The following is a 144179-nucleotide window of genomic DNA, read 5'->3' on the forward strand; positions in this document are numbered from 1 at the left end:
TCGAGTCCGTGCTAGAGCAATCTCTTCAACCTCGTCATTTCTCTAACTCAGCCATCGCGCGACGGGCGAGGTGGGAGTTTGCTGATAGTCGGTTTCCTCAATTGCGGTCCCACTTGTAAGGCCAACTCCAATGCACGACCCCAAACGGACCTCCGTTTTGCACGAACTCCAACGATAATTTTGACTAGAAAAGCAAGACCAAAGAAAACAAGAACCACAAGAATACATTTTATAAGATATCCAACTTCCATAACTGCTCCTGTAAGCTGGATTAGTGCCTTCTCGATGCATTCATTGTTGATCTGCGGAGGCTCGATCTTATGTGCTTCTTTCTTCTTCGAGTGTAAAGAAGTAGACATTGCTTCCTCGCATGTAGTCTCATGTGTAGCCTCTATTCTATCAACAAGTGCACTAGTCTCATCTCTAGCCTCTATGCTAGCTAAAAGTGCTAGAACATCTACTAAACTGGGCTCTATCAATGTATCGATGTACTCTTCTTCCCAATACCAAAACTTGCATCCATTCTACACAATAAAATTTTAAGTTAGCAAAACTAGTCTAATCCGAGAGCACAACCGAAGATTTGGTCGGGTTCTTCCTCCTTTTGCCGACATGTGGGACATCCAGCATCCAGGTCATGTCATGTAAGTAAATAGAGTGGTAATTGAAGCCACGTGATGTGCATCTTGGGTTAAACTGTAAATAGAATCTTACTACTCTTGAGTAACTCCAAAAGCGGCCACCGAAGATCTTTATTGGATTTGTTTTTCATCACCAGCACGTCAAGGTGAAAGATGTGCAGGTTCAGTGGGTCCTCTTGCGTTTTCACTGACATGTGGTACCGCATATGACCAAACAGATGATGGGCTCCACGCGTCCGCTGGCTGGCTGAGAAGAGAGATAGAGGAGGGCTGAGCACGGACTCCAGGAAATTTGTTCTACGTAACCAGTGCCTCGATATAGGCTCGATATAGTGGGGTGGCATGGGCCATAACTAGCATTCACGTCTAGCAGTACGACACACGCCACCCTCATGAGTCCCATCTGACACCAATTTTCTTGGAGTCCATGCTACATCCATCTCTTCTCCCTCCTGTTTTCTCAGCCATCGTGCGGTGGGAGGGGTGGGGGTTTGCCGATAGTCGGTTTGCTCAACTGTGGTCCCACTTGTAAGTGAAAATGCAACACCGCACACATTCCCCCTTGAGCGGCATGCCTGACCAACCGCGTGGGGGTGCGACGCGAACATGGCAGGCTTTTCCTTTTGAGCTTGTAACTTGTAAAATTTGGTTCTGCTCCATGGCGCGACTTATAGATAGAAATAATGATTTTCCCTAGAGTAATGAGAAGTTTTGTTCTGGCGCCGTTCATGCATGGAGTATGTGCGAAAATTATGAAGTTGATGCAAAAGGTAAGATAATTACTAGTAGTACCATATACTACTACATGGATTTGACGAAAAGATAAAAATACATACGGATCCATCAACGACATCCTCACGCCCTAGTGCACCAGGTCACCAACCGACATGTGAGGAGCAGAGGCGTTGGCGGCAAGCTCAACATGCTTCTGAACAATGCCGTCCAAGGTTTCCCTATGGTCCAAGAAGGCTAGCGCCCTATCATCCTCCTCTTGCATGTAGTATTCCTTGTGGACGATTTGCGCGTAGATGTGGGTGATTATGTCGATGTGTCTTGCTCCGCCAGGCGCTGCGCGGCGAGCGCGACCTCGAGGTGGACATTCTCCGGCGCGATGGCAGGCAGTTGCAGGGCCACCAGTGCATCGAAGAGGTTGTCACCATAGTGGCCGTTGAGGGTGGCGGGCATCGCAGAGCCTGGGCGCGTCGGCTGGAGGCATACGTCAAAGTCGTCCGCGAGCTTCTTGACGACGGTGAACTTGTCGAGGAAACCGACGAGGACCTCATCGAACAAGGAGACGAATCTGTCGTCCAAGTGGCCCCTCGCCCTGGCAGCCCCAAGCAATACCTGGAGACGTTCCTTGGTGCCGCGCCGCAGGCCGGCGTCGTGGACCATCTGGCACAGCCGGCTGATGCTCGCGCTCATCGCCTCCATGGGTCTAGCTTAGCTTCTAGTTAACTGATCTTGCGATTCGAGTGATCACTCTTGCCCTTGGTTAGCGTGCGTAGGTGCGTAGGATTTTGTACTACTCCCTCCGTCTAGGTGTGTAAGTCATCTTGCGAAAACCAAATAATCCCAAAACACTTAGGCATGGTGCATTAACTTCTACCTCGTTTCTTGTTTCTTGACATATCAACTAATAAGAGATTTGGGGTGTGCATGCTTTTAATGACTTGAGACTAACAAACAGAGATGAAGTTGTCAGTTCATTGCATGCAATGCTATTAATTAGCAAATAAACATTAAGTTCTCTCATTTTCCCCTCCTTCTTGGTCACGGTGCATAACCTAAGATGACTTACTCACCTAGACGGAGGAAGTAGATTGGACTGGCGGGGAGCCTTTATATGAGAAGTGCAGACTGCGTTGAATTCACGTGCATGTTGGCCATCTATTCCTCGGCCCTCTACTGCACCTGCCTTTGGCTGTAAGATAGGTGGGCCGGCCACTCGTTGGGCCCATGTGTCATTCACCCAAAGACAGTTGCAGTAAGTCAATGAAGTTGCGTCCCCCTCCGTGCCAGTGCAGTATAGTCATCTCACCGGACCTCTAGTTGGGGCCAAACGAGAGAAGTTGGATGTTTACTGATTTATTGGTCCCTTTTGCATTTTGCGCCAAGTTTTTACCTTTGATTTAACTAATAAAACGTTAATGTATGTAAACAAAAATGTTGTGTAAGTCACCTTACGAAAACCAAATAATCCCAAAACACTTAGGCACGGTACATTAACTCCCTCCTCGTTTCTTATTTCGTGACATATCAACCAATGAGAGATGTGGGTCGTGCATGCTTTCAATGACTTGAGACTACCAAACATGACATGCAGTGTTTAGTTCATTGCATGTAATCCTATCAATTAGCAAAAATACATTAAGTTCTCTTGCCGATAGGAATAAAACAATACATCACGTATTTATTTACAGAGGGAGTAGTACATTTTTTGTGACATGCATTACTAGATATTGCTAGTCAAATACTAAAATCCAGATGGACGTGGTAGTACTCCTAAATCCAGATGGTGGTGCTACTAGTACTAGTAGTAGTACTACCAATGTAATAGGAGTACTAGCATTGTACTACCCATTGGTCAAATTACCTACTCACAGTGAAGTGACAAGACCCTACGCCGGAGATGACACTTGAGTGTAGGCGCCGTGTTCGGCATACCATAGTTAGCCTCACCGTCTGCAGTCACTATCGTCATGGCTGTAGAGCTAGCCTGCTTACAACTAGCATTGTTCGACATAATTTCCCGTGCGTAGATGCCCGTGCATTGCACGGAACACCAAGATTGGGGGAGGACGGCGCCGGCAGCGGCCATCGCGCCAGATTTTTCCATGGCCTTCTAGATGTGGTGGGGAGGAGATAAGGCTGATTGTGAGAGACAAGGAGTTGTTTGTAAATAGGGAACAAGTGCAGGCGTCTTTTTGCAAAAAAGGAGAAGTTTGGTTTGTATGCATCAGATCTAGATCCGACGGCTATTGGTGAAAGATGGGAGGCACAACATCATCACCAACTCAGGACCTGTTTGATTCGTAGGATTTGAAAACGCAGGAATAGGACACGACAATATTACAAGTTTCAAACTGATATTACAAATGTTAGGAATAATGTTGCACCTACGAAGAGGGAATTACTAGGAAGTTTATGTAAGAACTTTCGTTACTTTAGGTGGATGCAACATTATCGTACAAACTAAAATCCACCGCCCTGACAAGTCACTAATGGGCAAATAAGTTTTTGAGTCTCTGGCCACTTGATGTTTCAAAAACAAATTCACCTTTTGCGGAGACTTTGTCATTTAGGCTTAGACGCTTGCGGTGATCAGCAAGCCATTCATTGTTGCGCCAGAGAACACCAAACCTCATTACCTTCAGCACACTTGCCTCCAGAACAAAGAACCTGGCCAATTTAATCTCAGATGTGCTGCCACGGTAGTCGATCAAATCAATTTCTGTAAGATGGAGATCAAGGCATTCGATGAGATTGTTATAGTGCAGCACATTTTTCACTTTCAGGTTTTTTTATCTGCAAAAGAAGAGAACATATTAGAGAAGCTGGCTGTATAAGATTGTCATGTCATCAAGAGGTACCAATATCATTCGCTCATATGATAGGGTTGGATGGCTAGTGATATTCTCTCTCTCTCTCTCTCTCTCTCTCTCTCTCTTTCTATTTCCTCTCATTTTCCTAGGAGCACGTGAAGAGCTTGGGCATTTGTTGCCTTCCACTATGTGGCCGATGCCATATTTCGCAAAAGTATGCCACATAATATGCATCGATGGTAAATCAAAAGATTTTGGCACCGCTCTCGCGATGTGAGAGAGTTGGCAACACTGTGCACACACACCCACATGTATAAACAAATCAATCAAACCAACTACACCAGCCTCTCACTCTCCCAAACAAGTGTTTTTATTACCTCAGTCCTCTCTCTCTCCCATGCAAGTGTTTTTTCATTGCGTGAGTTAATTTGGCACCGGAGAAAAGTAGGTGATCCAGATTGGGGCACTAGGTGAGCAATGGAGGGGCATCGATGTCAAATGCATCATAAGTGAATTTGGCACGTGTTTTGGCCTACATAGCCCACTTTTGTACTCCCTCCGTCCCAAAATTCTTGTCTTAAATTTGTCTAAATACGGATGTATCTAGTTACATTTTAGTGTTAGATACATCTGTATCTAAACAAATGTAAGACAAGAATTTTGGGACGGAGGGAGTACTACCTCGTATTTAGTATAAAATTTTGACCATAGATTTACCTAAGAAAATGCCAATGCATGTCACTAAAAATTACACCATTTGAAATTATGTTCAAATACGAATCCAACGATATAGTTCTTAGTGACATGCATTAACATTTTGTCAGTTAAATCTATGGTCAAATTTTGATACTACAAAATAGGAAGAATAAACCAGGACAGAGGTAGTACTTGCTCTTAGGGTAACCATAGAGTTACTGGAGTAGTCTAAGTTACTTTCCACTATGACTAGCCTAGGCTACTATAGTAGTACGGCATAAAAACGATGCAGGTGATCGCGTGAGAAAAAAATACTAAAAACATTTCTTTTGGTGCAGTGCGTAGATGCAGTTTTGAACACTACACTTGTCATCGTAATTTGGGAAAATTACGAAAAAATTGAGCTACGTTGTGATTACCGTTTACTAATAGGAAAGAAGTTTCACCTTGATGAGTAGCTTCTCCGTGCATGGAAAGCATGTAAGGAATCCACAACTTGATCCAGATTGGGGCTGATAGATTTTATTGCCAAGATCTTCATTATGCGCATAGACTGGGTCAAGCTTGTGGGAATCATTTTTTGGAAGACGGTCGTAAATACATCAAGAAAAAAATTTAAAAATGTGAATTTCAAGAAGACGGATAAGAAGATGAGTGATGTACCCAAACGATTACGGATCCAATAAAGAGTTCGGAGAATTTGGCAGACGAGTACACCAACGTTGTCAATTTCCGCACGTCAATGACCCTGATTTTTGTTGGACCTTCTAGATCCGATACAAGCAATCTCTCAAGGAAAGGCACATTCTCAATGACCATAACATGGAACAGCTGGAGTGATCTCTTCCCAATTGATGTCTTGTTGCGGGGCCAGCAAGACAGATAAATCCATCGGAGATTAGTCGAGGCGATGTGGAGGCTAATGAACCCGTGGATCTGCTCAAGACGAAGGTACTCGAGCACAGTACAGTTGCGGAGCAGGTGCTCCATAGCCTTCTTCGAGATGACAACATCAAAGAGGTCGAGCTGCTTGAGTTGAGGGAGAAGAAGGGCGGGCAAGGCATTAATCTGGGGAAGATAGTAGGAGCTGAAGCCGGCACGGCGCAGCGTTGGCGTGAGGCGGAGCGCAGACGGCGGCAGAGAGCGACATTGTCCAACTTCAAAGCTAAGCTCCTCGAGCTGATCTAGGGCGGGGGATAAAAACCACTCATCGAACTTGGGTTGGACCTTGCAGTTGGTACTGAACATGCGGATGTCAAGGCGTTTGGATGGCCCAGGGTGGGATGAAAGTATCTTAGAGACTGCGGCCATGCGTTTGCAATCCCCATCACAGAGGCAACTGTCGACGATGAGGTTGAGGGGGATGCGGCGCCAGAGGGGGAGCCACCGCCGGGAGAGCAGGGTGGTCCGCACGGCAGATTTGGTGGGGAGGAGGCTGATGATGACGAGCAGCATGTCATCAGGGAGGCTGCTGATGAATTCCAGGCTCGCCAGATGCGGTTTTGGATCGAGCTGCCTCCGCTGGTTGGCGGCCTCGCTATCCATCTCAACCGGCGGCGACGCCGGTGTACACGTCTGCTGGTGTGTGTTGTGTGCTGGGTGTGCGCGAGTGCGTCCTTCTGTGCATGTCACCGCGCAGTGGTGAATTGTGCGTGAGTGCGTCCTTCATGCGCAAGAAGTGTGTCCTCAATGCGCCCTCAATTTACTAGCGTGCGGGGTGCTACCCCGAGTGGTTTCAACTTTGTTTACTTCACCGTGTGTCAAATGGGCCTCTAGTTTACTTATTTTCACCCACTGCCACATGGGCCAGTACGCGAAGATACACAACACGAGCTAACAAGGCAGCATGTGGACTGGTTGACCGGTCAACTAAACAATATACAAAGCTATACACTGACACAGTGAGCGTATAATCTGTTGGTATAGAGAGTTCGAGTGAGGGGAGGTCCGTGAGAGATAGCAGAGAGAGAGAGAGAAAGAGCTACTCCCTCCGTTCGATAATGTAGGGGCTGTTTGGTTCTAGGCCTAGCATTGCCACATTTTGCCGCACTTTTTTGCCAAGCTTTCCTAAGGTTAGTTCATTAAAATGAGAGCACAAGTTGGGAAGCCTAAGGGAATCTTGCCACACTTTTTGTGTCTATGCCATGTGGGGCCTAAGTGTGGCTTGTCTAAGGTGTGGCTTGAACCAAACACTAACCTAAATTAGTCAAACTTGCCTAACCTTAGGTGTGGAAATCTTTGGCAAAGTTAGTCACAAACCAAACATCACCGTAGTTCCAACATTTTTTTAAGTCAAACTTTTGAAACTTTGACCAAGTTTATAAAGAAATTACTTATATCTACAATACCAAAGATAAATGATAGTATGAAGTAAGTACATGTTGTGATGAATCTAATGATCGTTCTAGATGTAAATGTTTTTCTCCACATATATCTGGTCAAACTTTTCTGAGGTTTGACTTTTCAAAACATACATATACTTATGGACGTCACAGAGTCCCTAACTAGAGAGAGAGAGAGAGAGAAATAGAAAGAGTGAGTGAAAAAAGTGTGTGTGCGTGTGTGAAAGAGACATGGACTACACACGATAAAAGTAGAGAAAAAGCATGTGTGTCTTATGCAAACATATCACACATGCATCTTCGACAACGGGGGCAAGGTGAGGAGATAGTGTGCGGTTGTTTGGAACCGAGAAAGCAAGACCCCTAGCACGTGGCCAAGAGGGGTCTGGCAAACAAGGGAGAGAGGTCGAGAGAGACGTACAGAGAAAATGCAGACATGGGGAGGAGAGAGTGTATGTTTGTCATAGAGAGATCCCCTGGAGATCATGATGGGACTACATGGGTGTGAGATCGAGTGACAAGGTGTGTGCGCGATAGAAGATGCCCCGAGAGATATCGAGATAGACGTATGGATGGAAGGAGACAATACATGTGTTCCTGATGGCTAGTGAGAGATAATCATACTTAGGAAGGGGGGTGAGTGCTTGCACCTATGATGGAGTGAGGGATTATGGTACTTAGGGGGGTGCGTGTCACATGGAGAGAGAACAAGGGCAGAGAGTGTTGGATGGGTCTATATGTATAGCGCGCGAGAGAGAGATGTGTATGTGTGAACCAGGGAGATATAAGGTCAGTTTGGTTTGCGTCCTGAGCATATTTTGCCTGTCTTGGGATTGTGTCTGGATTTCATGCACACTTGTTTGGTTGCTACCCTGTGAAAAAGAAAGCCCGCCTGGCCTGGATTCCCTTGCACTTTAATTAGCCTGGCCGGACTCCAAACACTGCAAGTAGCCTGTCCCAGGTGACCGATTTCGAACGCCTCGCCATGCCTGGTCGTGCGGCCATGAGGCTAACATCAGCCTAGATGGATATTTGCATTACATAATTGCTGCATGGACTGATTGACTGGACGTTGATGCCTTGCCTGGCCCAGGCATGAACCAAATGCTTTAGCACCACACAAGCCTGGCCAAGCAGAAATATTTTACATCTCACGTCCACACCAGGCAGTACTGGCCATCAAGGCATGAGGGTCAAGTCACGAACCAAACTCACCAATAAAGTTTGAGAGAGATTGAGGAGCCCCAATAAGGCTGAGTGGTGCGTCAGATAGCTGAGAGGGGGAAAGAGATATTCCATCCACTCGATAATGCAGTGCATGTAAATTTTTTAGAAGTCAAACTTTGGAAACTTTGATCAGGTTTACGCAAATGTTATTTATATCTACAATACCAAAGATACATCATACAAAAACTACATCTCATGGTGAATCTAATGGTATAGGTTTCCCGTTCTAGATGTAATTGTTTTTTCCACGTACATGGTCAAACTTTGTGATGTTTGACTTTTCAATAAATCTATATGCTATGGACCGAGGAGAGTGCCTAAGTCGAGAAAAATTAAGTGCGTGTGAAGGAGAATGAGCAAGTGTACAAAAATAGTATGTGTGTGAAAGACAAAGTGACAACAAACAATAAATTAGAGAGTGTGTGTGTGTGTTTTTCCGTTTCTTATGTGAACATATCATGCATGCATCTCCGAGATAGAAAAGCGAGGCGAGGAGATACACGAAGATAGCTAGTGTGTGATTGTTTGCAACGGAGAGAGACACTCCTGTAGCACATGTCCAATAGAGGTCTGGCCAACAAGGAACAAAGGTCGAGAGGGACACATGGAGAACATGAACGGATGGGGAGGGAGAGAGGGTGTGTTTGTGATAGAGAGATCCCCACGAGATCATGAGGGGACTATATGGGTGGGAGATCGAGGGAGGTGCGTGCGCGATAGAAAGATGCCCCAAGAGAAATCGAGATAGACCATGCATATGTTTGTGATGGAGACTAAGATTAGCTAGTCATATACATATAGGGGGGACTGTGTGTGCCTACAATTGAGTGAGAGACCATCATACTTGGCTAGCTAGGCATGAGATTGTGTGTGTGCGTGTGAGATGGAGAGAGAACGAGGGAGAGAGATAGAGTTTTAGATGGGCCTATCGAGTGCGAGTGAGATATGCATGTGTATGTGTGACCCAGGTAGATGGAGAGTTTGAGAGAGAGGGGGAAGAGCTCCGAGATGATAGAGTGGTGCGTGGGAGAGTTACGGGCAATGAGCCAAGGAATTTGTGTGCGTACGATGAGTGCACCCAAGATATCTAGCTTGGACTAGAGTATCATACATAGTGTGCGAGAGAGACCTATAGATGGAGTATATATGCATGCGAACTAGAAAGACCCCCCCCCCCCGCGCGCACACACACACAAAGAGAGAGAGAGAGAAATGGAGCGAAAGGGAGAGGGACCAACAAGGTTTGTGTGTCTGATGTGTGTAGGAGTCCGGGAGAGGGGGAGGTCGCATTTTATGCATCAAAGACTGGTATAAACCATGTTTCGATATAAACTTGCATTCAAATATTTAAATTGGAGAACATGTTGTCTGCAATCCACACATGAACGGATATACGCGTATATCAAACAAGTTCACTAATTTGACTTTCAACATGTTCATGGAGTACTATAATATTGTACAACATGCTACTCGATTGAGGTGTTCAATTTTGGATTTAGTTCACTATTTTGACCTAGTGAACGAGCTATTTCATTGAATCGAGATATTTCATTTTGGGTTTGATTCGCATTTTTGAGTGGGTGAACTATTTGTCATATAGTAAATCGCTAGCAATGAGCATGTAAAAACACATTACTCCCGAGCATCATCTCTCCATCTAAAAAAGAAGTGGCAAGCTAATATTTCAAAATTTGATTCGAATCGACTTGGTAAGGTAGACGTGGATGCTCGTTCTCCCAAAATTTGAACGAACCATTAAACATCCCTGCTCAGTGGAATTCGCCCGAGCAAATAAATGGGAGACGTGAAATTACCGTCCTATGTGGGACACACATCAATTGGCCCGTTGTACATCGAGGGTAGGTTCGTAACTTCATCCAAGCACGCCTTATGCTCGGCCGAAATGACATGTACCGAATAATTCATAAACCATGGTCGGCAAAACACGCTCTCCTCGCCTGAAATAGCTCGCGCCCACTATTTCAAATCACACTCTCCTTGCCCGAAATCACTCGCGCCCACTACATTTCGAAACATGCCCTCCTCGCTCGAAATCGCTCCCGCCCACTATTTGGGGAGAAGCAAAGTTAGTCTATATCCCCGACCCTCAATACACAGACCCAAGCCGAGAAGCCTAAAGGCAGGGGTAGAACTATAACTCCCCCTCACATTTCAGAAAAATGCTTCCGTAAGAAATGGTTCCACTCCCCTCCAAATCCCCCCCCCATTCATACCTCATGGGCGCCAAATCACCTTCTCCCCGAAAGCTCCCTTCTCCCGAGCCGCGAAACCTCAGCCCCTCCTCCATGGCGCCCCCACCGCACCAATTTCACAGCCTCCCTCCTCCCTAATGCCGGAGACGCTGTCCATTTGCCGTCGTGCACTGGGTCGTGTGCCTCTTACTCCATGCTGCTGGAGCTGCCTCGACGATGGATGCGTGACCCGTACCGGAGCCGATTCACCCTTGCCGTTGTTCACGGCACCGGAGCAGCTCCAACCTCAGATCCGTACAGAGTCCCGGCGCTGCTTCCCCATAGCCGTCGACCATCGCGACATCGCTGTTTCCCTGCCGCCGGTCACCACCGCAACCGCGTCGGCCTCACCGACTCGGAAGCTGGACCTGCCTACTTCACCATGTTGCTAGATAGGTCGTACCCTCATCCAAATCACTTTATTTAGGCGTCAGTTGTCTGAATTTTTATTCTGGGCCAATCGATTCCCAATGGGAAGCAGCACCCCTCGAGGCGGCGGAGCTCCTAGGCTGCCGGTTGGCTGGTGTCTAATGTAAGGGTGCGGGGCCGCAAGTTCGCCGCGGAAGCAGCGCTTAGATGGCTATCTCAGAGTTGCGTGGGTTGAAGGTACTGCCGCCGCCGGATCTGGATGACGGGGAGTCTTTGTGGATTGGCCCGGGGGTGGCGCAACCACGACAATGCGGTGGGGTGGGGAGCGGGGTTTTGGCCGGGGCCACGGACGGTGGAGGCAGGCTGCTCTGCCGTTGGTCGCTGGCTCTTCATGGAAGATTCCGAACAGTGTCAGCCTGGAGGCACAAGATGGCCATCAAGCCATCCAGCGTAGATCGGACATTACCAAAATAAAATAAAATCGTGTGACCCCAATTTAGTCTTCAGTCAACAGACGTGTGACCACTCTCGTACCTTTTTGGTGATCTCTTAATGTATCTCTTCAGATCAAAGAGATATGTCGTTCTTAACATTATGCGTTATCTGCATCTTCAGCCACACCGTCTTCCGACTCACCACAGCTGCTCCAACAAGGGAAGCATACACCAGAAGGGAGCTATAGTCCCCACTCAATAGTTCCCTGCATCGAATGCGCATGCCCGACATGGACAGCCACAACAACTGCAGGGCCATCAAACAAGTCAGCACATGATGCTCACTCCTATGGATGGCGGCCAGATAGGTTTTACCCTCATCTTACTTGTGTGCAACATTTATGGCTTTGTTATTCATCTAAGCATGGAAAATAGATTATCACATTTGACTATATATTCATGTTGATCTCTTACAGGTCTTGTTCAGGAGTTAACGTTGTTCCATAGTTCAGCTCAGATACTTGTTCTTTAGGTAACGTTGTTCCATAGTTATCATCCATCAGCCAATGCTATCCCACAGGCTGGTGATTATAGTATTATACCACTTCTAGTATTACCTATGTTGTTCTTTAATACTTTTGTGTGCCATCTATTTAATCTCGAGTACAAATGATACATATTCTGTAGCTTTCATCTGTGTTCTCCCTTTAGTTTTTGAGACCTGTTGCTGCTAGTTAACCCCAGTCCTACTATTTATGCCGTCTCCTACAAGCACTCATTACATAAATCTAACTACTAGTTGTCTTCCATGCATGTCGGATATAATTGCACACACTGATATATCCACAAGAACCTCACAGAGCAATGTAAAGGCCAATAAACTTGATGTTAATGATACCCAATATGATGGAACATGTAAAGGTAATTCTTCAGAAGACTTGCGGAAAGATGATGAATCCTCTTCACCCCACAAGGTCCTTGCTCTAACTTGGCCTATGATATGGGTACAACAAGCATATAATGTCCAGGAGTGTATCTACTCTGATGCAATGCCATGTGCTTAGCATGCTGATCATGCATGTAAATATGTCATGCCTTCCTATTTTTCAGTACCTATTCCATTCATGATAACATGTTTTCAAATTCAAGTACTATCACTCTACTCTATCGCAATGCCATTTGCTTAATTTGGACATCATGCTTATGAATATCTTATGCATTGTTATTCATCAGTATGTACTTCATCTGTCTACCATACCATGTTTTTTTACATTGAAATGATGTTCTAGTGCTCTATTGCAATGCCATCTTAGTTTCACAATCATACACGTGTATGTTGCCTTAGTTTTTTCTGTATGTATTCCGCTAGCATACACTTTTACATTCAACTAGTATTTTTTTACTGTGTTGTCCTGTCCGAATTACATGTTGCCGAAATGGATAAAAAATGATGTATCTAAAACTGAAATATGCCTAGACCCATCCATTTTTTCCGGATGGAGGGAATACATGTCAATATGTCATGCCTTTCTATTCTTCAGTACCTATTCCATCTCTCTGCTATAGCATGTTTTATAATTAAAGCACCATTATTCTATACAAGGCATGCAAGGGGAAGACGACTATGTTAGAATCTGAAGGGTTACAAACAAGGCCTTTGCAAAAGATCCAAATGCCAGGAGATAATAAACCAACTCCAGTTTTTATAGATACTACTCCAGCACAGAGAAACCCAACTCCTACTAATAATAAGCAGATTCCAGTGGCCAAAGAACTAGTCCGCTCCAGTCCAACAAAAATATGTCAACTCCATTCTAAGAAGCGTGTGCGTATCCTTGCATCATGAAATTTTATAGCATGTTGATCATATTTTCTACATGTTTCTTACCCATCTCTCTTTTAGAAAATAAGCTTAACAGATAGAAGAATTTCTGCACTAGTATCGTTTGTGAGGAAAGATTCTTGCAGGAATTCTCTGTGCTCCAATGCGGATGTAAGTACCTGTTGTATATCACTATATTTTTACATCAACATGTATTTTGTTAATCGGCGTGAATCCAACCTTTATCTGATCTAAATTTAGTTGTAGCAAAATGTATGATTAAAGGCCACAATCTTGATTTTTGTAAGGAAAGTTGCCTGGTAGTTTTGCATCCTGAGCTGCATGAGTGTACTATCTCATATCAGTGGATTTGAATACTTTCGTTCTGCGGTGGGTTTTCAGTGTGTTTTTGTAGGACCTTGAAGTATGTCTAGAGGGGGGTGATTAGAGTTTGGCAGATTTTAGCAATTCTAGGACAAGTCAAGCAATCATCACACAATACAAGCAAGCATGCAAAGAGTGTATAGGCAGCGGAAAGTAAAGCATGCAACTTGCAAGAAAGTAAAGGGAAGGGTTTGGAGGATTCAAACGCAATTGGAGACACGGATGTTTTTGGCGTGGTTCCGATAGGTGGTGCTATCGTACATCCACGTTGATGGAGACTTCAACCCACGAAGGGTAACGGCTGCGCGAGTCCACGGAGGGCTCCACCCACGAAGGGTCCACGAAGTAGCAACCTTGTCTATCCCACCATGGCCGTCGCCCACGAAGGACTTGCCTCACTAGCGGTAGATCTTCACGAAGTAGGCGATCTCCTTGCCCTTACAAACTCCTTGGTTCAACTCCACAATCTTGTCGGAGGCTCCCAAGTGACACCTAGCCAATCTAGGAGACACCACTCTCCAAGAAGTAACAAATGGTGCGTTGATGATGAACTCCTTGCTCTTGTGCTTCAAATGATAGTCTCCCCAACACTCAACTCTCTCTCATAGGATTTGGATCTGGTGGAAAGAGGGTTTAAGTGGAAAGCAACTTGGGGAAGGCTAGAGATCAAGATTCATATGGTAGGAACGGAATATCTTGGCCTCAACACATGAGTAGGTGGTTCTCTCTCAGAAATGGTAAGTTGGAAGTGTAGGTTTAGTCTGATGGCTCTCTCCACGAATGAAGAGGAGGTGGAGGGGTATATATAGCCTCCACACAAAATCTAACCGTTACACACAATTTACCAAACTCAGTGGGACCGAATAGTTAAACTCGGTCGGACCGATTTAGTAAACCTAGTGACCGTTAGTGATTTTCGGTGGGACCAACATGCATCTCGGTGAAACCGATTCGGTTAGGGTTAGGGCATAACGTAATCTTGATAAGACCGATTACACAAACTCGGTAAGACCGATTTTGGTAATAAGCTTTCCAGAGAGTTGGTCAGGTAAACTCGGTGGGACCGATTTGCTCTTTTCGGTGAGACCGAAATGTTACAAAAAGGAAACAGAGAGTTTACATTGCAATCTCGGTGGGACCGATCGCTCACTTTGGTTAGACCGAAACGTTACGAAGGGAAACAGAGAGATTACAATCCCATCTCGGTGAGACCGAGATCCCTATCGGTATGACCGATTTGCTTAGGGTTTGTGGCAGTGGCTATGACTTTTGGAATCGGTGGCGCCGGATTGAAAGAATCGGTGCAGCCGATTTTGGCTTTAGGTTTAGGTCATTTGTGGATGTGGGAAAGTAGTTGAGGGTTTTGGAGCATATCACTAAGCACATGAAGCAAGAGGCTCATTAAGCAACACCTCATCCCTTCTTGATAGTATTGGCTTTTCCTATAGACTCAATGTGATCTTGGATCACTAAAATGTAAAATGAAGAGTCTTGAGCTTTTGAGCTTGAGCCAATCCTTTGTCCTTAGTATTTTGAGGGATCCACTTTCATCATCCATGCCATGCCATTCATTGAGCTTTCCTGAAATAATAGTCTTGGAATAGCATTAGCTCAATGAGCTATATGTTGTTATGAATTACCAAAACCACCTAGGGATAGTTGCACTTTCAATCTCCCCCTTTTTGGTAATTGATGACAACACATAGATCAAAGCTTCGACAAATGATAATAACATTTAAATAACATCGTCGCTTTGAGAAGTATGTGATAAGCAAGAGCTCCCCCTAAATTTGTGCATAGTTTTAGATTTGCTTTGGACTGCAAATGCACAATGAATTAGGCTCATGGATTACTCTCCCATGTCACATACATCTTGGTGGAGCGCTCAAAATAATAAACAATGAATACATGCACTCATCACCAAGCATAGTGAGTGATCACATAAGATAGATAAGATAATATCAAGCATGCATAAGTGTAGCTTATGATCAAACACATGATCATCAATGTCTCACAAGCATAGTATCTCAACCAAAAGCAAACAAGATAAACACACCAAAAGCAAGAGAGAACAAAAGCAACACTCTCTCTCGAAGCCTATGATCTATACATTTTTCTCCCCCTTTGGCAACAAGTTACCAAAAAGTTCATAGAAAATGCATAGTGCTAGATCGACTCTCAGGCTTGATCTTCTGGTGGTGGTGTCCTGATGACTCCAAGGACGAAGGCTTCAGTTGATGTAGAGGGTGCTCGAGTTGATGCTGAAGCTGGTTGCACTGGAGTTGAAGGGGCAGTAGCTGGTGCTGAAGTTGTTGCTCTAGTGTCTATCATTGGCTCTGCAACTGACCTCTGGGCTCTGGGCACTCTGGCAAACACATTGGTGGTTGTCTTGCCCTTCGTCTCCTGCATGTCATCCTGCAGTTGCTCCACAACTGACTGAATCTCAGTTACCTTGACATCTAGATCATAGAATTTTTATTCCATGATTCTTTCCAGGCTCTCCTAGTTTTGAGTTAGGGTGGCCAACCCCTTCTCAATCCTCAGAGATGATGCTATCAAGTAACCAAGCTGCTCCTATTTGGTTTTCAAGAAATATTTAGATGCCTCCTCTTGAGTTGGCATCTTGGCAGCCTTCTCCTTCCTTGCCTTTTCTTTCTTCTCCTGAGCTTGAACTGATGATGGATCATCTTCATTCATGACAACCTCATTGTCCTCAAAGTCTGGATAAAGTGGAAAGTGTTCCTTATCCAACTGATATTTGCCAGTTCCCATCTTTGAGTTGATCAATTCCTGAATCTGAGGTGCATATCCACAGCTCCTCTTCTGATCTGCTGCAGTCCTCTTGACAGTTTCAACTATTAGGCTCATGACTTTGAATTTTTGTGGCACATCAAATAAATGTATCATGTTGATGGCATGCCCTCTGATCATGTTATGGTCACCTGACTTGGGCAACAGAGTGTGCCTCAGAATCCAATTGATAGTAGCCAGCCCTGACAGCAGAAAGTGGACTGATCCAAAAGAGAAAGTCTCTAGGGCTTTGTCTGGGATCTCCTTGTACATGTGAGCCATGGAATTGTGTCCCATCTTCTTCTTTGCATAAATGTCCAGATCATCATCATTTTCCTTTGGGGAATTGATCAGACTTGCCCATTCTTCAACAGTGGATTGGTACCTTATACCTTCAGACATCCAAACAATTCTCCCATCTGGGTAAAAATGTGTTGTGGAGTAGAATTGCATGATAAGTTCAGCATTCCAATTTGTGAGATTTTGCCCAACAAAATCTGCAACTCCACAACCAACAAAGCTGTCTTGCACTCCAGGATAGTGTTGTTCATTCTCCTTGATGTATTTCCAGTCAACCCACCTCATGTCACAAACTATGGGCTTCTTGTCCAATAAGGTTGTCTCATAGAAGTCATGTTGTTCCTTTGTATGGAACCTGTAATCAACAGCAGTTCTTCTCCTTGTGGCATATGGATCTGCCATTCTCCATAGTCTCAGCCCTGAATCCTTCCTGATTTTCATGTCCTCAGCCACAGGATGTGCATCATTATGGTCTGATATCTTGGGCTTGAGTTTTCTTAGAACCCGTCCTTCTTCATCTTCCTCCTCAGCAACATTGGGCACTGGGGCCTTGTTCTTCTCAGCAGCTGGAATACTCCTGGTATTCCTCTTTGGTATAGAGTTGGCCTTGGGGGCAGCTTTGGGTGCTTCCTTGGGCTTAGATGTTGCAGCCCCTGATCTGATTGCATCACCCATAAGCTTAGGTGCCTTTGGTGCTGGTGCAGCAAGCTCTTCTTCTTCCATCATGGAAGGTTGCCCAACAACTCAGGCCATGGTCTTCTTGACCCTTTCCTTCCTCTTCTTGCTTTCTTCAGCTGGCCCTTTGGGATCAGGATTTTTAGGCAGTTGAGTTGATGCTCTGGCCTTGGGCATAGGTTGCCTTCTTGCAGGCCTTTTAATCTTCATGCCTGGCTTTATATCCTTTGCTGAGCCATATTCCTTCTTGAGCACCACTTTCTTGGAGGTAGCCTCATCTTCCTCAGCCTTGTAGTCTTCATCCTCTGAATCTGAAGTTCTTTTCCTCCTTTGCCTAGTTGCAGACTTAGGCAAATTGCTAGGAGTACTTCTGCTCCCTTCATCTGAAGTACTGGAGGGACTAGTGCCCTCACTCAAGTCCATCTGCTCTTCTGGCCTGTTCTGGCTGTCACTTTGATCAGACATACTGCAAAAGCTGACTGCTGACCCTGTGAAGAGTTATAGATGAGATAGAAAAGATGAGCATCACAAAATGCAGAGGTTTTTGCAAAAGAATGACTCAAAAGTTCAGTTTTAATTTTCCACAGAAAGCATTTCGGATCCATCGATTTTCAAACTCGGTGATACCGAAGCAGTTTTGGAACCTAAACTGATGATCTCAGTTGGACCGAGTTTCAGTTTGGTGGTACCGAGACTGCTAGGGTTTCATAGAATTCTCAAATCGGTTACACCGATTAGTAATTCTCGGTCAGACCGAGAGTCACTAGTGCAATGGCATAAGCCAAATCGGTGAGACCAAGTTTTTCAACTCGGTGGGTCCGAGATGGTTTCGGCGGAAACCTAAACCTAAAAATTCGAATCACATCTAATCTATGAACTACTTTGGCTGGATAGAAGAGTTTCAATCGTGGCAAGAATCAATGTGAAAGCAATGTGCTAGGAATCAGACGTGGATAGCACAAAGATCAAGTCCATACCCTAACTTGGCGGTGGACTTGCTACGGCGGCAATGGCGGGGACGAAATCCGTTGACGGCGGCGAAGACCAGCGACAGGAGGCTGCTGGCGACGAGGAGATGATCCGGAGACCACGATGGCAGAGCGAGCTGTTGCACGGGCGAAGGGTTCCGGAGAAATTTCCAAAATTTTGCCCGTGGCTATATATAGCCCGACCCTGTCGGTGTGACCGAGTGGAACAACTCGGTGGCACCGAGATGCATAACTATGTTCAGTTATAGCAAATCGGTGAGACCGAAAAGTTCAAATCAGTTGCACCGAGATTGAAAACTCAGATCAACTTGATGATCTCGGTAGGACCGAAATGGAAGGATCGGTCAGACCGAGAATCACTAAGAGGTTTTGGAATTTTAAGTCTATGACGAATCGGGGACTCCGAGTGCTCCTCACGCAGAGTGGTTCGAATCTGACTTGATCAAATTTTGTGATGTAGCATGAATAGAGTTTGAGACGACAAAAGCATAGATAGCTAAAGAAGGTTCTTAGGCATTCTTTTCCATCCACTTGGCACAAAGAAATGAACCAAACAATCAAAACAACAAGTGGATGTCCTTGAATGAGTAAAATATGCACCAACATGCTCACACAATAAGATGGCAATTGAAATATGTGGCAAAGCATGCACAACCAATTCTAGCATCAATCAAACAGTTAGCGATGACTAGGTCATCTATATATGAGTATATTGACTTAGGAGTCAAATGAGAACATTTGATCATAGGTCATACTCATCGTTTAAGCTCAAGTGGGGTTACCACTTTTACATAATGCATTAATGTGTTCACACCATTAGAGTTGCTTTGACTCAATTCTTGGAGTTAAGCTCCCCCTAGATGTGAGATCCCCCCTTAGAGGGATGAACTAACCTTGGGTTTTGTCGACGATGACTTCATGTAGGTGTTGAAGATGTAGATGCTCAGTGTTGATGTAGATCATTTGGAGCAATCCTTTGGAGTGAGTTGCACTTTCAACTTACCTACATGGGTTTGTCCCGCAAGGAACAAACAAGAATATCCATAGACATAGAGTGATGCACACACAAGATGATGTCTATGAAAAAATTAGGTTACCTTGTCCCTTGCCTTACCAACATGAGGGTTTGTGACTCCTTGAACTAGTGCAAGATGTGAAGGTTGATTGCACTTGTTCTTGCCAAAATGATATGAGTAAAGAATGTTGGCGGAGTCACCCTCAAGAACTCTCTAGTTCTTCTTCTTCAGGATCCACATCATCTTGATGGGAATCCTTGGAGTTATAGTTGTACTTGATGAAGTAGAACTTGACGTAGTCTTGGGGACCCATTGAACTAGGCTTTAGGTGCTTCTTCAAATGCATCAATCTCTTCTTGAAGCTTGTCCATGCCTTTGTTCTTGTGGTCTTGTGGTGGAAGATCATCTTGAGCTTGTGTCCCCTTGAAGGAAGTAGGATCATACTTCTCTTGTTGTGGAACAAACTTTGTCTTGGGGTATTGATCTTCTTCCCACTCAACTCCATTGGCATTGAACTTTCGTTCAAAACCAACACCTTGATTCTTCCGGTGCCTTCCTTGCTTGCGTACAATTTCCTCGAATTTCTTACTCCCGGCAAGGCTCTTGTAAACACCTTTCTCTATAATTCCCTTCAATAAACTATTTTCTTGCTCAAGTGTAACTTGGCTAAGAGAATCATTAGTGGAATCAAGAGAACTACTAGAAGCAACAGTATTGGAGTCAACATTATTATTGTTACTACTAGAGGAAGTATCTTTCTTGTACTTGTTACTAGACTTGACTTGAGGCATGTAAGTAGATAAGAGTAAATGCTTCGCAATGTAAGAACTTTTCTTGTGGAGATCATCATTGAATGCCTTTAAGAACTCATGCTCTTGCTCAAGATTGAGCTTTTCAAAGCATAACTTCTCATGAGCCCTCAAAAGTTCTCGATGATCTTCGAAGATAGTTTCATGAGACAACTTAAGAGTGTTTAGTTCTTTAGTTAGAAGCTCAATTTTCTCCTTATCATTGTCATTCGTTTGACTAGCATGATTAATTGACGTTTCATCATAGTATTCATCACTAGAGTTGTCAACAAGTAAATCATCATCCACAAGCAAGTCATCTTGATCACTATTAAAATCAACATACTCGGGATGTGTTACCTTTGGACCTTTGGCCATGAAGCATCTTCCAATTACTTCATTTGGTGAATCAAATAGGTCGTAGGAGTTGGTTGACACAAGTGCTAGACCGGCAACACCTTCATCTTGAGTATATTCGGAGTCGGAGTGATAGCTTCTCTCGGAGTGTTTGTCGGAGTCGGAGCCGTAAAACCATTCATCAACATGAGCTTGATGTCTTCGTTTTATGTAGCTCATTGATGACTTGTCCTTCCTTTCTGAATCCTTGCTTCTCCGTGAGGGTCTTCGTTCATAGCGATCATCTCTACTCCTCCTCTCTCTTGGTGGTGATTCTTCTCTTTTGCTCCTTCTTCTTGGAGAATCTTCTCTTCTTTTGTAGGGTGTCGTACACTCATTGGAGTAGTGTCCAGGCCTCCCACAATTGTAGCAATTGCGCTCTCGACTAGAAGATCTCTTGTCATTGTAAGACCTTGACTTGGAGCTTCTTTCTTTGCTTCTACTCTTGTAGAATTTGTTGAAGTTCTTCACCATTAATCTCAATTCTTCATTGAAGGTTTGTTTCTCACTTGATGATGTGGGGACTTCACTTGCGGCTTTGTAAGCACCACTTGACTTGTTGTGAAGTTCCTCCTTATCCTTGAGTGACATCTCATGAGCAACAATCCTTCCAATGACTTCCGTTGGCTTGAGATCTTTGTAGTTTGGCATCATTTGGATCAATGTGCACACGGTATCATACTTTCTATCCAATGCTCTTAGGATTTTCTTGATGATGAATTTGTCGGTCATCTCTTCACTCCCTAAGCCGGCAATCTCATTTGTGATAAGAGCAATCCTAGAGTACATTTTAGCGACACCTTCACCATCCTTCATTTTGAACTTGTCAAGCTGACTTTGGAGCACATCCAACTTGGATTCCTTGACAGACTCGGTACCTTCATGCATATCAATCAAAGTATCCCAAATTTCCTTTGCATTCTCAAGACGACTGATTTTGTTAAATTCTTTGGGGCACAATCCGTTGAAGATGATGTCACATGCTTGAGCATTGTATTGCAGCATCTTCAATTCTTCCGCATTAGCTTCACGGTTCGGTTCTCTCCCATCGAAGAATTCACCTTGCAAGCAAATACAAATAATTTCCCAAACGGCGGGGTTATGTCCAAGAATATGCATTTTCATCTTATGCTTCCAACTAGCAAAATTATACCATCAAAGTAAGGACCTCTACGGTGATAATTTCCCTCGCTAGACGCCATACTCTCCTAGGTTGTGAAACCAAGGCTATGACCACAAAAAGCTATGGAAATCAAAGCAAATGGAGACCAAGGCTCTGATACCACTTGTAGGACCTTGAAGTATGTCTAGAGGGGGGTGATTAGACTACTTGACCAATAAAAAACTTAACCTTTTCCCAATTTTAGAGTTTGGCAGATTTTAGCAATTCTAGGACAAGTCAAGCAATCATCACACAATACAAGCAAGCATGCAAAGAGTGTATAGGCAGCGGAAATTAAAGCATGCAACTTGCAAGAAAGTAAAGGGAAGGGTTTGGAGGATTCAAACGCAATTGGAGACACAGATGTTTTTGGCGTGGTTCCGATAGGTGGTGCTATCGTACATCCACGTTGATGGAGACTTCAACCCACGAAGGGTAACGGATGCGCGAGTCCACGGAGGGCTCCACCCATGAAGGGTCCACGAAGTAGCAACCTTGTCTATCCCACCATGGCCGTCGCCCACGGAGGACTTGCCTCACTAGCGGTAGATCTTCACGAAGTAGGCGATCTCCTTGCCCTTACAAACTCCTTGGTTCAACTCCACAATCTTGTCAGAGGCTCCCAAGTGACACCTAGCCAATCTAGGAGACACCACTCTCCAAAAGTAACAAATGGTGTGTTGATGATGAACTCCTTGCTCTTGTTCTTCAAATGATAGTCTCCCCAACACTCAACTCTCTCTCATAGGATTTGGATCTGGTGGAAAGAGGGTTTAAGTGGAAAGCAACTTGGGGAAGGCTAGAGATCAAGATTCATATGGTAGGAATGGAATATCTTGGCCTCCACGAATGAAGAGGAGGTGGAGGGGTATATATAGCCTCCACACATAATCTAACCGTTACACACAATTTACCAAACTTGGTGGGACCGAATAGTTAAACTCGGTCGGACCGATTTAGTAAACCTAGTGACCGTTAGTGATTTTCAGTGGGACCGACATGCATCTCGGTGAAACCGATTCGGTTACGGTTAGGGCGTAACGTAATCTCGGTAAGAACGATTACACAAACTCGGTAAGACCGATTTTGGTAATAAGCTTTCCAGAGAGTTGGTCAGGTAAACTCGGTGGGAATGATTTGCTCTTCTCGGTGAGACCGAAATGTTACAAAAAGGAAACAGAGAGTTTACATTACAATCTTGGTGGGACCGATCGCTCACTTCGGTTAGACCTAAACGTTACGAAGGGAAACAGAGAGATTACAATCCCATCTCGGTGAGACCGAGATCCCTATCGGTATGACCGATTTGCTTAGGGTTCGTGGCAGTGGCTATGACTTTTGGAATCGGTGGCGCCGGATTTAAAGAATCGGTGCGGGCGATTTTGGCTTTAGGTTTAGGTCATTTGTGGATGTGGGAAAGTAGTTGAGGGTTTTGGAGCATATCACTAAGCACATGAAGCAAGAGGCTCATTAAGCAACACCTCATCCCTTCTTGATAGTATTAGCTTTTCCTATAGACTCAATGTGATCTTGGATCACTAAAATGTAAAATGAAGAGTCTTGAGCTTTTGAGCTTGAGCCAATCCTTTGTCCTTCGTATTTTGAGGGATCCACTTTCATCATCCATGCCATGCCATTCATTGAGCTTTCCTGAAATAATAGTCTTGGAATAGCATTAGCTCAATGAGCTATATGTTGTTATGAATTACCAAAACCACCTAGGGATAGTTGCACTTTTAGTTTTTTACTCTGTTGTCCTGTCGTATCCCTAGCTCTTACATCATACTCCCTCCGTCCGGATTACATGTCGTAGAAATGGATAAAACTAGATGTATCTAGAACTGAAATACGCCTAGACCCATCCATTTATTTCTGGATGGAGGGAATACATGTCAATATGGCATGCCTTTCTATTCTTCAGTACCTATTCCATCTCTGTTGTAGCAATTTTTATAATTGAAGCACCATTCTTCTATATAAGGCATGCAAGGGGAAGACAACTATGTTAGAATCTGAAGGGTTACAAACCAGGTCTTTGCAAAAGATCCAAACGCCAGGAGATAATAAACCAACTCCATTTTTCATAGATACTGCTCCAGCATAGAGAAACCCAACTCCCACTAATAATAAGCAGATTCCAGTGGCCAAAGAACTAGTCCGCTCCAGTCCTGCAAAAGAATGTCAACTCCATTCTAAGAAGCGTGTGCGTATCCTTGCATCATGAAATTTTATAGCATTCTCTACATGTTTCTTACCCATCTCTCTTTTAGAAAATAAGGTTAAACGATAGAAGACTTCCTCCATTTGTATCGTATTAGAGGAAAATATCTTGCGGGAATTCTCTGTGCTCCAATGCTGATGTAAGTACCTGTTGTATATCACTATATTTTTACATCAGCATGTATTTTGTTAATCGGCATGAATCTAACCTTTATCTGATTTAAAATTAGTTGTAGCAAAATTTTAAAGGCGCCAATGTTGATTTTTGTAAGGAAAACTTCCTGGTACTTTTGCGTACTGAGCTGCGTGAGTGTACTATCTCATATCATGCACATTACTGAATTGTAGTGCTGCTCTGGTTGCCCATTCATTCATTGTGTCAATGTTGCTTTCATATTACCTTACCTGGCTGATGATAGTTGTGCCATATTGTGTTAATTTGGTGTAGGCTAGTTGCCCAAATGTTCGTTGTGTCAATGTTGCTTTCCTATTATCTGACTTGGCCAATGATAGCAATGCTAGTGTGTTAATTTGGTGCAGGCTGCTGAAGATAGGAAGACAAACTCTGAAAACAACAATAAATATAGGCCAGGTAATATGGCAATAACTCATGATTAATCTGTTTGGTTCCCCTCCTAGTTTATGTTATGATGCAGTGGTCGAGACACTCTCCACTATCAATAATACAAGCCTGCCAAAATTGCCATCTGAACCTGTTCAGTGTCCTCTGTCTCGAATGCAACAGAAAAAATGTATGTTTGTGAACCAATTAATGGCTGAAGCAATGATGGAAATGGTGGAGGAATCAGAGGTGCAGACTCGTGCGACACAACAACTGATCAATGTTTTCAGAGACTGTAGCAAAGCAGCAAGAACTTGCCCTCATGCTTATGGGCGTCATTCGTGTTGAGGCTGCAGATTGTGACGTTGTAGATCGTTAGGTTGTGTTCATTTATTTGCACTGGCATCAATCTTTGATTACCTAGTGGATGTAATTTCATGTAATATATGCTGGATGTGCAACGTTTTCCCTGTATGTCGTACCTTTGCTTGATCGGTTTTGGTCCTGTGCATAATTGCTCGTCGTAATGGGCTCAAATTAACTAATTTGGCCTAAAGACATGTACGAACTTTAGTGGACCCATTGAGTTAATGGGCCATTACTGGGCCGAAAGTTAATGGTCGGCCCTCTTACCTCCTGGGTCGTTAACACGCCGACATCAAAGCGGGCAACTGGTGGGCCCAATTGATTTCACGGGCCGTTAATATGCCATTACTAAGTTCGGGCTACATATGGCCCAACTATACTGTAGGCCTATAGCAGGACGAAAGAGTCAGCGGGCTTGTACTGGACCATGAAGAGCATGGGCCGCTAAGAGGCGGAAAGTCAGGTCGTATTGTAAATGGCCCAACTATGTTGTGGGCCTTTAGCAGGCTGAAAGAGAAACCGGGCTGGTATTGGACCATGAAGGGCATGGGCCGTTAAAAGGCCAAAACTAAGGTCCGACTACAAATGGCCCAACTCATTTATGGTCCGTTAACAGGCCGAAAGGCACACAGGGCCGGGAATTGGACCAACACTTAAATGGGTCGCTAAAAGGCCAAAACTCAGGTCCGACTACAAATGGCCCAACTGATTTATGGGTCGTCAACAGGCTGAAAGAGACACCGAGCCGGAAATTGGCCCAACACTTAAATGAGTCGCTAAAAGGCCGAAACTCAGGTCCGACTACAAATGGCCCATCTGATTTATGGGCCATCAACAGGCTGAAAGACACACCGGGCTGGAAATTAGCCCAACATTTAAATGGGTCGCTAAAAGGGCGAAAGATGTACATCCTCAAAATTGGCACATCCATTGAATGGGCCGTTAAAAGGCCTAAATCTCATTGGGCCGATATTGAGCCCAAATATATAGCGGGCTTTTAACGGGCTCGAACTGACGATTGGCTGCAATGGTGTCAAATCTTTAACGGGCCATTGACGGGCCGAATTGGCACATGTCGTATGGGTCGTGGGCTTAAATGTGTTGGGGAACGTAGTAATTTCAAAAAAATTCCTACGCACACGCAAGATCATGGTGATGGCATAGCAACGAGAGGGGAGAGTGTTCGTCCACGTACCCTTGTAGACCGTAAGCGGAAGCGTTATGACAACGCGGTTGATGTAGTCGTACGTCTTCACGATCCGACCGATCCAAGCACCGAACGTACGGCACCTCCGAGTTCAGCACACGTTCAGCTCGATGACGATCCCCGGGCTCCGATCCAGCAAAGCTTCGGGGATGAGTTCCGTCAGCACGACGGTGTGGTGACGATGATGATGTTCTACCGGCGCAGGGCTTCGCCTAAACTCCGCGATGATATGACCGAGGTGGAATATGGTGGAGGGGGGCACCGCACACGGCTAAGGAACGATCCGTAGATCAACTTGTGTTGTTATGGGGTGCCCCCCTGCCCCCGTATATAAAGGAGGGAGGGGGAGGTGCGGTCGGCCTAGGAGGGGGCGCGCCAAGGGGAGTCCTACTCCCACCGGGAGTAGGACTCCCTCCTTCCTTGTTGGAGTAGGAGAAGTGGAAAGAGGGGGAGAGGGAAAAGGAAAAGGGGGCTGCCCCCTTGTCCAATTCGGACGAGAGGGGGGGCGCAGGCCTCTTTCCTTTTGGCCTCTCTCCTCTATTCCCGTATAGCCCAATAAGGCCCATATACTCCCCGGCGAATTCACGTAACTCTCCGGTACTCCGAAAAATACCCGAATCACTCGGAACCTTTCCGAACTCCGAATCTAGTCGTCCAATATATCGATCTTTACGTCTCGACCATTTCGAGACTCCTCGTCATGTCCCTGATCTCATCCGGGACTCCGAACTCCTTCGGTACATCAAAACTCATAAACTCATAATATAACTGTCATCATAACGTTAAGCGTGCGGACCCTACGGGTTCGAGAACTATGTAGACATGACCTAGAACTATTCTCGGTCAATAACCAATAGCGGAACCTGGATGCCCATATTGGTTCCTACATATTCTACGAAGATCTTTATGGGTCAAACCACATAACAACATACGTTGTTCCCTTTGTCATCGGTATGTTACTTGCCCGAGATTTGATCGTCGGTATCCAATACCTAGTTAAATCTCGTTACCGGGAAGTCTCTTTACTCGTTACGTAATGCATCATCCCGTAACCAACTCATTGATCACATTGCTTGCAAGGCTTATAGTGATGTGCATTACCGAGAGGGCCCAGAGATACCTCTCCGACAATGGGAGTGACAAAACCTAATCTTGAAATACGCCAACTCAACATGTACCTTCGGAGACACCTGTAGTACTCCTTTATAATCACCCAGTTACGTTGTGACGTTTGGTAGTACCCAAAGTGTTCCTCCGGTAAACGGGAGTTGCATAATCTCATAGTTACAGGAACATGTATAAGTCATGAAGAAAGCAATAGCAACATACTAAACGATCAAGTGCTAGGCTAACGGAATGGGTCATGTCAATCACATTATTCTCCTAATGATGTGATCCCATTAATCAAATGACAACACATGTCTATGGTTAGGAAACATAACCATCTTTGATTAATGAGCTAGTCAAGTAGAGGCATACTAGTGACTATATGTTTGTCTATGTATTCACACATGTATCATGTTTCCGGTTAATACAATTCTAGCATGAATAATAAACATTTATCATGAAATAAGGAAATAAATAATAACTTTATTATTGTCTCTAGGGCATATTTCCTTCAAAATGGACCTGACACAAGTAGGCCTTATATGGGTCGGCCTGCTAATTTTTACTGGGTCGGCCTTTTTCACCGAAATGGGCCACTGTTGGGCCGTGCATTTGTCAACCTATCATAGGCGCCTCCTGTTCAATGAGTGGATGACATCTGTCCCAACAGTGAGGCAACACGTGTTTCCTCCGGCCAATGATGATTTTACACGTGGAAAATCCCCATTGTTCCGGGCTATTAACGGGTTATCGGATCAAAAACCGGACCCGATAGCTTAATGGCGTTCCATTACAGTGGATGCCACGTGTCGGTCACCCTTGACGAAAGCACTTATGTGACGCGTCATTTATCGTCATGGAAGTGGACACTTCTGTGATGATAATTTTGGTAATGTCATGGAACACGTCTACGACAGCACAGGTATGACTATCTTGATTCTGTCATAAAATCGTCATGGATGTACATGCATGACAAAAAACGCGACCTACTATGACAAACACGTATCATCACGGAAGTGTATTTTTTTTGTAGTGCTTAGTGGAAATTGAAATTTAATATTGCCTTCTTTCATATCAATCACGGCACCAATAGTACGTAAAAACGGTCTACCAAGTATAATTGGACAAGACGGATTGCAATCAATATCAAGAACAATAAAATCTATGGGCACTTAATTCCTATTTGAAAGAATAAGAACATTATTAATTCTTCCCATAGGATTTTTAATAGTAGAATCCGCCAAGTGCAAATTTAAAGAGCATTCTTCAATATCGGTAAGACCAAGCACATCACATAAAGACTTCGGAATTGTAGAAACACTAGCACCCAAGTCACATAAATCAAAACACTCATAATTTTTAATCTTGACTTTGATGTTAGGTTCCCATTCATCATGTATTTTTATAGGAATTTAAACTTCTAATTCCAATTTTTCTTCAATAGCTTTTATCATAGCATCACCAATATGTTTAGTAAAAGCTCTATTTTGTTCATAAGCATGGGGTGAATTTATCATGGATTGCAACAAAGAAATACAATCAACCAAAGAGAAACTATCAAAATTAAAGTTTTGCAATCCAAAATAGTGGGCACATCACTAGTTAAAGTCTTCACCTCTTCAAACACTTTTATCAATTTTTTTAACAAAATTTTCACCGTCCGAATCATAGGGACGCCTTCTAACTAAAGTTGACTCTTATCTAGCCCCTTTTTAATCAATCTTAATTTCACTAAACAAAGAATCAATAGAAGAAACACCAATCATTTTAAGATCTTCATCACTTTTATGAAAGTAATCACTAGAAAACGCTCTTTCTAAAAATTCTCTTTTAGCTCTAAGCATAGCGGTTCTTTTCTTACTTTCATACATAGAAACATAAAGACCTTTAATTGATTCTTCAACTTTAGGCATAAAATTTTTCATCTTGAGAGTTTCCACATCATGATAAATTCTATCAATACTTATAGACATATCATCAACCTTATTCAGCTTTTCTTCTATCATAGCATTGAAAACTTTTTGAGTATTGATAAATTATTTAATATTATTCTCAAGATCAGAGGTGTTTCTATTATTATTGTAAGAAGGGTTGCCATAGGAATTACCATAATTATTAGAGGAACTACTAGGAAAAGTCCTAGGATTAAAATTACCTCTATAAGCATTGTTATTGAAATTGTTTTGCGAGATAAAATTCACATCTATGGCATCACTATTTTGTTCAATCAAAGTAGACAAAGGCACATCATTAAAATCAATAGGAGCACTTTTATTAGCAACCAACATCAAAAGAGCATCAACTTTTTCACTCCAAGAATTTATTTCTTCTACTGAATTGACTTTTTTTACTAGTAGGAGCTCTTTCGGTATGCCATTGTGAGTAATTGGCCACAATGTTGTCTAGAAATTTAGTAGCTTCACCCAAAGTAATTTCCATAAAAGTACCCCCCGCGACGGAATCCAAAAGATTACGAGAAACAAAATTCAACCCCGCATAATTATTTTGTATCATCATCCAAAGATTTAACCCATGAGTTGGGCAATTCCTTAGCATCAATTTCATCCTTTTCCAAGATTGCGCAACATGCTCATGTTCAAGTTGCTTGAAATTGATGATCCGGGTTCTAAGGGAAATAACTTTTGCGGGCGGAAAATACTTAGTAATAAAAGCATCCTTGCACTTGTTCCAAGAATCAATACTATTGCGAGGCAAAGAAGAAAAGCAAATTTTAGCACAATCTCGCAAAGAAATTGGAAATAATTTCAACTTCACAACATCATTGTCCACATGTTTTTTATTTCGCATATCGTATAATTCCATGAGTGTGTTAAGATGGGACGCGACATCCTCATTAGGAGTACTAGCAAATTGATCTTTCATCACAAGATTCAGCAAAGCAGTATTAATATCACAAGACTCCGCACTAGTGGCTGGAGGAGCAATCGGAGTGCTAATAAAATAATTGTTGTTGGTATTTGAGAAATCACACAACTTGGTGTTCTCTTGAGTCATGATGACTTCACAACAAGATTGCACTCAAAAACAGATCTGACGAGAAAATGGCGTACGAAAAAGAGGGCGAATAAAACGGCAAATTTTTGTGAAGTGGGGGAGAGGAAAACAAGAGGTAAATGGCAAATAATGTAAATTGCAAGGATATGAGATTTGTGATTAGGAACCTGGTTGATGTTGAAGATCCTCCCCGGCAACGGCGCTAGAAGTTCCTTTTGATGCCTGCTTGAACTACGTCGGTATTTCCCCAAAGAGGAAGGGATGATGCAGCACATCGACGGTAGGTATTTCCCTCAGTGATGAGACCAAGGTTATCAAACCAGTAGGAGAACCAAGCAACACAACTTAAACAACCCCTGCACACAAATAACAAATACTCACAACTCGACGTGTTAAAGGGGTTGTCAATCCTTTCGGGTAAAGGCGCCAGAAATTGGCACGTGGACGGGAGAAAGTTGTAATAGATTGAATAAATAGATCGCAAAATAAATAAAGTGTAGTAAGGTATTTTTTGTATTTTTTGTTTAGTAGATCTGAAAATAAAAGCAAAGGAAAAAATAGATCGCAAAAAGCAAATATGATGAAAAGAGACCCGGGGGCCGTAGGTTTCGCTAGTGGTTTCTCTCGAGAAAAATAGCAAACGGTGAGAAAACAATTACTGTTGGGTAATTGATAGAACTTCAAATAATCATGACGATCCAGGCAATGATCATTATATAGGCATCACGTCCAAGATTAGTAGACCGACTCCTGCCAGCATCTACTACTATTACTCCACACATCGACCGCTATCTAGCATGCATCTAGTGTATCAAGTTCATGGAAAAATGGTGTAATGCAATAAGAATGATGACATGATGTAGACAAGATCTATTTATGTAGAAATGGACCCCATCTTGTTATCCTTAATAGCAACGATACATATGTGTCGTTTCCCTTTCTGTCACTGGGATCAAGAACCATAAGATCGAAGCCATCACAAAGCACCTCTTCTCATTGCGAGATAAATAGATCAAGTTTGCCAAAAAAAGCCAAAATATCGGAGAAGAAATACGAGGCTATAATCAATCATGCATATAAGAGATCAAAGAAGACTCAAATAACTTTCATGGATAAAAACATAGATCTGATCATAAACTCAAAGTTCATCGGATCCCAACAAACACACCGCAAAAAGACTTACATCATATGGATCTCCAAGGGACCATTGTAATTATTATAAAGAGAGATATAGGAAGCCATCTAGCTACTAATTACGGACCTGTAGGTCTACAAAGAACTACTCACGCATCATCGGAGAGGCACCAATGGACATGATGAACCCCTCCGAGATGGTGTCTAGATTGGATCTGGTGTTTCCGGACCTTGCGGCGGCTGGAATTGATTTTTGTTGACTCCCCTAGGGTTTCTGGAATATTGGGGTATTTATAGAGCAAAGAGGCGGTGTAGGCCAACAAGGAGGGCACAACCCATCGGGCGCGCCCTGGCGGGTTGTGCTCCCCTCGGAGCTCCCCTCATGTGCTTTCTTGGCCCATTGGATGTCTTTTGGTCCAAAAAAATACACAAAAAGTTTTGGTGCTTTTGGACTCCGTTTGGTATTGATTTCCTGCAATGTAAAAAACAAGCAGAAAATAACAACTGGCACTGGGCACTGTGTCAATAGGTTAGTACCAAGAAATGATATAAAATGAGTATAAAATGATTGTAAAACATCCAAGAATGATAATACAACAACATGGAACAATCAAAAATTATAGATACGTTGGAGACGTATCAGTGCCAAGGGAACAAAGGTAATCAGTTGAGCCAGTTGTAGACATGAGACCTGCTCACTCTACTCTTGCCACCACAACCCCTGTTGCTCCTCCAGTATCCTCTCCTCCAGCTCCACAGACTTCAGCAGAGGCATTTGCCGATGGCCACCTCTCCATGTTGTCTACACACATCGGAGCGACAAGCCATAAGACCCCTTCAGGAGCTCCCGGAGATCATGCTTAGAGTGTCATATAGCACTATCGTTTTCAAACTTTTTGGTAACTTGTTGCCAAAGGGGCATAAAGTGTATAGATCATAGGCTTCAAGAGAGAGTGCCTTTTGCCTTTTGTTGGTTTTATTTGCCTTGCTACTCCGGATACTTTGGTTGTTAGGTTGTTGCTTCCTATGCTACAATTTGTGTTATGCTCATGAGATACTTTATGTGATCATGTGTTTGATCATACTATGCTTAATGTGTGCTTGCATGATTATGTCTATGAATGTTTGTGCATGATCAATCACTTCTATCTTTGGTGATGAGTGCATGTTACTTAATCTTTATCATTTTGAGTGCTCCACCAAGATGTATCTGACATGCAAGAGTGACCCATGATCCTAATCGATTGTGCATTTGCATTCAAATGCAAATTTTAAATAATGCACAAATTTAGGGGGAGCTCTTGCTTATCACATCCTTCTCAAAGCGACAATGTATTTCATTTGTATCATCGCTTTGTCGAAGCTTTGATCTATATGTTGTCATCAATTAACAAAAAGGGGGAGATTGAAAGTGCAACTAATCCCGGGTGGTTTTGGTAATTCATAACACCATATAGCTCATTGAACTAATATCCATTCAAGTTTAATATTTTGGAAAGTTCAATGAATGGCATGGCATGGACTAGAGATGTGGACCGCTCAAAATGCTAAGGACACATATTGGCAAAAGTTCAAGACTCTTCATTTATATTTTAGTGATCCAAGATCACATTGAGTCCATAGGAAAGCCAATACAATTAAAAGGGGATGAGGTGTTGCTTAATGGTCTACTTGCTCAAATGCTTAGTGATATTTCTCCAAAACCCTCAACCACTTTCTCATTCCAAATATGTCCACAATTCAAAGTCAAACTCAACCCCATCGATTCTTTCTATCCAGAGCCACCGAGTTCATGTGACATTGCCATTGCCAGAAACCCTAAACAGTTTCGTCGCACTGATATGGATCTCCATCTCACTGAGATGGCCTTGCAAACTCTCTGTTTCCCTTTGTAACATTTTGGTCTCACGGAAATGAGCAAACGGTCCCACTTACTTTGCTTGGCATCTTCTCTATTTGCTTATTGTTTCACTTTGGTCTCACCGAGTTGATGCAATCGGTGCCACCGAGTTGATGTTTGCCCTAAGCCCTAGCACATCGTTCCACCAAGTTTTCCTTTCGGTCCCACTGAGATTCCTAACGTTCACATTTTGAACTGAATCGGTCTCACCGAGTTCTTCTATTTGGTCTGCCCGAGTTGGGTCAAATGTCTGTAATAGTTGGATTTTGTGTGGAGGCTATATATACCCCTCCACCCCTTCTCCATATGAGAGAGAGCCATCAGAACATGCCTGCACTTCCAACATACATTTTCTGACAGAGAACCACCTACTCATGTGTTTAGATCAAGATATACTAATCCTACCACAAGATTCTTGATTTCTAGCCTTCCCCAATTTGCTTTCCACTCAAATCATCTTTCCATCATATCCAAATATGTGAGAGTTGAGTGTTGGGGATACTATCATTTGAAGCAGAAGAGCAAGTAGTTCCTCATCGACACAACATATATTACCTTTTGGAGAGTGGTGTCTCCTAGATTGGTTAGGTGTCGCTGGGGAGCCTCCGACAAGATTGTGGAGTTGAACCAATAAGTTTGTAAGGGCAAGGAGATCGCCTACTTCATGAAGATCTACCCGAGTGAGGCAAGTCTTTCGTGGAAGATGGCCATGGTGGGACAGACAAGGTTGCTTCTTCATGGACCCTTCGTGGGTGGAGCCCTCGGTGGACTCACGCAGCTGTTACCCTTCATGGGCTGAAGTCTCCATCAACGTGGATGTACGATAGCACCACCTATCAGAACCATGCCAAAAATCTATGTCTCATCATTGCGTTTGCCTTCTCCAAACCCTTCCCTTTACCTTCATATGCAATGTTTTACTTTTCGTTGGTACAATCTTAGAATTGCATGTGTAGGTTGATTGCTTGACTTGTGCTAATTGCTAAAATCTTCCCACAACTAAAATTGGGAAAAGGTTAGATTTTTATTTGGTCAAGTAGTCTAATCACCCCCCCCCTCTAGACCTACTTTTGATCCTAAAGTCTTTCAGATTCTTCATAGTGATCAATAGATATAATTCCCAAGTGACTTAACAAATAGAGCTATGCTCCCTGTCAACGGTGCCAGAAAAATGTCTTGATAACCCACAAGTATAGGGGATCGTGACGGACTTCGTGGGTAGTATTTCACCCAAATCTATTGATTCGACACAAGGGGAGCCAAAGAATATTTATGAGTATTAGCAGTTGAGTTCTCAATTCAACCACACTTGGAGAACTAAATATCTGTAGCAAAGCGTTTAGTAGCATAATGGTATGGTAGTTTGATAGCAATAGTAACAGTAGCAATAGTAACGCTAACAGTAAAAGCAACAGTTTTGTACTGATTGTAACAAGAGCAACAACATAAGTAACTTAGCATTGACCAATATGAGAAAACCGTAGGCATTGGATCGGAGATGGATATTTGTGTTGGTTGACATTCATCATATAACAGTCACAACCTAGAGCATACACAATAGCTCCAATTCATCAATGTAATGTAGGCATGTATTCCGTATATAGTCATACATGCTTATAATAAGAGCTTGCATGAAATATTTTCTCCTACACTCCCATGGCAGCAGGGTCCATAAGGAAATTAAGGGATATTAAGGCCTCCTTTTAATAGAGAACCAGAACAAACCATTAACACTTAGTGAATACATGAACTTCTCATACTGCGGTCATCATCGGAGTGAATCCCAATTATTATCACCTTGGGGTCTGCGGATCATAACACGTAATAGGTGCATACAACTTGCAATATATGATCGAAAACACACTTATATTCATGAAAACGTAATAGGTTCAGATCTAAAATCATGGCACTCGGGCCCCAGTAACAAGCATTAAGCATGGCAAAGTCATAACAACATCAATCTCAGAACATAGTGGATACTAGGGATCAAGCCTTAAAAAATTGACTCGATTACATGATAAATATCATCCAACCCCATCACCATCCAATAAGCCTATGAAGGAATTACTCACTACCAGTGGTGAGCATCATGTAGTTGTTGATGAAGAAGGGTTGGTGATCATGATGGCGACAAATCCCCCTCTCCGGAGCCCCGAATGGACTCTAGAATAGCCCTCCTGATGAAGAATAGGAGGTGGCGGCGGCTCCATATCGTAAAACATGATGTTTGTTCTCTTTTTCTCATGGAAACGGAATTTATAGCATTGGAGTTAGGTTAGACAGCTACCTGTGGGCCCCACAAGGTAACAGGGCATGCCCTTGGGGGTGGGCGCACCCTGTTACCTTGTGAGCAACAGGTGGCCCCTCCGGTGGATCTTCATTCCGGTATTTTTTATTTATTCCGTAAAAATCTCCAAAATGTTTCGTCCCATTGTGATATATTTTATTTGTGCACAAAAAATAACACCATGGTAGTTCTGCTAAAAACAATGTCAGTCCGGGTTAGTTTCATCCGAATCATGCAAATTAGAGTCCATAACAAGAGCAGGAGATATGACGGAGACGTAACAATGGGTAGGGATGGCTTCAACCCACTTGGTAACATAGTCAATGGCGACAAGAATGTGAGTATGCCCATCGAAAACAGGGAATGGTCCCAAATAGTTCAGGCCCCAAACATCAAAAGGTTCACAAACCAGACTATAATTCATAGGCATTTCTTCTCTTGTCCCTATATTAGTTGTGCATTCACAAACATCACAACTTTTAACAAACCTGAGAACGTCTCTCAAGAGTGTAGGCCAATAGAATCTTGATTGGAGTACTTTGGCAGCGGTTCGGGCCCCGAAATGGTGTCCTGCATAAGGGCCACTATGGCACTTATCGTGTATAGCATTCATCTCATGCTCCGGGACACATCACCTAATCATGTCATCTGGGCCATGTCGATAAAGAAAAGGATCATCCTAGAAAATAGTATTTCAACTCACTAGAAAATTTCTTCCTCTCACGATAATTCATACGAGGTGGTGCATACTTTTCTACAAGAAAGATGGCATAATCCGCAGACCAAGGTTCTATTTTTTTAATCATAGCTAAACTCTCACCTGGAAATTAAGGACTCATTTATTGGAATAGGGTCATTAGGTATCCTTTCCATGTGTGATAGATGATCTGCTACCGGGTTGTCTTTGCCTTTGCAATCTACTATCTGCAAGTTAAACTCTTGAAGCAACAATATCCATCAAATCAAGTGGGGCTTAGTGTCCGTCTTTGTAAGAAGATAGCGTAAGGCACGCTGATCTGTGTGAACAAGTAATTTAGAGTTGATGATGTAAGGCCTAAATTTATCATAGGAAAAGACAACATAAAGTAATTATTTCTTAGTTTTGGCTAAGTGTCTTTGATCTTCACCTAGAATCCTGCTAGCACAAAATACAACGTTAAGTTTTTTATCATCTTGCTATCCTAGGACAACTCCAATGGCATAGTTGCTAGCATCACATATTATTTCAAACGGTTCATCCCACTTTGGAGGTTCGATGATTTGGGTCGCGATCAATGCATCCCTTAGTTTTTCACAGTCTTGGACACAACTCCTGTCAAAATAGTATGTCTTTTTGCAATAAATGTGAAGTTGGTTCTCATTCAATATTTTGATGATGTATTATGTTGTTCTTCCTCTAGTGGTATCGTGTGAACATCAACTACACGACACTTTACCTTGCTTGGGCCTAGGAGAAGGCATTATGGGATTAGTAAGTAGATGATGGGCTGCGAGAGTGACAGAAGCTTAAACCCTAGTTTATGCACTATTTCATAAGGGGCTGATTTGGATCCATATGTTTCATGCTATGGTTACATTTATCTTAATTCTTATTTCATAGTTGTGGGTGCTTGCGAGAGTGGGTAATCATAAGTGGGTTGTTTGTTCAAGTAAGAACAACATCCTAGCACCGGTGCACCCACATAACAATTTATCAAAGTAGTGAACACGAATTAGCGAATCATGATGAAGTTAACTAGACAAAATTCCCATGTGTCCTTGAGAATGCCTTTCTCATTATAAGAAGTACTTATATCTTGCCCTTTGCAATAAAATAATTGGGCCACCTTGCTGCACTATATTACTTTGGTTACTTGGTATGAATTATCTTGCTTTCAAACTACCCGTTACTACTGTTTACAGAAATTGCAGAGAATACCTTGTTAAAAATTGCTTATTGATTCCTTTTGCTCCTCGTTTGGTTCAACACTCTTACTTATCGAAAGGACTATGATTAATCCCCTATACTTGTGGGTCATCATGATTCGTGGATAGTGGAGAAGCACTACGTGCTTTCTCATGCAATAAATTGGGTGGGTGTCATGGTGTGTTCATTTTTGGAAGAAAATCGGTTGGAGGGAAAATCGATGGGGGAGGGAGGTCATTCGATTGATGGGAGGGAGGTAACGAAATGAATAAAATGAGCACAAATTCCCCTTTTAATAATAGAGACTTGGACTTCCAATGGGAACTAGCAGACCCAGAATTAATGCCTATGGTCAACAGACCAGACAAAATGCTCTCTGACATTGCTTCTATGCTCACCTATGCTGGTAGGCTTGCCCATTTGGAAGCTGTCATTTCTGCCCTACTTATATGTGCAATGTGGTCAATCAGGGTGCCATTCACCATCACACATCATTTTGGAAAATCTTGTAATATTTTCATTGGTATGTGAAAGATATTAATACACAAGTTAAATGCTTGGTAAAATAGGAAAGGACCATCTTCCCAAATATGTAGGTGGCCTTGGCATACTATATCTCAGGAAGCAGAATAGAGCATTGCTAATGAAAAAGGTATGCAAATTCGTTAATCGCCATGATATCCCTTGGGTTGAATTATTTGAAAATCATATTATGATAATGACTCTGCCCCTAGTGACCCACCCAACATTGGATCATTTTGGTGGAAATATTGTTGCAAAGTTATCACTGAATTCAAGGTAACGACCACATGTAACGTTCAATGTGGTGACACAATGCTCTTATAGTATGATCAATTGCAGGATGTCCTTCTATTTTGGTGGAAAAAATGCAGAATCCTCAACTACATTCTTTTGCCGAAGAGAAACATATTACCGTGAGAAAAGCCCATGCAATGTCACATGATAATATATATGATATTGCATATACCATTATCTACTATTGCAATGCAACAATATGAGGATTCTCTAAGAGAAACATATGCAATGAATTCATTGGCAGTCGATGAAAAAGCTCGAGCCCCTTTCCAGCAGATTTGGAAGTCATGCTGCCCATGTAAACAAAAATTCCTTTTCTGGATCCTTATTCAAGATAGAGTAAATACAAGGGACTTACTCTTGAGAAAAATCTTTCTTATTGACAACCATAATTGTGTTCTGTGTGATGATTACAGCATTGAGGATCTCATGCATCTATTTTGTCAAAAAAAATTGGCTTGCACTTGGAATGGAATGGAACAGTGACCTAGAAATTATACAGTTGCTTGTTGAAAAAAAGGAATGAACCACACATGTTTCAAAGAGGTGCTCATCACACAATGTTGGAGCCTACAGAACCACTAGAATGGCACAATCTTTGACACCCAACAAATTAGCATGGAGCATGCATCTTTTCATTTAAAGATAACTTCCAAATGGTGATGAAAAGAGCTAAGCCTAGTCTTACGGATGGCATGAAGCATGGCTTGAGACCTTGTAATTTCCCCTTGTGATACCCATCCCATCATATAAATATCCATTATTAATGGAAAATGACACATAACGGTCCCTATTGTATGATTATGCTAAAAAATAAAAATATAACGGTTGAATGCATTCTCTCACTCCGGTCCTTGGCACTAACAATAAAAATGTAACAGTTGCATGCATTCTCTCACTGTCACTCTCGGCACAGACAGCGAAAATGTAACGGGTATACATCATATGTAGTGTATATTAAGTAGCGATGTGCTTTATCATACATAATTTAACATCTCAACCGATATTTTACTGTAGTGACTCATTCATATGAATTATTTTATTAACTACACAAAAAATGTCTATACCCAAAGCATGAACATCGAGTTTTACGGCTAAACACTCATTTTCATCTCTTGCTACTCTGCTCTCGGCAAACCATGTATTGTATGGTTTTAAATTTTAAGAACGTGCCTACAAAATGTCATATTTCCCCACGTTAGATGGTCGTACTCATGACACTTTGCACGTAGATGGAATACTCAACAATGTTTGTTGCAAAATAATATATTTTTAATACTTCAAGTATTCTCATTTTATGATACATCAGCTCTAGCACTAGGGCAACAAGAAAAGCTCGATGCTCTTTAGCCACTTGAGTCTGATTGAAAATGAATGAGCTGAGAGTGATCGGTTTATGTAGCTCAATCGAGAAATGAGCCAATCTTCAGCCAACACTAGCTCTCTTCAGTTTAGTTAGCTCGATATAATATAATTATATCAAATAATCCTAATATATATATATATATTAAAATAAATGGGATAATTTATTACCATATATGTTGTGTATGATTTTTCTCCTTTTTATCTACTATCAAACATGGAAGATCAAATAAGTGTAGAGAAAATTTATACCTCAAGATGGTACGTGGCAGTCATGTGTTAAATATAAACACTTCACTTTATTCTATTGCTAGTTCATTCAAGATCTCTTGCTATTCAGTACTAGTCTTCAATTGAGAGAGAATAAGTCAAACTACCTTAATCATCGATTTGATTGGAATAATTTTTTTTGTGGTTTCTTATGTTATGTTGTGGCATATGTTAATCAAAAAATACTTTAGATTATTAAAAAATCATGTTATTTAGCTCAAAACCAGCTCGAGATTGACTCGAGATTGTTACAAGCTGAGCATGAGGCACATTCCACAACTCGATCTTGGGCTGCACTCAATTTAATATCGCTTGAATTTTAGTATAAGTTGAGTTGTGTATAGTCAAACTCACTTGAACTCGACTCACTTGTATCCCTAATCAGCACCCGGGAGCAAAAAATATGTCCTTTAGCTTTCAACTAAGATGTGTACGTTATGCTAAAAATGTATGTACTCTTTGGCGTCTTTATTGTATTGTCATGTATAGTGAGATTGTGCATCATACATTGTGGCAATAGATGGATAATCTCTTGGAGTTACTCATCAACATCTTTATGTTGGGGAACGCAGTAATTTCAAAAAAAATCCTACATCATGCAAGATCTATCTAGGTGTTGCATAGCAACGAGAGGGGAGAGTGTTGTCTACGTACCCTTGTAGACTGAAAGCGGAAGCGTTATGACAACGCGGTTGATGTAGTTGTACGTCTTCACGATCTGACCGATCCTAGCACCAAAGGCACGGCACCTCCGCGATCTGCACACGTTCACCTCGGTGACGTCCCATGAACTCTAGATCCAGCTGAGGTCGAGGGAGAGTTTCGTCAGCACGACTGCATGTTGACGGTGATGATGAAGTTACCGGCGCAGGGCTTTGCCTAAGCACTACGACGATATGACCAAGGTGGAAATCTGTGGAGGGGGCACCGCACACAGCTAAAAGATCAACTTTATAAACTTGTGTGTCTATGGGGTTCCCCCCTCCCCCGTATATAAAGGAGGAGAGGGGAGGCCGGCCCGCCCTCCTTGGTGCGCCCCCAAAGGGGGAATCCTACTAGGACTCCAATTCCTAGTAGGTTTCCACCACGGAGAGAGGGGGAAGAAAGGAGAGGGAGAAGGAAAGGGGGGGCGCCGCCCCCCTTCCCTTGTCCTATTCAGACTCAGGGGGGCGCGCCCAGCCCTCCTGCGGCCCTCCTCTCTCTCCACTAAGGCCCATTGAGGCCCACTAGTTCCCCTGGGGGGTTCCGGTAACCCTCTGGCACTCCGGTTTTATCCGAAACTTCTCTGGAACACTTCCGGAGTCCGAATATAGTCGTCCAATATGACAATGAAACTGTAACGATCATAATGCTAAGCTAACATATGGGTTTTGTCCATCACATCATTTTCCTAATGATGTGATCCTATTCATCAAATGACAACACATGTCTATGGTTAGGAAACATAACCATCTTTGATTAACGAGCTAGTCAAGTAGAGGCATACTAGGGACACTATGTTTTGTCTATGTACTCACGCATGTACTAAGTTTTCGGTTAATACAATTCTAGCATGAATAATAAACATTTATCATGAAATAAGGAAATAAATAATAACTTTATTGTTGCCTCTAGGGCAAATTTCGTTCAGTCTCCCACTTGCACTAGAGTCAATAATTTAGTTCACATCGCCATGTGATTTAACACCAATAGTTCACATATGTATGTGATTAACACCCATAGTTCACATCGCCATGTGACCAACACCCAAAGGGTTTACTAGAGTCACTAATCTAGTTGACGTTGCTATGTGATTAACACCCAAAGAGTACTAAGGTGTGATCATATTTTTCTCATGAGAGAAGTTTAGTCAATGGGTCTGTCACATTCAGAGCCGTATGTATTTTGCAAATATTTATGTTTACAATGCTCTGCAGGAGCTACTCTAGCTAATTGCTCCCACTTTCAATATGTATCCAGACTGAGACTTAGAGTCATCTGGATTGATGTAAAAGCTTGCATCGATGTAAGTCTTTACGACGAACTCTTTTATCACCTCCATAACCGGGAAATATTTCCTTAGTCCTTACTAAGGATAATTTTGACCGCTGCCAGTGATCTACTCTTAGATCACTATTGTACCCCTTGCCAAACTCATGGCAAGGTACACAATAGGTCTGGTACACAACACAACATACTTTATAGAACCTATGACTGTGGCATAGGGAATGACTTTCATTCTCTTTCTATCTTCTGTCGTGGTCGGGCTTTGAGTCTTACTCAACTTCACACCTTGTAATACAGACAAGAACTTCTTCTTTCACTGATCCATTTTGAACTCTTTCAAAAACTTGTCACGGTATTTACTCATTGAAAAATCTTATCAAGCGTCTTGATCTATCTATAGATCTTGATGCCCAATATGTAAGTATCTTCACCAAGATCTTTTATTAAAAAATTCTTATTCAAGTATCCCTTTATGCTATCAATAAATTCTATATCATTTCTAATCAACAATATGTCATCCACATATAATATTAGAAATGCTACAAAGCTCCCACTCACTTTTTTTGTAAATACAGGCTTCACCGCAAGTCTGTATAAAACTATATGCTTTGATCAACTCATCGAAGCATATATTCCAACTCCGAGATGCTTGCATCAGTCCATAGATGGATCGCTGGAGCTTGCACACCTTGTTAGTACCTTTAGTGTTGCGAAAACATTCTGGTTGCATCATATACAACTCTTCTTTAAGAAATATCTATTTAAGGAATGTAGTTTTGACATCCATTTGCCATATTTCATAAAATATAGCAACTGCAAACATGATTCGGACGGATTTAAGCATCGCTACAGTTGAGAAAATCTCATTGTAGTCAACACCTTGCACTTGTCGAAAACCTTTTTGCGACAAGTCGAGCTTTGTAGATAGTACCACTACTAGAAAAGTTCGTCTTCCTCTTGAAGATCCATTTATTTTCTATGGCTTGTCGATCATAGGGCAAGTACACCAAAGTCCACACTTTGTTCTCATACACCGATCCCATCTCAGATTTCATGGCCTCAAGCCATTTCGCGGAGTCTGGGCTCATTGTCGCTTCCTCATAGTTCGTAGGTTCATCATGGTCTAGTAACATGACTTCCAGAATAGGATTACCATACCACTCTAATGCGGACCATACTCTGGAAGACCTACGAGGTTCTATAGTAACTTGATCTGAAGTTTCATGATCATCATCATTAGCTTCCTCACTAATTGGTGTAGGAATCACTGGAACTGATTTCTGTGATGAACTACTTTCCAATTTGGGAGAAGGTACAGTTACCTCATCAAGTTCTACTTTCCTCCCACTCACTTCTTTTGAGAGAAACTCCTGCTCTAGAAAGGATCCATTCTTAGCAATGAATATATTGCCTTCGGATCTTGTGATAGAAGGTGTACCCAACAGTTTCCTTTGGGTATCCTATGAAGACACACTTCTCCGATTTGGGTTTGAGCTTATCAGGTTGAAAACTTTTTCACATAAGCATCGCAGCCCCAAACTTTAAGAAATGACAACTTTGGTTTCTTGCCAAACCACAGTTCATAAGGCGTCGTCTCAACGGATTTTGATGGTGCCCTATTTAAAGTGAATGCATCTGTCTCTAATGCATAGCCCCAAAACGGTAGTGGTAAATCGGTAAGAGACATCATAGATCGCACCATATCCAATAAAGTGCGGTTACGACGTTCGGACACACCATTACGTTGTTAAGAATGGAGTGAGCTGTGAAACTATTCCACATTGTTTTAAATGAAGGCCAAAATCATAACTCAAATATTCTCCTCCACGATCAGATCGTAGAAACTTTTATTTCTTGTTACGATGATTCTCCACTTCACTCTGAAATTCTTTGAACTTTTCAAATGTTTCAGACTTGTGCTTCATTAAGTAGATATATCCATATCTGCTCAAATCATCTATGAAGGTAGGAAAATAATGATACCTGCCACAAGCCTCAACACTCATTGGACCGCATACATCGGTATGTATTATTTCCAATAAGTCAGTAGCTCATTCCATTGTTCCGGAGAACGGAGTTTTAGTCATCTTGCCCATAAGGCACGGTACGCAAGTATCAAATGATTCATAATGAAGTGATTCCAAAAGTCCATCTTTATGGAGTTTCTTCATGCGCTTTACACCGATATGACCCAAACGGCAGTGCCACAAATAAGTTGCACTATCATTATCAAATTTGCATCTTTTGGCATCAATATTATGAATATGTGTATTACCACGATCGATATCCAAGAAACTATTTTCATTGGGTGTATGACCATCGAAGGTTTTATTCATATAAACAGAACAACAATTATTCTCCGACTTTAAATGAATAACCGTATTGCAATAAACATGATCAAATCATATTCATGCTCAAGCAAACGCCAAATAAGATTTATTTAGGTTCAACACTACTCCCGAAAGTATAGGGAGTGTGCGATGATGATCATATCAATCTTGGAACCACTTCCAACACACATCGTCACTTCACCCTTAACTAGTCTCTGTTCATTCTGCAACTCCTGTTTCGAGTTACTAAATTTTTAGCAACTGAACCAGTATCAAATACCTAGGGGTTGCTATGAACACTAGTAAAGTACACACTACAAAAAAAAAGCCACATTCATGACATTTTGGGCCGAACGAATTTTTTTCTGTCATACATATGACACTTCTATGACAATAATTGTGACAAAACCCGGTATCATCATAAATGTGGTGGGCTCCTACTTCTATGACAAAAGATCATGACAGAAAATGGGCTTTTCATCCTGGGCGGGCCGCAGACGCAGCTGCATGACATTCTTTGGGCCGACCATGACGGAAAAAATCGTGGTAGAAGCGAGGGCGAGGAAAATTTCGGGGAGTTCCCGGTTATGGTGGGAGGTCGGGGGCCGAGCGATGCGCGTTTCTCTCGTACACGTACGCGCGTGTGTGCTAGGCATTGGCTCGAACTAAACCTGAGCGAGGTGTTGGGCTCTAACTGAACCCGAGCGATTGCACTGCAGGCTACGTGTTACTGAACCCGAGCGATCGATCGATGGTTGTTAACTAAACCTGATCGAGCGATTCCTTTGCTACTGCTGCTAACTGAAGCCGGTTGATTGGATGAACAATGAGCGTTGCGGGGGGGTGGGGGGGTTGGATGAACAGTGAGCGGTGGCGTTGCCTCTGGATGAACAGGACCCCGTGGTGTGGAGGGCTGGATGAACAGTAGACGGTGGAGGGGTGCTCGTGGAGGGGTGGTTCAACATGACCCCGTGGTGTGGAGGGCTGGATGAACAATAGATGGTGGAGGGGTTCCCGTGGAGGGGTGGTTGAATAGTAGCCCGTGGAGTAGCGCGCAATGGAGGCTGGATGAACAGGAGCCCGTGGAGGTTGGAGGTGGTCGGCGGTAGCCCGTGGAGGCTGGAGGAGGTCGACGGTGGAGATGAACAGTATCCTGTGGAGTCCCGTTTTGTGGTATGCCACACCCCTCCCAATGAACAGGACCCCCGTTTCGACCGTAGCGCTCCAACACAAGTCTGTTTCGTCCATTTTGCAGTACACCACACCCCCCGATCAACAGGACCCCCGTTTCGATCGTAGGAGGTCTGTTTCCTCCGTTTTGCGGTATGCCACACCCCTCCCGATCAACAGGACCCCCGTTTCGACCGTAGGAGGTCCGTTTCCTCCGTTTTGCAGTACGCCAGACCCCTTCCGATCAACATGACCCCGTTCCGAATGTGGCCGGTCGAACACAAGGCCGTTTCCTCCGTTGTGCGGTACGCCAGGCCTCGTTTCCATTGCATGTTCCGTCCAAGCCCTCCCGATGAACACGACCACGCATTCTGTTCCGACCCAGCCGGTTGGCTCCCACGCGTTCCGTTGCCTCCCGATGAACACGACGCATTCCGTTGCCTCCCCATGAACACGACGCATTCCGTTGCCTCCCCATGAACATGACGATGATGTTGTTTCTCCGTTCTGACCCAGCCATGTACACGAGCCCTGGTTGTACATATGTGCGAGTAGGCTTTTGAGACCCCGCCCATATGTACGTACGTGGCCGTATTTTCTTTCCTGCACCCTGGCCGTTGTACATACGTGTACATGCTACATGCGCGCCTCTACTACGACACGTACGCGCCTCTACTACGACACGTGCGCGCCTCTACATCGACCAGTATGTACGTACACGTTCGCGACAAGAATGACAATGCTACGTACGCTTCGACCAGGTGGGTCCCGACTGTCAGGCACTTTCCTTGCCTGCAAAGATGCAGCTGGTGGGTCCCAGCAGTCAGGGGGGCGAATCGTTTTTTTTGCCCGGACGCACTTCCTTGCGTGTGAAGATGTAGCTGGTGTGTCCCAGCAGTCAGGGGGGTGAATCATTTTTTTGACCGGACGCACTTCCTTGTGTGCGAAGATGTAGTTGGTGGGTCCCAGCAGTCATGGGGTGAATTGTTTTTTTTTGCCCAGACGCACTTCCTTGCGTGCGAAGATGTAGCTAGTGGGTCCCAGCAGTTAGGGGGAAACGTTTTTTCATGAAATACGGTGGCCTGTTCGGTGGGTCCCTGCTGTCAGGTGGAGGAATCATTATTTTGCGTGTAATAAGGAGGCACTTCCTTGCTGTGGCCGTGGACCCAGCTGTCAGCCTCTCCACGTACAGTCCACGTCCGATGGAAGTCGTTCCTTGACCACGTTGACCACGCCGCGCCGAGAGCACCACAGCGGTGGACGTCAGCGAGGCCTAGGAAGGGGACGACTCGGAGCCGGGGAAGACGCAGCAGTGGATGCCCACGCGAAGAGGAGTACGAGGGTTCACTGGTTCGGCTGCGGTGTGAGGCTGTTGTCGCTGCAAAATAATAGGGGGTGTGGGTGAGTAGAGGGATGGCCTGGCCAGCGGTGGGAGTAGTAGGGAGCGGTGAGGCCTCTGCGGCATCACAGCCGGCCACGGGAGGCAGGAGCACGCGGCACGACTGGCGCTGGTTTGGGCGGCTGGAGCAAGAAGACCAAAGGTTGAAGAAGCACTATGGCCATTGGATGAACATTGTACGGTAACAGGAGCTAGAATCATTCACATTGACTAAGTTGACAAAGCCCTCCGTCCCCGTCAACTTGGTAGGCCCACAAGTCAGCCTCCCACTATGTTGGGTTCCAGCTGGCAGGGGGAGTATTCATTTTTTTGTGCGTAATAAGGAGGCACTTCGTTGCATGCAAAGATAGCCGATGGGTCCGACATGTCAGCGGAGGGCACATTTTTTTCACGAAATACAGAGGCCCTTCCGGTGGGTCCCAGATGTCAGGTGGAGGAATCGTTATTTTGCGCATAATAAGGAGGCATTTCCTTGTGTGCGGCCATGGACCCAGCTGTCAGCCTCTCCACGCACAGTCTACTTCCGATGGTGTCGTTCGTTGACCACGTTTACCACACCGCGCCGAGCGCATCCAAGGTGGTGGACGACGCCGAGGCCCCGGACAGCAACAAGCCGGAGATGGGAAGACGCGGGAGTAGAGTCGCAGACGGAGAGGTGTACGAGGGTTAACTGGTTCAAGTGCGGTGTGGTTCGGTAGTCGATGGAGAAGAACAGGAGGTGTGGAGGGGTGGAGGGATGGCCTGGCCAACGGTGTAGTAGCGCTTCATAGCGAAGCGTGCTAAGCAGAGCTGCTAGCAACAGGAGGCGGGAGGTGGTCCCGGCGGCGCTGGAGGAAGAAGATGAGAGATTGAAGATGGATGCCGGTCGTTGGATGTAAATTCAACGGCTAACATGTCAAAATCATTTGTTGACTAAATTGACAACGACTTGCGTTGGCTTCGACCTATTGGCCCACATTTTAGCATCCAAAAATGTGGCACGTATTCAACCCATTTTTTCAGAATTTACAGTCTTTTTTTTGCGCGGTAGAATTTACAGTCAATTTGATCTTTTTTTTTGAATTACAGCCATTAGCTGGGCTGGGTGAACAAATAATGTAGCGTCCATGCGGCCCATTTATTTTATTTCCTAAAAAATTACAGGCCATTTGCACTTTCTCGAAATACACAATTTTGCTGGGCTGATTCTAATTATAATGTTGGGTTGGGCCAGCAATGTTATCTAAAAATAAAAAGGGGTTGAGCATTTTGTTATAAATATATTTAAATAATAAGTGATATTATTACATTCATCCTTAAATCTTACCAAGCTTTTGTACACAATCATTAGGAATTTCGTGCCAAAACAATCCAGGATTTTATTTGTTAAGAAATTATTTTTATAAGTTAATAAGATGTGGGATATTGTTTTCTTACATATGTAAGTATCTGTTAATTATATGATGACAATAAAAATAATATATAATAACATATAAAATAATTTAAATATATATAATATAGTTAGAAGGGAAACATAAGTTGGACCTGGCGTTCCTATTCTTATATAGAAAAATAGAACAGACCTCTGCGTTTTCTTCAAAAAAATACATAAATTGGGCTGGCAAAAATAAAACCTCGGATGGGAGGTCCATAGGCCGGTCGATACATGACGGCCCTAAGAAAATACAAACACGCCTATGGACCTCCCATCCGAGGTCGTGGGCTGCGCATGTTAAAAATGAAAGCTAGACGGGGCAGCCCAAAACCACGTCCAACACTTGCCAAAACTTCGTCCCGCGTTTTCTCTGTGTTTCGCACACTCGACATTGTGTGGGCATTTAGACTGTGCATCATATGAAGATGTGCTATGCATGAATATTGATCAGCGTGATGTTAACTGGCTGGTAGTTCCATTTTCAACCATGAATGAAACTTCCAACATGATGTTAACCCTGTTTGAAAAGGTCGTGTTAATATAAATGCTCTGCCTCTGAAAGTTGCAGTTTCTTATCTGAAACTGAACTTGCAGTTTCTTCCTGAGAATCACATTGTCTGCACTTTTATACTCCTATGAAACTACATTTTTTAAGTGCTAAAAATAGATCTCTAAAATTCATAAAATACTTCATATGCTCAATACTGCAAATCTGAAATTCAAAAGACATTCATATCTGAAAGTACTCTAAAAATACACAACCCAAAACACAATTCACAACCTGCAAATACTGACAACCCTAAGCTCCTCCTAACAATTGACAACATGCCTGACTATTGGGATGCGGGGGGGGAAGCCCCCTCCTATTCCTCGGCGGCAGACAGCCGCCCCGTGAGATGATGTGAACGGCAAGGGGGACGATGGCGGGGAAGCGTCGTCAGGCCAACTGCTTTTCTCCTCTTGCAGTTCGGTTCGGTCGACGAAGACTCCACTAGCTCTCTCTGGCAGGACACCCTCACAAACGGCACCATGTAGATGCTCGATCCTTCAATCTCTGGTGGATGCTCCATCTGTGATCGATACTCCCACCACCGCTCCCTCACGATCGGATTTGGTGAATCTGTTTGCTCCATGGCCCAGAGGAGCAGCTCTATGTACTCCGGTACGACTCCCTCCGGGAGTATCGCCGCCTTTTCGCTCTGTTGCAGATATTTGTCCATGGATGTCGCCGTCACCGCTAGTTGGTCCTTGTTGTCAAACCAAGACTATATCTCCAACATCCTAGCTAGCTTCACAGGGTCGCCATCTGCGATCCTCACGTATTGGTTGTACTCCTCCATCGATCTACTTCTCCACAACACCTTCACTTGCCAGCGGTGGTTTTTGAATGGAAGAGGAGAGGAGCAACGCTCGTTTTGGATTAGAACGGGAGAGGAGCGACGCTGGTTTTGGACTGGAACATGAGAGGAGGGGCGGTGGTTTTGAAATGGAAGATGAGAGGAGCGGCGCTGGATTTAGATTGGAACAGGAGAGGAGCGGTGGTGGTTTAAGAGGAGAAGAGCGGAAGAGCGGCGTTGGTCTTGGAAGTATTTTTTTGTTGTTTTGCGTATTTTGAGTCAAAGTTTGACCACGTACTGTATTTGATAAGCAAAATGTGAATGCATGTCACCAAAAATTGTATGTTTGGTTCGTATCTGAATGTACTTTCAAATTATATTATTTTTGCAACATATAGCATATATTTTATGTGCAAAAATCATGGTCAATTATGACCCAGAATAAAAGGGAGACTAGTTAATGTGGGGTCGCTTTCTTAATTGAAGGGTAAATTGATTTTGATTTTGATCCAGTCACAGCGCGCCGGCCCTCTCGTCCAATCCTAAATCGCTGCCGCACGCTCCTCTCCCTCTTCTCCATTGCAAAACCACCTCCTCTCGTCTCCATCATCTCCATTCCAAAACTACTGTCTCGCCTCTCCCTCTTCTGATCTTCTCCATTGCAAAACCACCTCCTCTCCTCTCCATCATCTCCATTCCAAAACCACCTCCTCACCTCTCCGTCATCTCCATTCCAAAACCACCTCCTCTCCTCTCCATCATCTCCATTCCAAAAACACCTCCTCTCCTCTCCATCATCTCCATTCCAAAACCACCTCCTCTCCTCTCCATCACCTCCATTCCAAAACCACCGTCTCGCCTCTCCCTCTTCTGACCTTCTCCATTGCAAAACCACCTCCTCTCCTCTCCATCATCCCCAGAGGATAACGAATTGATCTATTATGGTGTGCCGTTCATGAGGGTGCAGAGCCAGCCGAAGCCACAGGAGTATTCGTTCTCCCACCGGAAGAGGAGGTCGGATGGCGCGACGTCGCTTCCCCGCTGTTCTCTATGGTTCCCTCGATGCTCGCCTCGTTTCAACGGTGGCGGTAGGGTTTAAGGTAAGCTTCACACTAACCTAATCTTCCACCTACTCATGCTTACAATCAGTGTGACAGCTAATGAAAATCATGTTTACAATCAGTCTCCGAGTACTACGCCAATCACCCTAAAATAGCTCTGGACCTTTGGGTCAAAATTGTGACACAGTGTACAAGTAAAGAAAAATAGATTGGTGCTTCTTTCAGAAAAGAGTACACCCTAGAAAACTGCCAATATAAGCTACTAGTATTTGGTTAGAGGATTTGCTGCCGAGAAAGATCCGTCCATAGAGAGCACCACACATCCCACTAGTGGTGGTGGATGCCAATGCGTGCATGCAGCATGGTTGGTGTCGGTAATTTTTACTTTGCACACCTCGCACTCTGCATATATGCCAGTTCCATACGTACATTTGTGCAGTTCCACCAAAATGCAGCTGAATAACCCTATTTGCATAGATAATGAAAAAGCGTGATTACATTATAGTGGCACTAGTTGATGAAACACACAAAATAAATAGAAGAAAATATTGCGATAGTATCATAGTATGCCATGTTGCGAGGGCGAGATGGGCCCTGCGACGCCTCATACGGTACGCCTCATACTAGACATCATCCCAAGTCTCCCAGATACACCTTCTGCCAGTGATGAACATCAATGTACAGCGGTAGTACAAGGAGGCGCCTTGAGACATTCAAATCTCTATTTTTTTACATATCAACTAAAATTAAGCACCCCATTTTGCAGAAACGCTTAAACATTAACAATGGGACTAGTTGATGAAACATACATTAACAAAGAGAAGCACTTTCTTTATCTACATTGGAAATGAAATGATAGAGATGACACTCGCTCTATTTTAATTGTATTATTACTTCATTTTATTAGTGACACTAGGGTCGACCAGGTGGCAAACGAGGTGTATCGTGCGTCGCAAGGATGGAGGCCGGGGGTGCTTAGACTGGGATGCTGAAGCTGGCTATTTCAGTCACCAACATGGATGATTCATTTCATGGGACCTTTTGGTGCAGTTCCCCTAAAATGAAGCAATGTCCCGTGAGCTAGCAGCTTCTTCTTCAAAAAAATTAAGAAAAGGGCTCCAGCCCCGGTTCCATTTCCATTAGAAAACAAAACCCACAGAGCTTCTTCTTCATTAGTTGCAATAAAATTGAGCAACATCAAGGTTGGTTGTGAAGCTCCTGGAATGCTCAACTATAATTTGGATATCATTTGTGCAGTTCAACTAAGATCGAGCATGAAATGTATATCTTTGTTTGCACAAAAAGGGTGGAAAGGAGGGTGAATAACAAGTGATGAAACATGCATCAAATGAAAAGAAGCATGTTCCTTATCTGAATGGCAATCCTACAAGGACATTAGCAATTTCTAAAGCAGAGGCATTGCTTGATATTAGTGTGGGCATTAGGATTAACTATGACAACCGTTAAATACGACATTACTTTGGGCATGGGAGAGTAGGCGGACCAGGACAGATGCATTTCTAACGAAAAGAACCAACTTGTCTTAATGGGAAATTTTAGCAGGACATGTAAAGAAGTGCCATTGATTCATATTACTCGAGGCATTACATTGAAAACAACATTGGTTTAACGTGTACTTACTTTTAACAGTGCGACTGCTACATTTTACCAGTGGCATTACATAAGAGTGGCTCGAGGCAACAAACATCAGAACAGGATATCTGGGTTGGTCCCATTTTTGTTCGGTATAGCCACCTTATACTGTGTGAGGCTAGCAAATCTAGTGCTAGACTTACTCTGTTGACTTGTCCCACAGTCCCCACTTTCTTTCCTTTTTCAATCAATAGATCGGGTTTATATTGAGTTTGTACTGTGTTTCCCTTTATTTCCCTATTAGACCTAGAGACCAGTTGGATAGCTAGTCTCTGCTCCTTTTTGCCCCCATTATTTCCTCTTTCGACCAAGTCCTAGATTCAGGTAACAAATCCTCCCCCACCCCACCCCCTTTCTTCCTTGTTTGAACCAAGTAGTACTAGATTTGAGTGCATGAACTAGTTTTACCTCTTAAACGTAAAAAAATTAGGTGGTTTTCAAACAGTCGATCGATCCTATCTACGAGGGGGCCTAAGAAATAGTAAAAGATACAAATGCAGTGACGTCAGGAGCTCGGGAAGTGGATCAAGGCCAGTTTCGAAGGAAGTTATACCTGATGGTCGCCGGGATGTCGCTAGGTGGGCGGCGGGAGGCCGGATCTGCCCACACTACGGCAGCAAGGAAGAAGGGGTCGGAGGCCCTCCCTCGCCAGCGGTACTTGGGAGAGAACGGCAAGGCAGGCTGATCGGGACGCGCCCAGCAGTGGGTAAGAGCCGTCGCCGAGGATGACCGCGTGAACATTGCACCCTCTCACCTTCCCCGGCGGAGAGGATCCGGCTGGATCTGTGACCAACGGTGAGCAGAGAGAGAGAGAGAGAGAGAGAGAGAGAGAGAGAGAGAGTCCACCGCTATCGTGTTTAGATCTAGAGAGGCCGAGACAGTGTGAAGAGAGCAACACTATCAAGCAAGCACAGAGGCTCCTGCCTATATAGTGGAGTAGTACTAGTTTTCTTTTGTCTACCGGAGCCGGCTTGACCTCGTCAATGACCGTCGAGAAGTCTTCATGCACGTGGCCCGGAGGCGCAGTTGTTGTCATTTTGATCTGAAGCGCTGGATTATAACATATAACACGAAAAAATGCCACATGACAAGAAATCATAAGCTCACTGCCCAAAGGAGACAACATGAATCCCGGCGGACAAACTAGACGAGGAGCAAAGCTCAAATTAAAGATAAACTCGTAGAAAAGGGGTCCATTGATAGATGTCCTAATTAACATAGCCGGCTTGACCTAGATGGCAGCCGAGTAGTCACTGCTCGTGCATGTGCCCCCAATGACTAGCCCAACTCAGTTATCGTTGTTTAACCCTCGCAGTGATCCGAAGCACATGACACCTAATTTTGCGAGATGACAAGCAACCTTCTTTTATATTTCTCACCACAACTACAGCCATGTACAACACAGCCTGCACGATATGTAGACGATAGCCAATCCAGGCGTGTCTGCTGGAGTCTGGTCACATGCATGGACGAACTGATCTTCCGTGTCTTGCAGAGACAGAGATCCAGTGCCTTGCCCACAGCAAGGCATGACGTAACTGGCGGGCGGGCAGCCGTTGGATGCAGGGGGGCGGCTTAGATTGAGTGACGTAGTGCGAAACACTATAGACCGGGGGTACTATAGATAATCTCCTGTAGACGAGTCAATATAGCTCGGTTACTGTTCACACGGATCTGTCCATTGACCCTCGGTCGGACGGTGTGGAGAGGGGAGCCAGTCACCGTATTGTTCACCGGTGACTTGCTCACGGCAAGTCACTGGATCTCAATCCGTCTTGCAGGCATTGTCCAGGCACCAACGTAGTACAATACTTCTCTAGTACTATCGCTCGTCTCCCTCTTCTATTAAGTCACCCAACTTGCGGGGCCGGGGAGTGTGCCTATGGTCGGTTCTCAATTGCCGACCCACATGTGTGTGCAAACGCAATATGACGCGCATTCCATTCGGTGAGCAGCATGCCAGACCGACCGACCGTCTGGGGTGCGACGCGAACGCGAGGGTGTGCTGTATACTCCGTACATGTGTACCGCCGTTTTCTAGACGCTTTGCTCCATGGCGCAGGCGCAATCCATGGATACAAAATTAGTATACTGTATACTATTTAAAAGTCAAGGGCAGGGCTTTTCCTGCGTGGTAGGCGGCGGGGCAGTTCCGCCTAGTCGGTTCGGCAGAGACGCGAGAAGACGAGGGAGTAGGCTGCTGCAAATGTAGGGCTGTATGATTTGACAACAAGTTACTGTTGGACAGGTGGGGCGCCGTGATTTGACTTGCCATTATCATTTTAACTGCGGTGCTACGACCGGCGCGAGTCTCCTGATTCCTAACCACCTCCATACAGGTGCCTCTCCCAATGTTCCACCATGTAGTAGAGGCTGGCTCTTGCATGAGAGCCCACTTCTCCACTTTTTCCTTGCCTCTCTTTCCTCCACATATGCAAAAATGCTATGTAAAGTGCACTATTGTACTTACTTTTACTTGCTCCTACAGGTGCTAAGCTTACCACATAGGCATAAAGTCTGATGTGGCAAGTTAATTAAGAAGAGAGAGACTAGTTTGGTGACCCAAGGAAGAAACGGTGCTAAGCGCGTGTACCTAGGTGAAAAAACAATTTTGAGTCTATAGCTAATTAAATGAAGCAAACTTAGCAACACCATTTCATTGGAAGAGGTCACTCCTTGGCAAATGCAATAAGTTCTAGTACTCCATGTGTCCCATAATATAAGAATGTTTTTGGCACTACACTAGTGTCAAAAATGTTCTTATATTATGGGACGGAGGGAGTACGAAGAAAGAGATAGAGAGGAGTAAAAAAATACACTTATAGCCAACCTTATAGCTAACCTTATTGTAATATGAGTGACTAAGTGATGACTATGTATGACATGCCAACATCAGATAGCCTAATGCACCGTGTTAAATCTCCAAGGGCGCGACCGCGCGAGCGACGCGACAGTCGTGGTAGGCGCGACCATGATACGGGCTACTGGTAGCCCTTGGATCTGAGATCAAACGGTCGCATGCTAAGTTGCTGAAAATTTGCAGAATAACCCTCCAGGATAGGATATTCACCCATAGGTCTAGAATCACGCCATGCAACCATTTGATCTCAGATCCAAGGGCTCTCGGAAGCCCGTATCATGGGAGAATGGAAAGCCACTACCCTGTCGTTCGCTCGCTGGCAGTTAACTCCTACTCATCCCCGCACGTCCTTTAATACTACAGCTAGAGGGCGGGGCAGTCTAGCTTGGTCGGTTTCACGAGAGGCGAGGGCCTTTGTGATTTGATAGCTCATTACTGCTGGAAGGCGGGGCCTTGTGATTTGACTGCTCGTATAAATGCGCCGACGACCTGATCGAGGAGGAGCAAAGAACCGTGCGGTATACTCAAGTTTTCCACTAGAGTAGTACTGCGACGGAGGAGCACGAAACACGGCAGCCCAGTGCCATATGGCGATAAAAATGATCTAATTTGCTAGTCATCTCATTGTTAGCATTGTTCTATTCATTCCATCAAAAAAAACATTGTTCTATTCATGCCTCGCAGAGAACGTGACACGTGCGACGAAACACCCGAAGCAAAAGATGAAACACAGGAGCAAAAGAAGAAGGAAGATTATCACCCCAAATGATCTAATTCGCCGCGGAGTTGTAACTGCTTCTTCATCACCTCCACGACCTCCATCTCCTTGTGCGTCTCCTCCACCATCTCCTTCATTCTGTCCATGACGCGGGATTTCTCGACGCTAGCCTTCATCATCTGTTCCACGGCCGCATTATGTACCTTGACAGTAGTCGGGTGCTCGATGCGGAGCTTCGCCAACTCCTCCTTCTGTTCCATGACAAGGGCCTGCAACATCTTCATCAAGGAACTACTATTCTCATGCAACTTCTTCCAGCCGAGGTTCTTCTCCTTCAACAGGTCGATCTCTTGGCAGAGCTTCGCCTTATCCTCCTGAAGTCGCAGGATTTCGCCGGTCGCCTTCTTCTCCGAGGCAATGCTCTTCTTCAGCAGCATCACCAAGCCGGCGGTCAACTCCCCCTACTGATTGAGCTCAGCGGGCATGTTGTCGAGGCTCTCCTTCAGCAACTCCACCAAGCCTAGGATGAACTCCTTCTACTTATTGAGGTGCTTATTGAGCTGATCGGGCATGCCATCGAGGGATAACGACTCCAGCTCCGCCGGCTCGGGATGTTCTCCGCGGCTAGGGCGCTCCTGGGAGCCATCGCCTGCCCGTGAGAGATCTTTCGAGGTCTCTGTGTGGCGGCTAGCCCTCTCTTTTTTTCCGCAGCCTTGGTTGCTGCTCCCTTGTTACGAGTAGTTCTCGACCTAGAGCTCTGCTCACCGGCCATGGCAACAACGGACGAAGAAGAAGCACTTATGAGGAGGAAAGGTAGAGTAATTTTTGGTTAGTAGTTCCCCTTTTTATAACCTAAGTACTAGCACTAGTACTAATACCTGCATAGTGGGAACACATTCAGGTTTGGTACGTACTAGTAGGTGTGAGCAGGCTTTCGAATGTGATGGGAACAAGGTAAAGATTAATTGATGGTTTTGGTTTCGAGGCCCGAAACGGCTCCCGATGAGTTTAGCGGAACATAAATTTCAAGTACTACACTGCTCAAATGCGTAAATATTATGTTACTATCAAAAACTGGCACAAAATACGAAGGAAACCAATGGAAGTACTACTAGCAACCCTCGATTTAACTACTCGCATGCGCGCAGTGGAGTAATAATGTCTTTCTTCCGCCCTCACGTCCACTCAATTTGCATGCGCTGTATTAATTGACCATCAATGAAGTGAACGACTTTACACGCGTCAAATTATCACATGGGGTGGATCTTGGTACAAAATTGCGTCTGCCCATGTACCCGCGTATGCGTGCGAGGGAATGAGTGCGTGCGTGGCATGCGTGCACATCTTCGCTTCGTGCATGTACCGACAATATGGCTCAGGGAGGACGAGTACATTCTTCTAGAACCAGCATCACGTCACTGTGATCAATCCACACAAGGAGGTCGCGACAACGCCTCCACATGTGCCACGTGGCTTCATGAACTGTAAGAGAGACACTATATAGCGTGCCATTGGTATTCTAATTTATGTGTTTTGCACATACTCGAAGTACTAGTAAGGTACACGTGCATTGCACGCATCAGATTTTGCAACCAAATTATGAATAAATACCACACTATAGCATGTAAGCTCTGAGTCATATATGCCTGATGTAGCCCTTCGTTTAATTCTTATAGTTCATCTCATTCAAAATCAATTATTTTTTATAAAAAAGCTAAGAACGTCGGAATAGGAAAAACATGGGATTATAGTAGAATGTCGTCTTGAATCCTACAGGATTGTACGAGTGTTTGATTGTGCATAGAAAAAAATCAGAATTCTTTCAAAGAGGTTTGAGTGGATGGGATGTTTCCTATGAAATCTAGTGCAAATGAATCATATGGAAAAATTCCTATGGTTTACAATCCTATGAATCAAACAACCAAGATAGGAAAAATTCCTAATGATTAGAATCCTCCAAAATTCCTTTGAGAATCCTTTGAATCAAAGAAGCCCTTAATCTATTTTATGATTCATGGAATTGTGCGTTGTAAAGCATAAAGTAAAAACAAATAATGGCAATTCAAATAGAAAAAAAGTTTGGGCAGTTAGGATACGGAAGATTCTAGAACAAAAGAGAACCACTGTTGTTTTGAGGTTTGTGCATTATGCTTAAGTTCAACCATGGAGTCTGCTAGATTGTACATGTGGCAAAATCTGGTGGGGGCTAGAAGATGGTGCGAGGGGCCGAGTGGAGGGAGACTATGAAGGAATGCACAAGTGCGAGATCGATATTTAGAGAGAGGGGGCGAACACGTGCGCCGTTGCACGCAGTGGCGGAGCCATGAAAAATAAATGAGCTAGGGGGCCAAGCATTGCTAATCCTTTATGAGGAGGGTCAATTCATGAACTTAAACCAATTTTAGCAGCAGTTGTCTAATGATCACATTCATATTAGCCTCGATATATGGTGATGTTAGGGGGGTAGGGCCCTTACTGTCCCCTGTCTTCGCCATTGTGCACACGTCTGAGAGATGAAGCCGAAGGCATGGATGATGAGAGGGGGACGTTGGATATATAATTAATGTGGGTGCATTAGCTATATATGTTAATCCTATATAGAGAGGTATAGATTGATCGATGTGGACGTGGGAAAGAGGGTGAGACCTCACTGGATATATCGATTGATCGGTTTGTGTGGAAAACTATGAAAGACATAGCTATATACACACATACATAGAGGAACATCGATCGTTGCGCATGCACGCGTGAGAGATAAAGAATGCCTGATATGATGGAGAGGGGGATGTGTGTGGGCGTGTGCCTTCATGGGAGACCGACCTGAAGAAAAAGATTGCATGCGTGCGATGGATAATGCCGACTGGTAGTGTGTGTGCATGCATGCACGAGAGAAAGTTAGTGGTACAATTATAAAGAGAAGACTACTGTGTGGGTGTAAAAGAATAGGTGAGGTCATAATCAATGTAAAGTTGAATTCAAATATTTGAATAAGAGATCCTGATGTTTGAAACCCATGCATGCATGAATATAACGGAGATCTGCGCGGTGTGGTTTGGAAACGAGCATGTTTTAATGTATACACATTGAACAAGGTCAGACTGATTTGAATTTGAGATACCGATGGCAGACATCATTTGGCCACGTTGCATCCGTGCATGGACACACTATTCTAATTGGAGATGATGGGCGGCTTTCACATCACATATCTATATCTATAGCCCTATATATATATATATATATATATATTATATTTTTTTTATATTGTGTGCGGGTAACTTTAACTTTGAAAGATGGTCGTTGGATGAGGCGAATCCGATGGTCCAAAGATGGCAAATTTGAGAACTACTGGCCGTTGGATATCATCTAGATTCCACCAGATTTCGCCACATGTATAATCTAGAAGACTCCATGGTTGAACTTAAGCATAATGCACAAACATCAAAACACAAGCACTTCTTATTTGTTCTAGAATCTTCCGTATCAGAATTGCCCAAATGTTTTTCTACATGATTTGCCATTATTTGTTTTTACTTTATGTCTTACAACGCACAATTCCATGAATCTTAAAATAGATTAGCTTTCTTATAAAAACTAGATGATTTTGAATGAAATGAACTATAAGAATTAAACGAACATCTACATCATGCATATATGACTCAAAGCTTGCACGCTATAATTTGGTATTTATTCATAATTTGGTTGCCAAATCTCATGTGTGCAATGCACGGTACCTTACTCTAGTCTAAATGGTGTTTGTGTGTGTGTTGTGCGTGTTGAGGTGCAAATTGTCTTTTTTCGGGTACACGTTAAGCTTGTTCTTCCGAAATTTCAAGCCGCGCCTTGTTATGCCGAAAATTCAAGCTAGTGTCTCTATCTATCGTGCTGCAAAACTCCCGCCTCTTCAACTCGCGCCTTGTTAGCCCGAAATATTTAAGATATATCTTTGCCTCGTTGTGCTCTGAGAACTCCCTCCATCTCAACCTGCGCCTTGATATTCCGAAATTACAACGTGCGCGAAAACTCCCACCTCCTGTGAAATCCCGACATGCAAAATGCCCATGGTACCCCTAAACCGAAAGAACCGCCCCAAATCGGTGGGGGTACTTTCGTAACTTACCCCACATTTCAGACAAGCGCATCTCTAAGCCATGGTTCCCCACTGCCATCCCATCAGCCCACCCATTCGTACACCGAGGCTGCGAAACCCGCGACGAAACCCCACACCCTGCTCCGTCCGCCACCCAGCCGAAGCCTCTTCCCTGACAACGTCGTCCATAGCAACACCTCGACGTCCCTCATCCACCATACTGGATGAGGATCCGTCGTCGATCTCATCGTCCCGTCGGTTCAGCTACCCCGTCCTCCACCTCCAAGGAGCTGCCCCGGCGTTCCCCTCGTCTTTCGCGCCACCTCTATTCCCACACCACCGTCTTCACCTGCACCACCGGAAGAGCATCATCATCACCATTTCCTCGGATGAAGCTGCGGCCTAATCGGCGCCACCAAAGAGGTTGTACACTAATTGCCGCATTTTCTTCTTGATTCGATCTCTCGGTGCTGCCGGTGCTCGGTCCCGAGCCAACACGGTGCGGCTCCATCCACGGCGGCATCGCCGGCCACTTCCTCCACGGTGTCCCTCCCTCGGCGGCGACGTCCACATCAGTAGGAGTTGTTGCTGCTCTGCTCTTGCTCTCGGTCCCCTGCCTGGTCTGCTCTTGCTATTGCTCTTGCTCGCGCTGCTGCTCTTGCTCTTGCTCTTGCTTACGATGCTGCTCCGATTTAGCTACACTTCAGTCGACTGAATCGACTTTTGGGTCAGTCGATTTTCAGGGGGGGCTCGCCGGGATGAAGGAAGAACAAGCTGCAGTAGGGAGGGGGGCTCGCTGGAGAGGTACCCCACTATCTATCTTATGGTTCAGGATGGGGGCGGTGGTCGCCGGTGGTGGCGGGGTGTTGGCGGGGCGGTGGCGTGGGGATCGCCGGAGAAAAAGCTTGGCACGGAGGGGCCTAGAGGGATGGCCGAGGCGGCGGCGGACTGGCAGTGGGGAGTGTTTTCGAGGCGGGCGGGGTGGTGCACCGCCGGCCGCGGGTGGCGGGGGGCTACTGTTTGGCCGGTGGTAGCTGGCGGCTCAGGGGGTGGAGGCTGAAGATGAACCGCGGGCCCTTGATTTCGTGTCCAATGGCTGCAAAATCGACTGACCAGAGATGAAAAAGTGAGTCGACCGACGTGTAGCCTCACCTTGCTAGTGCGTTCAGTTTCGACAGCAAAATTCAGTTTTGACAGTTAAGTTCAGTTTCGACAGTTAAGTTCAGTTTCGACAGTTAAGTTCAGTTTTGACAGTTAAGTTCAAAGATGAGCAGCTAATGTATTTTACATCTAGCACTTTGTGGTTATGTATTTTACATCATGTATTGGAGATGCTATTAGAATTCCACTCAGGTTAACGTTGTCCATTGTCTCTCTTGTCCTGCTTCAGCCTCGGCGTCGTACAACTCGCCGGAGCTGCTCCAATGACGAAACCCTCCATCACATCGGAGCATTACCTCGGGCTCCATCTCCAGACGCCTAAGATCTTCTTCCCCTCCTCCGACAGCAAAGTCGGCCGGAGCATCCTCACCGGCCAACCCAATCACGCTGAGATAGACATGGCTTCGCCAAAGAGGTTGTACACTTGTTGCATCTCTTTTTACTCTACATGTTATATATATTGTCCACTGAGCACTCGTAGTAACGGGAAATACGATTATTTTATCCTACTATATGAAAAGCAGTGAGGTACCAGGCAGCTTAGCTATCCGTGATGGACTCTCTTGAACGCCATCATTATTTATCTCTGCGCGTTTGAGCTGTGCATTTGTCGATGGGCCTGGGAGTTGAGCTAGTATGGCAGGGGCCTGGGTCCAAAGTAATAGAAGTAGCACAAAAACATTTTTTTAGTGTAGGATTTTCCTTGCTCAAGCCTGCCTACTAGAATCGCCAGTGCTTGAAAGGAACAGTGAATGAAAAACATAGGCATTGGAAAGTTTCCTATGGTACTACTTTTCATGAATTTGGTGCAAAGGAATGGAGCAAAGGAAAACTATAGGATTTGTTCCTTTAGTGTCTCCTTGAAAGAAAAACCGTAGGAATTCTAATTTCCACTTCTCCTCCTTTTCATATTCCTATTCATCAAGCACAAGACTAAGAGATAGAAGCATAATAACATTATAACCGTACATTTTCTTGTGGTTTGAATTAATCTCACCATGCTTTTTTGCATCCTGTGATCTTCCCATTGTTGTGAATCAAACACCCCGATTGGCAGAAATCCTGTGTTTTTAAATTCTCTATTTTGCACGTGCTTTCCTATCCTATTCCTGTCTATTTCCTATCCCTGCATTGTTAGAATCCTCAAATTCAAACAAGCCCTTACTCAATTACTTCTGTTACAGATATGTGTCAAAGAAAACCTTGTGTGGTTTGTCCTGCCCCTGCGGTGCTGTGTTCCACCCCAGCTCAGCTGCTCCAACGATGGAAGGGTTCACCACAGCAGGGATCCGCTCTCCAGACTATCTTTCTCCGCCTCACATCTTCTTCCCCGCCACCGGCAGCCATGACAACTGCATTACTATCATCAACTGAGCAGATGACCTTGAGGACTACACGGGTCCGCAAGAGAGGTCGCACTCTTCCGTGTCTGCTTACGTTATGCGTCGCTTAATATGATGACATGCTACATTATCGTCGTGTTCACCTATTAGACTCCGAGTCAGGTCTAAACTAATGTTGAAACTTGAGTTTTTAAATGGTTGTGGGGTACATATTGGGGCAGCAATCAGTACTATCTGTCTACTATCTGGTTAATCTCCGGTGTCTACTATGAGTTTCATGTTGGGTGCAAACAAACATTAAAGGAGCCATTATCTGTATTTTTTAACTAAAGCTATTATCTGCCTGCTATCGTTGGTTTTGGGTATATCCATAGTTTGCTACCATCACTCTGGATTTGTGCATGCACTCCTTACATAATCTCACTATGTTTTATTCCTTTGCATGCCAGTTATTGTACACAATGGAACTGATCATGTAGAGCAAAAGAGACGAGCCTTGCGTGGCAATAAAATTTCATGCAGACGTCGTTCCATGGTGGGCGCAAAGGCAGCCCCCCTCCACCCATTTCGGATCATAATCAAGAGGAAGATAACTGTTCTGAGGGGGATTCAGAAGGAGAAGACCACTCCTATTTACCCCATGAGTTCTTCGCTCTAACTTGGCATGCTGATGTTGGTAATATCATGCATATGGTGCCTTGCATTGCTTACTGTATACATTAAAGATGTCATCTGCTTAGTTTAGACATGCTTTGTGGCAATGCCATCTGTTTAGTTTCTTTATCGTATATGTGAATCATGCAATGCCATCTTGTCTAGTCAGGCATCATATATGTGAATTTTGCAATGCCACCCTCGTTAGCCAGTCATCTTATATGTGAATTATATCATGCCATCATTTTTTATTACGTGTTAAATTTGTCAACAATTTTAGTACATTCAATTACTCTTCCTGTGCATCAGCCATTCGGCACGGTCACGGAAAAATCTGGAGTGGAAACAAGGTCTTCAGAGCTGACAATGCTATCTGACGAAGCGCATGTCTTGCTAGTTACCGGTAGCTCCTTAGAGGAGGATTCAGAGACAGATGACCAGTCATATTCCCCCCCCCCCCGAGGTGCATGCCCTAACTTGGCAGGTTATGTTGCTCATATCGTGCATATGGTATCTTGCATTGCTATGTCATTTGCTTAGTTTAGACATGCTTTGTGTGAATGCCACCTGTTTAGTGTCTAATTACCATATATGTGAATTATGCAATGCCATCTTGTTGCAAGACATTATATATGTGAATTATGCAATGTTATTTTGTTGCAAGGCATTATGTATGTGAATTATGCAATGCCATGCTGTTTAGGCAAGCGTCATATATGTGAATTATATCATGTCGTCCTTTTTTTTGTATTTCTCATTGCTTTTGTGGATAATGTTTGTATATTCAACTGCTCTTCATGTGTATCAGCCATTTGAATTGGTGATGGAGAAATCTGGAGTGAAAACAAGGTCTTCAGAGCAGACAATGCTACCTGCTGAAGCAGATATCTTGCTGGTTACAGATAGCTCTTCAGAGGAGGATTCAGAGGCAGATGACCAGTCCTATTATCCCCCTGAGGTGTATGCTCAAACTTGGCAGGGTTATATTACTCATATAATGCATATGTTGTATTGCAATGCTTAGTTTTTACATCATATACACAATATTGAATGCCATCTCCTTAGTTGACACATCATATATGCGATTGCCCTCTGCTCACTTCCTTAGTATATAAATCATATATTTGAATTATGGCATGCCATGATGTTTACATAGACAACATGTATCTGAATTATGGCATGCCAACCCATTTTCTAAAGACATAATAGTTATATCATCTCATCCTGTTTACATAGTCATCATATTTTAAATTATGTCATTCTATCCGTGAATTATATCATGCCATCATGTTTCCATCGACGTCATGTTTGTGATTTATGGCATGCCAACCACTTTAATAGACACATCATATAGTTATATCATTTCATCATGTTTACATAGTCATCATATTTTGAAGTATGTCATTCTATCCTGTTTAGTTAGCCATCATACATGTGAAATTGTGTCATGCTATCGTGTTTAATTAGCCATCATATATGTGAAATTATGTCCTGCTATTCTGTTTGCTTAGACAACATAAATGTGAATTATTTCATGCCCTGTTTTCTTCCCTACTATCCATTGCACCTGTCTATCTTACAATGTCTGTACATTCAATTACGTTTCTTGTTTATCAGCCATTTCAATTGGAGGGAGTGATGGCAGTATCTGTGGGAGTAAAAACATGGTCTTCAGAAAATATCGTGCTACCTATCGATGCAGATAGAACCACGGTTGTACTTGCCCAAGAACCAGCCCCACCACACATAACCCACGCTCATGCAGATTGTACCCCTACCCAGTTGGACAGAGAACTAGCTACACCCCTTCTAACCCCAACCCCAGCAGATAGACACCCAGCTCCTGTTGACACAGCACTGTCTCCACCACAGAGCACCCAAACACGAGTAGTTAGTAAGGCAACTGCAGTGCCCAAATCACGAGGACCACCACTCCGAACCCGAAGTCAACACTTAAAGCAAAAGAAGAATTGTTCTCAGGTCAGGTTCCGTAGCTATGGTTCATACTACTTTGCTCTTGGATCACTGTATTTACTGATACCAACTAATTTCAAATTTGAAGGATGCAATTGAAACTCCAATGGCGCAACAGGTATGTTTTAAACCTGTTTCTTCAACGTGTTTGGCTGTTTGCTGTTGTAACTTGCTCTATGTTGATTTCAGTTTCAATTGAATAAACAGTTATGTTCTCATGCCATGCACATTACAAGTATTGTTATTGCTGTGTAGTTTCCCACACTTATATTATGTCTATGCTGCTTTGTCTTAAATAGATATGATTCAAACTGTATCTATCTTGATTTGGCAACCTAAACTAGAATGATATAGACCATACAGTGACCATAATACATCGATATATGTTTGTTTCATGTTGTTATCCTGTCCACCTTACTACTGAACTGGTTTACCAAAATGAGTTTCATGTACTACATTGTAAACCTGAGATGTGTTTGTTTGTTTCTCTTTTAGAATGCGGATAAAATATTGGAGAAGAGTACCCTGTTATGCAATGGTAAAGGAAGTAATGCAGATAAGGTTCAAGATAGTGAGACATCCCTGTTGGTCTCCAAGAAAGCTGATAAAAACTATATTGAAGACACTGAGACAACCCCAAAGTCTTGTCTTGATGTAGTGTTCGAGTTACTGGCTACCACTGCTGGCACCAGCTCTTTGAACTCGTTGCCTGAATCAGATCGGCTTCTTGAGTCTCAACTTCAAGTTGAAAGACATCGATCAGATGTTATGCGACAGAAAGCCGAAGGACTGAGGAAGTCCCTGCAGAATTCAGATGCATACTTTCTGGTGCAACAGCAAGCGCTGGAGAACTTAAGCGCCAAACAAGAGAAAGTTAATAAGCTTGCTAAGCATCTTGCCAGCATTATGGGTACCCAGGATATTGTTTCTTGAGCTCTTCTGAAGTGGTTTCAGTTCTGGACTTGTTTTGCTGTGGCGTTTATATGCTGCTGTGTTCCCTATATTTGCACTGGTGGCAAACTTTGATGCCCAGTGGATGTAATATGTGTAATAGCCGTGATAGCCTCATGTAAGTTGCTTGCTTATTTATTTCCTTGTTGTCTTGTTTATCTTTTTGCTTGTAGTTAGTGCAGTTCTTATTCTGCGGTTTACTAGTGGCTCCAATAACCTATTTTTTAAAACTAGGCCATAATAACCATGGGCTAATATTTACTGTAGTGACACTGGGCCTCCTACGGGCCGTAGAAACAGTGGGTCTTCTACGAGCCGTATAAACAGTGGGCCTTCTACGGGCCGTAGAAACAGTGGGCCTTCTACGGGCCGTAGAAACAATGGGCCTTCTACGGGCCATAGAAACAATGGGCCTTCTACGGTCGTATCATCAATGGGCCTTATATGGGAAGTATGATCGATTGGCCAAACATGGGCCAATAACAGGCCGCAATATGGCCGTAAACGGGCTAGAGTTGGAATCGTCCATTCATGGGCCGACCATAACAGGCCATTGTTAATAGGCCGTATTTGATGACGCTAGGTAGACGGCCCAACATATTAACGGACCACAAACAGGCCGACTGTAAACATGGGCTAAATTTGGCCCACAAGCAGAAAATGACAGTAACGGGCCATAAGTAAACGAATGCTGGAAATGATCCCAAGAATAAATGGGCTCTAAGAAGGCCGAAAGATAACATGGGCTGGAAACGGCCCAACAGAATAACGGGCCGTTAATGGGTATAAAGTGATACACTGTTCTTTACGGGCCAGTTTCACCACGGGCCGTTAATGGGTGTAAAGTGATGCACTATTCATTCCAGGCCAGTTTCACCACGGGCCGTTAATAGGCCAAGAGTTACATAGGGCCTCATATGGGCCGAAAGACGTCATGGGCCATACATGGGCCAGAAGTGAAAACGGGCTGGAATCATATTGGACGGCCTAGATGACGCTACTAGGCCTAATTTGAATAGGGCGTAACGGGCCTTGGGTTAGCGGGTTGTAAATGGGCTTTATGCGAATAGGTCGTTAACAAGCTTTCCATGGGCTGGCCTTTTCACAGGAATGGGACTCTGTTGGGCCGTGCCACGTGTCGACATATCATAGGCGCCTTCTGTCCAATGGGTGGATGACATCTGTCCCAGCGATGAGCCGACACGTGTTTCTTCCAGCCAATGATGATTTTACACGTGGAAAATCCCCATTGGTCGGGGCTGTTAACGGGTTACCGGATCCAAAACCTGGCCCGATAGCTTAACAGCGTTCCGTTACGGTGGATGCCACGTGTCGGTCACCCTTGACGAAAGCACTTCTGTGACGCGTGATTTAACGTCATGGAAGTGGACACTTCCGTGATGATAATTTTGGTAATGTCATGGAGCACTTCTACGACAGCACAGGTATGACTATCTTGATTCTGTCATAAAATCGTCATGGATGTACATGCATGACAGAAAACGCGACCTACTGTGACAAACACGTATCATCACGGAAGTGTATTTTTTTTTGTAGTGACACATCAATAATCTGTATATCAAATATACTTTTGTTCACTTTGCCATCCTACTTATCCGCCAAATATTTGGGGCAGTTCCACTTCCAGTGACCATTTCCTTTGCAGTAGAAGCACTCAGTTTTAGGCTTAGGTCCAGCTTTGGGCTTCTTCACGGGAGTGACAACTTGCTTGCCATTCTTCCTGAAGTTCCCTTTCTTTCCCTTTGCCCTTTTCTTGAAACTAGTGGTCTTGTTTAATCATCAACTCTTGATGCTTTTTCTTGATTTCTACCTTCGTTGATTTCAGCATCACGAAGAGCTCAGGAATCATTTTCGTCATCCCTTGCATACTATAGTTCATCACAAAGTTCCAGTAACTTGGTGATGGTGACTAGATCACTTTGTCAATCACTATCTTATCTGGAAGATTAACTCCCACTTGATTCAAGTGATTGTAGTACCCAGACATTCTGAGCACATGCTCACTAGTTGAGCAATTCTCCTCCATCTTTTAGGCAAAGTACTTGTGAGAGGTCTCATACCAATTTTAGCTCTTGGAACATCTCATATGCTCTGTGGCGTTCAAAACGTTTTTGAAGTCCCAGTTCTAAGCCATAAAGCATGGTGCACTAAACTATCAAGTAGTCATCATATTGAGCTAGCCAAACATTCATAACGTCTGCGTTTGCTCCTGCAATAGGCCTGTCACTTAGCGGTGCATCAAGGACATAATTCTTTTGTGCAGCAATGAGGATACACCTCAGATCACGGACCCAGTCCGCATCATTGCTACTATCATCTTTCAACTTAGTTTTCTCTAGGAACATATAAAGCACATAGGGAAACTATGACGTGAGCTATTGATCTACAACATAATTTGCAAAATACTATCAAGACTAAGTTCATGATAAATTAAAGTTCAATTAATCATATTACTTAAGAACTCCCACTTAGATAGACATCCCTCTAATCATCAAAGTGATCACGTGATCCAAATCAACTAAACCATGTCCGATCATCATGTGAGATGGAGTAGTTTTCAATGGTGAACATCACTATGTTGATCATATCTACTATATGATTCACGCTCGACCCTTCGGTCTCAGTGTTCCGAGGCCATATCTGCATATGCTAGGCTCGTCAAGTTTAACTCGAGTATTCTGCGTGTGAAAAACTGGCTTGCACCCGTTGTATGTGAACGTAGAGCCTATCACACCCGATCATCACGTGGTCTCTCGGCACGAGAACTGTAGCAACGGTGCATACTCAGGGAGAACACTTGTAACTTGAAATTTAGTAAGGTATCATCTTATAATGCTACCGACGTTCTAAGCAAAATGAGATGCATAAAGGATAAACATCCCATGCAATCAAAATATGTGACATGATATGGCCATCATCATCTTGTGCTCATGATCTCCATCACCGAAGCATCGTCATGATCTCCAACGTCACCGGCGCGACACCTTGGTATTCATCGTAGCATCATTGTCGTCTCGCCAACTATTGTTACTACGACTATCGCTACTGCTTAGTGATAAAGTAAAGCAATTACATGGCGATTGCATTGCATACAATAAAGCGACAACCATATGGCTCCTGCCAGTTACCGATAACTTTGTTACAAAACATGATCATCTCATATAACAAATTATATCACATCATGCCTTGACCATATCACATCATAGCAAGCCCTGCAAAAACAAGTTAGACATCCTCTACTTTGTTGTTGCAAGTTTTACGTGGCTGCTACGGGCTTCTAGCAAGAACTGTTCTTACCTACGCATAAAAACCACAACGATTATTCGTCAAGTGTGTTTTTTTAACCTTCAACAAGGATCGGGCGTAGCCACACTCGATTCAACTAAAGTCGGAGAAACAGACACTCACTTGTCAACTGTGTGCGAAGCACGTCGGTAGAACCAGTCTCGCGTAAGCGTACGCATAATGTCGGTGTGAGCCGCTTCATCCAACAATACCGCCGAATGAAAGTATGACATGCTGGTAAGCAGTATGATCATTATCACCCACAACTCTTTGTGTTCTACTCGTGCATATAACATCTACGCATAAACCTGGCTCGGATGCCACTATTGGGGAATGCAGTAATTTCAAAAAAATTCCTACGATCACGCAAGATCTATCTAGGTGATGCATAGCAACGAGAGGGGATAGTGTTGTCTATGTACCCTCGTAGACCGAAAGCAGGAGCGTTATGACAACACGGTTGATGTAGTCGTACGTCTTCGACCGATCCTACCACCGAAGGTATGGCACCTCCGTGATCTACACACGTTCAGCTTGGCGACGTCCCACGAACTCTAGATCCAGGTGAGGTCAAGGGAGAGTTTCGTCAACATGACGGCCTATTGATGGTGATGATGAAGTTACCGGTGCAGGGCTTTGCCTAAGCAGTACAACGATATGACCGAGATGGAAATCTGTGGAGGGGGGCACCAGACACGGCTAACAGATGAACTTGATCAACTTGTGTGTCTATGGGGTGCCCCCTCCCCCCTATATAAAGGAGGCGAGGGGAGGTCGGCCAGCCCTCCTTGGTGCGCCCCCAAAGGGGGAATCCTACTAGGACTCCAAGTCCTAGTAGGTTTCCGCAAAGAAGGAGAGAGGGGGAAGGAAAGAGAGGGAGAGAGGGAGAAGGAAGGGGGGCACCGCCCCCCTTCCCTTGTCTTATTCGGACTCTAGGGGGCGCAGCTAGCCCGCCTCTGGCCCTCCTCTCTCTACACTATACCCCATTGAGGCCCACTAGTTCCCCCGGGGGGTTCCGGTAACCCTTCGGCACTCCAGTTTTATCTGAAACTTCTTCGGAACACTTCCGGAGTCCGAATATAGTCATCCAATATATCAATCTTTATGTCTAGACCATTTAGAGACTCCTCGTTATGTCCGTGATCACATCCGGGACTCTGAAAAACCTTCGGTACATCAAATTACATAAACTCATAATACCAATCGTCATCGAAGTTAAGCGTGCGGACCCTACGGGTTCGAGAACTATGTAGACAAGACCGAGACACGTCTTCAGTCAATAACCAATAGCAGAACCAGGATGCTCATATTGGTTCCTACATATTCTAGGAAGATCTTTATCGGCCAAACCGCATAACAACATATGTTGTTCCCTTTTTCATCGGTATGTTACTTGCCCGAGTTTCGATCATCGGTATCATCATACCTAGTTCAATCTAGTTGCCGGCAAGTCTATTTACTCATTCCGTAGTACTTCATCCCGTAACTAACTCGTTAGTCACAATGCTTGCAAGGCTTATAGTGATGAGTATTACCGAGAGGGCCTAGAGATACCTCTCCGAAACATGGAGTGACAAATCCTAATCTCAATCTATGCCAACCCAAGAAACACCTTCGGAGACACTTGTAGAGCACCTTTATAATCACCCATTTATGTTGTGACGTTTGGTAGCTGATGACCCACAAGTATAGGGGATCTATCGTAGTCCTTTCGATAAGTAAGAGTATCGAACCCAACGAGGAGCAGAAGGAAATGATAAGCGGTTTTCAGCAAGGTATTCTTTGCAAATACTGAAATAAGTGGTAACAGATAGTTTTGTGATAAGATAAATTGTAACGAGCAACAAGTAACAAAAGTAAATAAAGTGCAGCAAGGTGGCCCAATCCTTTTTGTAGCAAAGGACAAGCCTGGACAAACTCTTATAATAGGAAAAGCGCTCCCGAGGACACATGGGAATATCGTCAAGCTAGTTTTCATCACGCTCATATGATTCGCGTTCGGTACTTTGATAATTTGATATGTGGGTGGACCGGTGCTTGGGTGCTGTTCTTACTTGAACAAGCATCCCACTTATGATTAACCTCTATTGCAAGCATCCGCAACTACAACAAAAGTATTAAGGTAAACCTAACCATAGCATGAAACATATGGATCCAAATCAGCCCCTTACGAAGCAACGCATAAACTAGGGTTTAAGCTTCTGTCACTCTAGCAACCCATCATCTACTTATTACTTCCCAATGCCTTCCTCTAGGCCCAAATAATGGTGAAGTGTTATGTAGTCGACGTTCACATAACACCACTAGAGGTTAGACAACATACATCTTATCAAAATATCGAACGAATACCAAATTCACATGACTACTAATAGCAAGACTTCTCCCTTGTCCTCAGGAACAAACGTAACTACTCACAAAGCATATTCATGTTCATAATCAGAGGGGTAATAATGTGCATAAAGGATCTGAACATATGATCTTCCACCAAATAAACCAACTAGCATCAACTACAAGGAGTAATCAACACTACTAGCAACCTACTAGCACCAATCCCGGACTTGGAGACAAGAATTGGATACAAGAGATGAACTAGGGTTTGGAGATGAGATGGTGCTGGTGAAGATGTTGATGGAGATTGCCCTCTCCCGATGAGAGGAGCGTTGGTGATGACGATGGTGATGATTTCCCCCTCCCGGAGGGAAGTGTCCCCGGCAGAACAGCTCTGCCGGAGCCCTAGATTGGTTCCGCCAAGGTTCCGCCTCGTGGCGGCGGAGTCTCGTCCCGAAAGGTTGCCTTCTATTTTTTTCTCATCGAAAGACTTCATATAGGAGAAGATGGGCGTCGGAGAGCCACCAGGGGGCCCACGAGGTAGGGGGCGCGCCCAGGGGGGCGCCCCCACCCTCGTGAGCAGGGTGTGGGCCCCCTGGCCTTCATCTTTGGCGACGATTTTTCTTTATTTATTTTAAGATATTCCGTGGAGTTTCAGGACTTTTGGAGTTGCGCAGAATAGGCCTCCAATATTTGCTCCTTTTCCAGCCCAGAATTCCAGCTGCCGGCATTCTCCCTCTTCATGTAAACCTTGTAAAATAAGAGAGAATAGCCATAAGTATTGTGACATAACGTGAAATAACAGCCCATAATGCAATAAATATTGTCATAAAAGCATGATGCAAAATGGACGTATCAACTCCCCCAAGCTTAGACCTCGCTTGTCCTCAAGCGAAAAGCCGATAACAATAAATATGTCCTCATGTTTAGAGGTAGAGGCGTCGATAAAAATAAAATACGGACATGAAGGCATCATGATTATTTCATAACAGCAACATATATAGATTTTGTCATATGATTACTTATGTTCAAGTGATGATCTTTTCACAAAGCCAAAGCATGAATCAGGAACCTTATTGAGCACCAAAAAATTATAACCTCAGTCATTGAAGCAATTGCAATTTATCATAACATCGGAAAGAGTCTATGTCAGAGCTTAAAAGCAAGTCCACATACTCAACTATCACTTAGTCCTTCATAATTGCTAACACTCACGCAATACTTGTGGTTACGGAGTTTTAATCGGACACAGAGAAAGATAGGGGCTTATAGTTTTGCCCCACAACCTTTTACCTCAAGGGTAATGTCAACAATAATAATTCATGCTCCCCACATCCAATTAGATATATATATCATGTTCTTTCCAACATGCTGAGCTTGCCAAAGGATAAAATGAAAAAGGAAAGGTGAAGATCACCGTGACTCTTGCATAAGGTAGAGGATAATAATAAAAGATAGGCCCTTCGCAGAGGGAAGCAGAGGTTGTCATGCGCGTTTAGGGTTGATGCACAAAATCTTAATGCAAAAGAACGTCACTTTATATTGCCCCTTGTATGTGAACCTTTATTATGCAGTCCGTCGCTTTTATTGCGTCCACAACAAGTTCGTACAAAGTTTATTTCTCTGCACTAATAAGTCATGCATATTTAGAGAGCAATTTTTATTGCTTGCACCGATGACAACTTACTTGAAGGATCTTACTCAATCCATAGGTAGATATGGTGGACTCTCATGGCAAAACTGGTTTAAGGGTATTTGGAAGCACAAGTAGTATTTCTACTTGGTGCTGAGAATTTGGCTAGCATGAGGGGGAAAGGCAAGCTCAACACGTTAGAGGATCCATGACAACATACTTTATCTCAGATGTAAGAAAACATAACTCATTATGTTGTCTTCCTTGTCCAACATCAACTCTTTAGCATGTCATATTTTAATGAGTGCTCCCAATCATAAAAGATGTCAATGATAATATATCTATATGTGAAACCTCTCTTTCCTTATTACTTCCTATTAATTGCAACGATGACCAAAGCTATATTTGCCAACTCCCAACAACTTTTAATCATCATACTCTTTCTATGTGAAGTCATTACTTTCACTAAGATCAATATGAACTCTTTGATTCTTTTTATTCTTTTTCTTCTAATCACCCAAGATCATGGCAAAATACTCAAGCCCTTGACTCAACACTAATCTTTATTATATAGCTCACGGACTCGATTACAAAGAAGGATCATAAAGCAAAACTCAAAACTAGATCATGCCATGACTTTATTCTACTAAATCAAGATACTACTAATAGGATCGAACTAAGAAAAACGGTAAAGATAGGAGTTGTGATGGTGATACGATACCAGGGCACCTCCCCCAAGCTTGGCAGTTGCCAAGGGGAGTGCCCATACCCATGTGATTATGTCTCCTTCTTTGTTGTTGGCGGTGGAGGTGTTGTTGATGATGCGAGCTTGTCGTCCACCTTCCATGGCATAGGCTCACCATCATAGAAGGATGATCGAGTCTCCGGAATCCTCAAATCTGCAGCCAAACTCATCCTTTTGAATCTATATTCATACTCACAGTTTTGGTTTTGCAGATCATAGATTTGGGCTTGGAGGTGCTCGATCTTCTCATGTAGCTTGAAGATGGCCTCCTCGGTCTTCTTGGCATCCGGCTCGTAGTTGTTGGGGAACTCCGCGAGCATCTTGTGGGTGGCGTTGATTCCACGCTCCACCATCCCCTGGCACTTGAAAACTTGTTGCTCCATTGCTTCGAGCCTCGACTCCACGCTTCCGATTCCCTTTGGTCCCTCAACATCGCGGATGTGCAGCAACCCATCACGCATCTCAATGGTTTGAGGGTGTCGCAGCACCTCCGCGAGGTAAGGGTTGATCACCTTCTTGAAGAACTTGTCCTTGGAAGCACTTGGGGTCGTCATGATGATCTAGACCTGTTAGAAAAACAGCTCGAAACAAGAACAGGGGAGATTTGCGTGATACGAGAGTAAAAACCTTTGGGAATATATATAATGAATTTTTACCGACCAAAATACGTATCGTGCAAGGAAACGGAGTCCGGAGGGCACACGAGGTGCTCACGAGGTAGGGGGCCCAGGGGGGCGCGCCCTCCACCCTCGTGGAGGCCTCGTGTCCTCCCCGGACTGCTACTTATTTTTCTATTTTTCTAAATATTCCAAAACAGAGAAATGTTGCCTTAAAAATTGTTTTGGAGTCGGTTTACTTACCGTACCACATACCTATTCCTTTTCGGAGTCTAGAACGTTCTGGAAAGTGTCCTTATGTATTCCTCCGGGGTTACGGTTTCAATAATATTAGTTTCAACATTTATGGATTACCTGAAATATAGTGTTTGATCCTTTGACCGTTTACCACCTTCGGATTTGTGCCTGCGAAGTTGTTGATTTTTATGGCACCGGAACGATAGACCTCCTCGATAACGTAGGGACCTTCCCATTTGGAGAGAAGTTTTCCTGCAAAAAATCTTAAATGAGAGTTGTATAGCAATACATAATCACCTACATTAAACTCACGCTTTTGTATCCTTTTGTCATGCCATCTTTTAACCTTTTCTTTAAACAACTTGGCATTTTCATAAGCTTGGGTTCTCCATTCATCAAGTGAGCTAATATCAAATAACCTCTTCTCACCGGCAAGTTTGAAATCATAGTTGAGCTCTTTAATAGCCCAGTATGCCTGATGTTCTAGTTCGAGAGGTAAGTGACAAGCTTTTCCATAAACCATTTTATACGGAGACATACCCATAGGATTTTTATATGCAGTTCTATAGGCCCATAATGCATCATCAAGTTTCTTGGACCAATTCTTTCTAGACCTATTGACAGTCTTTTGCAAAATTAATTTGAGCTCTCTATTGCTCAATTCTACCTGACCACTAGACTGCGGGTGATATGGAGATGCAATTCTATGATTAACGTCATATTTAGCAAGCATCTTACGGAAAGCACCATGAATAAAGTGTGAACCACCATCAGTCATTAAATATCTAGGGACTCCAAACCTCGGAAAAATAACTTCCTTAAGCATTTTAATAGAAGTGTTATGATCAGCACTACTAGTTGGAATAGCTTCTACCCACTTAGTAACGTAATCAACAGCAACTAAAATATGAGTATATCCATTAGAGGCAGGAAAAGGTCCCATATAATCAAAGCCCCAAACATCAAATGGTTCAATAACAAGTGAATAATTCATAGGCATTTCTTGACGTCTACTAATATTACCAATTCTTTGACATTCATCGCAAGACAAAACAAACTTACGGGCATCCTTGAAGAGAGTAGGCCAATAAAAACCGGATTGCAATACCTTATGTGCAGTTCTATCTCCAGCGTGGTGTCCTCCATAAGCTTCGGAGTGACACTTGCGTAGGATCTGTTCCTGTTCATGCTCAGGTACACAACGTCTAATAACACCATCTACTCCTTCTTTATAAAGATGTGGGTCATCCCAAAAGTAATGTCGCAAGTCATAGAAAAACTTTTTCTTTTGTTGGTATGTGAAGCTAGGTGGTATAAATTTAGCAACAATATAATTAGCATAATCAGCATACCATGGAGTGCTACGAGAAGTGCTTATGACATTTAATTGTTCATCAGGAAAGCTATCATCAATAGGTAGTGGGTCATCAAGAACATTCTCTAACCTAGACAAGTTGTCTGCAACGGGGTTCTCAGCTCCTTTTCTATCAACAATATGTAAATCAAATTCTTGCAGCAGGAGAACCCATCTAATGAGTCTAGGTTTTGCATCTTTCTTTTCCATAAGATATTTAATAGCAGCATGATCTGTGTGAATAGTTACTTTAGAATCAACAATATAGGGTCTGAATTTATCACAAGCAAATACAACTGCTAAAAGTTCCTTTTCGGTAGTAGCATAATTTCTTTGAGCATTGTCTAGAGTCTTACTAGCATAATGGATAACATTTAATTTCTTATCAACTCTTTGCCCTAGAACAGCACCTACAGCATAATCACTAGCATCACACATAATTTCAAAGGGTAAATTCCAATCAGGTGGCTGAACAACAGGTGCAGAGACTAATGCTTTCTTAAGTATTTCAAATGCTTCTACACAATCATCATCAAAGACAAATGGTACATCTTTTTGTAATAAATTAGTCAGAGGCCGAGAGATTTTTGAGAAGTCCTTAATGAACCTCCTATAAAATCCGGCGTGACCAAGGAAACTTCTTATACCTTTGATGTCCTTGGGACATGGCATCTTTTCAATAGCATCAACCTTGGCTTTATCAACTTCAATACCTCTTTCAGAAACTTTGTGCCCCAAGACAATACCTTCATTAACCATAAAGTGGCACTTTTCCCAATTCAAGACAAGATTAGTTTCTTCACATCTCTGCAAAACTCGAGCAAGATTGCTCAAGCAATCATCAAAAGAGGAACCATAGACGGAAAAGTCGTCCATGAAAACCTCACAAATTTTCTCGCAAAAGTCAGAGAATATAGCCATCATGCATCTTTGAAAGGTAGCAGGTGCATTACATAAACCGAAAGGCATACGTCTATAAGCAAAAGTACCAAAAGGGCATGTAAAAGTAGTCTTTGATTGATCTTTAGCCGACACAGGTATTTGAGAAAAACCGGAATAACCATCTAGAAAGCAATAGTGTGTATGTTTGCATAATCTTTCTAGCATTTGATCAATAAAAGGTAAGGGGTAATGATCTTTCTTAGTAGCCTTATTTAATTTGCGGAAATCAATTACCATCCTATAACCTGTGATGATTCTTTGCGGAATCAATTCATCTTTATCATTAGGGACAACAGTAATACCTCCCTTCTTAGGGACACAATGGACAGGACTTACCCACTGACTATCAGCAACGGGATAAATTATACCTGCCTCCAGAAGCTTGAGTATTTCCTTTCTTACCACTTCTTTCATTTTAGGATTCAAACGTCGTTGAGGATCACAAACTGGTTTGGCATCAGCTTCCAAATTTATTTTATGTTGACATAGAGTGGGACTGATGCCCTTAAGATCATCCAGAGTATATCCAATAGCAGCACGGTGCTTCTTCAGAGTTTTCAATAATCTTTCTTCTTCATGCTCTGAAAGGTTAGCACTAATAATGACAGGATATATTTTCTTTTCATCAAGATAAGCATATTTAAGATTATCAGGCAACGGTTTAAGCTCAAACACGGGATCACCCTTGGGTGGAGGAGGATCCCCTAGGAATTTCAACAGGCAAATTGTGTTGCAGAATAGGTTCCTGTTTAAAGAATACTTCATCTATTTCCCTTCTTTCATTCATGAACATATCATTTTCATGGTCTAGCAAATATTGTTCTAAAGGATCACTAGGAGGTACGGCAATAGAAGCAAGACCAATAATTTCGTCCTTACTAGGCAATTCTTCCTCACGATGTTGTTTACTAAATTTAGAGAAATTAAACTCATGAACCATATCATCCAAGCCAACAGTAACAACATTCTTTTTGCAGTCTATCTTAGCATTAACAGTATTCAAGAAGGGTCTACCAAATATAATGGGACAAAAGCTATCTTGTGGAGAACCAAGAACAAGAAAATCAGCGGGATATTTGGTTTTCCCACACAAGACTTCAACATCTCTAACAATTCCTATTGCAGATATAGTATCTCTATTGGCAAGTTTAATTGTAACATCAATATCTTCTAACTCAGCAGGTGCAATATCATGCATAATTTCTTTGTATAAGTCAATGGGTATAACACTAGCACTAGCACCCATATCACACAAGCCATGATAACAATGATCTCCTATTTTAACAGAAATAACAGGCACGCCTACCACAGGTCTATGTTTATCTCTATCACAAGGTTTAGCAATTCTGGCAGTTTCACCACAGAATTGAATAACATGCCCATCAATATTATCAGACAAGAGATCTTTAACAATAGCAATATTGGGTTCTACTTTGACTTGCTCAGGAGGTGTATAAGTTCTAATATTGCTTTTACGAACAACAGTTGAAGCTTTAGCATGATCCTTCATTCTAACAGGGAAAGGTGGTTTCTCAACATAAGAAGTGGGAACAATAGGATCATTATAAGTGACAATCTTTTCTTCAACTTTAATAGGTGCAGCTACTTTTACTTCTATGGGAGGATGATATTTAAACCACTTCTCCTTGGGGAGATCAACATAAGTAGCAAAAGATTCACAGAAAGAAGCTACTATCTCAGAGTCAAGTCCATATTTAGTGCTAAACTTACGGAAAATATCGGTATCCATAAAAGATTTAACACAATCAAACTTAGGTGTCATACCTGACTCCTTACCTTCGTCGAGGTCCCAATCTTCAGAGTTGCGTTTAATTCTATCCAATAAATTCCATCTAAATTCAATAGTCTTCATCATAAAAGAGCCAGCACAAGAAGTATCGAGCATGGTGCGATTGTTATCAGAAAGCCGAGCATAAAAACTTTGCATAATCACTTCTCTTGCGAGCTCATGATTGGGGCATGAATATAACATTGATTTAAGCCTCCCCCAAGCTTGAGCGATGCTTTCTCCTTCGCGAGGCCAAAAATTATATATATAATTGCGATCACGATGAACAAGATGCATAGGGTAATACTTTTGATGAAATTCCAATTTCAATCTTTTATAGTTCCATGATCTCATATCATCACATAGCCTATACCATGTCAATGCGTCTCCCTTCAAAGATAAAGGGAAAGGCCTTCTTCTTAACAACATCATCGGGTATACCTGCAAGCTTAAATAGTCCACAAACATCATCCACATAGCGTAGATGTTCATCAGGATGCTTTGTTCCATCTCCTGTAAAAGTGTTAGCTAGCAGTTTTTCCATCATACCCGAAGGAATCTCAAAAGGAGTTTCATTTTCAATAGGTTCAGTAGGTTGAGTAGGTTGAGGAGCAACTCTTTGCTCTACTGGACGGGGTGAAGATACCCCGAACAAGCCCCTCAGACAATTACTTTCCATAGTAACAAGTGACAGAAAATTTCAGCACACTAAATAAATTTTTCCTTACCAAATTCCACCTACCAAAGGCGCTTCACTCCCCGGCAACGGCGCCAGAAAAGAGTCTTGATGACCCACAAGTATAGGGGATCTATCGTAGTCCTTTCGATAAGTAAGAGTGTCGAACCCAACGAGGAGCAGAAGGAAATGATAAGCGGTTTTCAGCAAGGTATTCTCTGCAAGTACTGAAATAAGTGGTAACAGATAGTTTTGTGATAAGATAAATTGTAACGAGCAACAAGTAACAAAAGTAAATAAAGTGCAGCAAGGTGGCCCAATCCTTTTTGTAGCAAAGGACAAGCCTGGACAAACTCTTATAATAGGAAAAGCGCTCCCGAGGACACATGGGAATATCGTCAAGCTAGTTTTCATCACGCTCATATGATTCGCGTTCGGTACTTTGATAATTTGATATGTGGGTGGACCGGTGCTTGGGTGCTGTTCTTACTTGAACAAGCATCCCACTTATGATTAACCTCTATTGCAAGCATCCGCAACTACAACAAAAGTATTAAGGTAAACCTAACCATAGCATGAAACATATGGATCCAAATCAGCCCCTTACGAAGCAACGCATAAACTAGGGTTTAAGCTTCTGTCACTCTAGCAACCCATCATCTACTTATTACTTCCCAATGCCTTCCTCTAGGCCCAAATAATGGTGAAGTGTTATGTAGTCGACGTTCACATAACACCACTAGAGGTTAGACAACATACATCTTATCAAAATATCGAACGAATACCAAATTCACATGACTACTAATAGCAAGACTTCTCCCTTGTCCTCAGGAACAAACGTAACTACTCACAAAGCATATTCATGTTCATAATCAGAGGGGTAATAATGTGCATAAAGGATCTGAACATATGATCTTCCACCAAATAAACCAACTAGCATCAACTACAAGGAGTAATCAACACTACTAGCAACCTACTAGCACCAATCCCGGACTTGGAGACAAGAATTGGATACAAGAGATGAACTAGGGTTTGGAGATGAGATGGTGCTGGTGAAGATGTTGATGGAGATTGCCCTCTCCCGATGAGAGGAGCGTTGGTGATGACGATGGTGATGATTTCCCCCTCCCGGAGGGAAGTGTCCCCGGTAGAACAGCTCTGCCGGAGCCCTAGATTGGTTCCGCCAAGGTTCCACCTCGTGGCGGCGGAGTCTCGTCCCGAAAGGTTGCCTTCTATTTTTTTCTCATCGAAAGACTTCATATAGGAGAAGATGGGCGTCGGAGAGCCACCAGGGGGCCCACGAGGTAGGGGGGCGCGCCCAGGGGGGCGCCCCCCACCCTCGTGAGCAGGGTGTGGGCCCCCTGGCCTTCATCTTTGGCGACAATTTTTCTTTATTTATTTTAAGATATTCCGTGGAGTTTCAGGACTTTTGGAGTTGCGCAGAATAGGCCTCCAATATTTGCTCCTTTTCCAGCCCAGAATTCCAGCTGCCGGCATTCTCCCTCTTCATGTAAACCTTGTCAAATAAGAGAGAATAGCCATAAGTATTGTGACATAACGTGAAATAACAGCCCATAATGCAATAAATATTGTTGTAAAAGCATAATGCAAAATGGACGTATCAGTAGCACACAAATTGTTCCTCCGATATTCAGGAGTTGCATAATCTCATAGTCTGAGGAACTTGTATAAGTCATGAAGAAAGCAGTAGCAATGGAACTGACACAATCATAATGCTAAGCTAACAGATGGGTCATGTCCATCACATCATTCTCCTAGTGATGTGATCCCATTCATCAAATGACAATACATGTCTATGGTTAGGAAACATAACAATCTTTGATTAACGAGCTAGTCGAGTAGAGGCATACTAGGGACTATATGTTTTGTCTATGTATTCACACATGTACTAAGATTCCAGTTAATACAATTCTAGCATGAATAATAAACATTTATCATGAATTAAGGAAATAAATAATAACTTTATTCTCTAGGGCATATTTCCTTCAATCTCCCACTTGCACTAGAGTCAATAATCTAGATTACATAGTAATGATTCTAACACCCATGGAGCTTTGGTGCTGATCATGTTTTGCTCGTGGAAGAGGCTTAGTCAACGGGTCTGCAACATTCAGATCCGTGTGTATCTTGCAAATCTCTATGTCCCCTTCCGACACTTGATGATGGATGGAATTGAAGCGTCTCTTGATATGCTTGGTTCTCTTGTGAAATCTGGATTCCTTTGCCAAGGCAATTGCACCAGTATTGTCACAAAAGATTTTCATTGGACTCGATGCACTAGGTATGACACCTAGATCGGATCTTAACTCCTTCATCCAAACTCCTTCATTTGCTGCTTCTGAAGCAGCAATGTACTCTGCTTCACACGTAGATCCTGCCACGACGCTTTGCTTGGAACTGCACCAACTGACAGCTCCTCCATTCAATAAAAATACATATCCGGTTTGCGACTTAGAGTCAACCGGATCAGTGTCAAAGCTTGCATCGATGTAACCGTTTATGATGAGCTCTTTTTCACCTCCATAAACGAGAAACATATCCTTAGTCCTTTTCAGGTATTTCAGGATGTTCTTGACCGCTGTCCAGTGTTCCACTCCGGAATTACTTTGGTAGCTCCCTGCTATGCTTATAGCAAGACATACATCAGGTCTGGTACACATCATTTCATACATGATAGAACCTATGGCTAAAGCATAGGGAATGACTTTCATTTTCTCTCTATCTTCTGAAGTGGTCGGGCATTGAGTCTGACTCAACTTCACACCTTGTAACATAGACAAGAACCCTTTCTTTGACTGATCCATTTTGAACTTATTCAAAACTTTATCAAGGTATGTGCTTTGTGAAAGTCCAATTAAGCGTCTTGATCTATCTCTATAGATCTTGATGCCCAATATGTAAGCAGCTTCTCCGAGGTCTTTCATAGAAAAACTCTTCTTCAAGTATCCCTTTATGCTATCCAGAAATTCTATATCATTTCCAATCAACAATATGTCATCTACATATAAGATTAGAAATGCTACACAGCTCCCACTCACTTTCTTGTAAATACAGGCTTCTCCAAAAGTCTGCATAAAACCATATGCTTTGATCACACTATCAAAACATTTATTCCAACTCCGAGAGGCTTGCACCAGTCCATAAATGGATCACTGGAGCTTGCACACTTTGTTAGCACCCTTTGGATCGACAAAACCTTCCGGTTGCATCATATACAACTCTTCTTCCAGAAATCAATTCAGGAATGCAGTTTTGACATCCATTTGCCAAATTTTGTAATCATAAAATGCAGCAATTGCTAACATGATTCGGACAGACTTAAGCACCGCTACGGGTGAGAAAGTCTCATCGTAGTCAACTCCTTGACCTTGTCGAAAACCTTTCACAACAAGTCAAGCTTTGTAAACAATAACATTACTGTCTGCGTCGGTCTTCTTCTGAAAGATCCATTTATTTTCTATGGCTTGCCGATCATCGGGCAAGTCCACCAAAGTCCACACTTTGTTCTCATACATGGATCCCATCTCAAATTTCATGGCTTCAAGCCATTTCGCGGAATCTGGGCTCATCATCACTTCCTCATAGTTCGTAGGTTCATCATGGTCTAGTAACATGAATTCCAGAACAGGATTACCGTACCACTCTGGTGCGAATCTTACTCTGGAAGACCTATGAGGTTCGGTAGTAACTCGATCTGAAGCTTCATGATCATCATCATTAGTTTCCTCTAATTGGTGTAGGAATCACTGAAAATGATTTGTGTGATGAACTACTTTCCAATAAGGGAGAAGGTACAACTACCTCATCAAGTTCTACTTCCCCCCCCCACTCACTTCTTTCAAGAGAAACTCCTTCTCTAGAAAGGATCCATTTTTAGCAACAAATATTTTGTCTTCGGATCTGTGATAGCAGGTGTACCCAACAGTTTCCTTTGGGTATCCTATGAAGACGAACTTCTCCGATTTGGGTTCGAGCTTATCAGGTTGAAGCTTTTTTACATAAGCATCACAGCCCAAACATTAGGAAACGACAACTTTGGTTTCTTGCCAAACCATAGCTCATAAGGCGTCGTCTCAACGGATTTTGATGGTGCCCTATTTAAAGTGAATGCAGCCGTCTCTAAAGCATAACCCCAAAACGATAGCGATAAATCAGTAAGAGACATCATAGATCGCACCATATCCAATAAAGCACGGTTACGACGTTCGGACACACCATTTCACTGTTGTGTTCCAGGTGGCGTTAATTGTGAAACTATCCCATGTTGTTTCAAATGAAGACCACACTCGTAACTCAAATATTCTCCTCGATGATAAGATCGTAGAAACTTTATTTTCTTGTTACGATGATTTTCCACTTCACTCTGAAATTCTTTGAACTTTTCAAATGTTTCAGACTTATGGTTCATTAAGTGGATATAACCATATCTGCTTAAATCATCTGTGAAGGTAAGAAAATAACGATACCCACCATGAGCTTCAATACTCATTGGACCGCATACATCGGTATGCATTATTTCCAACAAGTCTGTAGCTTGTTCCATTGTTCCGGAGAATGGAGTTTTAGTCATCTTGTCCATAAGGCACGGTTCGCAAGCACCAAGTGATTCCAAAAGTCCATCAGTATGGAGTTTCTTCATGCGCTTTACACCGATATGACCCAAATGGTAGTGCCACAAATAAGTTGCACTATCATTATTAAACTTAAATCTTTTGGCTTCAACACTATGAATATGTGTATCACTACTATCGAGATTTAACAAAAATAGACCACTCAGCAGGGGCGCATGACCATAAAAGATATTGCTCATATAAATAGAACAACCATTATTTTTTGATTTAAATGAATAATCATCTCGCATTAAATAAGATCTAGATATAATGTTCATGCTCAACGCTGGCACCAAATAACAATTATTCAGGTCTAAAACTAATCCCGATGGTAGGTGTAGAGGTAGCGTGCCAACCGCGATCACATCGACTTTGGAACCATTTCCCACACGCATCATCACCTCGTCCTTAGCCAATCTTCGCTTAATCCGTAGCCCCTGTTTCGAGTTGCAAATATTAGCAACAGAACCAGTATCAAATACCCAGGCGCTACTGCGAGCATTAGTTAAGTACACATCAATAACATGTATATCAAATATACCTTTCACTTTGCCATCCTTCTTATCCGCCAAATACTTGGGGCAGTTCCGCTTCAAGTGAACAGTCCATTTGCAGTAGAAGCACTCAGTTTCAGACTTAGGTCCAGACTTGGGTTTCTTCTCTTGAGCAACAACCTTTTTGCCGTTCTTCTTGAAGTTCCCCTTCTTCACTTTGCCCTTTTTCTTGAAACTAGTGGTCTTATTGACCATCAACACTTGATGCTCCCTTTTGATTTCTACCTCCGCAGCCTTTAGCATCGCGAAGAGCTCGGGAGTAGTCTTGTTCATCCCTTGCATATTATAGTTCATCACGAAGCCTTTATAGCTTGGTGACAGTGATTGAAGAACTCTGTCAATGACACAATCAACTAGAAGATCAACTCCCAGTTGAGTCAAGTGGTTATGGTACCCAGACATTCTGAGTATGTGTTCACTGACAGAACTATTCTCTTCCATTTTGCAGCTGTAGAACTTGTTGGAGACTTCATATCTCTCAACTCGGGCATTTGCTTGAAATATTAACTTCAACTCTTGGAACATCTCATATGCTCCATGACGTTCGAAACGTCTTTGAAGTCCCGATTCTAAGCCGTAAAGCACGTCACACTGAACTATTGAGTAGTCATCAGCTTTGCTCTGCCAGACGTTTTTAACGTCATCAGTAGCATCTGCAGCAGGCCTGGCACCTAGCAGTGCTTCCAAAACGTAATTCTTATGTGCATCAATGAGGATAATCCTCAAGTTACGGACCCAGTCTGTGTAGTTGCTGCCATCATCTTTCAACTTAGCTTTCTCTAGGAACGCATTAAAATTCAAAGGAACGGTAGCACGGGCCATTGATCTACAACAAAATAGACATGTAAAATACTATGAGGTACTAAGTTCATGATAAATTAAAGTTCAATTAATCATCTCTACTACCTAAAAAACACGTAAGGTTCCCTCTCCCCTCTTACGTCGTCCCACCCTTCGTCCTCCCTCCCCGTACGATATCCCACACCGATTTTCCTCTCCTTTCTGGTTTTTCTATCTAGACTAGAATCGGTTTTCATCTGGACGGACATAACAAGATCAATCTTTGGAAAGACCAATCAATTCTCGTATGGTATGGTAATCAATTCACATCAATCACAGACCGTATTCTTCTCTTCGTTCTCTTCTCTTCTCTTTATTAACGCGGAACACAATCAATTCATTCTTTGGTAACACAAACAAAACGTATCATATGGTAATCAATTTCCTGCCTTTTCTGTCTATTTATTGATTTGCTCACAAAATCTCTTCCTTCCTTTTTTGATTTCCTCTGATTTATCCCATGATGATGAGAAGACGAACGCAAGACCCTACATGCACCGCTGGTGGGATTGCACTCGCGCCGTGCCTCGAGGCCACCATCCTCCTCGAGGAGAAGAGGCTTCAGCACCGTGACCAAGGAAGATCGCGGCACTGTCGAGTACCCACCTCAAGTCTGCACCAACAATGGAGGATACTTGAGGCCCAGACCTACGTCTCCTCCGTGCACCTATGTTGACTGCCGTCGTCGAGCCCTCTTCCTGATGTAGTCGCCATGAGCATCACCGCTGAACCCTCCCATATGCGTCTTCCACCAGTTCATGATTGGACATCGCGCAATTTTATGGAAAGACCGAGGTAATCAGTGTTGCTGCGAGGCTTGGTCTGTTAAATCCTTTCAAGATTTATAAATGTTTTTCTTTTTATAATTTTCTGTTCATTTTCTTGTCTGCTTGATTGCCATATTTGATTTACTTTTTCCATGGTATAGTTACAAGGATCTTCTACAGGAAATGCCCCGATGGGGAGCTAGCGTGCATGATGCAGTTATGTAATTCTATATTGCTTTTTCTTCATTGCTGCAATGTTCCTCTTCCTCTCTGTCAGTGTCATCCCACCAATGTATTTTTCATATTTCTCGGAAAAATCAGTCGCTCAATACACAATTGATTAATCTTATATTACCTATATTTTATTCATGTTGCAGAAAACATAAATCCTTTGCAAGTCCGGTTGTACTCTTTAGTTAGGATGGATTTTTGTTGCATATATCCTTGGAAGACTAGGAATATGTATATTTGTATTCCCATACTTTTAACAATACTACTATCTGAGCTCTCCCTAACCAAAGACTAGCAAGATATGGAGTAGTACAGTTGGGTCATTCAAATATTCCATAGCACATCGCACTTCCCGCTATTTATTCATATTCCTTGCACAATATATGGCATATTTCTAATCACTTCAGTTAGTAGTAGTTTTTTCTGTACCATAAACGTCATGCGCCATATTGATTTTGTGATCTTGACCTTCACTCCACATTAACAAAACCTGATTGTAAATTATTTTGTTGGATTGTATATCATCTGCTAATTTCACTAGATTATATTACCGTACTTGGTTACATGCATATACCAACTTTGGTAATGGCCTACTATTCAACTGCAAGTGAACTTACCTATTTTACAAAACTCAACTTTGTCGTGAAGTTTGATTATTCTTCTATTTGAACGGGAAATGTTTTCATTTCTATTCATCGACGGGAAATTTTGCATGTGATGAAAATTAACAGAACCGAGAAACAAAATATACAGATATCATGCAACCATAAAGAGAACAAACTATCGTTATATGGACCCAGTTCACACAAACTTCTCAATGGTCCATAGAATATTGATTGAATGTTATTTTATTTTTTCAGAAAAAGAGGATGTACCCCCGTCCTCTGCATCTGGACGGTGCATGCAGCCATATTATTAATTATTCTCAAATACGTTACAAGGTAATACATCAATAAACCTAAAGCCACCATCTTGGCAATGCCTATTGCTACTCCTATCCCTTGATGAAGGGGTGCCGAGTGTTCGAGCCTAATACCAAATAGACGTCGCACCAAAGCCTAACATCTAAAGCCGGATGACCCATCCAAGCCACTACCTATACTTGGTCACACACCGGTCCGACACACTTCCAGTGAGCGCCGCATGCTGCAAGGGCCGTTAGCTCCATCTTCCGTCGATCCATCCTCAGAGCAGAACTGATGCATTGACCCTCTCTGCCATCGACACCACCACGATGCCAAAATATTGGTATGAGTTGCATGTAATTGTAACATAAAAATTATGGCGGATGAATGAAAAGAGGGATATTGTAATGGTAAAGAAGAGAAAATGACCATTGTTGAATCTAGCATGTCTCCTAACAAGCAACATGTGGCGATGGACATTTTCTCTACCATATGAATGAGAGTTGGTTATTTGTTTTCACGAGTTTCTTATTGTCAACTTGTCATCCAATGCCACTGTCCATTGCTTTCTTATTAAAAGTTTATTACTTAGTCTATCAGTGTTTTATGTATTTGAATTATTGTGTCTAGTATAAGGGTTAGTTTGTTGATAAATTAACAGGCTGGTTTGGTGATTAAGAAAACGACACGATGAGGCCATGTGCATCACCAATAACATTCATTTTGGCCATACATGTGAGTTAGGAAGAATAGTATTAGGGACAATATTTGTCGGAGTACAATCAGAGAGATGGATTGATGATGGAGATTTCATTCATGGCGAGCCAAAAAATAGAACGAGGGTGTAGATGGAGACGAGACAACATGCATTTTCATGTGTGGTAACATGGAGTTAAGCTTGCACACCTTGTTTGAGCAATACCTATTTTTTCCATTGCAATGCACGGGCAATTACCTAGTATTACTTAAGAACTCCCACTTAGATAGACATCCCTCTAATCATCTAAGTGATCACGTGATCTAAAACAACTAAACCATCTCCAATCATCACATGAGATGGGGTAGTTTTCAATGGTTAATATCACTATGTTGATCATATCTACTATATGATTCACGCTCGACCTTTCGGTCTCAGTGTCCCGAGGCCATATCTGTATATGCTAGGCTCGTCAAGTTTAACCCGAGTATTGTGCGTGTGCAAAACTGGCTTGCACCCGTTGTATGTGAACGCAGAGCTTATCACACCCGATCATCACGTGGTGTCTTGGCACGAGAACTATAGCAACGGTGCATACTCAGGGAGAACACTTGTACCTTAAAATTTAGTAAGGTATCATCGTATAATGCTACCGATGTTCTAAGCAAAATAAGATGCATAAAGGATAAACATCCCATGCAATCAAAATATGTGACATGATATGACCATCATCATCTTGTGCTCATGATCTCCATCACCGAAGCATCGTCATGATCTCCAACGTCACCGGCGCGACACCTTGGTATTCATCGTAGCATCGTTGTCGTCTCGCCAACTATTGTTACTACGGCTATCGCTACTACTTAGTGATAAAGTAAAACAATTACATGGCGATTGCATTGCATACAATAAAGCGACAACCATATGGCTCCTGCCAGTTACCGATAACTTTGTTACAAAACATGATCATCTCATACAACAAATTATATTGCATCATGCCTTGACCATATCACATCATAGCAAGCCCTGCAAAAACAAGTTAGACGTCATCTACTTTGTTGTTGCAAGTTTTACGTGGCTGCTACGGGCTTATAGCAAGAACCATTCTTACCTACGCATCAAAACCACAACGATTTTTCGTCAAGTGTGTTGTTTTAACCTTCAACAAGGACCGGACGTAACCACACTCGATTCAACTAATGTTGGGGAAACAGACACTCACTAGCCACATATGTGCAAAGCACGTCGGTAGAACCAGTCTCGCGTAAGCGTACGCGTAATGTCGGTCTGAGCCGCTTCATCCAACAATACCGCCGAATCAAAGTATGACATGCTGGTAAGCAGTATGACTATTATCACCCACAACTCTTTGTGTTCTACTCGTACATATAACATATACGCATAGACCTGGCTCGGATGGCACTGTTGGGGAACGTAGTAATTTAAAAAAAATCCTACGATCACGCAAGATTTATCTCTAGCTGATGCATAGCAACGAGAGGGGAGAGTGTTGTCTACGTACCCTCGTAGACTGAAAGCGGAAGCGTTATGACAACGCGGTTGATGTAGTCGTACGTCTTCACGATCCGACCGATCCTAGCACCAAAGGTACGACACGTCCGTGATCTGCACACGTTTAGCTCGGTGACGTCCCACGAACTCTAGATCCAGCTAAGGTCGAGGGAGAGTTTCGTCAGCACGACGACATGGTGACAGTGATGATGAAGTTACCGGCGCAAGGCTTCGCCTAAGCACTACGATGATATGACCGAGGTGGAAATCTGTGGAGGGGGGCACCGCACACGGCTAAACAATCAACTTGTGTGTACTAGGGTGCCGCCCTGCCCCCGTATATAACGGAGCAAGGGGGAGGCCTGCCGACCCTCCTAGGGTGCGCCCCCAATAGGGTAATCCTACTAGGACTCCAAGTCCTAGTAGGTTTTCGCCTAAAGGGAGAGAGGGGGAAGGAATGAGAGGGAGAGGGGGAAGGAAAGGGGGGCGCCGCCCCCGCCCCTTCCTTGTCCTATTCGAACTCAAGGGGAGGGGGCGTGCGGCCTGCCCTGGCCTGCCCCTCTCTCTCTCCACTAGGGCCCATCAAGGCCCATTAGTTCCCTCGGGGGTTCCGGTAACCCTCCGGCACTTCGGTTTTATCCGAAATTTCTTCGGAACACTTCCGGTGTTTGAATATAGTCGTCCAATATATCAATCTTTATGTCTCGGCCATTTCAAGACTCCTTATCATGTTCGTGATCACATCCGGGACTCCGAACAATCTTCGGTACATCATATCACATAAACTCATAATAACAATCGTCATCGAACGTTAAGCGTGCGGACCCTACGGGTTCGAGAACTATGTAGACATGACCGAGACACGTCTCCGGTCAATAACCAATAGTGGAACCTGGATGCTCATATTGGTTCCTACATATTTTTCGGAGATCTTTATCGGTTAAACCACATAACATACTTTGTTCCCTTTGTCATCGGTATGTTACTTGCCCGAGATTCGATCGTCGGTATCTCAATACCTAGTTCAATCTCGTTGCCGGCAAGTCTCTTTACTCGTTCTGTAATACTTCATCACGTAACTAACTCATTAGTCACAACGCTTGCAAGGCTTATAATGATAAATATTACCGAGAGGGCTCAGAGATACCTCTCCGAAACACGGAGTGACAAATCCTAATCTCGATCTATGCCAACCCAACAATCACCTTCAGAGATACCTGTAGAGCACCTTTATAATCAGCCATTTACGTTGTGACATTTGGTAGCACACAAAGTGTTCCTCCGGTATTCGGGGGTTGCATAATCTCATAGTCTGAGGAACTTGTATACGTCATGAAGAAAGCAGTAGCAACGAAACTGACATGATCATAATGCTAAGCTAACAGATGGGTCATGTCCATCACATCATTCTCCTAATGATGTGATCCCGTTCATCAAATGACAACACATGTCTATGGTTAGGAAACATAACCATCTTTGATTAACGAGCTAGTCAAGTAGAGGCATACTAAGAACTATATGTTTTGTCTATGTATTCACACATGTACTAAGTTTCCGGTTAATACAATTCTAGCATGAATAATAAACATTTATCATGATTTAAAGAAATAAATAATAACTTTATTATTGCCTCTAGGGCATATTTCCTTCATAAGGTTGTAGACAATCCCTTACTCTCACTCTGGCACCAACAACAAATGTGTAAGGTTGTAGACGGTCCCTCACTCTCACTCTGGGCAACGACAATAGAAATGTAACGGTTACATGTAGTCCCTCACTCTCACTCTGGTACCGACAACAGATATGTAAGGTTGTTGACAGTCCCTCACTCTCACTCTCGGCACCGACAACAGAAATGTAATGGCTGCATGTAGTCCCTCACTCTCACTCTGGTACCGACAACAGATATGTAAGGTTGTAGACAGTCCCTCACTCTCACTCTCGGCACCGACAACAAAAATGTAACAGCTGCATGTAGTCCCTCACACTCACTCTGGTACCGACAACAGATATGTAAGGTTGTAGACAGTCCCTCACTCTCACTCTCGGCACCGACAACAGAAATGTACTAGTTGCATGTAGTCCATCACTCTCACGTTGGCACCGACAACATATATGCAAGGTTGTAGATGGCCCCCCTCACTCTCACTCTCGACACTGACAACACAAATGTAACGGCTGCACGTAGTCCCTCACTCTCACTTTGGCACCGACAACATATATGTAAGGTTGTACACGTCCCTCACTCTCACTCTCGGCAGCGACAACAGAAACGTAATGGTTGTAGACAATCCCTCACTCTCACTCTCGCACCGACAACAGATATGTAAGGTTGTAGACGGTCCCTCACTCTCACTCTCGGCACCGACAACAGAAATGTAACGGTTGCAAGTAGTCCCTCACTCTCACTCTAGTACCGACAACAGATATGTAAGGTTGTAGACAGCCCCTCACTCTCACTCTCGACACCGACAACATTAATGTAACGGTTGCATGTAGTCCCTCACTCTCACTCTCGGCACCGACAACAGATATGTAACAGCCACATGCATCCTCTCACTCTCACTCTCGGCACTGACAAGTGACAACGGAAATGTAACAGTTGCACGTGATGTCTAACTCTCACTCTCGGCACCGATAACGGAAATGTAACGGTTGCACGCAATCTCTAACTCTCAGTCTCGGCACCGAAAACGGAAATGTAACGGTTGCACGTAATCTCTAACTCTCACTCTCGGCACCGACAACAACAAAATGTAACTGTCACATGCATTCTCTCACTTTTACTCTCAGCGCCGACAATAGAAATGTATCGGTTATGCGTCACATGTATTTTAGCACAATAACATGGCAACTCATTCGTATGAATTAACCACGTCAAAAAATTAGGGTTATAACACACGTTTCCGTCCCGTGCTACACTGCTCTTGGCAAACCATGTACCGTATGAACTTTTTAACCTCTTAACCAACGAACGAAGGACCTAACGGCGTATTCACCCGGTTGGACGGTGGGTACTCAGGGCCGTCCACAGAGGGAGCCCCTCCCTCCGGGTCTTGAATTGGCAGGAGAACAAGACAAATAAAAGCTAGCTAAAGAATTGGCAGCGGACCCGGGTAGACTGCTTTTTAGAAGAAAAAAAAAACTGAACCGACATTGGTAACCGCAGTTTTATAAAGCCCCGGGGTACCTCACATGTCCAACCTCTGTCTCTGCTCACTGACCGGTCTATGTTTAGCAACTCTGATCCATATTTAGTTGCTACTAATACTAGTAATTGATTGAGAGAGAGCAAAAGCGAAAGGCTTCCAATCCATCCCCAAAGCCCAAAGACTCAAGGAATAAATCTTGAAAAGGGTAAAGAGTAATTTCCTTCCTAGCTTTGCAGAAGATAGAGACAGAGAGTAGAGAGAGAGTGCCCTCTCTCTCCTTCCTCCGCCCCTCCCCTATTAATTTCCTTCTAGTTTTCTGCAAGCACACACTCTGATAAGAAGCCCCTCCCCTCTCCTCCCTCTCTCCAAGCACTCGCTCTTTGTGTGAGTGTGGGACGGGAAAGTTATTATATTATCTTCAGCGAGAAGGCAGTTCCTCCTTCTCTCGCTCGCCCTCTCACACACTCACACTGCGGGAGAGATGGAGCGCAATGTTTCCTGGTAGCTGCCTTCTTCCTGCTCGCCTCCCCCTGATTTGAGGCCTCCCTCCGCGTCCGTTTCCTCTGCACCAGATCTGCGCTCCTCCTCCGTGGCCTGCTGCGTTTCGGTCGGGAAGTCAGCCATGAGCAAGGAGGATGTGCTCAAGATACAGGTGAGTTCTTCCTTGCTTTGCTTCCTCTCGACTCAAGACATTCTCCCGCATGTTCCTTCTTGTTTCTGCCGCCATGAAATTTCCATGAGCTTGCTTGTTTGCTTGCTCCGGTGTCTGATCCCTGCATGCCGTTCGTGTGTGTTTGTTTGTTCGTCCCCAAATCCGCAGACCTGCGTGCTCAAGGTGAACATCCACTGCGACGGGTGCCAGAAGAAGGTGAAGAAGATCCTCAGCAAGATCGATGGTAAATAATAGTAGATGGACTTCTGTTTATCCGTGTTGTTCTTTGTTGCTCCGTGGGGATAATGTGTTGGATTCATCCGTCTTCTTTGCAGGCGTGTACCAGAGCACCATCGACCCGGAGGAGGGCAAGGTGATGGTGTCCGGGCTGGTGGATCCGGACACCATCATCAAGAAGCTCAACAAGGGCGGCAAGCCCGCTGTGCTCTGGGGCTCCAAGCCCGGCGGCGTCGCCAACCAGTTCCAGAAGCTCCACCTCGACGGTAACGGCGGCGGTGGTAAGGGCCAGCAGCCCAAGGACGCCGGCGGCAAAGGCCATCCCAAAGATGCCGGCGGCAAGGCCCACAAGGGCGGCGGCAAGGACGCCAAGATGGCGATGCCGCAGCCGACCCCGCAGCAGATTCAGCAAATGCAGCAGCAGATGCAGATGAAGGGCGCGCCGACCCCGCAGCAGCTCCAGCAGCTGCAACAGCAGATGCAGATGAAGGGTGCGCCGACGCCGCAGCAGCTCCAGCAGCTGCAGCAGCAGATGCAGATGAAGGGCGCGCCGACGCCTCAGCAGATGCAGCAGCTGCAGCAGCAGATGCAGATGAAGGGTGCGCCGACGCCGCAGCAGCTCCAGCAGCTGCAACAGCAGATGCAGATGAAGGGGCTGAAGCTGCCGCCGCAGTTCATGGGCGCCGCCGCGGCCAAGATGCCGTTCCCGGCGGGTGCGCCGGCCAAGGACCCCAAGTCCGTCAAGTTCAACCTCCCCGAGGACGGCTGGGGCGACGACGGCGGCAGCGAGTTCGACGACGAGTTCGACGAATTTGACGATGACGAAGATTTCGACGACGAGGGCTTCGAAGACGACTACTACGACGACCCCAAGATGATGATGAAGCAGATGGCCATGCCGCCGAACGCCGGCGGGGGCGACAAGAAGGGCGCCGGCAATGGTGGGAAGAAGGGCGGTGGAGGAAACGAGATCCCTGTGCAGATCAAGGGGAACGGCAACAACGGCGGCGGCAAGAAAGACGCGGGTGGCAAGCAGCAGCACCAAGGTGGCAACGGCAACGGCAACGGCAACGGCGGCGGTAAGAACGGAGGCGGTGGTGGGCAGCCGAACAACGTCAAGGGAGGAGGAGCGCCGGTCCAGGGAAAAAAGGGCGGCGGTGCTGGTGGCCCGGCCCCAGGCATGGGTGGCCCGATGGGCGGCGGCATGCCGCCGCAGCAGCAGGCCATGTTCAGGCCTAACATGATGGGCGGCGCCGGTTTCCCCGGCATGGGCGGTCCAATGGGCCACCCGCACGCGGCGAGCGGCGCGCAGGCTGGCCGCGCCATGCAGGGCATGCCGCCGGCTGGGCTTTACCAGGGCGCTGGCGGCGGCATGCCGTCCGGGGCGGAGATGCTTCAGGCTGCGGCCGCGGCCGGGAACCCCATGGCGCAGCAGCAGTACATGCAACTGATCCAGCAGCAGCAACAGCAGCAGCAGATGGCAATGCTGCAGCAACAGCAGCAGCAGCAGCAAATGATGATGGTGAACGGCGGCCATGGCGGCGGCGCGGGAGGGTACCCGCAGATGGGCTACGGGCCAGGGTACGGGCGTCCGCCGATGGGCTCGTACCCGATGCCAACCGCCTATGCGATGCCGCCGCAGCCACCAGCGGGGGAGCCTTACAACTACTTCAGCGACGAGGACCCCAACAGCTGCTCGGTGATGTGAGAGATGATGGATCGCGCCACCGCCGCTCATGGTAGAAAGGGAGACCATGATGAATCTGGCAGTGGCATGACATGGGGCAACAACAAGTCCCATCTAGATCGTTTCTTCTTGATTAATTTAGCTTCTACATTTCCGCCTTTTATTTCAAGCTAAAAAGGAAAAAGAGTTGTGAAACCTGCTTGAAGGCGATTGTAGGTACAGTAATTATCTATAGATGTCATAAGAGGTGAATGCTCCATGCTGTTACAGTTGAAGAACAATGTGATTGACTGATGGTAGATCAATGAACAGTATGCAAAATAACTGTGGTGTCAATGTTGTGTCTTTGTGTTTACATTCTGCGTTGCGTTGGTATGACTGAAAAGTGAGATGTCCAGAAGAAACGATAGTAGAAATGTAGAAAGGATATATGTGCTTGATGCCATGGAGGAATGCTTCACACTGGCCGGCAGTCAGCTACATCTTCTCAACCAAGCTTTTCTGGCCCTCCTTCCTAAGAAAGACTCCCCACTGGACTTAGACAATTTCCGCCCGATAAGCCTTGTGCACAGCTTTCCCAAGCTTCTTCTTGCAAAGGTGCTCGCCTTAGCCGATTTCCGCCCGGTAAGCGTTGTGCACAACTTCCCCAAGCTTCTTGCAAAGGTGCTCGCCTTAGCCGATTTCTGCCCGATAAGCCTTGTGCACACCTTGCCCAAGCTTCTGGCAAAGGTAATCTCCTTAGCTGCTTCTTGCAAAGGTGCTCACGAATCGACTAGCCCAACGTCTCTATGAGCTCATCTCGTCCCCAAAGAGCATTCTTGAAGGGTGCCATCTCGACACATCATCCTTCTCAACTTTATCATCACCGCTATCGGGATTTACCATCTGCTTGCTATCGCCCTTCCCCATGGATGCTCAAGGCGTCCGAAAAATATCGGCGTGGGTTCTTTTGGGCTGGCTCTGATTGCACCGAGGGAGGCCAATGTCTCATCGCCCGGGGAAACTTCTGCACCCTAGTCCAATTTGACGGCCTAGGTATTAAAAAATCAGAGCTTCAAATGTGTGTTCGCCCACAAGGTTTGGTCAAAAAATCTTAACTGGATTGACCTACATCAACATTCCCCTTCCACTAACGATTCCATCCTAGATTAGTGAACATCTCTCCAGCAGGTTGTGCCTCACAAGCTTCAAAAAAGTGTGAACTCAGTTGTTCTATGCACGCTTCGCTGCATATGGCTCGAGCGAAACCGAAGGGTGTTCAAGAACACCTCCCACCTTCCACTGGCGGTCATTGACATGGCTAGGGACCATTGTTGCGTGTGGAGCAACAACAGTATTCTTAAGCGAGTTGTAACGTAGTTTGCTAGGAAGAATCATTAGGATGCCATTCTGTCCTAGCGTTCAAGCACAATCTTGATGTAAATTGGTAAATGTAAACTGATTTTTGTCTTAATATATAGGCACACAGATCTCCTGGGTATTCTTGAAAAAAATCTAGAAAGTAAATTCCACTTTTTACTAGGAAGTTATCATAGTGGAACATTGGGGAACATGACTTGCAGGAATTGTGATTTTGTCACACAACTTTAGACTTTACACTCATAATTCTATATACTTTTTATCTAGAAAATAACATCATATTCGGCTGGATTTAGAAAGGATGATCAAGTGACATAATATATATTGGGATTTTGGGATCTAAAATTGTGTGACACTTCTTTACCTTCTTCGCACTTGTACTACTTCCTATGTTGGACTTGATTTGTGCTTTATTTATAAAGCAGAGAGAAAACTTATTTTGGGAGTACTTTAGATTTTACACACATAAGAAAATCAACTACCTAGATCTAGATTTAAGAATATGCATTGCTACTTACCAAGAGTAAAAGGCCAGGTGGATAGGGGGCGATGCTGCCGGCCGCGGCATCATCGGCGAGGCCAAGCCGGGCCTATGGGAGATGAGGATGACATGGTTGTGATCGTGGCTTCGCCAGCCTAGGCGAGGCTGATGTTTGACGGTGCGTGTGTAGAAGGGTGACTTAGAAGGATGCCCCGGGGTGGTGGTGAGAGCAAGGTGGCGGCGGTCGATGGTTGTAGGTGGGATCGACCAAGCTGGGGCGAGAAGGTGAAGGGGATCGACAGAGCGGGGGGGGGGGGGCGGGGGAGGGGCGAGGCGTTCGATAGATGAAGGAGGAAGGGGAAAGTGTCTGACGCTGAGTTTATAGAAGTTGGTTTTAGGTGGGATCGACCGGGGTTGGGGTGAGAAGGTGAAGGGGATCGACAGAGCGGGGGAGGGGGGAGGGGCGAGGCGTTCGATAGACGAATGAAGAAGGGGAAAGTGTCTGACGTTGAGTTTATAGAAGTTTAGGCTTGCTTGAAAAGTGACACGATGTTGATTTGTCTTTTATCTCATACGTAGTACAGGTCAGCCAATGAAAAATGAAGATTAGCTTCAGAGAATTCCCTATTTGTCCATTTTAAAAATGTGCTTCTCTATTTGGTCCTGAATGAAATACCCCTTACCGTCAGCTAACTACCAAATAAAGATGATGGAGGAGAAACTGGTTTCTATAGGATGAGGGGCAAAAGTGTATTTTCAAGAGTCATTTGACATCGTCCGTGAAAGAAATGGACGGTAGTATCAAAACATGAATACATTTTAGACGTGATCTCAAAAGGGAGAATTGTTTATTTTGGACCAAATAGGGAAGCATGCTTTTAAATAGGACAAATTATTTTTTATTTTGGACCAAAATATGAAGCAAACTTTTAAAAAGACCAAATATGGAAGCATACATTTTTAAAATGCCAAAATAATGAATTTTAGGACTACATTTACGATTAGCTCTCTCTTCACACAAGCTATTTTCTAATGTGTCTCTGGGTAGGCAATTTAGTTGAGCAATTTGAAAACCATCTTGGTGACACCGTTTCCTTAGAGAGCTCTTTTAAGATGGTCCCAATTCGATGCGCGCAATTTTTCAAGATCATATGGCATATATATTACTCTTACCTCTTGTGAGGTAAGATGTTGTCAATGATTATGTGGGACTAGTATGAACTTTCTATTTCTACAAAACCAGAAAATAAATTATAGTGCCATTAAACACATGAAGGTAAATAAAGAAATAAATATGTATTCTAATTGACTTCATATTTTTCTTTCCGATCTTGGTTTGGCTACAAGGTAATAGTGGTGTATTTTTCATTTTGACTTAACACTACATTCAATATGGTACTAGATCTTGTTATTTGCGCAAATGATGCGACATTGGTAAGCAATACACACGAATATATTGTATGCAATACACAATTTTTTTATTCAATATGGTGATTATGCATTAATCATGTAAGTAATTTAAAAGAACTGTATTTCCAACATTAGAATACATACACATACAAAATATGAGTAGGCATACTTGAGTACGAACAATCAAAAAATTAGATATTTAAGTGGAGTTGACATGATGACATATGCCATTTTTTTATATTCTAAAACCACTTGCCCTAAGATTAAGAAAATCATACTTCAAAGATGTAATATACATATGTATCTCGCAAAAATATACGCACACAAGCCATAATTTATTTTGACCAAACATATGTACTTCCTTTGATCCATATTAATTGTTGCTCATTTAGTACATATAAATTCCCCCCTAAGAAAAGATACATAGTATAAATGAAATTCTCTATCTTTGGATAGAGGGAAATCTCTTCTTGGAAAATATATCACTAAATGTATCAATAATGCATTCTCTTAATTGTAAGTTGTACTAAAAAGTAGTGTTCTCGGCTAAAAAGATACTACATAGTATAAATGAAATTATACATCTTTAGGTAGAGGGAAATCTCTTCTTGGAAAATATATCATGAAATCTATCAAAAATGCAAACTCTTAATTGTTTTGTTGCAGTTGCCATATTTGGATCGTCAAAATTGTCCTTGATCAATCAATGGCTAGGATTAAATTATCCTGATCATCTCAAAATTCCACTCTTACACGAGAACAAGTTTTTTGCACGATCCATCGATATTTCTGGTTTTTCTTTTGATGGGGGGAAGACTTATTTAAACAATTATCATTTTGATAAAAGAGAATCTCCTCTCTGATTTTTATTAAGATAAACCACCAAGTCTTACAAACAGACAATACAAGCAAAAGAAAAACAATGCAGATCTACCAGAGGAGAGGAGGTGCCGGCAAACCACCAAAAAATGGGCCTGCGAAGCCAACCTAGACCAGATGCGTCAAACAGCAGAAATCATCCATCCCCCCATACACACACAACGAGATTCCCACAAGATCAGGTCTCCGGAAGGAGGTATAACGACAGGCTAAAAAAGCCAGACTCCAAATACACACCACTACCAAGTTCTACATAACAGGGTTTATGAGATCAAAGGAACAAAGGAAACATGTAGGGGAGAGGGTGTTCCATGAGAAAACTCTTGTTGGAGGAGATCCCGAAGACTAGGAACACAACAGTGAGACCGCTTATATACGATGATATATCCCTGGAGGCAAATTTATCTAAGCTATCAGCCACTAGATTAGCGGCATGCTTACAGACGATCGAAGGAGCAATTACCGAACTCGTCTATTTCCATCCCCTCACATGCTTGTGTGGTCCGAGTGTGATTTTGCATGGGAGAAACAACTCTTAGTGGCCCCTATCGAGTTAGCATTTTGCACTTGATCGCGAAAGGCAGCAACAAAGCCATCCTACTAGAGCATTTTTAGTTGTCATCTCAATTTTTTTCCTGCATTGCATACACTTCCCAGCTGGGCCTGGCTGAGAGAAAACAGGCAAAAAACAACATCTGCACCTAGTTTGGTTGCTTGCATACCCTTTGCCTGCATTAGAGGATAGGTTTGTGCATGGTGTTTGGCATCCTACATTGTCTGAACTCACACATGTACATGTTGTTTGGTTGCACACATGCATCAAGTTGTGCTAACCTTGTACCCTATTGGTGAGATTACCCACTACACCTTACACACAATCACAACGACCACACCAACACCACATCACTGCAATGGTGACGAACTGCAGGAGGATGATGAAGTTCTTCACGCCGCCTTGCCAACTTCAACCTTGCATGCCTGCTTTCGCACAAACTTGGAGTAAGCATGTTTTGCCGCCTGCCTAGTCTTAAACCCTCTGTGGCTACTGTGCATGTACCCTGAAGCTTGTTCGTTGCAAGCTTCCCATGAACTGTAAACCCCTGGAGCCCTCCCAATGAATACCGCACACCACTTGTCCTAGCAGTGCATGAGAGCAATAGTTCAAGCAGCTAGCAACGGAGCACACAAGTAGCAAGAAATTTAGCACACAAACAGGAAGCAATAGAGCAGAATAGCAGTAGTAAGCATGCATGATCATACAACATAGCAAGTTCAACCTAACATTAATGGTTCCATCCTAGTACCACATTTAAAAGAGGGTGTAATCCTACCACTGCAAGTTCACCATCACCGTGAGGGGTTAGTATATACCACCTTAGCAAAATATACAGACCAACAAATAGTTTTCAAGCCCTAGCTACACAAAATGTGCATCATCATCGTCCTCCCATCGCCATCGCCTTCGAGGATCATGCACGCAGTAATCAGAGGTAACACTATGCCTAGTAGCAGTGCTTCCCAGCCAGCTCCTGAGCCAGAGCACCATGTGAGCGTCTACCATGGAAACAAACCCAACACACAGGTTCTTGTTGTCAAGCAGGTGGCTCAGAGTAGCCATCAGAGCCTCCTGGCTAAAGCCACCTTGGTCCATGATGGCGGTGTACAACTCATGGTGGACGTCGAGGGACTTGCTCTCCCTGATGGTAGTTTCCACCTCCTTCACGGCCTCAGTCATGCTGGTGAAGACATTGATCTCCTCCTCCATCAAGCCGCCCCTCTTCCTCTTCCTATCAAGCATAGGGACATGCTCAAAGGGCTTGTCAGGGCCATCAAGGACTACCTCTGCGTCCAGGTCTCTAGGAAGTCAGGCATGGGTGAACCGAGAGTCTCACAGGAGCCCATGGCATGCTTGTCGGTTGCCAGCTAAAAGGAGAAGATTTACTACATCTTGTTGTAGTTTTGGATGGGTGTGTTGAGGAACACATCATCTTTGGGTTGGATCTAAGAAAGAAACACAACATTGTTAGCTGCGAGAAGGCAATGGTTGCAGTGTGAAAAACAAGGGTGTCGGTGTACAAAAGTATGGTTACTTCTGTACCCTGCTACCTCTTGAGCATGCATTGGTTTTCCCTTGAAGAGGAAAGGGTGATGCAGCAAAGTAGCGTAAGTATTTCCCTCAGTTTTTGAGAACCAAGGTATCAATCCAGTAGGAGGCTACACGCAAATCCCTCGTACCTGCACAAACAAATAAGAACCTTGCAACCAACGCGATAAAGGGGTTGTCAATCCCTTTACGACCACTTGCAAAAGTGAGATCTGATAGAGATAGTAAATATTTTTGGTATTTTTATGATATAGATTGGAAAGTAAAGATTGCAAAATAAAATAGATTGGAAACTTATATGATGGAAAATAGACCCGAGGGCCATAGGTTTCACTAGTGGCTTCTCTCAAGATAGCATAAGTATTACGGTGGGTGAACAAATTACTGTCGAGCAATTGATAGAAAAGCGCATAGTTATGAGAATATCTAGGCATGATCATGTATATAGGCATCACGTCCACGACAAGTAGATCGAAACAATTCTGCATCTACTACTATTACCCCACACATCGACCGCTATCCAGCATGCATCTAGAGTATTAAGTTCATAAGAACATAGTAACGCATTAGGAAAGATGACCTGATGTAGAGGGATAAACTCAAGCAATATGATATAAACCCCATCTTTTTATCCTCGATGGCAACAATATAATACGTGCCTTGCTTCCCCTGCTGTCACTGGGAAAGGACACAGCAAGATTGAACCCAAAGCTAAGCACTTCTCCCATTGCAAGAAAGATCAATCTAGTAGGCCAAACCAAACTGATAATTCGAAGAGACTTGCAAAGATAACAAATCGAACATAAAAGAATTCAGAGGAGCTTCAAATATTGTTCATAGATAATCTTTATCATAAACCCACAATTCATTGGATCTCGACAAACACACCGCAAAAAGAATTACATCTAATAGATCTCCAAGAAGATCGAGGAGAATTTTGTATTGAGAATCAAAGAGAGTGAAGAAGCCATTTCGCTAATAACTATGGACCCGAAGGTCTGTGGTAAACTACTCACACTTCATCGGAGAGGCTATGGTGTTGATGTAGAAGCCCTCCATGATTGATTCCCCCTCCGGCGGAGCGCCGAAAAAGGCCCCAAGATGGGATCTCGTGGTTACAGAAGGTTTTGGCGGTGGAAATAGGGTTTCGTGGTGCTCCTGGATGTTTTCAGGGTATATGAGTATATATAGGCGAAGGAAGTCGGTCAGGGGAGCCACGAGGGGCCCACGAGGGTGGGGGCGCGCCTACCCCCCTAGGCGCGCCCTTCTGCCTCGTGGCCGCCTCATTTCTTTCTTGACATCCACTCCAAGTCTCCTGAATTGCGTTTGTTCCAAAAATAACTCTCCCGAAGGTTTCATTCCGTTTGGACTCTGTTTGATATTCCTTTTCTACGAAACACTGAAATAGGCAAAAAAACAGCAATTTGGACTGGGCCTCTGGTTAATAGGTTAGTCCCAAAAATAGTATAAAAGTGTATAATAAAGCCCATTAAACATCCGAAACAGATAATATAATAGCATGGAACAATAAAAAATTATAGATACGTTGGAGACATATCAAGCATCCCCAAGCTTAATTCCTGCTTGTCCTCGAGTAGGTAAATGATAAAAACATAATTTTTGATGTGGAATGCTACCTAGCATAATTCTCAATGTAATTTTCTTTATTGTGGCATGAATGTTCAAATCTGAAAGATTCAAGATAAAAGTTTAATATTGACATAAGAGTAATAATACTTCAAGCATACTAACAAAGTAATCATGTCTTCTCAAAATAACATGGCCAAAGAAAGTTATCCCTACAAAATCATATAGTCTAGCTATGCTCTATCTTCATCACACAAATTATTTAAATCATGCACAACCCCAATTTTAGCCAAGCAATTGTTTCATACTTTTGTATTTTCAAACTTTTTCAATCTTCACGCAATACATGAGCGTGAGCCATGGACATAGCACTATAGGTGGAATAGGATGGTGGTTGTGGAGAAGACAAAATTGGAGAAGATAGTCTCACATCAACTAGGTGTATCAATGGGCTATGGAGATGCCCATTAATAGATATCAATGTGAGTGATATCACTAGAGCAATAAGTGTATGAAAGCTCATCAAAAGAAACTAAGTGGGTGTGCATCGAACTTGCTTGCTCACAAAGACCTAGGGCAATTTGAGGAAGCCCATCATTGGAATATACAAGCCAAGTTCTATAATGAAAATTCCCACTAGCATATGAAAGTGACAACATAGGAGACTCTCTATCATGAAGATCATGGTGCTACTTTGAAGCACAAGTGTGGTAAAAGGATAGGAACATTCTCCCTTCTCTCTTTTTCTCTCATTTTTTGGTGGGCTTCTTTGGCCTCTTTATTTATTTATTTGGCTTCTTTGGCCTCTTTTATTTTTCATAAAGTACGGAGTCTCATCCCGACTTGTGGGGGAATCATAGTCTCCATCATCCTTTCCTCACATGGGACAATGCTCTAATAATGAAGATCATCACACTTTTATTTAATTACAACTCAAGATTACAAGTCGATACTTAGAACAAAATATGACTCTATGTGGATGCCTTCGGCGGTGTACGGGATATGCAATGAATCAAGATCGACATGTATGAAAGAATTATAAAGGTGGCTTTGCCACGAATACGATGTCAACTACATGATCATGCAACATCAATATGACAATGATGGAGCATGTCATAATAAATGAAACGGTGGAAAGTTGCATGGCAATATATGTTGGAATGGCTATGGAAATGCCATAATAGGTAGGTATGGTGGCTGTTTTGAGGAAGGTATATGGTGGGTGTATGATGCCGACGAAAGTTGCGCGGCACAAGAGAGGCTAGCAATGGTGGAAGGGTGAGAGTGCGTATGATCCATGGACTCAACATTAGTCATGAAGAACTCATATACTTATTGCAAAAATCTACAAGTTATCAAAATAAAGTACTACATGCATGCTCCTAGGGGAAGGGTTGGTAGGAGTTAACCATCGCGCGATCCCGAACTCCACACATAAGGAAGATAATCAATAAATAAATCATGCTCCAACTTCATCACATAACGGTTCACCTTACGTGCATGCTACGGGAATCACAAACTTTTAACACAAGTATTCCTCAAATTCACAACTACCCAACTTAGCATGACTCTAATATTACCATCCCCATATCTCAAAACAATCATAGAGTATCAAACTTCTCATAGTATTCAATGCACTTTATATGATAGTTTTTATTATACCTATCTTGGATGCTCATCATTTTAAGACTAAAATTTTAACCAAAAAAAATTACCATGCTGTTCTAAAAGACTCTCAAAATAATATAAGTGAAGCATGAGAGATCAACAATTTCTACAAAATAAAACCACCACCGTGCTCTAAAAAGATATAAGTGAAGCACTAGAACAAAATTATCTAGCTCAAAAGATATAAGTGAAGCACATAGAGTATTCTAATAAATTCCGTTGGATCTAAGAAAGAAACAGAACGTTATTAGCTGCGAGAAGGCAATGGTTGGCAGTGTGAAAAACAAGGGTGTCGGTGTACAAAAGTATGGGTACTTCTGTACCCTGCTACCTCTTGAGCATGCGTTGGTTTTCCCTTGAAGAGGAAAGGGTGATGCAGCAAAGTAGCGTAAGTATTTCCCTCAGTTTTTGAGAACCAAGGTATCAATCCAGTAGGAGGCTACATGCAAATCCCTCGTACCTGCACAAACAAATAAGAACCTTGCAACCAACGCGATAAAGGGGTTGTCAATCCCTTCATGGCCACTTGCAAAAGTGAGATCTGGTAGAGATAATAAATATTTTGGTATTTTTATGATATATATTGGAAAGTAAAGATTGCAAAACAAAATAGATTGGAAACTTATATGATGGAAAATAGACCTGGGGGCCATAGGTTTCACTAGTGGCTTCTCTCAAGATAGCATAAGTATTACAGTGGGTGAACAAATTACTGTCGAGCAATTGATAGAAAAGTGCATAGTTATGAGAATATCTAGGCATGATCATGTATATAGGCATCACGTCTGCGACAAGTAGATCGAAACGATTCTGCATCTACTACTATTACTCCACACATCGACCGCTATCCAGCATGCATCTAGAGTATTAAGTTCATAAGAATAGAGTAACGCATTAGGCAAGATGACATGATGTAGAGGGATAAACTCAAGCAATATGATATAAACCCCATCTTTTTATCCTTGATGGCAACAATACAATACGTGCCTTGCTGCCCTGCTGTCACTGGGAAAGGACACCGCAAGATTGAACCCAAAGCTAAGCACTTCTCCCATTGAAAGAAAGATCAATCTAGTAGGCCAAACCAAACTGATAATTCGAAGAGACTTGCAAATATAACAAATCATACATAAAAGAATTCAGAGAAGATTCAAATATTGTTCATAGATAATCTTTATCATAAACCCACAATTCATCGGATGTCAACAAACACACCGCAAAAAGAATTACATCGAATAGATCTCCAAGAAGATTGAGGAGAACTTTGTATTGAGAATCAAAGAGAGAGAAGAAGCCATCTAGCTAATAACTATGGACCCGAAGGTCTGTGGTAAACTACTCACACTTCATCGGAGAGGCTATGGTGTTGATGTAGAAGCCCTCCGTGATCGATTCCCCCTCCGGCGGAGCGCCGAAAAAGGCCCCAAGATGGGATATCACGGGTACAGAAGGTTGCAGTGGTGGAAATAGGGTTTCGTGGTGCTCCTGCATGTTTTCAGGGTATATTAGTATATATAGGCGAAGGAAGTCGGTCAGGGGAGCCACGAGGGACCGCCTCGTTTCTTTCTTGACGTCCACTCCAAGTCTCCTGGATTGCGTTTGTTCCAAAAATAACTCTCCCGAAGGTTTTATTCCGTTTGGACTCCGTTTGATATGCCTTTTCTGCGAAACACTAAAATAGGCAAAAAAAATAGCAATTTGGACTGGGCCTCCGGTTAATAGGTTAGTCCCAAAAATAGTATAAAATTGTATAATAAAGCCCATTAAACATCCAAAACAGATAATATAATAGCATGGAACAATCAGAAATTATAGATACGTTGGAGACGTATCATACCCCTTACTGGTGCACGGGCAAGCGCAACCACACCAGCGGCAGGCTTGGCGAGGCAGAGGAAGATAAAATAGAAAGACTACCAAGACAGGTACTCAAAGCACAAGGAGCAGAGGTCGAGTTGGACCACCCCCGGCAAAACCCTTGCCGGGGCAACCTGCACAGCACTAGCAAGCCCATCACCCTTGAGGCTGAGAGCTCTGACACCATCGACAACGTTAAGACCAAGATCTAAGAACGCATGCTTGGTAGCATGCAGATCCTCATAAAGATTGACAGCCCACAGGCCCACATGGGACCAGAAGATGAAGACCCCCAACAAGACCCTTGTCGGGGACGACTCCAAGACCCCCGGCAAGACCCTTGCCGGGGACGACTCCAAGGCCCCCGACAAGCCTTGCCGGGGACGATCGCTGGGCCGTGGCCAAACCCGTGCCCGGCAAGGGTTTGCCACCTCACCACCACTCCAGTACGACGGTCGGTGTGCCAACTAAGCAGGCGCCTACATGGCGGCATGCAGATCTTTGTGGAGTGTTGGGGATATAACTATTAGGTATGACCCACCCAGGAGGGGCCGAGTTATACCTATGGCGATTCATGAAGCCCAAGACGGCACTAGAAGATGGCGATTCAGTTAAGGGCCCAAGGCCCAAAGGGGACTAAAAGCCCGTAGAGATAAACCGCCATATGTATGTAACTTGTATTGTAAGGCAAGAATAGAGAGAGACCGAGCCGGACACTGTTTATGAGCCGGCCGGGACTCTGTGAGCCGCTGGGTGTCGACCTCTATATATAAAGGGACAACCCGGCGGCGGTTCATGGCAAGTAAGATCAGATCGAGAACTAAGTCAAGCGGATTCGCTCCCTGGTAATCGAGACATAAGCAATCCCACCTCAAACTGGATTAAGCCATTACCTTCACCGCAAGGGGCCAAACCAGTATAAACTCCCGTGTCCTTTGTCCTGTTTTAACCCCTTTAAGCTTCCTAGTTGCGATGGCTCCACGACTAAGTCCTTTCACTAGGACATCTGCCGTGACAATTCCACGACAGTTGGCGCCCACCGTGGGGCCAGCGCACGGTGGATTTGAGTTCTTGAAGGGCAGCTTCGAAGGGCTCAAGGGATACGCTGTGGGCCGGATGACTAAGAGTCGTCGCGGCAAGCTCTACATCGACGACGCAGGCTGGGGACCCGACGCCGGCTCAATTGAGTATGGGTACTGGGTCCCCTTCGGCGGAATCCATTTCTTCATCGGCAAGATCGGCGAGTCGGGCCCTGAGCCGAACATCTGCACTGACATCGTCGAGACGGCTCAGCGTGCAAGACCCGCCCGGGCTCACCCTGCCGTGAAGCGTGCCTTCATGGGATGCATCCATGGAGGGGAACTCTCTGAAGGATCTGTGTCTGGCGGTGATACGGCCATCTACTCTGATGGTGAGTCGTCCACGGGTGAGACGGTAGGCTTGGGGGCTGTTTTGATGGCAGCAGTATTCCGAACCTCTTTGAGCCGCCGAGCAGAGTTGGGATCTTCATGGCTAGCACCCAACCCATTCAAAACTCTATGGCTGCAGCAGCGATAACCTCTGGGTCAGCGGCAGCCGGGGCAGGAGGCCCTGTGCGCCCACCGGTTTAGGTTCTGATGGATAAGATGACAGCTCTATTAACCGTCGTGGTCAACCCAGTGGATCAAGCTCAACATGATGCGGAAGTGGTGCAGTTAAAGCAGGATATAGTGCAAGCTAAGGAAGACCTGGCGACAGAAGACGTTAGGATGACCATAGAGCGGGCGACTCTGGACACTCAAGCTCATCGGATTCAGTCACAGGCTTTCCAGCTCACGATGGGTCAGAATGCGTCAAATGAGATCATGAGGAGAAGGTACCAGAAGACTCAATCTCGTCTGCCTCCGGTTTATGAGCCTCGAAACCTCTTCCGTACACCCGGTGCAGGGCCCAGTAACCCGCCGGAGGTAAACCGGGTTGCAACGCCCGGGGCTGGGACGCGGTTCAGCCACGGGTGATGGAACCTCCTCGTCTGAATACTACTCGGCCTCACTATGTACCAACACCACCGGGTCATTATTCTAACCCTTTGGAGAACATGATCACCGCGGCGACACGATTGGCGGCTCTCTCGGTGGATGGCGATTCTCCGATGGTTGAAACACGAAGGGTCAGAGAGCTTCTTCAGACGGCTTTGGCGCATCAGGAGGCATACTCTTACAGCCGAGACAGGATTCATTCGACCCCTCGCCCAAGCCGGAGCCCGAGTTATAGCAGGCACATGGATTCAGCGGCCGTTTCAAGCAACGTTCGACGTCGTGACGAGCCGTGCGGGCATGACCCGGCACGTGATGGAGCTCCTAATTTGGTTGATCAGGACAGGATACGTCAAGAGGCTGAGCGGGCGGCTCAGTAGGCGGCTAAGCAGGCGGCTCAGCGGGCGGCTTATCAGTCTTTTCCGGTTTATACCACGACTTCTATTGAGGCAAGCATGACCACTAGGACTGGAGGTGTCCCTTGTCTGGTGCCGGCTCTGCATAATGAGCGTGTGCCCAAGGATTTTAAGGAGCCTCGAAAGGTGCCTAATTACACGGCTGACTTACAACCTGGGGCATGGATTGAAAGCTATGAGATGGCCATGGAACTATTGGAAGTCAGTGACGCTGCAATGGCCAAGTACTTCACCATGATGTTGGATGGAACGACCCACACTTGGTTGAAGGGGCTGCCACCTAACTCTATCGGTTCATGGGCAGGGTTAAAAGCCCGGTTCATTCAGAACTTCAATGATACATGCAAGCAGCCCATGTCAATTTTGGACTTGACTAATTGCAAGCAAGAGGAGGGTGAGTCTACTACCCATTGGGTGCGCCGGATCAAGGCCATAATACATTCATCTGATAAGATGGATGCCGACTCTGCAGTCTTAATGTTGGAGAAAAATTGCCATTTTACGCCTCTGAAACAGAAGCTGGGGCGGCTCAAGCGCGATTGTAATGACATGGGCCAGCTGATGGCGGCTCTAGTCAAATATGCTGATTCTGATAGTACCAAGGATCCCGAGTCTGACGATGAGAAGGCAGGGAAGGGAAAGAAGAACGGCAATGCCAATGGTCATCAGCATAACCCGGCAAATCAAGGAGGCAATAATAAACGTAAGGCTCATGGTAGCTCAGAGTTTATGGCTAACACCAATGCACAGGGAAACAATCAATGACGTAAGGGGAGACCACCTCCTCGGTCCGGTGGGTCAGGTTCCACTCTTGAGCAGTTGCTAAATGAGCCCTGCCCAAGGCACGGTACTCAGTAGAAACCGGCCACTCACCTATGGAAGGATTGTATGATCATGAAGGCTTTCAAGAACTCTAACATGTTTGATGGCAGTCATGGGCTGGGCGGTGGCTCAGGTGGCGGCGGTTTTCATGGCCCGGGTGGCGGTTCAAATTCCAACTTTCAAGGCCCTCAAGGTAATCAAGGTGGTTATAATCAGCAATCTGGCCAAGGAGGTCAGCAGCAACAACAATCTGGATATCAGAGTAATCCGAAGCAGCTGAATAGTGGGCAATATCATGTGTTTACCACCAGTTTATGCAAACGAGATCAGAAACTTCATAAGAGGGCTGTGAACGCTATTGAGCCGGAAGTTCCTCGTTATTTAAGATGGTCGGAGCAGCCTATTCTGTGGAGCAGGGAGGATCACCCTCCCGGGGTTGACAATCTGGGTCACTTGGCTCTGGTGGTGGCACCTCAGGTCGGTGGATATAAGTTCACTAAAGTGCTCATGGATGGAGGCAACATCATCAACATCCTTTATTATGAGACTTTTCGTCGCATGGGGTTGACTGATAAAAACCCTAAGATGCCCAACACTATTTTCCATGGAGTGGTGCCTGGTAAGTCAGCGTACCCAGTGGGCAAGATTGAGCTGGAAGTAGCCTTTGGAAATGAGCACAATTCCAGGGCTGAGAAGTTAACTTTTGAACTGGTTAAAATCAAAAGCCCGTATCACACTCTGTTCGGAGGGCCGGCTTATGCAAAGTTCATGGCACGGCCGTGTTATGTTTATCTGTAGCTCAAGATGCCGGGTCATAAAGGAACCATCACAGTGCATGGGAGTCGGAAGATAGCCCTGGAATGTGAGGAAGGCGATGCTGCTTACGCTGAGTCTGTCTGTGCAATAGAGGAGTTGAAGTTTTATAAGGATAATGTTGACCCGGCGAACATGATGTCTTTGAAGAAACCAAGCACAGAGCATGAGCCGGTGATGAAGTTTAAATCGGCCGATGACACCAAGCTCGTTGATTTCGTTCCGGGCGACTCATCTAAGCAGTTCAGTATTAGTGCTAACCTGGATCCCAAATAGGAAAGTGCGCTCACTGAGTTCATCCGTGAGAACCGGGACATCTTTGCATGGAAACCTTCTGACATGCCAGGTGTACCGAGAGAACTCGCTAAGCACACTCTCAATATTGATCCAAAATTTAAGCCGGTCAAGCAGCTTCTTCGGCGGTTCAATGAGGAGAGGCAAAAGGCCATTGGTGAGGAAGTGGCCCGGCTCTTGGCGGCTGGGATCATTGTTGAAGTTTTTCATCCAGAGTGGCTGGCTAACCGGTGCTCGTACTTAAGAAGAATGGCAGCTGGCATATGTGCGTGGATTATACAGACTTAAACAAGGCTTGTCCGGCTAATCCTTTCTCTCTCCCTCATATTGATCAAATCATTGATGCTACGGCGGGTTGTGAGCGTTTGAGCTTTTTGGATGCTTAATCTGGTTATCATTAGATCAATATGGCAGTTAAGGACTAGGAGAAGACGGCTTTTCTTACTCCGTTTGGAGCCTTCTGCTATGTGTCTATGCCTTTCGGGCTCAAGAGTGCCCAGGCGACTTATCAGAGATGTTTGCAAAACTGTCTTCACAATCAGATTGGGCGCAATGTTCATGCTTATGTGGATGACATTGTGGTGAAGTCCAGAGAGAAGGAGACCTTGATAGACGATTTGAAGGAAACCTTTGATAATCTCTGGGTCTATAAGATGATGCTTAACCCGGCCAAGTGCATATTTGGTGTTCCAGTTGGCAAGCTTTTGGGTTTTCTGGTTTCTAACAGAGGTATTGAAGCTAACCCGGAGAAGATCAAGGCTATCACCTCCTTAGCTAAGCCGGCGTGTATCAATGATGTTCAGCGTTTGGCAGGTCATGTTGCTGCTTTAAGCCGGTTAGGTGATAAATCCATACCGCTGTATCAGATGATGAAGAAGACAGACGACTTTGTCTGGAGTGATGCTGCTAACGCTGCCTTTGAAGATTTGAAGAGACAGCTAGCTGAGCCGCCGGTCCTTGCTAATCCCATTGACAAGGAGCCCTTATTATTATATCTGGCTGCTAACACACGCGCTGTTAGTGTGGCCATTGTGGTGGAGTGCAAGCAGGCTGGCAAGGAACATCCGGTTCAACGGCCGTTTTACTACATCAGTGAGGTGCTTATTGAGTCCAAGCAAAGATATCCACATTGGTAGAAGCTCGTTTATGGCGTGTTCATGGCAAGCTAGAAACTTAAGCAATATTTTCTGGGTCATCCCATCACTATGGTCAGTTCTGCTCCTTTAGGAGATATCATTCAAAACAGAGAGGCCACAGGACGAGTCGCCAAGTGGGCCATTGAACTTGGGCCTCATGGTTTAAAGTATGTGTCGCGCATTGCTATCAAGTCTCAAGCACTGGTGGACTTCATCAATGATTGGACAGAGCTACAGATGCCTGAAGAGAAGCCGGACAACACATATTGGACTATTCACTTTGATGGGTCCAGGCAATTGGAGGGCTCGGGGGCTAGAGTTGTTTTAGCTTCCCCTCGAGGTGAATTTTTTTGTTATGTGCTAAGGTTGATGTTTCGCTGTACTAACAATGCAACTGAGTATGAGACCTTGCTCCATGGTCTTCGGATGTCTAAGGAGATGAGCTTAAGCCGGGTAAGGTGCTTTGGCGACTCAGATTTGGTGTCTCAACAAGTATCAGGCAAGTGGGATTCCAAGGATCCTCTCATGGCGGCTTATCACCGTGAAGTTGATGCCATTGCTGGACACTTCAAGGGTTATCAAGTGGAGCACATTGATCGCAGAAAGAACGAGGAGGCTGATGCTTTAAGTCGGCTCGGGTCTCATCGTAAGCTAGTGCCACCTAACGCTTTCTTAGATATTCTGCATAATCCTTCTGTCAAGTTACCTATAAAGGAAGAATTGGCTGTTCCTGACCCGGAAGCACAATTGGCGGCGGCTCTTCACGTCATCCCAGATTGGACAGTCCCATATTTGGCTTACATGACCCGGGGCGAGTTGCCTAAGGATGAAACCTTGGCCAGACAGATAACCCGGCGGTCTAAGTCAATGGCAATTGCCAATGGTGAGTTGCATCATCGTAGTGTCACTGGGGCATTTCAGCGTTGTGTTTCTCCTGAGGAAGGTCAAGAAATTCTTCGTGAGATTCATGAAGGAGATTGTGGCCATCATGCCGGTTCAAAGTCCCTTGTGGCCAAGGCCTTTTGTCATGGATTTTATTGGTTGACGGTTCATGCTGATGCGGAGGATCTGGTCTGTAAATGTGATGGTTGTCAGAAGTTCTCAAGACGTGCTCATGTGCCGGCTCAAGAGTTGAGGATGATTCTGATTACTTGGCCATTTGCAGTCTGGGAACTCGACTTGGTTGGGCCTTTCAAAAGGTCCAAAGATAAAAACACCCACCTCTTGGTGGCGGTTGACAAATTCACAAAGTGGGTTGAGGCGGAGCCAGTTAGTAAGTGTGATGCAGCCATGGTGGTTCAATTCATGAAAAAGGTGATCTTTTGTTTTGGCTTTCCACACAGCATTATAACTGACAATGGTACTAATCTTTCCAAAGGCGCCATGGAGGAGTTTTGTCAATGTGAGCATATTCGGCTTGATGTTTCATCAGTAGCTCACCCCCAATCCAATGGTCGAGCTGAAAGGGCCAATCAGGAAATCTTGAAAGGCACCAAGCCCCGGCTTTTGGTTCCTTTGCAACGGACGCCAGGTTGTTGGGTCAAGGAGTTACCCTCTGTGATATGGAGCATCAATACTACCCCTAACAGGTCTACGGGTTATACGCCTTTCTTCATGGTTTACGGAGCCAAGGCGGTTCTCCCTAGTGACATCCGTCATGACTCGCCCTGTGTGGCGGCTTATGTTGAGGCTGATAATGAACAAGCGCGTCAGGACGCACTTGACATGTTAGATGAAAAGCGTGACTTAGCAGCAGCCCGCTCGGCGATTTACCAGCAGGACCTGCGCCGTTATCACAGCCGCCGGGTTAAGTCCAGAACCTTTCAAGAAGGTGATTTGGTGCTCCGGCTCATCCAGGATCAAAATGATGCACACAAGTTATCCCCACCTTGGGAAGGGCCCTTTGTGGTCAGCAAGAACTTGAACAACGGGTCATACTACCATACCGATGTTCGACAGCACAAAGATTCATGTAAGCCGGAGGAGGAGACCTGCCAGCCGTGGAATATCGCTCATCTTTGGCCTTACTACACTTGAGCCACCGGCTCTCATGATGTACATATTTTGATGATGTATATATTATGATAAGTAATAAAGGAGGATCTCTGTCCTTTTCATCCTCAATGATCATATGTCTTCATCATCATCATTTCAAACGGCCAATTGGGGGCTGATCGTATTCGAATCTAGCTTAACCCTCTTGGTCCGGCTCATGATCGTATTCGAATCTAGCCGTTAAACCTCATGATCACTAGGGGGCTTCCTGTTCAAACATAGGTCATATTCGAACCAAAGAGAACATAGTTGTCGGTACCCTCTTGATCAACACAATGCCAAACTCACTAGGGGGCTTCTTGATCGTATTCGAATAATAGCTTAACCCCTTTTGAGTCCGACTTTGATCGTATTCGAATCAGACTCGTTAAAAAACTCTAAAGGTCATTTGGGGGCTTCCTGTTCAAACATAGGTCGTATTCGAACCAAAGAGAACATAGCTGTCGGTACCCTCTTGATCGGCGCAACGCCAAAGCCACTGGGGGCTACATGATCATATTTGAATCCTAGCTTAACCCCTTTGGAGCGGTTAACTGGTCGTATTCGAATCAGAAGCCTCGATTTTTTTTTTTTCTATTTGGCTTAAGTTTTTTTTGAAAGCAATCTTTGTTTTTGTCTTGTGGCCTTTTTGTTCAGATCTAAGTATAAGTGTGGTTTAAATTTAACCTGGCTTGGTTTTGGATGATAAGCCGCCAGCATATGACAATCATCATACATTTAGAAGTGTTGGCTTCTAAGGATTGGGTTATCACCCTTACTGTTCTGGTCACATAAACCGGCAGTACAAATTCAAGATCACATGTATGATATTATAGTTGTGTTTCAAAGCTATAATTCATAACTGGCTTATCGGTGACTCTTTTTTCCATATTAGGGGTTATATATAAGATATTATGACCCGCCCTGCGGTAAGCCGCCAAGGGTTTTTGTGATCTATTTCTGTGTGTAGGACAGTTCAAAGACTTTTTAAGCATAAGGAAAACAGATGCTAAGTATAAAAAGCGGCGAATATAAGACGGCAGCTTAACAGCGTTGAGCACCAAAACATGCACGATGGCACGGCAAAGCAAAGTCATTTCTACCCTATTACATGACTCCCCGAGTCCAAATGATTAAATTGTTTTTTAGCAGGCCACAGATATGAGCCACCCGACGGATCAATTCTCCTGTTGACCTGAAGCTTCCAGGTCAGCCCTCTCTGCTCCTTCGTCCCGTTCCCTGTCCTGGAAGGTTGATGATGACCAGTCAATGCCATTCAAAGCTCCAAATTCAACTTCCTCATCAATTAGTCCGGCCGGGTCAACTTCAGGGACGAAGGTATGCTTACGGATTGGTGGGATCAGGCTGGTCACTTTATAATGCGGTGTTGGGGAACGTAGCAGAAATTCAAAATTTTCTACGCATGACCAAGATCAATCTATGGAGAGACTAGCAATGAGAGAGAGAGGGAGTGCATCTTCATACCCTTGAAGATTGCTAAGCGGAAGAGTTACAAGAATGCGGTCGATGGAGTCGTTCACGAAGCGATTCAGATCGCGGCCGAATCCGATCTAAGCACCGAACAACGGTGCCTTTGCGTTCAACACACGTACAGCCCGGGGACGTCTCCTCCTTCTTGATCCAGCAAGGGGAGAGGAGAAGTTGGGGGAGAACTCCAACAGCACGATGGAATGGTGGTGATGGAGCTCGTGGTTCTCCGGCAGGGCTTCGCCAAGCACTACGGAGGAGGAGGAGGTGTTGGAGGAGGGAGAGGGCTGCGCCAGGGGAAGGGTGCGGCTGCCCTCTCTCTCCCTCACTATATATAGGGGGAAGGGAGGAGGGGAGGCGCCCTAGGGTTCCCTAGGGGAGGGGCGGCGGCCACAGGGGAAACCCTAGATGGGTTTGGGCGCCCCCACCCCCTAGGAAACTTGCCCCCCAAGCCGGGAGGGGCGGCTGCCCTAGGGGTGGCGCCCCCACCTCTCCTGGTTATGTGAGATGGGGTGGGAGGGGCGCTTAGCCCCTTAGTGGACTGATGTGCCCTCTCCCCTTGGCCCATATGGCCCCCAACGCTTGTCGGGGCCTCCGAAACCCCTTTCGGACACACTGGTCATCACCTGGTACCCCCGGAACAATTCCGGACTCCAATACCCTTCGTCCAATATACCGATCTTCACCTCCGGACCATTCCGGAGCTCCTCGTCATGTCCGGGATCTCATCCGGGACTCCGAACAACCTTCGATAACCACATACTATTTCCCATAACAACTCTAGCGTCACCGAACCTTAAGTGTGTAGACCCTACGGGTTCGGGAACCATGCAGACATGACCAAGACGTTCTCCGATCAATAACCAACAGCGGGATCTGGATACCCATGTTGGCTCCCACATGTTCCACGATGATCTTATCGGATGAACCACGATGTCAAGGATTCAAGCAATCCCGTATGCAATTCCCTGTTTAATCGGTATGTTACTTGCCCGAGATTCGATCGTTGGTATCCCAATACCTCGTTCAATCTCGTTACCGGCAAGTCACTTTACTCGTTCCGTAATGCATGATCCCGTGACTAACTACTTAGTCACATTGAGCTCATTATGATGATGCATTACCGAGTGGGCCCAGAGATATCTCTCCGTCATACGGAGTGACAAATCCGAGTCTCGATTCGTGCCAACCCAACAGACACTTTCGGAGATACCTGTAGTGCACCTTTATAGCCACCCAGTTATGTTGTGATGTTTGGTACACCCGAAGTACTCCTACGGTATCAGGGAGTTACACAATCTCATGGTCTAAGGAAATGATACTTGACATTAGAAAAGCTTTAGCAAACGAACTACATGATCTTGTGCTATGCTTAGGATTGGGTCTTGTCCATCACATCATTCTCCTAATGATGTGATCCCGTTATCAACGACATCCAATGTCCATGGTCAGGAAACCATGACCATCTGTTGATCAACGAGCTAGTCAACTAGAGGCTCACTAGGGACATGTTGTGGTCTATGTATTCACACATGTATTGCGGTTTCTGGTCAATACAATTATAGCATGAATAATAGACAATTATCATGAACAAGGAAATACAATAATAACCATTTTATTATTGCCTCTAGGGCATATTTCCAACAGTCTCCCACTTGCACTAGAGTCAATAATCTAGTTCATATCACTATGTGATTGTAATCAATCAACACCCATGGGGTTTGATCATATCTCGCTTGTGAGAGAGGTTATTAGTCAATGGATCTGAACCTTTCAGATCCGTGTGTGCTTTGCAAATCTCTATGTCATCTCCTAGATGCAGCTACCGTGCTCTATTTGGAGCTATTCCAAATAATTGTTCTACTATACGAATCCGGTTTACTACCCAGAATAATCCGGATTAGTGTCCAAGTTTGCATCGGCGTAACCTTTTACGACAAACTCTTTTACCACCTTCATAATCGAGAAAATTCCTTAGTCCACTAGTTACTAAGGATAACCTTGACCGCTGTCCTATGATCCATTCCTGGATCACACTTGTACCCCTTGACTGACTCATGGCAATGCACACTTCAGGTGCGGTACACAGCATAGCATACTATAGAGCCTACGTCTAAAGCATAGCGGACGACCTTCGTCCTTTCTCTCTTTTCTGCCATGGTCAGGTCTTGAGTCTTTCTCAATACTCATACCTTATAACATAGCCAAGAACTCCTTCTTTGCCGATCTATTTTGAACTCCTTCAAAATCTTGTCACGGTATGTATTTATTTGAAAGTACTATTAAGCGTTTTTTATCTATCTTTATAGATCTTGATGCTCAATGTTCAAGTAGCTTAATCCAGGTTTTCCATTGAAAAACACTTTTCAAATAACCCTATATGCTGTCTAGAAATTCTACATCATTTCTGATCAACAATATGTCAATAACATATACTCATCAGAAATTCTATAGTGCTCCCACTCACTTCTTTGGAAATAGAAGTTTCTCATAAACATTGTATAAACCCAAAATCTTTGATCATCTCATCAAAGCGTATATTCCAACTCCGAGATGCTTACTCCAGTCCTTAGAAGGATTGCTGGAGCTTTGCATACTTGTTAGCATCTTTCAGGATTGACAAAACCTTCTGGTTGTATCACATACAACCTTTCCTCAAGAATATCGTCGAGGAAATAATGTTTTGACGTCCTATCTGCAAGATTTCATAAATCATACAATAATTGCTAATATAATTCCAACAGAATCTTAGCATCGCTACGAGTGAGAAAGTCTCATCATAGTCAACTCCTTGAACTTGTCGGGAAACATCTTAATGACAAGTCGAGCTTTCTTAATGGTGATACTTACCATCATTGTCCGTCTTCCTTTTAAAATCCATCTGTACCCAACAGCCTTACGACCATCAAGTAGTTCTTCCAAAGTCTACACTTTGTTTTCATACATGGATCCTCTCTCGGATTTTATGGCCTCGAGCCATTTTTCGGAATCTGGGCCCACCATCGCGTCTCCATAGCTCGTAGGTTCATTGTTGTCTAGCAACATGACCTCCAAGACAGGATTACCGTACCACTCTGAAGCAGTACGTGTCCTTGTCGTCCTACGAGGTTTGGTAGTGACTTGATCTGAAGTTTCATGATCACTATCATCAACTTCCACTTCAATTGGTGTAGGTGCCACAGGAACAACTTCCTGTGCCCTTCTACACACTGGTTGAAGTGATGGTTCACTAACCTTATCAAGTCTCCACCATCCTCCCACTCAATTCTTTCGAGAGAAACTTTTCCTCGAGAAAGGACCCATTTAAGAAACAATCACTTTTGCTTCCAGATCTGAAATAGGAGGTATACCCGACTATTTTGGGTGACCTATGAAGATGCATTTATCCATTTTGGGTTCGAGCTTACTAGGATGAAACTTTTTCACATAAGCATCGCAGCCCCAAACTTTTAAGAAACGACAGCTTAGGTTTCTCTAAACCATAGTTCATATGTTGTCATCTCAACGGAATTACGTGGTTCCCTATTTGAAGTGAATGTAGTTGTCTCTAATGCCTAACCCATAAACGGTAGTGGTAATTCGATAAGAGACATCATGGTATCCACTATATCCAATAGGGTGCAGCTATGATGTTCGGACACACCATCACACTATGGTGTTCCAGACGGTATTAGTTGTGAAACAATTTCCACAATGTCTTAATTGCATACCAAACTCATAACTCAGACACTCATCTCTATGATCATATCATAGACATTTTATCCTCTTATCACGATGATCTTCAACTTCACTCTGAAATTACTTGAACCTTTCAATAATTCAGACTTGTGTTTCATCAAGTAAATATACTCAGCATCTACTCAAATCATCTGTGAAGTAAGAACATAATGATATCCACTGCGTGCCTCAGCACTCATTGGACTGCATACATTAAAATGTATTACTTCCAACAAGTTTCTTTCTTGTTCCATCTTATTGAAAATGAGGCTTTTCAGTCATCTTGCCCATGTGGTATGATTTGCATGTCTCAAGTGATTCAAAATCAAGTGAGTACAAATGATCCATCTTCATGGAGTTTCTTCATGCGTACATACTAATAGACATGGTTCGCATGTCTCAAACTTTTCAAAAAATGAGTGAGTCCAAAAGATCCATCAACATGGAGCTTCTTCATGCGTTTATACCAATATGACTCAAATGGCAGTGCCACAAGTAGGTGGTACTATCATTACTATCTTATATCTTTTGGCATGAACATGTGTATCACTACGATCGAGATTCAATAAACCATTCATTTTAGGTGCAAGACCATTGAAGGTATTATTCAAATAAACAGAGTAACGATTATTCTCCTTAAATGAATAACCGTATTGTGATAGACATAATCCAATCATGTCTATGCTCAACGCAAACACCAAATAACAATTTTTTAGGTTTAGCACCGATCCCGATGGCACAGGGAGCATGTGATGTTTGATCACATCAACCTTTGGAAATACTTCCAACACATATCGTCACCTCGCCTTTAGCTAGTCTCTGTTTATTCCGTAGCCTTTTATTTCGAGTTACTAACACTTAGCAACTGAACCGGTATCTATTAGGAGTACTAGTAAAGTACACATCAATATAATGTATATCCAATATACTCCTGTCGACCTTGCCAGCCTTCTCATCCAGCAAGTATCTAGGGTAGTTCTGCTTCAATGACTGTTCCCCTCATTACAGTAGCACTTAGTCTCAGGTTTGGGTTCGAGCTTGGGTTTCTTCACTAGAGCAGCAACTGATTTGCCATTTCATGAAGTATCCCTTCTTGCCCTTGCCCTTCTTGAAACTAGTGGTTTCACCAACCATCAACAATTGATGCTCCTACTTGATTTCTACTTTTGCAGTGTCAAACATCGCGAATTGCTAAAGGATCATCATGTCTATCCCTGATATGTTATAGTTCATCACGAAGCTCTAATAGCTTGGTGGCAGTGACTATGGAGAACCATCACTATCTCATCTGGAAGATTAACTCCTACTCAATTCAAGTGATTGTAATACTCAGACAATCTGAGCACATGCTCAACAATTGAGCTTTTCTCCCTTAGTTTGCAGGCTAAGAAACTTGTCGGAGGTCTCATACCTCTTGACGTGGGCACGATCTTGAAATCCCAATTTCAGCCCTTGGAACATCTCATATGTTCCGCGACGTTTCAAAAATGTCTTCGGTGCCACAATTCTAAACCGTTTAACATTACTGAACTATCATGTAGTCATCAAAATGTGTATGTCAGATGTTCGCAACATCCACAGACGACGTTCGAGGTTCAGCACACCGAGCGGTGCATTAAGGACATAATCCTTCTGCGTAGCAATGAGGACAAGCCTCAGTTTACGGACCCAGTCCGCATAATTTCTACTATCAACTTTCAACTATATTTTCTCTAGGAACATATCTAAATAGTAGAACTAAAACGTGAGCTTACGACATAATTTGCAAAGACCTTTTGACTATGTTCATGATAATTAAGTTCATCTAATCACATTATTTGATGAACTCCCACTCAGATAGACATCCCTCTAGTCATTTTAAGTGATACTTGATCCGAGTTAACTAGGCCGTGTCTGATCATCACATGAGACGGACTAGTCATCTTCGGTGAACATCTTCATGTTGATCGTATCCACTATACGACTCATGCTCGACCTTTCGGTCTCTTGTGTTCCGAGGCCATGTCTGTACATGCTAGGCTCGTCAAGTCAACCTAAGTGTTTCGCGTGTGTAAATCTGGCTTACACCCGTTGTATGTGAATGTTAGAATCTGTCACACCCGATCATCACGTGGTGCTTCGCAACAACGAACTTTCGCAATGGTGCACAGTTAGGGGGAACACTTTCTTGAAATTTTAATGAGGGATCATCTTATTTACTACCATCGTTCTAAGCAAATAAGATGCATAAACATGATAAACATCACATGCAATCAAATAGTGACATGATATGGCCAATATCATTTTGCTCCTTTTGATCTCCATCTTCGGGGCTCCATGATCACCATCGTCACCGGCATGACACCATGATCTCCATTATCATGATCTCCATCATCGTGTCTCCATGAAGTTGTCTCACCAACTTATTACTTCTACTACAATGGCTAACGGTTTAGCAATGAACTAAAGTAATTACATGGCGTTATTCAGTGACACGCAGGTCATACAATAAATAAAGACAACTCCTATGGCTCCTGCCGGTTGTCATACTCATCGACATGCAAGTCGTGATTCCTATTACAAGAATATGATCATCATACATCACATATATTTCATTCATCACATCCTTCTTGGCCATATCACATCACACGGCATATGCTGCAAAAACAAGTTAGACGTCCTCTAATTGTTGTTGCAAGTTTCTACGTGGCTGCTATAGGTTTCTAGCAAGAACACTTCTTACGTATGCCAAAACCACAACCTGATATGCCAATTGCTATTTACCCTTCATAAGGACCCTTTTCATCGAATCCGATCCGACTAAAGTGGGAGAGACAGACACCCGCTAGCCACCTTATGCAAAAAGTGCATGTCAGTCGGTGGAACCTGTCTCACGTAAGTGTACGTGTAAGGTCGGTCCGGGCCGCTTCATCCCACAATACCGTCGAAACAAGATAGGACTAGTAACGGTAAGCATATTGAACAAAATCAATGCCCACAACAACTTGTGTTCTACTCGTGCATAGAAACTACTCATAGACCTAGCTCATGACGCCACTGTTGGGGAACGTAGCAGAAATTCAAAATTTTCTACGCATCACCAAGATCAATCTATGGAGAGACTAGCAACGAGAGAGAGAGAGGGAGTGCATCTTCATACCCTTGAAGATCGCTAAGCGGAAGCATTACAAGAAGGCGGTCGGTGGAGTCGTTCACGAAGCGATTCAGATCACGGCCGAATCCGATCTAAGCACTGAACAACAATGCCTCCGCGTTCAACACACGTACAGCCCGGGGACGTCTCCTCCTTCTTGATCGAGCAAGGGGAGAGGAGAAGTTGAGGGAGAACTCCGACAGCACGACGGCATGGTGGTGATGGAGCTCGTGGTTCTCCGGCAGGGCTTCGCCAAGCACTACGGAGGAGGAGGAGGTGTTGGAGGAGGAAGAGGGCTGCGCCAGGGGAAGGGTGCGGCTGCCCTCTCCCCCTCACTATATATAGGGGGAAGGGAGGAGGGGGAGGCGCCCTAGGGTTCCCTAGGGCAGGGGCGGCGGCCACAGGGGAAACCCTAGATGGGTTTGGGCGCCCCCGCCCCCTAGGAAACTTGCCCCCCAAGCCGGGAGGGGCGGCTGCCCTAGGGGTGGCGCCCCAACCTCTCGTGGTTACGTGAGATGGGGTGGAAGGGGCGCTCAGCCCCTTAGCGGGCTGATGTGCCCTCTCCCCTTGGCCCATAAGGCCCCCCAACGCTTGTCGGGGCCTCCGAAACCCCTTTCGGACACGCTGGTCATCACCTGGTACCCCCGGAACAATTCCGGACTCCAATACCCTTCGTCCAATATACCGATCTTCACCTCCGGACCATTCCGGAGCTCCTCTTCATGTCCGGGATCTCATCCAGGACTCCGAACAACCTTCGGTAACCACATACTATTTCCCATAACAACTCTAGCGTCACCGAACCTTAAGTGTGTAGACCCTACGGGTTCGGGAACCATGCAGACATGACCGAGACGTTCTCCGGTCAATAACCAACAGCGGGATCTGGATACCCATGTTGGCTCCCACATGTTCCACGATGATCTTATCGGATTAACCACGATGTCAAGGATTCAAGCAATCCCATATGCAATTCCCTTTGTCAATCGGTATGTTACTTGCCCGAGATTCGATCGTCGGTATCCCAATACCTCGTTCAATCTCATTACCGGGAAGTCACTTTACTCGTTCTGTAATGCATGATCCCGTGACTAACTACTTAGTCACATTGAGCTCATTATGATGATGCATTACTAAGTGGGCCCAGAGATACCTCTCCATCATACGGAGTGACAAATCCCAGTCTCGATTCGTGCCAACCCAACATACACTTTCGAAGATACCTGTAGTGCACCTTTATAGCCACCCAGTTACGTTGTGACGTTTGGTACACCCAAAGTACTCCTACGGTATCAGGGAGTTACACAATCTCATGGTCTAAGGAAATGATACTTGACATTAGAAAAGCTTTAGCAAACGAACTACATGATCGTGTGCTATGCTTAGGATTGGGTCTTGTCCATCACATCATTCTCCTAATGATGTGATCCCATTATCAATGACATCCAATGTCCATGGTCAGGAAACCATGACCATCTGTTGATCAACGAGCTAGTCAACTAGAGGCTCACTAGGGACATGTTGTGGTCTATGTATTCACACATGTATTGCGGTTTCTGGTCAATACAATTATAGTATGAATAATAGACAATTATCATAAACATGGAAATACAATAATAACCATTTTATTATTTCCTCTAGGGCATATTTCGAACATGCAGCGTTGGCATCCTCCAATTCTCAGCATCATAACCCGGCTGGTACCTGGTGAGATCCGCCTCATCAGCAATCAGAGTGGCCACAGGGCGTATTTCCTTCACACAAGCGGCGAAGTCCTCCTATTCAAATGAAGTACCATCCTCTTTAAGGCTTGGATACCCAATAGCGACGTCGGCCGGGTCTAATTTCGGTAGCCAAGCTTTGGCCCGGCTTAAGGCAGCCACGACTCTGGCTCTCGCAGACGACCGCCTTAATTCATTGAACCGCTGGGGCAGCACAGAAAGCTTCTTTAGCACATCTACCAGGAGTGTGGGGACTTTGTTTGACACGGCAACTGTGGCTAAGGCATGCTGAGGTCCGGTATAAAGTTGTTCCGCGAGCATATAAACCGCCTTCAGCTTCACCAGCATGTCTTGATTGAGATTTGAGCTCGTGGGGCCTGCATAGCAATATCAGGTGAGTTAATGACAATTTATATGATCACTAGAAAGATTCAAAGATTTGACACTTGCAGGGTGACTTACCAAAGATTGCTGAGACCATCTGAGATACATGGCGTTTTAAGCCGGATAATTCAATGGTCACCTCTTTGAGAGCCGCCTCTGCTTTCTCAGCTCGATTGGTCAAGGCGATCTTTTCTTCATCCCAGGTCTTTTTCTCCACTTCAAAGTCTTTTTTCAGTTTCTCTTGTTCATACACACTGAATTCAAACTTGGAATTGTCTCTTTGGGTTTCAGTCCCCTGCGCTTCCAGGCGGTTCTTCAATTCAGACAGTTCTGATTGAAGTTGAGTAGTGGTGGCCTGTACAAATACCGGGTCAAAATCATGAGTATTAGCGTACAATATTAAGTCCCAAGCCTTTTGCAAGCAACAACATTTGGCACTTGGGGGCTAATGTCTGCCGAAGGACTTTATCTAAGTGGTGGCTCATGAGAGTAAGTCCCAAGCACTTTGCAAGCAAGAGTACTTGGCACTTGGGAGCTAATGCATATTGCTGTTAAATCTACACAAGTCCAAAATACTACACAAGCATGTGAAGAACCGACTCATTCATGTTGATTAAACCGGCCCTTGGGGACTACGGATTAAGTCGGAATCTTAAGGATTTTTTCAAAGGAGATTACTAAAGCTCATAAAGTCATTCTTAGTCTACAACATATCCATCATAAGCAATAGACTTGGGGGTTGGCATAGTAAGGACAAATTAACTAAGGAAAGAAAGTATACCTCAAATTTCACGTGCATTTGTTTCACCGTATCAACTTCAAGGTCACGGCTGTTGTGTGCTTGGCTAAGATAGCCAGGAAAAACTTCTCCAATACTCATGTGAGTGTAATCAGCAACATCAAATCTGACCTTACGACGTTCCAGTTTCTCCTCCTTGGCAGAGCACTTAGCCAACACAGTATGTCTCCCCAGCTCAGTGTGGCCAGTCTTGGTAATTTCAAGATCAACGTCTTGTGGGTTGGCTGTCTTGGCCGAGCTAGAGACTTCAAGGTTTACAGAATCATCGACGGCTTGCTCGGCAGGCGGGTCAGCGGTCAGCATTGGTGTGTCGTGAGCCGGTTCAGGTGGCGGCTCAAGAACAGAGGCCTCAAGAGCGGCCATCTGAAGTTCTGACTCGTTGACGGTGGGCCCTTCTGTCGGTTTGTTTTTCTTCACCCTCTTGTTGGGCTTTGCTTTTCCGCTGTATAAGATCAAAAAGGTCAGTACCAATATAAGGAATTGAAGTGAATACAAGATAAGTAAATTATCATTACCTTGGAGCGGTCTTAAAAGCCGTCATGTTGGACTGGGTTGAGTCACCGGAGGAAGGTGAAGTTTCGTGATAATTCGAGTCAGAAGAGTTGAGTGGTTGACGAGTGAGACCCACCAAAGGGTAAAAAAGATTTAAGTCGGAGGTGACCTCGTTCCGGCGCTTTCTTGGTGTATTTGGTAAGCCGAAGGAGAGTTCCGCATCCTTGCTAGTCCAGGTCTGCCTCCGGCTCTCATGAATCTGTCGCTTCAAAAGAAATTGAGGATCCTAATAAGCTAAGGGATGTGAAAATCTTACTTTCCAGGTTACTCTTCAGATTTTCTGTCTTGGCAAAGGCTCGGAGTCGGAGGAAATAATAGTTACCTCTTCGTCCACTCCGCGACTCGTTCCCATGTCACCCTGATGATAATCAGTGTCAATAAGGTGGTTAAAAAGGGAGCCAAGAGAGTCAAGAGCTACCTCCGACTCAGAGGAATCTTCTAATCGAAGCAAGTCAGAGGCGCTGGCCTTCTTTCCCTTCTTCTTGGCGGCAGCTTTCCTGGCGGCTCTCTTGGTCTTCCTGGCTTTCTTCGCAGCTTCATGATCATACTTTGTCTTCCAAAATTTATCATCATCCTGTGAAAATGAGCAAAGGTTGAGTACAGACAAACATCAATGATGAAGGTAATTTACTCAGGTTGGTGGCTTACCGCTGGAGCCGGGTTAGCTTCGCAGAAGGGGCTTAAGCTCACCTTACCAGAATCTACTAGGCTCTCATTCAAGAGTGACTTTGTCATGTCATCAACAACGTGGTCAGGTAAATCGTCAGGGCTGTGCTGCAGAGGGTCATTCTTCTTGCCCGTGTAGGTGCACATCAAACCGGAGCGGCGGCTCAATGGAATGATGTGCCAGGCAACCCAAACCCGGACTAAGTCAATGCCATTTAAATCGTTCCCCAAAAGAGCCTTGACTTTAGCCATGGTGGGGGCGATTTTATGGCGATCCACAGCTGACAACTTGTCTGGAAGAGGATGATTAGACTCCAGGTGTAGGGCGCGAAAGCCGGGCAGAGGGTTTTGATCAGCCGGAGAAGTATCTTGGCAGTAGAACCATGTCTGGTTCTAGTCTTTGGGGTGGCTTGGTGGATTGGCATAAGGGAAAATGGCGTCTCTCCATCGTTTGATCGAGACCCCGCCAAGCTCCAAACTACGTCCGTTGGCACATTCATTCTGGCGGTTCAAATAAAACAACTCTCGGAAGAGTAGCAAGTTGGGCTCTTCTCCAAGATATACCTCACAGAACACTTGAAAGTTGCAAATATTAGACACGGAATTGGGTCCGATGTCTTGGGGACGGAGGTCGAAGAAGTACAGAACATCTCTGAAGAATTTTGAGCAGGGTGGTTAAAAGCCCGGGATCATGTGATCAGTGAAAACGGCGACCTCCCCTTCTTTGGGTTGAGGCTTTTCCTCTGTTGGGTCAGGAGCACGGTATGAGATGACTTCCTTCTTTGGCAGATAGCCGGTTTTCACAAAATCATCAAGGGTACTATCAGTGACGATGGATGGGACCCAGTTGCATGAAGTGCTTGTTTTGGGCGGCATTGTGAAAAAAGAAGCCTAACAAAGAGTAAAATTGCCGGTTCAAATTTAAGCCGGAGAAAAAAACATTACAGTACACATTCAAGATGGCAACTTATAAAGGGGCCTAATGGTATATGGCTATTTACGCCAGGTTATGTAAACCGCCATGAAGCAGTGCAGGTTATTTAAGCCGCCATTATAAGTTGGATGGTGTCTATTGAGCTTTGCAATTTAAGTCGGCAGTTTGAGCCGCCATGGCTAGATGGATCTAACAGAATGCAGTTTTGGCTAAGTGTTATACAAACAAGTTTCACAGGCTGCGGCTATTATTTTGGATCAACGGCTGTTCAGGAAAAGAAAATAAATCTAGACCTAAAAACCAGTACATATGAGTTCATGGGCTTTTACAAGATCTTTTCTTCAAGAAAGGGGATCTACTAGTATCAAAAGTGGAAACAGAACAACTACCGCATTGGTTATACATCGTTTTCAGATCAAAGGGGCTCGCGGTACGAGCATTGAAAATGAACTACGATGAACTTCGAAGAACAAGAGAAGCTCGCAAACCCTAATGCGTATCTGAGGTACGGGAAGGCAGAAACTTACAGCTGCAGATCTGCTGTGGAGGGTCGCCGTCGTTCTCTGGATCGACTCAGGTTGATGCAGCGACCGAGGTTGAGGAAGACGAGGTGCTCTGTGGCGGCGGTGGAGCTCAAGCGGCAGAAGGGTTGCGACAGGTGGAAGACGCCAGAAAGGGGGAGAATGAGAAAAGACTAGGATATGGCTATTTATAAAGGAAAGACTGATAAGTGGGCGTGAAAAACGAGGAGGCCGAAAATATGGTTATCCAGCTACTAGGATGCCTCGATTCTTGGGATGGTCATTAAGATAAGGTCCCATTGAGATATGTTGGACAAAGTGTGAATTAAAGACAGATGACGTCATGGCGGGTTACCACAAATCCAGAGGATGACGTCATGGCGGGTTATAAAACTTCTGTACAAACGAAGAGCAGAAGATTTTTCCTAAGTGTTGAAGATTGACATGAACCAGTTCAAATCAATCTGGGGCCTAATGTTGGGAATATAACTATTAGGTATGACCTGCCCAGGAGGGGCCGGGTTATACCTATGGCGATTCATGAAGCCCAAGACGGCACTGGAAGATGGCGGTTCAATTAAGGGCCCAAGGCCCAAAGGCGATTTAAAGCCCGTAGAGATAAACCGCCATATGTATGTAACTTGTATTGTAAGGCAAGAATAGAGAGAGACCGAGCCGGACACTGTTTATGAGTCGGCCGGGACTCTGTGAGCCGCTGGGCATTGACCTCTGTATATAAAGGGACGACCCGGCGGCGGTTCAGGGCAAGTAAGATAAGATCGAGAACTAGGTCAAGCGAATTCACTCCCTGGTAATCGAGACATAAGCAATCCCACCTCAAATTGGATTATGCCATCACCTTCACCGCAAGGGGCCAAACCAGTATAAACTCCCGTGTCCTTTGTCCCGTTTTAACCCTTTTAAGCTTCCTAGTTGTGATGGCTCCATGACTAAGTCCTTTCACTAGGACATCTGCCGTGACAATTCCATGACATGGAGGCTCTACCATCAGCCATCACAGCAGTTAGTTAGCCAGCATGGCGCTACTTGCCTTGTCAGCCTGGACGCGTGTCGAAGCGAGGAAGGGCAGCGACGGACAAGATGGCTTTTGTTGCCGTCCCATTAAAGGAAGAGGGTACGCAGGTAGCGCATTAAATGTGTTTGTCCTGTGGTGCCGTGCGATAAGCTGATACACTGTAGCTTGCCACCTCCTGTGTGCCACTGTGGCAACCCCTTTGTGTATAAAAGGAGGCCCAAGGCATACAGAGAGAGGATTCAGACTTTTGGACCGTGCTCGCATCGTAGCTAGTTCAAAAGCTCAAGAACACATATATCTAGACAAGCAGGACTAGGGTATTACATATCTTTGCGGCCCGAACCTGGGTAAAATCCCATGTGTGCTAATGGCTCGACCTGCTCTTCGTGCAACTAATCCCCTGCTGAACGTAGAAGGGATCTTTGTGACCCCATAGGTGTTCGCTTTCCCCGACATATTTGGCGCGCTAGGTAGGGGGAATTGGTTGTGGGAATCTGGTTTGTTAGTTAGTACAGTAGTTTCTTCATCGCCATGGCTCTGAAGAAGAAGACGATCGTAGCGATCGGCCCATCTGGAGCCGCTCCGCCCGTGCCCGCGCGAACGGGCGACACGGAAGATGCCAGTGGCGGACGAAAGACCGTCCGCGTCACCCAGACGCGAGATGCCAGGCGAGCGGCAACGGCAGTCCGCACGCCGCCGCGCCCAAGGATGGAACTGCGCTGCCTGCGGGTGGCGCGGGGACCTCCCAGGGCAGGAAGACGACGCCGCCAGCACACACGCCGCGGTCCTCTTAGCTCGTGCGCGACGAACACCACCGCGATGTTGAAGACCCCGGGCGCTGCCGCGGCAAAAGCCCTCAGCGTCACTCTCAGGACGCGCAAGGCCGACATGCATGCCATGATGCTGGCAAAAAATGCGCACGGCCGCGGAATCGTGATGGGACTCCTTCTAATGTAGTTAGAAGTCCGAGTTCCTCCTATTCCTCGCGCCTGTCGCTGCCACCCTCACGAGCAGTAGCATTTGTGCGAGCGCAGCTACTCCCCGACTTTCCTCATGCCCTGGAGAAGCAAGAAGAGTGGAGGGATGCCATCCAAAGCCTTATCAGCCACGCCAACAGGGACAGCCATCGGGAAGCAAGTCCCTCGCGACGCCGGCCACCAAGCCGACGCGCGTTGACAGTGGAAGTGTCGGAGGCGCCGCGACCATGGTGCACTCCCCTCCACCACGACTGGCCCGTTGGGTTGACGCCTGTGATAACGTGTCCACCGCGTCATCCGACCCGCGGACGCGTCATGACCAGTGTCAAGTTCTCCGAGAGCGCCTCAAGGAAGACGACCGGACCACTATCGAGAGGCAATGAGATGCACATCACCAATCCGATAGGTGTGCTGGGCCTACTACGTACAAGCCTGCACCGGGGGACGCTGGCGACTTGCCCTATACAATAACCTGTCCGGCATTCACCCATGAGCTACGACAGTTCTAGTGGCCCAACACCCGTGTGTTCAAACTGGAGGTCCCAGAGAAGTACGGCGGCAAGACCCACCCGCCTGAGTTCCTGAGCATTTACACCATTGCGATGGAAGCTGCCGGAGCACGAGACGACAAGGTACTCGCCAACTATTTCCCGTTTAGGTCATGGTTGATGCATTTGCCGATAGACTCTTGGTCCGATCTGTGCCACGAGTTTGTTGGTGCCTTCACAGGCGGCCATGTAGCTCCTCAACAGGCAAGCGATTTGCATGTGATCCCTCAAAGGGACGGCGAATGCTTGTGCAAGTACATACAGAGATTCAGCCATGTGCAGTACAACATCCCCGATGTTCATCCCGCCGCTGTCATCAGCGTGTTCCATCAAAACATGCGCAATCTTAAGATGCATGAAGAGCTGGCGATGAACAAGGTTGCAGATGTTGCCAAACTGTATGTTCTGCCTGACAGACGTGCCCGAGCTGAAGAAGGAAGGAAGTACCCCGGCGAGGATGCCGATGTGGGAAGTGACTCAGAAGATGAAGACGTTGCCGCCCGGCAAAGAAGGGTCAACGACGTAATAGGAAGTTCAAGGGCAAGACCATGATTGGCATAGAGGAATTCGGCGACCCCAGCGCTGCCAAGAAGGCCAAGGTTGAGGACCCCGGCAAGGATATTGTCGGGTGCAATGCCTGCCGGGCCTTGGTGGCTGCCGGCAAGTCAGAGGGTTCTGACAAGTAGTACTGCAAGATTCGACCTCCAGAATTGCCACCAAGTGGAGCTGCTGATGGAGAAGCAAAGGGATGAGTATGAGAGACGAGACAAGGAGAAGGGCCAAGGAGGCACTGAAGGATCCGGCAAGAAGCGCGGCGGCCGAGGAGGACGCGGCGACAAGGAAAGGCAACAAGAGAGGCCTGCTCGAGGCCACGGCAAGAAAGAGGAGGATGACGATCATGATGATGATGACGAATCCACTGATCATGAGTTTCAGAAGGCAACAGAAGTCATGTGTGTTGACAGAGGTGCCTCGTTGCATTCTTCCCACCGCCAACTAAAATAGTGGACGTGTGAGATTAATGCAACGGAACCAATGGTCGACGCCCAGAAGCTGCTAAGGTGGTCCCACACGCCTATCATTTTAGACACCGAGGATCACCCTAATCGCACAACTGCGGTCGGGTGTTTGCTGTTGTTGGTATCGCAAACAATACGCAACCTCAAGGTGACAAAGATGTTAGTTGACGGTGGGGCCGGCCTGAATTTGATCTCGCCCAACGTGATTAAGAGGCTGCAGATCCCTGATGAAGATCTTGAGGAAACGGGTACGTCCCAAGGGATCAATCCGGGGAGGAGCAAGCCCAAGGGTGAGGTCACACTACCAGTCACGTTTGGTGGCAACCTTAACTACAGGATAGAGAGAATCGTCCATATAACGGGATCCTTGGGCACTGGCCAAGTTTAAGGCATCATACTACGCATATAACAAGTTGAAGATGCCTGGCCCGATGAGAATCATCACCGTCAGCTGTGATAAGAAGGATGTGCTCATCTGTGTCGATCAGCTCTATCGTGAGGCGGTTGTGGCGTCTGCCACCAAGGCACCTGCTCCCACTGCCGAGAAGAAGACCAACAAGGCCTCGGCCGCCGGCAAGACTCCTGGCTCCAGCAAGGTTTCCTGCACTCACTCCAGCAAACGTGCCTCTTCGGAGTGTTGTGTACCCACTGAGGACGTGCCAGAGAGCTCTACGGGCAAGAGCAAGAAGTCTAAGGTGGCCCCGCCGGAAACCAAGAAGGTGTCCGTCAAGGAGGATGGAACGGGTGGAGCTTTTACCATAAGCTCCACCCTTGACAGCAAATAGGAAAGCACGCTCGTCGCCTTCATGTGGGCGAATGTCGACGTGTTTGCATGGCAAGCATCCGACATCCCCGGCGTTCCCAGGGAGGTGATTGAGCACCATCTTGTTTTCTGCCCCATGCACGGCCCGTCAAGCAAAAGGTCAGAAAGCAAGCTTTGGAGCGACAAGAGTTTATCATCAAGGAGATCAGGAAGTTGGAGGCGGTAGGTTTGGTGAAGGGAGTACTCCACCCGACGTGGTTGGCCAATCCAGTGGTAGTACGTAAGGCAAATGGGAAGTGGAGGCTATATATCGACTATACTGATATCAATAAAGCTTGTCCAAAGGATCATTTCCCATTGCCACGTATCGACCAGATTGTAGACTCCACTTCTGGGTGCGACCTGCTGTCGTTCCTTGACGCTTACTCAGGACATCATTAGATCTTCATGACAAAGGAAGATGAAGAAAACACCGTGTTCATCACCCCATGTGGCACATATTGTTTCGTACGGATGCCTTCCGGGTTGAAGAGCACTGGTTTGACGTTCGCCCGAGTAGTCCAAATTGGTTTTGAACCCCAGCTCCATAGAAACATGGAAGCCTACATGGATGATATCATGGTCAAAACCAAGGACAAAGCTACGGTCGTGCATGACCTGGAAGAAAACTTTGTGAATTTGCGCAAGATCAACCTCAAGCTCAACCCAGAGAAGTGTGTGTTTGGCGTCCCGTCCGACAAACTTCTTGGGTTCTTTGTGTCTCAACGTGGATCGAAGCGAATCCCGACAAGATCAAAGCCATTGAGCAGATTGTGGTGCCCCGACGAGTCAAGGACGTCCGTAGGCTTGCCGGCTGCATTGCTGCCCTGAGTAGATTTATCTCTAAGTCTACTGAGCGTGCCCTCCCCTTTTTCAAAATTTTGAAAAAGGCGGGTCCAATGAAATGGACTCCGGAAGCAGAGGTAGCGCTACAAGATTTAAAGAGGTACCTCTCCTCTACGCCAATACTAGTCGCGCCCAAACCACAAGAGTCGTTGCTGCTGTACTTGGCAGCAACAAATCAAGTGGTCACTGCTGCACTAGTGGCGGAGAGAGAAGCTGAGGAAGAGGCAACGGTGGCGGCAGGGCCATTGGATGAGGAACGAGGGCTGGTAGGGCCTGATGCCGGCAAGGCAGAACCCCCGGCAGAGCCCGGTCCCGACAAGACATAATATGCGCAAATGAGCAAAGCAAATCAGAAGAAGAAGGTGGTGTAGCACCCGGTGTACTTTGACAGCTCCCTCTTGCAGGGGGCTATGTCAAGGTACTCTCGCATGCAGAAGTTGCTTTTCGGCCTTCTTATGGCCTTGAGAAAGTTGCGCCACTATTTTCAAGCACACGAGATCACTGTCATCACTCGCCTCCCGTTGCAAGGTATCTTGCACAAACCAGATGCAACTGGGAGGATTGTGGAGTGGGCGCTAGAGCTGTCGAGCTTTGGGATCAAATTTGAAAGTACTTCGATGATCAAGAGCAGGGCTTTGGCAGAGTTCATTGCAGAATGGACATCCATGCCCGACGAAGAAGTTCAAGAGACAACCCTTCCCGGCAAAGAGGCCAGTAGTCATTGGATTACACTACAAAAAAAGGCACATCCGTGACATTTTGGGCCTAACGAAAAAAAATTCTGTCATACATATGACACTTCTATGACAATAATTGTGACAAAACCCGATATCATCATAGATGTGGTGGGCTCCTACTTCTATGACAAAAAATCATGACAGAAAATGGGCTTTTCGTCCTGGGCAGGTCGGAGACACAGCTGCATGACATTCTTTGGGCCGTCCATGACGGAAAAAACCATGGTAGAAGCGAGGGCGAGGAAAATTTCGGGGAGTTCCCGGTTACGATGGGAGGTCGGGGGCCGACCGATGTGCGTTTCTCTCATACACGTACGCGCGTGTGTGCGAGGCGTTGGCTCTAACTGAACCCGAGCAAGGCGTTGGGCTCTAACTGAACCCGAGCGATTGCACTGCAGGCTACGCGTTACTGAACCCGAGCGATCGATCGATGGTTGTTAACGGTACCCGATCGAGCGATTCGTTCGCTACTGCTGCTAACTGAAGCCGATCGATTGGATGAACAGTGAGCATTGTGGGGGGGGGGTTGGATGAACAATGAGCGGTGGTGTTGCCTCTGGATGAACAGGACCCCGTGGTGTGGAGGGTTGGATGAATAGTAGACAGTGGAGGGGTGCCCGTGGAGGGGTGGTTGAACAGGACCCCGTGGTGTGGAGGGCTGGATGAACAGTAGACGGTGGAGGGGTGCCCGTGGAGGGGTGGTTGAACAGTAGCCCGTGGAGTAGCCGCGGTGGAGGCTGGATGAACAGGAGCCCGTGGAGGCTGGAGGAGGTCGACGGTAGCCCGTGGAGGCTGGAGGAGGTCGATGGTGGAGATGAACAGCATCCCGTGGAGTCCCGTTTTGTGGTACGCCACACCCCTCCCAATGAACAGGACCCCCGTTTCGACCGTAGCGCTCCAACACAAGTCCGTTTCGTCCGTTTTGCGGTACCCACACCCCTCCCGATGAACATGACCCCTGTTTCGACCGTAGGAGGTCCGTTTTGTCTGTTTTGCAGTACGCCACACCCCTCCCGATCAACAGGACCCCCGTTTCGACCGTAGGAGGTCCGTTTCCTCCGTTTTGCGGTTGGCCACACCCCTCCCGATCAACAGGACCCCGTTCCGAATGTAGGAGGTCCGTTTCCTCCATTCTGCGGTACGCCAGGCCTAGTTTTCATCGCCTGTTCCGTCCAAGCCCTCCCGATGAACACGACCACGCATTCCATTCCGACCCAGCCGGTTGGCTCCCACACATTTCGTTGCCTCCTGATGAACACGACGCATTCTTTTGCCTCCCCATGAACACGACGCATTCCGTTACCTCCCCATGAACACGACGACGACGATGTTTCTCTGTTCCCACCCAGCCATGTACACGAGCCCTCGCCGTACGTATGCGCGAGTAGGCGTTCGAGACCCGCCCGTACTGTACCATACGTTGGCCGTATTTTCTTTCTTGCACCCTGGCCGCTGTATGTACGGTGTACATGCTACTGTGCGCGCCTCTACTACACATGTGCGCGCCTCTACATCCACAGTTTATATATGTACATACATGTTCGCGCACCAGATGACAATGCTACGTACGCTTCGACCAGGGTGGGTCCCGACTCGTTAGGCACTTCCTGCAGTGCGAAGATGTAGCTGGTGGGTCCCAGCAGTCAGGGGGGCGAATCGTTTTTTTTGCCGGACGCACTTCCTTGGTGCGAAGATTAGCTGGTGGGTCCCAGCAGTGGGGGGCGAATCTTTTTTGCCTGACGCACTCTTGTGCGAATGTAGCTGGGGGTCCCACAGGGGGCAATCTTTTTCTTGCTTGTGCGAAGATGTAGCTGGTGGTCCACAGTCAGGGGGAAAGTTTTGGTTGTCGCGAAATACGGTGGGCCCGTCCGGTGGGTCCCCGCTGTCAGGTGGAGGAATCATTATTTTGCGCGTAATAAGGAGGCACTTCCTTGCTGCGGCCGTGGACCCAGTTGTCAGCCTCTCCATGTACAGTCCACGTCCGATGGAAGTTGTTCCTTGACCACGTTGACCACGCCGCGCCGAGAGCACCACGGCGGTGGACGACGGCGAGGCCTAGGAAGGGGACGACTCGGAGCCGGGGAAGACGCAGCAGTGGATGCCCACGCGAAGAGGAGTACGAGGGTTCACTGGTTTGGCTGCGGTGTGAGGCTGTTGTCGCCGCCAAATAACAGGGGGTGTGGGTGAGAAGAGGGATGGCCTGGCCGGCGGTGGGAGTAGTAGGGGGCAGTGAGGCCTCCGCGGCATCACAGCCGGCCACGGGAGGCAGGAGCACGCGGCATGACCGGCGCTGGTTTGGGCGGCTGGAGCAAGAAGACCAGAGGTTGAAGAAGCACTATGGCCGTTGGATGAACATCGTACGGTAACAGGAGCTAGAATCGTTCATATTGACTAAGTTGACAAAGCCCTCCGTCCCCGTCAACTTGGTAGGCCCACAAGTCAGCCTCCCACTATGCTGGGTTCCAGCTGGCAGGGGGAGTATTCATTTTTTTGTGCGTAATAAGGAGGCACTTCCTTGCGTGCGAAGATAGCTGGTGGGTCCGACATGTCAGCGGGGGGCACGTTTTTTTCGCGAAATACAGAGGCCCTTCCGGTGGGTCCCAGATGTCAGGTGGAGGAATCATTATTTTGCGCGTAATAAGGAGGCATTTCCTTGTGTGCGGCCGTGGACCCAGCTGTCAGCCTCTCCACGCACAGTCTACTTCCGATGGTGTCGTTCGTTGACCACGTTGACCATGCCGCGCCGAGCGCATCCAAGGTGGTGGACGACGGCGAGGCCCCGGACAGCAACGAGCCGGAGATGGGAAGACGCGGGAGTAGAGTCGCAGACGGAGAGGTGTACGAGGGTTAACTGGTTCTAGTGCGGTGTGGTTCGGCAGTCGGTGGAGAAGAACAGGAGGTGTGGAGGGGTGGAGGGATGGCCTGGCCAACGGTGGAGTAGCGCTTCATAGCGAAGCGTGCTAAGCAGAGCTGCTAGCAGCAGGAGGCGGGAGGTGGTCCCGGCGGCGCTGGAGGAAGAAGACGAGAGATTGAAGATGGATGCCGGTCGTTGGATGTAAATCCAACGGCTAACATGTCAGAATCATTTGTTGACTAAATTGACAACGACTTGCGTTGGCTTCGACCTATTGGCCCACATTTCAGCCTCCAAAAATGTGGCACGTATTCAACCCATTTTTTCAGAATTTACAGTCTTTTTTGCGCGGTAGAATTTACAGTCAATTTGATCTTTTTTTTGAATTACAGCCATTAGCTGGGCTGGGTGAACAAATAATGTAGCGTCCATGCGGCCCATTTATTTTATTTCCTAAAAAATTACAGGCCATTTGCACTTTCTCGAAATACACGATTTTGCTGGGCTGATTCTAATTATAATGTTGGGTTGGGCCAGCAATGTTATCAAAAAATAAAAAGGGGCTGAGCATTTTGTTATAAATATATTTAAATAATAAGTGATATTATTACATTCGTCCTTAAATCTTACCAAGCTTTTGTACACAATCACTAGGATTTTCGTGCCAAAACAATCCAGGATTTTATTTGTTAAGAAATTATTTTTATAAGTTAATAAGATGTGGGATATTGTTTTCTTACATATGTAAGTATCTGTTAAATATATGATGACAATAAAAATAATATATAATAACATATAAAATAATTTAAATATATATAATATAGTTAGAAGGGAAACATAAGTTGGACCTGGCGTTCCTATTCTTATATAGAAAAATAGAACAGACCTCTGCGTTTTCTTCAAAAAAATACATAAATTGGGCTGCCAAAAATAAAACCTCGGATGGGAGGTCCATAGGCCGGTCGATACATGACGGCCCTAAGAAAATACAAACAGGCCTATGGACCTCCCATCCGAGGTCGTGGGCTGCGCATGTTAAAAATGAAAGCCTAGACGGGGCAGCCCAAAACCACGTCCAACACTTGCCAAAACTTCGTCCCTCGTTTTCTCTGTGTTTCGCACACTCGACATTGTGTGGGCATTTTGACTGTGCATCATATGAAGATGTGCTATGCATGAATGTTGATCAGCATGATGTTAACTGGCTGGTAGTTCCATTTTCGACCATGAATAAAACTTCCAACATGATGTTAACCCTGTTTGAAAAGGCCGTGTTAATATAAATGCTCTGCCTCTGAAAGTTGCAGTTTCTTATCTGAAACTGAACTTGCAGTTTCTTATCTGAAACTGAAACTTGCAGTTTCTTCTCTGAGAATCACATTGTCTGCACTTTTATACTCCTATGAAACTACATTTTTTTAAGTGCTAAAAATAGATCTCTAGAATTCATAAAATACTTCATATGCTCAATACTGCAAATCTGAAATTCAAAAGACATTCATATCTGAAAGTACTCTCAAAATACACAACACAAAACACAATTCACAACCTGCAAATACTGACAACCCTAAGCTCCTCCTGACAATTCACAACCTGCCCGACTATTGGGCTGGGGGCGGGGGCAGCCCCCTCCTATTCCTCGGCGGCAGACAGCCGCCCCGTGAGACGATGTGAACGGCGAGGGAGAGGATGGCAGGGAAGCATCATCGGGCCAACTGCTTTTCTCCTCTTGTAGTTGGGTTCGGTCGACGAAGACTCCACCGGCTCGCTCTGGCAGGACACCCTCACAAACGGCACCCTGTAGATGCTCGATCCTTCAATCTCTGGTGGATGCTCCATCTGGGATCGATACTCCCACCACCGCTCCCTCACAATTGGATTCGATGAATCTATTTGCTCCATGGCCCAGAGGAGCAGCTCTATGTACTCCGACGCGACTCCCTCCGAGAGTATCACCGCCTTTTTGCTCTGTTGCAGATATTTGGCCATGGATGTCGTCATCGCCGCTAGTTGGTCCTTGTTGTCAAACCAAGACTGTATCTCCAACATCCTAGCTAGCTTCACAGGGTCGCCGTCTGCGATCCTCATGTATCGGTTGTACTCCTCCATAGATCTACTTCTCCACAGCACCTTCACTCGCCGGCGGTGGTTTTTGAATGGAAGAGGAGAGGAGCAGCGCTGGTTTTGGATTAGAACGGGAGAGGAGCGATGCTGGTTTTGGACTGGAACAGGAGAGGAGGGGCGGTGGTTTTGAAATGGAAGAGGAGAGGAGCGGCACTGGATTTAGATTGGAACAGGAGAGGAGCGGCGGTGGTTTAAGAGGAGAAGAGCGGAAGAGCGGCGCTGGTCTTGGAAGTATTTTTTTGTTGTTTTGCGTATTTTGGGTCAAAGTTTGACCACATACTGTATTTGACAAGCAAAATGTGAATGCATGTCACCAAAAATTGTATCGTTCGGTTCGCATCTGAATGTACTTTCAAATTATATTATTTTTGCAACGTATAACATATATTTTATGTGTGAAAATCATGGTCAATTATGACCCAGAATAAAAGGGAGACTAGTTAATGTGGGGTCGCTTTCTTAATTGAAGGGTAAATTGATTTTGATTTTGATCCAGTCACAGCGCACCGGCCCTCTCGTCCAATCCTAAATCGCTGCCGCACACTCCTCTCCCTCTTCTCCAATGCAAAACTACCTCCTCTCCTCTCCATCATCTCCATTCCAAAACCACCGTCCCGCCTCTCCCTCGTCTGATCTTCTCCATTGCAAAACCACCTCCTCTCCTCTTCATCATCTCCATTCCAAAACCACCATCTCGCCTCTCCCTCTTCTGATCTTCTCCATTGCAAAACCACCTCCTCTCCTCTCCATCATCTCCATTCCAAAACCACCGTCTCACCTCTCCCTCTTCTCTATTGCAAGACCATCGTCTCTCCTCCCATCTTCCAAAGCTAGCACCGGACCACTCAGAAGGACATCTATGGAGAGGATGCAGCAGCGAATCAGGCAGATCGCCGGCGGCGACCAGGCAAAGTTAGCCAGGTTGAAGGAGATCCTTAGTTGGTTTGATAATTAGTGGGAGCTTTCGAGGACGGTGCAGGCCATGTGGCAATGTATGCGAAAGAGCGAGATGGCAACGATGTACATGTACTCCTTGGCGGCAGTCACGCCGCAGTCCTCCAAGTTCATCGAGTATCTTCTCTGGGCGATGGAGCAGACAGATTCGCCCGAGGCGACAGTCAGGCGGAGGTGGTGGGCGTACAGGTCGAAGGTCGAGCACCCAGAGGATAACAAATCGATCGAGTATGGTGTGCCATTCGTGAGGGAGCAGAGCTAGCCGGAGCCACATGAGTATTCGTTCTCCCACCGCAAGAGGAGGCCGGATGGCGCGACGTTGCTTCCCCGCCGTTCTCCATGGTTCCCTCGACGATCGCCTCGTTTCAACGGCGGCGGTAGGGTTTAAGGTAAGCTTCACACTAACCTAATCTTCCACATGCTCATGCTTACAATCAGTGTGACAGCTAATGAAAATCATGCTTACAATCAGTCTCCAAGTACTACACCAATCACCCTAAAATAGCTCTGGACCTTTGGGTCAAAGTTGTGACACAGTGTACAAATAAAGAAAAATAGATTGGTGCTTCTTTCAGAGAACAGTACTCCCTAGAAAACTGCCAATATAAGCTACTAGTATTTGGTTAGAGGATTTGCTGCCGAGAAAGATCCGTCCACAGAGAGCGCCACACATCCCACTGGTGGTGCTGGATGCCAATGCGTGCATGTAGCATGGCCGGTGTCGGTAATTTTTACTTGGCACACCTCGCACTCTGCATATATGCCGGTTCCATACGTACATTTGTGCAGTTCCACCAAAATGCAGCTGAATAACCTTGTTTGCACAGATAATGAAAAAGCGTGATTACATTATAGTGGCACTAGTTGATGAAACACACAAAATAAATAGAAGAAAATATTGCGATAGTATCATAGTATGCCATGCTGCGAGGGCGAGATGGGCCCTGCGACGCCTCATACGGTACGCCTCATACTGGACATCGTCCCAAGTCTCCCAGATACACCTTCTGCCAGTGATGAACATCAGTGTACAGCGGTAGTACAAGGAGGCGCCTTGAGACATTCAAATCTCTATTTTTGTACATATCAACTAAAATTAAGCACCCCAGTTTGCAGAAACGCTTAAACATTAACAATGGGACTAGTTGATGAAACATACATTAACAAAGAGAAGCACTTTCTTTATCTACATTGGAAATGAAATGATAGAGATGACACTCGCTCTATTTTAACTGTATTATTACTTCATTTTATCAGTGACACTAGGGTCGAGCAGGTGGCAAACGAGGTGTACCGTGCGTCGCAAGGATGGAGGCCGGGGGTGCTTAGACTGGGATGCTGAAGCTGGCTCTTTCAGTCACCAACATGGATGATTCAATTCATGGGACCTTTTGGTGCAGTTCACCTAAAATGAAGCAATGTCCCGTGAGCTAGCAGCTTCTTCTTCAAAATTTTAAGAAAAGGGCTCCAGCCCCGGTTCCATTTCCATCAGAAAACGAAACCCACAGAGCTTCTTCTTCATTAGTTGCAATAAAATTGAGCAACATCAAGGTTGGTTGTGAAGCTCCTGGAATGCTCAACTATAATTTGGATATCATTTGTGCAGTTCAACTAAGATCGAGCGTGAAATGTATATCTCTGTTTGCACAAAAAAGGTGGAAAGGAGGGTGACTAACAAGTGATGAAACATGCATCAAATGAAAAGAAGCATGTTCCTTATCTGAATGGCAATCCTACAAGGACAGTAGCAATTTCTAAAGCAGTGGCATTGCTAGATATTAGTGTGGGCATTAGGATTAACTATGACAACCGTTAAATACGACATTACTTTGGGCACGGGAGAGTAGGCGGACCAGGACAGTTGCATTTCTAACGAAAAGAACCAACTTATCTTAATGGGAAATTTTAGCAGGACATGTAAAGAAGTGCCATTGATTCATATTACTGGAGGCATTACATTGAAAACAACATTGGTTTAACGTGTCCTTACTTTTAACAGTGCGACTGCTACATTTTACCAGTGGCATTACATAAGAGTGGCTCGGGGCAACAAACATCAGAACAGGATATCTGGGTTGGTCCCATTTTTGTTCGGTATAGCCACCTTATACTGTGTGAGGCTAGCAAATCTAGTGCTGGACTTACTCTGTTGACTTGTCCCCCAGTCCCCACTTTCTTTCCTTTTTCAACCAACAGATCGGGTTTATATTGAGTTTGTACTGTGTTTCCCTTTATTTCCCTATTAGACCTAGAGACTAGTTGGATAGCCAGTCTCTGCTACTTTTCGCCCCCATTATTTCCTCTTTTGACCAAGTCCTAGATTCAGGTAACAAATCCTCCCCCACCCCCACCCCCTTTCTTCCATGTTTGAACCAAGTAGTACTAGATTCAAGTGCATGAACTAGTTTTACCTCTTAAACGTAAAAAAATTTAGGTGGTTTTCGAAAAACCGATTGATCCTATCTATGAGGGGGGCTAAGAAATAGTAAAAGATACAAATGCAGCGACGTCAGGAGCTCGGGAAGTAGAGCAAGGCCGGTTTTGAAGGAAGTTATACCTGATGGTCGCCGGGATGTCGCTAGGTGGGTGGCGGGAGGCCGGATCTGCCCACACTATGGCAGCGAGGAAGAAGGGGTCGGAGGCCCTCCCTCAACAACGGTGCTTGGGAGAGAACGGCAAGGCAGGCTGATCGGGACGCACCCAGCAGTGGGTAAGAGCCGTCGCCGAGGACGACCGCGTGAATGTTGCACCTTCTCACCTTCCCCGGCAGAGAGGATCCGGCTAGATCTGTGACCAACGATGAGCAGAGAGAGAGAGTGTGTGGCCACCGCTGTCGTGTTTAGATATGGAGAGGCCGAGACAGTGTGAAGAGAGCAACACTAGCAAGCAAGCGCTGAGGCTCCTGCCTATATAGTGGAGTAGTACTAGTTTTTTTGTCTACCGGAGCCGTCTTGACCTCGTCAATGACTGTCGAGAAGTCTTCATGCACGTGGCCCGGAGGCGCAGTTGTCGTCATTTTGAACTGAAGCGTCGGATTATAACATATAATACGAAAAAATGCCACATGACAAGAAATCATAACCTCGCTGCCCAAAGGAGACAACATGAATCCCGACGGACAAACTAGACGAGGAACAAAGCTCAAATTAAAGATAAACTCGTAGAAAAGGGGTCCGTCGATAGATGTCCTAATTAACATAGACGGCTTGACCTAGATGGTAGCCGAGTAGGACTATTCATGCATGTGCCCCCACTGACTAGCCCAACTCAGTTGTCGCTGTTTAACCCTCGCAGTGATCCGAAGCACATGACACCTAATTTTGTGAGATGACAAGAAACCTTTTTTTAGATTTCTCACCACAAATACAGCCATGTACAACACAGCCTGCACGATATGTAGACGATAGCCAATCCAGGCGTGTCTGTTGGAGTCTGTTCACATGCGTGGACGAACTGATCTTCCGTGTCTTGCAGGGATCGTCCAAGCATCAACGTAGTACAACACTTCTCTAGTACTATCGCTCGTCTCCCTCTGCTATTAAGTCACCCGACTTGCGGGGCCGGGGAGTGTGCCTATGGTCGGTTCTCAACTGTCGTCCCACATGTGTGTGCGAACGCAATATGACGCGCGTTCCATTTGGAGAGCAGCGTGCCAGACCGATGGACCGTCTGGGGTGCGACGCGGACGCGACGGGCGTGCTGTATACTCCGTACATGTGTACCGCCATTTTCTAGATGCTTTGCTCCATGGCGCAGGCGCAATCCATGGATACAAAATTAGTATATTTTATACTATTTAAAAGTCGAGGGAGGGGCTTTTCCTGCGCGGTAGGCGGCGGGGCAGTTCCGCCTAGTCGGTTCGACAGAGACGCGAGAAGACGAGGGAGTAGGCTGCTGCAAACGTAGGGCTGTGTGATTTGACAGC

General features: G+C 44.8%; 1 protein-coding gene across 1 annotated transcript; it reads left to right on the forward strand.

The window, feature by feature from the left end:
* The first annotated feature begins 93302 nt into the window (after window positions 1-93302).
* On the forward strand, window positions 93303-95891 carry LOC123091680 (heavy metal-associated isoprenylated plant protein 33). Its single transcript, XM_044513269.1, has 3 exons — window positions 93303-93643; window positions 93812-93887; window positions 93979-95891. Exons 1-3 carry the CDS (start codon window positions 93614-93616, stop codon window positions 95586-95588), a joined length of 1716 nt encoding a protein of 571 aa, XP_044369204.1. The 5' UTR covers window positions 93303-93613; the 3' UTR covers window positions 95589-95891.
* Window positions 95892-144179: the final 48288 nt, after the last annotated feature.

The sequence above is a fragment of the Triticum aestivum genome, chromosome 4B (genome assembly GCF_018294505.1).
Source record: "Triticum aestivum cultivar Chinese Spring chromosome 4B, IWGSC CS RefSeq v2.1, whole genome shotgun sequence".
NCBI classification, from domain to species: domain Eukaryota; kingdom Viridiplantae; phylum Streptophyta; class Magnoliopsida; order Poales; family Poaceae; genus Triticum; species Triticum aestivum.

Bases quoted from the DNA above. Each gene is read 5' to 3' on its own strand.
- LOC123091680 (XM_044513269.1), top strand. From the start codon at position 93,614: ATGAGCAAGGAGGATGTGCTCAAGATACAG. The intron at 93,644-93,811 runs GTGAGTTCTTCC...CCAAATCCGCAG, and splicing joins AGGATGTGCTCAAGATACAG to ACCTGCGTGCTCAAGGTGAA. The intron at 93,888-93,978 runs GTAAATAATAGT...TCTTCTTTGCAG, and splicing joins GATCCTCAGCAAGATCGATG to GCGTGTACCAGAGCACCATC.